This window comes from Harpia harpyja, chromosome 9 (assembly GCF_026419915.1).
Source record: "Harpia harpyja isolate bHarHar1 chromosome 9, bHarHar1 primary haplotype, whole genome shotgun sequence".
NCBI classification, from domain to species: Eukaryota; Metazoa; Chordata; class Aves; order Accipitriformes; family Accipitridae; genus Harpia; species Harpia harpyja.
Genome location: NC_068948.1, coordinates 7430704 through 7554586, shown reverse-complemented (window position 1 = coordinate 7554586; position 123883 = coordinate 7430704). Strand labels below are relative to the sequence as shown.

Here is a 123883-nt window from a genome sequence, read left to right as displayed (position 1 = left end):
TAAAGGCACAATTGACTTAGGCTGGATTTGAGATGTAGTTTGCAAGTAAACAAGTTACCAGTCCTTAAACAGCTCATCTTCTCTGGGTAAGAAGTGTGAGTTGAAAGCATTCAGTGTCTACCATAATCACGTGCCCTAGTGCTAGTCTTGAATAAGATGAAGAACACCACTCAGTTGTTCTGGGTGTTTGCACTGTGTGCTCCCCCCCTCCATTCACTAACAGATACAAGTGTGATAAAAAAGTTGCTGACAATTCCTATGAACTGTGCTGTAATTGAGCAGAAGTCAGATTTTTACATTAAGCAGCTTTTGTATACTTGAAGTTGGCTGTGACCAGCAAAATGCATCCTTTTTACAAATAAATATTTCCCAAGTATGGCTTGAATAGCTAATTATGATTTTCTAGGAAACCAAATTCTGGGAATTTTTTTTTTTTTTTTTAGCTTCTCCTAATTGCATCCATAACATTCTCCGGCTGCTGTGCTAGCATTTAGTAGCATTTAGGCACTGAAATACAAGCTTGTGATTGGTTGGTAACAGCAGCATGATCTTTTACTGAAGAAGAGAAAGATGCTGGAGTTGCACTCAGCTGACAGATGTATAAAACAAATCAAGGCTAAAATCAGTGCAAATCTTCTTGCAAGGACTGTTTCCCTTTGCCTCCTCTCCCTGCTGTAACTGCACAATACTTAGTATTTGTCTCTTCCCAGAGGTAATTCAGGGGTAGGTATTCTACTACAGTATTCTGCCTGAAACATTCTTTATGCTGTGGCATTAAAGAAGTACAAGATTGGCAATCAGAATACTGGGTTAGAAAAGGCCTCAAGAATTAGCCTCATCTCTTGCCACCTAAAGATGGAATCAGATACATGATATTCTGATAAATACCTAATTTTTTCTTAAGCTTCCGTGGACAATCCATTGTGGTCCATTAGCCATGCTTTACAAAGTTTTTAGTTGTACCAAGGAACACTTGATTCTTGTCCTGTACATAGCAGAATGGTGAACAGCTCACTTCCTTAGTTACTTTCTGCACTCCTGAAAACTATATTGCTGTGTCTTCCTAAGGCATCTTGAGACTTAATGATCAGATTGCCTCAGGGTTTTTTTTGTCAGTCACGTTTTCTATACGTCTTGTCATTTTTGTTGCTTTCCAGAATCTTGAGTGAACCTTCCTCCCCCCTTTCTCCCCACTATCAAATATGTGATAATCAAACCTGATCTTAGTATTCTAGTTAACCATTTATTTGGGTTGGACAGGACAGGATTACTTCACCGCTCCTTTTTATATATCCCACTGTGATTGCTATTTGTGAAGCAGCATGGTAATATTGACTCATATTCCACTTCTTCCACTAAACTTGCCTCATCCTTTTCTGAAAACACCGCCAATTGTTCCTGTATTTCTATTTATTGCATTCCATATTTGAACAGTTGATTATTCCTACCAAACGTACCATTTTGCACTTGTCCTTATTGAATTACATCCTGATTTTTTCAATGATCTACTAGTGTGTTTTTCAGACATTTCCATTTTGCTGTTATCCTCAAGTTTAATGAATATATTTTCTGTTTCATTTACAACTTAGAGTAAGCACACTCAGAATGGGTCTCTGCAGAATCCAAATTGGTAATTGCCACTTTGACAATGAACTACTAACTACTGTGTGTGGTTTTCTAACCAGCTGTGTAACATACTGCTATTGGTTTCATATAGACCAACCCTTCTTAGGTTGCACAGGGGAACATTAGGCAGGGCTATATCAAAAACTTGAGTATTTGTAGTTCTGCTTATACACCAAGCCTGTTACCTGCCCCACAGAGGAAGTAAACACATTTGTCAAAAAGTTCATAGGAAAAAGGCAACGGCTGCTACATATGTTCTTGTTAATTAAAGTACTTACGTAAAGGTTATTTGTTCTGATATCTTCCCAGGAACTGGAACAATTTGTATCAGTTCCCCAGTTCTTTCATAGGGCACTGTTTGCCTTTTCCCAGCCTCTGACAGGGAAGAAGATAAAGTTCCCTAAGCTTCAAAGATAATTGCTAATAATGTTGAGATTGGTTCTTAAGAGAATGGCTGTCACATCGGGACGTTTCAAAAGATTTGGCCAGCTTGAACATTTTAGCATATCTAAATACTATCAAACCTTTCATATTCCTACATTAGCTCTTTTGGCGCCTATGTGAATTATATTTGGTATCAGTTGACTTTTTAAGTTTAAAAAGTTCTTTTTTTTGCTAGGATGAAATCCTTGGAGAAGTAGTAGCCACATTTATGAAGAATGGCTTTATTTTTCATTATTAAGCCCTTGTGAAATTGTTAAAACATTTTTAAAAGCTTAACTTTAAACCCTTCATCATATTATTCATATCCTCAGTGTTTTCTCTCAATGCTAATGTATGCAGGAAAAGTAACTAATTAAAATAAGAACATTGTTAATTAAAATAGAGCAAAGCAATTAGCCCTTTGATTAGTAAACAAAGCAGGTACCAAGAGACATAATTACTAACTTACTATCCGCCTCTGTTCCCAGCAGACTTTTTTCTTTTTCATCTCTCCACCAGATCTGGCACAGAAATTGTACAAATTGTACAAATTCAAACCTTAGTTTGTTTTTATTTCTCTTTTTTTTAAACGTTATTGTGTAGAACTGTAAGGACAACAAGTTACAGCTGTTGCTCCTTTTAGCTGTTGCTCCTTTTAGCAAATGAAAATCTTGTTGATTTTTGAATCAAATCAACCATTTGAACTAGCTGAAAAACAAAACTTACAGAGGTCCAACCAAAAACCCTTGAGTGAATTGCAGTAAAACCACTGGGCCCTCATGCTTCACGTTATGCATCCTACATAATTTTACGGAGATAAGTTTTGAAATTAGGGAAGTACTTTCTTAACTCAAAATACTCGTTCTTTATTTAGATATCCATCTGGGATTTGCCCAAAAAACTTGAGCACAAAAAGAATAGAAGGAAATTTAAGTGCTTGTTACTAAAACTGCAATTCTGCAAGTCCCACATTTACTAATGGGAAATTGTTTCCTTGTGCAATCTTTGGATAAAATTCTTCCACAGTTCTTGAGGCAGGAACTAGAATATGACTCCCTCCAACCTAGGCAGCCCTCCTAACCAATCCAGGTCACGTTTGTAGTCTCTTTCTTACCTTTAAGAGATAAGGAGTGGAAAGTGCCCCAAGCAGAGTATCATGACGTCTGGCGATACAGGCATTTCTCAGGATACTACCTCTGAAGTATGAGAGAACTGAAAGCGTGTAACCCTCACCCCTCCTGGATAAGTGCCCTGTGTAGTTAAATGGTGTATTAAAGGGAAGTTGCAACTGCTCTGCACCTCATGTTTTTGAAGCAGGGTGTGACTGTGCGTTGTTTGTGTGAGATCAAACTCATGAAAAGGTGGATCCTCCAGGGAGACGAATCCTTCCCTGGGCCTTGGGCTTCAGGGAAGCTGTGTAAACTTTAAAGGGAAAAGATCTAGCAAGTGTGCTGTTCTCAGAATTTCCTATTGGAAAATGCTGTATTCTGCCCTTAAACTGGTTCACGACCTCAGACACTTAGCTCTCCCTTTTACTGTATACAAAAGTTTAAGAATCATAGAATCATAGAATCATTTAGGTTGGAAAAGACCTTCAAGATCATCGAGTCCAACCATCAACCATGCCCACTAAACCATGTTCTGGAGTACCTCGTCTACGCGCTTTTTGAATACCTCCAGGGATGGTGACTCAACCACTTCCCTGGGCAGCCTATTCCAATATGTGACAACCCTCTCAGTAAAGAAATTTTTCCTAATATCCAACCTAAATCTCCCTTGCTGCAACTTGAGGCCATTTCCTCTCGTCCTATCTCCAGCCACCTGACAGAAGAGACCAGCACCCACCTCACTACAACCCCCCTTCAGGTAGCTGTAGAGAGCCATAAGGTCTCCCCTCAGCCTCCTCTTCTCCAGACTGAACAGCCCCAGCTCCCTCAGCCGCTCCTCATAAGACTTGTGCTCCAGGCCCCTCACCAACTTGGTTGCCCTTCTCTGGACACGCTCAAGCAGCTCAATGTCTTTCCTGTAGTGAGGGGCCCAAAACTGAACACAGGACTCGAGGTGCGGCCTCACCAGTGCTGAGTACAGGGGAAAATACAGCATCTAAAAAAGGCCCTGTTTTTGTTCAATGGGCCAGGTGCTTTGCAGTTTGACACTGCAGTGTTATAGTTCCTCAGTTCCTTTTCAGATCTGTCTTTAAAGTCATGTAACAAAGCACTTATCAAGACTTGGGTGTCCCAGTGTTCTCTCTTACTGGTCCTGTGTTATACCTGAATATTATTAAAATAGATTTGTATCTGCTTTTATTTTGAATGGGGTGATTTAAAGGACTCCTTTACTTCAAATTATTGATTGCAAATGCATGTATGCCTTGTTTGTTGGTATGTGAATATAGCTCCCAATCTGAAAAGGTGTTTTATACATATATATTTACTCTTTGCACTTTTTCTTACCAACAAATCACCAAGGCAATTGCTCGGTTAAAAAAAGGTATTAAAAATATATTCGAAATTACATTTTCTAGCTATGGGATAAGTAATGCTAGCATGACAGTAAAATGAGTGCAAAGGCTTGTATCAGAACAAGAAAATTACTGATATGATATAAAGTTAACTAAAAATAAGTGGCATACAGTTTAATGTGAGTTGTTAGTCATTCGTTTAGTTAATGTGCAGTGATTCAGCATTTAACATGTCTATATTTTTGAGTGCTCGAATAATCAGGCTTTTGGTATTTAACATTTTTATATATTTGATATGTAAATTGGTATTTAACAATTAAAACCATATAAAAAAATAATGAAAATTACTTTAGAAAGGATATAGTGTATATACTAGTTTACAGCACTTCTGTGTGGGGAAAAAACGTAAAATGTTCATTTCATTTCAAGTTCAGTGTACGCTGCTCAGTTAAAATGCCTGTCACTTTTGCATAGCTAGAGTTCATGCAGGGTTAAGGCAGTTATAGTTAGATGAGAATGTAAATATTCAAGAAAGGAGATTATTTATATTCAGCCTATGCCTAAATCACATTTATAAAATAGAAAATCTGGAGATGTTTTTGTCTTTTAAGGAAAACCTCATATGAGTGCGTACATGTCAATATGTATGTGATGTACCTACAGTGATTCTTTTTTTTAGTAGGTTGCCATAGCAATGCAGTTTTCACAATAGTACATGTTAAACCATCTCCAGTTAAAAAAAAAAAAAGTTATAGTAAAAAAGGTCATTAGGTAATCCCTTTGTCCCTCTAATTTTATCTCTTCCCAAAATGTAATCGAAGAAATAAGGAAGACAGAAAAAGGAATCGCACTTGTTTCTGATTCCTTGCAGAAGCTATAATTCTGTAGTCAGAATGCTCACTTAGTGTATGGGATTCTGAGTTTCAACATAGATTTCTTTATGCTTTATGATGTTAATTAAATTTACTATACTATATGGTTGCCTGTTACTTAGTACTTCAGATTTAGGGTAGGTTTTGTTTGTTTTTCAAAATGGAAAGTACGTCTGCTAGGAAGGAAAACATCCAAGTAACAATGACACATTAATGAAGAATAATCATCCTGTTTGTCAGAATCTGCTGCAGGGGAAAGATTGTTCACTGGCTAGCAACAGACTCATTATTTTGGGCACATTTATCTCTTCTCATCCTGAATTCTGTAATCCTTTAGACTGTCCAGCCATTTATTGACCTATGTCTGTCTTGATCTCCACTCTTATAAAGTACATTTGGACATATATTGCATTCATCCTGCAGTTCATCCTGCAGCTGCTGCAGTGCTTGACTGCTAGCACAGCTGCTTTAAAATATTTCCATACCTGTTCGTAATGAAGTGCTGGCATGCCCTTTTATGCCTATAGTAAAATCCAGAACTACTGGCAACAAACAGGAACTGTTCTTCAGAGGAAAGTTAAATTTGTCTTTGAGCCCTGTGGTAGATCATAATGCTCCTCCAGAGCCCCAGTAAGAGTCAGATATCCAGTTGTTGAAATGAATATGAATAATTCCAGGCAAAGAGCTCTGTATATGTTTGAAGGATTAAGGCCATAGTGATGTAAATCTGTATTCAGATGGATTTGTATATAGAAGCAAACACCTGTAGAAACGGGATTGACAAACAGGACATTTAAATAGTGTTGATTTTATTCTCTGTTTTAGAGAAATTAATGAAACTATTTTATTTTTCTAGTAATTTAATTGCTGCAGATCTGTAGCTGACATAAATCACAGTAATTTCATTGACCTTAGCACAGTTGTGCCGAAGTACATGCTCTGAGGCTTTAGTTTATACTGCACACTTACTTTAACTGATAATGTATATTATCTCGATTATATTTTATCTTGTATCTTTCATTATTTTATTTCTTAACATTTGCATAACAGGTGCTATCAATAGTTCTACTTAATAAATCGGTACTTCTAAAGAAGCCTAAGCTTGTTTAGAATGTGGTGTTAGTTGTTCTTAAAATATTAGGGTGTAATTCTAAATCTAAGAGCAACATCTTTTTAGATCATCTACAGTAGTGATTTGCAGATATTTATGGGAAACAAACTGAATAAAATGGGAGTACTATAGTTCATTGCCAGGTTTCATTGCTAAAAATGGAAGTCATACAGAATGCATTATTTGTGGATTTCAGCTATTAACTGTTAAATTAGAAATGCAGTAACTGATGAATTAATAACTGATGTAAACAAAGGTCCACCAATGCTTGGAAAACAGAATACTGTTAACAGAAAGGAAGTTGGTGTTATACACCTGGCATCAAATTGTTCCTTACTTGAGGAAAAGAAAAAAGGTGTAGTAGCAGTAGATGGAGCACAGTCTCTACAATCAGGCTAAAAAGGGCTAAAAGGCAGCTGATCTGATTGAGACCTATGTATCTGCAAAAGCCTGTTAACCTGGACAGAGCTTTGGAAGGCTGCAAAAAAAGACTGAGAAAAAATGAGATGATTTAGATGTAAGAGCACAAGAGTTCTGTGATTAAGAAACAGAATCTATATGGTGAGGGGAAATAGCAAGTGGTTGCTCTAGCAGGGGCTATAGTTAGATCTCCCTTCCAGTAAGGGGAAAAGACCAAATTAGAAAGGTGCCGTGCCGAATGTCAAGTGATGTGTGCCTGGAGAAAAGAAGGGATGAGCAGCCAGCATCTCAGCGTAGCGCCACCAGAGGGTGCCACCTCCCAGGTGCTTCAGAGCAAGCCTGGTTCAGCCTCCAGGCCAGCACTGGTAACCCTGGGGTAGCAACTGGTTAGAACTGCCTTAGACTGGCTCTTGTGTTCCGTGGGGCAGCTAGATACAGGCTTATCCAAACAACAGGATTTACAGGTGTTTAGAATGGGACTATATTCGTGTATCTTCTCAGCACTGCACGACTGACCACATATAACTTTCTGTTTTGCTCACATGATGACATCTGGACCAATGGGTTCACTAAGTAATTCTCCTGGAATTTGTTCTAATGTGCTAGAAATAGTGCTATTCTTCTGATTCATTCAGACTGACTGTACATCAATGGCTGCGCAACATTAAGATACACTATAAACCTGGGATTCATGCTTTTCTTCAAGACTGAATGAATAGCAGATCTCAAATATCCCTAGCCCGCCTTGTTCACTCTGTCTTACTAGTCCATTATATGGCTGTTTAGTGAAGCCATGCAAATTGATAATTGGTTTTCTTAAGACCTAGAAATGAACAAGAAAGAGCGCTCTGCTAGGAAAAATATTTCTCTCAAGTAGAAGGAAAAAATCTCTTTGGTCTGAGAACTGTCTTCCAAATATATTCCTGTTATTTAAAACTATAACACTGATTTTAATTATTAGAATTTCCTGTGGTATTTACTGTAGCTTTGACTAAAGATAACTGATTACCGTACTAATTTACGTACTGTATAAAACATTGCTCTGAATTTAAGAGCATCAGTCCAAATAAATGCTCCAGTAAAACTTTATTGAGTAGTGTTGTTTGTTAGATTCTTCTCAGATAGGCCAGATGGGGGCTGGTATCTAATATTGCTAACATGCCACGTTTAGATACATCCTTTGGTCTTAACTGTCAGTACGGAAGCTGTTCTGACATCCCCCAAGTTGTGTCTTTTACATCTAAACTGGTTATTCACAGATGTCCAAGCTGAAAAGTTTTAGGTGAGCATTTTTACCAGTTTATGTTGTGAGTGTAACATGAAGAAAAAGAAGTGAATTTCAAATTCAAAGAGACAAGCAGGGAAGGATGGAGGATGGTGAATGGGAACAGAGAGAGGGGAAAAAAGTTTCTCAGTTGCTTGAACTATTGATCCTATTTATTAATACCTACATTTGTGTCCAGAGGCCCTGCTTAAAATACAAGTGTCCTTCTGCTGAACAAAAGCATAGGAAAACTTTCTGCTCTTGACGCTTGCTCATTAATAAATGTTAATTTCAGGAAGTGTCTGGCATCAGAGGAGTTCCTCAGCTACATCCACAGAGACAGAAATGCAGCTGTGTACGTTCTGTTGGCCATTTTGCACTTGGCAACTGCGCAGCCTGCAGCCTGATTACTGTAAATATTAAATATTTCATTTACTTATTAAACATTAAGGCTTATTAAGCAGGACAGACAGATGGTTCACAATTTTGTGTGGTGGGCAGTCATATGGTTCCTGAAGATGTATTGCAGAACTCAGGATATAAAGACATTTCAGTCACATTTAGGCACTGTGAGTCAGATCTGTATCTGGTGGAAATTACTGCAGTTCCAGAGATACTGATGATTTGTCTACTGTGTGGAGTTGTCCATTAGAAAAGCAGGCATGGTAAATTTAAGCTTTATTCAGTACAAAAAAAAAAGTGATTTGTTCAAAAGCTTGAAGAAACTTTCCTTGCTTTCAATGAGACTGATCAGATAAATAGGATCAGAGCTCTTACTGAATTGGTAATCCAAATTTTCTCCCAGGTGCTTGTCAGTATGAGTCCTTTTACACTTGCACAGAAGCCAGTGTCTTTCAGCCATCAGGGACTCAAGAGTCCTGGGCTACCTTGCAAAGGTAGACAAAGGAGAGGAACACCCATTTCCCTCACACCAGCCTGGGCAGCAAAACTAAAACTCTTCACAATTTCTCATAATATTTCTGAAATTCTTCAGAATAACCTTTGTCTTTTATTTCCACTCTATGTAATTAAACCTTCTCTGGACTGAATTCCTTCAATTTGGCACTTTCTACTGACTTTCAGGTATGTGTGCCTGAGAACAACAGACTCTGAATCCTTAGGCTTCAAGCTTTCACAGTAGTACAATGGGATGATGCACCTCAAAAAGAGTCATAACACATGTCTATTCTCCTAAAGTGACGTCTGTATCTTAAGTAAATGCTGACTTAGTTCATCCATCATTCTCTGCTTGAATCTGACAGCCGAGAAATGTGATACTGAAATGTTATCTTTTCAGAATACACTATTTAAGCTTGGGGGGGGGGATGATTGTTGCTGGGGTTTTGAGGAAGGAGTTGGCACTTACTCTCTATCTATGTGTTTTTAAAGCAGGAAAAATATTAAAGGTAGAATTCTTTCCTTTTTCTAATTTTTAAGAATTTACAGTTAAACAGAGCAGAATGTTTAAAACTTTACTAGTTGAATCACTAGGGACTTGAGAGAAAAAATCTCTATTAAAAAAATTTGTGTTTAATTTTAGGCATGAACTTATATCCCATTAGAAATACACCAAAGCCAAGAAGGACAAAAGTAAGTGGCTTAAATGCTTTCCTGAATGAGATCCTATATTATATTCTTTCAAATTTCCTATCAGACTCAATATTGGATAAAATTCACCCCAGTGGAAACTATCCTGCACAGAGTAATGCAAACCAGACAAGGGCCACTTAAGTCTCTTCTTAAAATGCCAATGTGGTTTCACTGAACACTTCCCTGGGCTAAATAGGACTTTGTCATAGATCTGATTCTTCTTTCAAGATCAAAAATCAGTCTGGGCACTACCAGGATGTAACAGGGATGAAAATAATGATGATGATGCTAACAGTTAAGGTCTATCAGGTGCTCTATTAGGACTATAGCATGTACCTTTGTGCTTTGTTTTGTTATTTCTCATCCATCTTCCTTATGGTTTATGCCTTACTTACCTGGGCTCTATTTATCGCTATTGTTAAGACCCTCACAATATTTTCTGACAGATAAATATACAGCAGGTAAAAGATGGAACATGAAAATAGATGTTCTAAAACATAAAAAAAGCCATTGGTGCTAGATGATTGCAGGTGGATGTTACCTGTTCTTTATATTGCATTTAGGACCCCAACCTGCAGTAATCTCAACAACTTTCTAATACGGGACCCTTCTGTTTTATCTATTCTTTCCCTTGGTGCTTTGTGTTTTGAGGGAGGTATTGGAACAGTTATTGCTTTATGAAACAACATTACATTCCTTTTGTAGTGATGGCAATTAAAACTTAGCTGTGACCTGAGCATTCACTTAGATATGTCAATTATTCCAGAGCCCATAGATCTTTGGTGAGTTGTGCTATCTGAGTAACTTAAGTTGCTATGCTACATATTTCTAAAAAAGCATGCGTTACCAAAACCTGCTGATTTAAAGACAACCTCAGGCTGGTTGTCATATTTGATTGTGCTAGTTCTTTGTGTGAAAACAGACTTTAGTGGCAAGCAGGTAGTTTACTGTGTATTTATCCACAAACTGTCCTTTTTTCCTTTAATTATAGTAGAACTAGAAGCCAATTCTGGAAAGGTGACCTAATCAGCTGACCTCAAGGGGAGAATGGAGAGCAGTCAGAGGAAAAGGAAGATGACAATGACTTGACCTGGATTTCTGCCCTGTCAGAAGCAGCTACACTCCTGTAACTATTGCAGTTGAGGTGCTCAGGAGTGGTGAGCAGTACTGCGTGGTACCTCATTTTCATCGTTGCCTGGTTGGGAGGGGAGGAGGAGAGGCAAACAGGTGGGGGGACAGATTCATTTGCACATATACTCAAAACGCTTTGTGCTGAGGTAAAGATGACGCAGAGGACATGAGCTGCTGCTGCATACAGATATGTTTATTAAGTTAATTGAGTTGTCATGACAACTACTTCATCTAAACTGCTACAGTGTTTAGGTTGTCATTGGCACCTGATGACTCTACACAAACCATTATACTTTCCAACAAAATCAGCAAACTGTGTTCAGTCTACTTAAAACTAGTGTTAAAGAATGTAGTTTTAAATGTTAAAAAAAAGGGAAAAAAAAAAAAAAAGAAAAAAGGACTTACTTATTAATAGTAGGTCACCACAGCTTAATTTTAGTGACTTCAGCTTTAGGCTGGAAGCACTCTTCTGGCTCATCCAAAAGAGCTGGCACTTCATCTTGTAACCCACAAAATATGAAACAACAGTTGTTCAGAACCTACAAAAGAAGCCAATAAAGAATTGTAAGAGACTGATGCTCAGAAGAGCCTCTGAGTATATAATGTAGATGACTGACTGCTCAATGTTAAATACACCGTAACCTGAAGAAAAGATAGAGCATTTTAAATTTGAGTAAAGAAATAAAATGCTATCATTTTTCACATGAAGTGAATATTGTGTCATTTACAAGGAGCTAGGATTCGTTGTGATAATGCTTACCACTGAACAAAGTGCAACTGGAATATCCCTGTCCTAGCAAATCTGGCAAGTGTTCACAGCTAGAAATCCACGTTCCTTGGCATGACTGGCACATCTGCAGTTAAGAGTCCAGAGCTAGACAGCATGCAAAAATAGGTGCTCATGGGGATGCTCCTCTTGTTAAGCTCAGAAGCAAAGGGCACAAGTTATGGCAGTGATTTTCACTTTAGAGTATCCTTGCCTTTGGGAGTGCACCTTACTGAGTCTCGTCCCCTTGAGTTTGAAATTTCAGTATTGACTGATGGGAAAGTATCTGGAAGGTAGAGGAAGAGCTGCAGCATCAGGCCCAGTCCTGGCTGAAGGGTACCTTTGTAACTGCAGAGAGGAGGAAAATATTTAACAGCAGGAATCCCATACTTTTGCTTGTCCTCAGCTTGGCACATAAGGTGACATATCTTATGGAAGAGGATCTGTGGTACGGCATGGGAAATGAAAAGGTCTGGGAAAGAGCTCATTGAGTGATAAAGTATGGAAACTGTTCCTCTAAGTTCTTGTTGCATGGACATTTATTTTCCTGTAGTTGACACTCTGGGGCGTTTTAAGTCCCAGCAGTTCCCTGGTGTGTCTCACAGTGTGGCCACATAAGCTGCTGGGCCAGCCCAGCTGAGGAGGCAACGCCTTGCAGCAGGTTGTGGGAATGAGCAGTGAGCAGCTGAACATGGAGTAAGTGAGAATACCCTAAACTGCTGGAAACTTTGTCTTCATGAGTTGCAGCTTTATTTATAGTTAGTTAGTTCCTGACAGCTAATCTTCCGTAACTCTTGGTGGACTAATAATGTGCCCTTTTCCTACCCAGCTGTGAGGCACAATGTGTTGGGCTGGTTGAAAAAGAGATTTACCTCACAGGCTGGGTGATCTGTGGATGAGAAAAATCCGTTACAGCAGCTCAGATGATAGGAAGTTAACTGAGCGAGGCATGATATCGATCACAGGCATAAATCAATAAGAAGAGGACTGGAAGTTGTGACTTAGGGGTTGTTTTAAGCTCTGTCACTCATTAGCAGCATCTGCATGTTGTGTGGGTTGATACAGGCGTCATGAATACACTGGATGGTGTATTACAAGATCTACTGCACAAGCACTTCCTTCCTAGATGGCACAATTCAAAGGAGAGTGCAATGATAAAGGGGAGTTACTATCAGAATGTATCATTAAGCATATCCTGTAATTCTATCAAGGACCATGTATGTTCAGGGTAAGGATATGCTGCTATTAGGCTGGACTAACCTTTCAGAATGGCTTTTTTCCTGATGAAGGAATCTCCTGTTCTCCATCCTGGCAAAGAAACCAGCTCCTGGCTGAGGTGCTCAAGCAGAAAAATCAGAGCCTGGCAGGCACCTATTCCTTCTGGGGCCATTCTGTCTCTTGTGCAGCAATACTGTATGATGGCGTTAATGTACTGTCACTGTTTTTGACATTGATGTGTCTATGTCACAGTTTCCCAATTAAAGGCCTCTTAATTTCCTCTTATTTTACTGATTAAAATGATCTCTTCCCTTTTAACTTCAGTCGTTCCATTTCTGATGTTGCTCACCAGCAGCATGGGCTGTGATCACCGTAACTGTCCATCAGAATCTTTGCTAAAATTCTTGGCAGTTCCCTCCAAAATTTGACAAGACTTGGCTCTGTATTTTTATTTGAGGAGGGCTTTGGTCACTAAATTCATGCCTGCCTAGTCATCCAGGAAGCTTGCTGATAGGTGTTCTGTTCAATTGCTTCTGTATAACATTTGAAGTCTCCTGCAGAGATCAGTCTTGGCAGCCATGAAGCTGGAGCATCACTAAAAGAAGTATTCTGTGTCCCTGATGGTTCTCACCCACAGTACCTCAGACCACTGAGCGCTCATCCTGCTATGTAAAAGATTTCTTGCCTGCCTTAAAGGAATGTTTTATTTGGATAGGGCATGCATTTTCAAAAGTAACTCATGAACCTTTTTTTAACAGCTTCACATGGATTTCTGTTCTGATGTGCTTGCTTCCCATGAAATGATACCAGATTTTTGCTTAGGTGTGTCTGTAGGGCACTGCCTTCTCTCTTCTTTTGTTCGTGTTCCTACCCACACTTCTCTCAAAATATAGCAAGTTCAACACCCCCTCTCTGCACCCCCCACCCCCCCCTTGTTAAAATTTATTGCAATAAGAGAAAAATCCTACACTGTTGACTTTCTGGAGCACTGTTCATCTTTTCTGAACCTAGCTAATAATTGTGGATAGGTTCTTGCTCCTCTTTTAGCTTGATTAACCCAACAGTAGCTTTATCTTTTCTAAACTGGAGAAATTAAACCCTCCAGTTAAAGACCTGAAAGTAGTTTAGGTCTCTTGCATCTTCCTACTAAGGAGGCGACTTCAAGGTGACTAGAGTCTGGCCTCTTATTTGAAAAATTCCTTTTTTCATAATCTTTTGGGACTACACATGCCTGACAATCCCACTGATTTCAAGGTCTCTGAGGAAACTTGGGTGACATTCAGTGGAAGTAATTCTGACGCCGCAGCTTAACCAAGATAGTATTGGTATTTGGATCTGATTCAGTAACACAATCCCCCTTCTCCTCTACGTCAGATTCCAGATACTATTCAGCATCTCTACATTTGAAGACAGATGCTGGCTGGTTACCTACCATGAAAGGACATTGCTTACCTCATGGTTAAAATATCAAGCACAAAAGTTTGTTTATTTTTTTGATGCAACAAAATAAAGGATGAGATTTTCTATTTGTATAGTGCAAAATACTCATTTCCCTAGAAATCTCAATTTCTTTTGTCCTGACTTCACTCTCCAAGTTAGCCCTTCCTGACTTTTATTTTTAACTGTAGATGTAGACTGCATTTTGAATTATTTCTTCAAAGAGTAAGGCAAATGCCAGCACTTGTGTAGTCCACCTTGTACTGTGATTTCACAAAGTGACTCTTGGCTGCATTCCAAACTCTTGCCTAAAATGGTTTCCAGTTTTAATTTAAATCATCTGATATATCAACCAGCTAGACTTTAGATATAAAATTATCTCAGAGCGAAGGGCAATCAAACTGCATGTTCGGGAAGTAGTTGTGGCCCGTCCATTTTACCCTGAAAGAAAAAGATTTATCCAGAGTGCCCAAATTTCCTTGCAGTTTGTCTTAGACTGGACAAAAGATCAAGCAAATGATTGTTTACACGGATATCTAATTGTGTTAGGTCATACAGGGAGATAGCTGGTATGATCTAAAGCTTCCACATAAAAGGCCATTTCGTCAGGACTTTGAAGCCTTTTAACAATGTCTCAAAAAGAAATTTCTGAAATGCACAGCGATCACAATCATGCAATGTGATTACAATATGCTAGTAAGCAGTCCCCACTTTGACCCCTTAGTTGGGACTTCATGGTCTAATGTCCACTGTGGCCAAGTTCTACAATTCATGTTTAAATACCTTCTCTGAATACTTATTCCTGATAGTTTGCAAGTTATCAAAATTAGAATTCATCTGCACAGTTTCTAGAGGGAGAAAAATATGAATGCTTCCCTTATGCAACAATATGTTGTCTACCTTGAGTCTACAACCATGTCCTACCCTGCTACTAAGATGTCTCTTACCGCACAGGCTTGGTATCAGTGAAAGAAGTTTGAGAAAGCTGTATGGGCTCTCAACTCCTGACTTTTTTTCCCCCAGAAGTTCCAAATGCGCTTATAACCGTCGAGTCCATTTGACCAGATCCGATTTCTCAAAAGACTGGAGCACTGAAGAATCATTTGTCTTGGTTGCAACTATGAAGGTTTGCTATGCAAGGTTTACATTAATTTTGTCTCCAGAAATCACCTTTATCTAACATTTAGCTGATTATTATTGAGAAGCACACTGGAAATTAAGCCAATGCTTCTTTAAAGCCCCTAAAAACCAGAATGGCATAGTCAGTCCTCTTCTGTAATAACAATGGTATCAGCAAATGCAGACTACAATACTTGTTTTTCAGTTATCCTCCAGTACCCTGAAATACAGCTACAGATGCAATAAATGTCATAAAACTAGAATGCTTACTTTAGTGCTATTATAAATATTGGCTACAGTGCCATTATCAATAGTATAAGCTTACCTAAAGTACTTCACTAGTATGCTTAACTGTAGTCTAAGGAACTACTTCTCTAGGTGGAAAAGGCAGGAAGATTTTTCAGGCCTGTTTCCTAATTTATCAGTTTGCCTGTTAAAATTACTATAAAAGAAGACAGCTGTCTTTTTGGTTGTGTTGTGGGTTAACTCCAACAGGCAGATAAGCCTCACACAGCTGCTCGCTCTCTCACCTGCAGTGGGATGGGGGAGAGAATTAGAAGGGCAAAATTGAGAAAACTCGTGGGTTGAGATAAAGACAGATTAATAAGTGAAGCAAAGCTTTGTGTGCAAGCAAAGCAAAATAAGGACTTTATTCACTACTTCCCAGGCAGGCAGATGTTTAGCCATTTCCAGGAAAGCAGGGCCTCAGCTGTAGCCCTGAATGTCCCCCCTCCCTCCTTCTTTCCCCCAGCTTTCACTGCTCAGCACACTGTCATATGGTATAGGATACCCCTTCCATCACTTGGGGGCAGCTGTCCCAGCTGTGTCCCCTCACAACTTCTTGTGCCTCCCCAGCCTACTTGCTGCTGGGCCAGTGTGAGAAACAGAGGAGGCCTTGACGCTCTGTAAGCACTACTCAGCAATACCTAAAACATTGGCGTGTTATCAGCACTGTTGTGGTCACAAATCCAAAACACAGCATCATATGATCTGCTGTGAAGAAAATTAACTCCATCCCAGCAAAAAAGAATACCGGTTCTAAACCTTGCCTACAAACTCAAATGCTTTTATTCAGTGAAAATCCCTGGTTTTGCCAGCCCAAGTGAGATCTAACCAAGCAGCTTTGTAATGAACAGTTCCATTAGCATCTTAAGCGTGCTCAGAGTAAACCAATCTCCTAATAAGCTGGCATTTATGTTTTTTGTTATGGGTATTTTTTTTTCTCAGGAGGGAGAGTAGAAGAGAACACAGCAGCACACTCAGTGGGTTTATTAAAATCAATGAGTTAGAAAGCAGTAACTAGCTATGGAGCTGAGGAAAAGAGACCATTAATAGATCATGATAAAACACTCCATAGAAAACACAATTATGCTAAAGAGCATCCTGTTCCTTTCTTCAAAAGGCCCATCACAGAGGGCACAACCAGACTGGTACTGAAAGCTGCACCAAGACTTTGCGAGGGAAAAGGACAGTTCTTCGTATTGTAAACCCTACAGAAATTCTGTGCTGTGACAGAGCTCTCACAAGAGCTGTAAATTAGTATAATGCCTTCAAGTTTAAATTCAAGCTAGAAGCATCACTGCTTCCAGAGCAGCAACCTTTGTCACATGCTCTTGGACTACAACTTCAGCAACATGCAAAAACAGAGCTCAGCTTAGTAAACCTAAAAGCTCACTTTTGTTTCCTTGAAAAGATTTAGGAGCTACCTGTATTACACATATAAATACTTAACAAGAAAAAAAACAAGAGCCACAGAAAGGTAAAATAGCTTGGTAATTTGTCAAGGTAACTTTGACCAAAAATACAATGCATTATTAGATGTAATCAGTCTGGAAGACGACATTCACAGACAGATGTTCCTGATGATATTGTGCACTGTATTGTAAGAGTGGATAACAACTGGATATATATCCAGTGTAACAACTGGATATGTTTTTCAAACTCATTCTCAGTATCCATTGACTTCTCATTCTTCTGTACACTTCAGCTCTGTTGTAAAGTTCAGAGACATTTTTTCACAAGCTTCTAACAAGTTACTCTGGATCCATAATTACTGAGACCAAATTGAGTCAAAATGCCAAGCGGGATTACTCTTTCTCAGTGCCTGGAGTCACACAGAATGAGTAAGTATATAAAGCAACGAGTGCATCCCCAGATATATAACAAACCAGTTACTGACCACAGTACTTTTAACAGGAGATTTAACATGTGCAATAATTTTTTACTTTTGCTATGAATTACCTTAAAAAACAAGGTATGAATAATGTCTTGAACCTGTTGGAATTCAGGGATGGCATTGTAATATCCTAAAAAAGTCTACGAGTACTTAGCGCTCGCGCTGTACTACAAGTGACCTGTAAGTGTGTATTACTAGTTATTATTCATATGAGGTAAAAATGATTCACCTTAAGTTTTACAAAAAGGGAAACAAGTCATAAAGAGTTGAAATGATGGAGTCGGGACAGTATAGCCAGTCTGCTTGTCTTGAGTGACGCTTTTAAGCAATGACAATACTAATGTACTCACCTCCTGTAACTTTGCTCTTTGTGTTTTACTATCTATCTCTGTAATTATTTTCTGACTTTTTTTCTTCATTTCTCAAAGTTGAGTCCAAAAAGTAAACATACAGCTTCAATTTTACTATCAAAAATAATATAATAGTATTTTTTTTCAGTGTAAAAAAATACTTGGAGCTTTCAGAAAACACAACGGAAGTGTTAGAATGTACAGACAGCAGACAAAGATACTGAACAGTATTTTTTTCATTATACCATGTATTCAGTTAGCCAAGCAAATGGATAGTATGGCTCTAAAAATAAATATATAAATGAAGCTTTGTTAAAAGGGCTTATTTTGGTCTGTCCGTGTTTATTGATGACTATCATCACCATCAAGTAAAGATTTCACAATCCATTTAAATTTTCTTAAATTGTATTATTTCTTGATCATCAATACTGTGATCCATTTACTTAATTTCTATTGTACCCATCACTGAATTGTCTGAGCACAATTTCTGCACAAGATGAATGGTAAAGTAATGAAGGAATACAATAACTGGTCAGCCAACAGGATAAGTCCTATTGGCATATATCGGCCTTGCCAAATACTGTGTGAATGCTTTGATTTCTTTTCCTCTTTAATTTAAAACACAACACATTTTCATTACTCCTGATGTTTCTAAGGAGTTTTAAACTGGTTCTATGTACTGAAGGGAAATGTACAGTTCTTCTCATTGCCTATAAACAGAGAATTGCTTCATTGCTTCTATGATTCTTACATTACTCCACCAATAAGAGAAAGCCCCTGGCTAAGATAAAATAAAATAATTATCTCAATGTGAATTAACCTTAGAAAATAGAGGTCTCCTTTGTTTTTAAAAAGCCCAAACAAATAAATCTAGCATACTATACTCTTAAGAGATTCCTTTGGAAATGTCCTTCTTTGTTAATACATTCTACGCACGGATACAGGGGGAAAAGTCACTAAAACCATTTTCCTATTGATAAGAGATGTTGTGGACTATAGGTTATAACAACCGCTGAAATAGGTATTCTGAACATGCTCTCAAAACATAATACATAAGGTGCATCTTCTGTCAAGCAATATGGATGTTTTATAGCACACAAAGCTGTAGGGGAAAAATGTTGAATAAGATTGAAAAGTTAAGAGAGTCCTGAGGATTTGTTTTCTGTCCCTGCACTAAACAGAATTTTGTAACAGCAGACTGTAAAGAAAACAATGTTTTGGAACTCAACGTATTAAAAGCTGCCCTGTTTATGCATTAAAGCAGCCAGAACATATATCAATATGATTTTACTAATGTAATTTATAACTATTAGAAAAATACATCACTTAGCTTAAAAATATTTTTAATACTTTAGTCTCTAAGACAAAATGTGATTTATGCCACAGAGAAAATTACTGAGATAAAAAATGCAGTATTATCCATTCTAACTGAGGGTTTGGTTTTGCCCCTTATGTGTTAGTTCCTTTGAGCAATGTGATTAGCCGTTACTCAGTTTTAAATGTTGGTCCTGCTAAGAAGGGAAACAGATACAATGACATCAAGTCCTTCTTGAACACAAACCTCATTGTTCTTCTTCCAAAAAACCCTTATACGAAGTACATAACAGGGATCTAATATAGTTCTTTTCCAGAAAGGTCCAAGGGTTATTTGGTTTGGTTTAGTTTGGTTTTTTTATTTCCACACAGAATCAAACCTTGCATTTAACTTGTCTACTTTAGTTTTTGATTGACATTCCATGTGGTCTCTTTTTCCAGTAACAACTTCGATTTCTTCAGCTATCTTACCCCAAAAGTATGGTAATACTACAATTAGATTTATCCGGAATGGCTGCTCCCTTCCATGAAATTCAGGCATTAACCCTCAAAACAGTATCTGTGAAGAAGGCTGTTTTGTCCCAGATATAGTCATACATGGCTTCTTCCACTGAACAAATGATTATGTTCTGAAAATAAGGGATCTGAATCAGGAAGAGATGTTGACTGTAACTGCCAGCATTTATCCACAAGTACACGGTTCCGTTTCCCTTCTTTTCTACATAGCATTTTTAAAAATCACTGTTGCAAAGCATAGATATCACCAACTTGACCAGCAGATAAAGATGGTGACAGAATAACTCTTAATTCCTTTTTGTTCAGGTTCTCACAGTATGTTCATTAATATTGTCACTACTTGACTACAACCATCGAATCGAGTCCTATGTTTTCACTTTTACAGGCCTAATCCACCAGCCACTGAAGACAATGGAAAGCCACCATTAGAATGTTTTTCTTGAAGTCTTAGGTGATGTAAATGGCCACCTCAAGCCTATGTCTAGAGTAGTTAAATTTACAGTCAACTGTAAGTATAAATCCTGCTTTTACATCTTGGTGTAAGCTTCTGTACTGCATCATCTAATATTCTTAAAGAAGTGGTTATGAATTAAATCAAACCAATGGAATCAGGATTATGCAAAAATACCTGATACATGTTACCTCCATTGCCATAACTGAAGTGTGCAATTACTGGTTCTACCATAAGCAAGACATTACATTTCTACAAAATGGCCATCCTTCAATCATTTTGACTTGCAAACAGTACATGGTTAAATCACTTAGGATACATTACTTTTGGTTCAGGACCAAGGAAGAATAGAGATGGCTTTAAATCATTATGAATAGGGTCAATCAGAAAACTCCCAAGTTATCATCATAAAACAGGACTGCAGTAGCAGACAAACCAATGCAAAACAAATGCAGTCTAAAGGTCCAGATTAACTTCTTTGGATGTTTCAGACTACTGGAGTGATGCGAGTGAGCTGCCCCAGATCCTCTTCATTATTCTGGATGTCACTTAGTTGACATATGCTATCTGCTTTACTTTCCCCAGTCATTCTGCACTTTACCGTGCATTTGAGTTACAACTGTAATAAGATGCCAGCTGAGTGAATCATTTGGAGTCAAATGCATGTTATTCTTTATTCAGCTGCTGCCCGCCTGGTCATGCATTCAAATGGCCAGATCTAAAGTGACAGAAATTTGTATTCCCTATTACAGCACTGAATTAGCCAAGTATAGGGAACAGGGAAGGGAATATTCATGGTATTACCAGGGCAGCAAGGGGCTAAAAAAGGTTCCTGACCTTTAAAACGGTTAGATTCCTCCACAAGCTGTTACTTAGAATGAAGCGGATGGCATCACTTTAATATGTCACAGAAAATTCTTGATGGTGTTAATGAGCTGGTTTTGAATCTTTGTCCAAAACATATCTTAAGGACAACGTAAGAGGTGTTTGAGGCATCAGGCTTCACTTTTGATAAAATCTGTTTGAACTTCTTGAGATAATGAAGCCAGTGAAGCTTCCCCGTGGCTAGTACTCCTCTTTTGCTCCTAACATGTATTTGTTTACTGCTTCATTCATGACAGGCTTAGATGACAAATTCTAAGAAACGGGCTTTAAAAAATATTTTGTTTGCAAACTTTTTACAGACTAGGCAGAAAAAACCCCAAAGCGTTACATATTAAGTACAAAGAAATACAAAACCTCTGTCTATATCTCACTTTATTCATTAATGTGAACAAAAATGTTTTACCCCCTTACTCATTATAGCTAAGACGTTTCCAAGTTTTTTTGCTTCCTCTAAATACAATACACTAAATACATAACCCAAGATAAAATCAATGCATATTGTGAAATTAAGGAATATCGATGAACTCAAGACTGCAACAAATCTACAGCCGAAAGAGATGATGGTGATAATCCCTACCATGGGTCAGAAAGGTCCTGAAACTTCTTAAGAACTCAGTTGCTGCAGGGCGTCAATGGAAGAACTGTGTCCACAAAGAGGTCTGCAGGAACACTCACTATACACGCAGCACGCTGCAATGAATTTTGACTCCATAAAATACATGCATAATTTTAGGCATGTAAGAAGTGGATTTATTCAGGCTGAGGGGCCATCAACAAACTGGTGCAGGCATCTAATCCTGAACTCAACAGACAAAATTTAGACACCCATAAACACCCAGTTAGCAATCCCCCAAAATCCACGTTCAGCTGTCATAGATGAGGCTGCAGGCACCCACCCTCATTAACACAGAGATAAGCGGCTGATGCCTGAGCCTGGTTAGGGCCCCCAAACCAGGCCAGTCCCAGGAAGCTCCAGCTGGTAGATGTCTTGGAGCACACCCTGCCCTCGCACTAAGGGATTAAGCTCCCTGCAGAAACCAGCAAACACCGGCATCAATCACTGGGAAGAGACCTGTTGTATAAAGGCTTAAATATGCACTACAGCAGGGTCTCAAGCTTGGGTCTCTTGCTTGCAAGTGCGTCTGTCAGTCGTGAGGTAACTGCCTGCCTGAGTGATCTTCCTGATGCTAAGAGTGTTCGCCTCGTTGGCCCCGAACAGCTTCAGGACGGGGAATGGGTACGGAATGACTTTGCACACCTGGTTTCCCAGCGATGATCGAGACCTGGGCACCTTAAGTGGAGATTTAAGCCATGACGCCATTAGGTGTGGAGGGAAGTCAGTCTGATTAGATGCCCTACCACGCGACCCCAGCTCGTGCACCAAGTTCCTCGGGGGCTTTGGGCTGTGCCCAGGCCTAAGATGAAAGTATGAGGGGGGGATTTTTTGGCTTTGCCTCGCAGGGGTGTGGAAGCACCTCCAGCACCGGACCCCTGCTCGGTGGGGACGAGAGCGAGAGGTGCGGCCGTGGCTGCAGGCTCCTACCTGCGGCTTCAGGCCCTTCGCTCCGGTTCGCGGGCCCAGCCCGTGAGGAGATGTGCAGGAGGGAGCGCGGGGCCCGCCCGAGAGCGCCTCAGGGGAGCGCCGGCCCCGCCCGGCCGCCAGGTGCGATTTTCGGCACGGCGGCGGCCGCGGGCGCTCCCCTCACGACGCCACCGGCGCCCTCGTCCCGCTCCGGCGGCCGCGCAAGGGCAGGGGACGGGCGAGGGGCGCCGCGGGGCCGCCTCCCGCCGCGCCGGGGCGGCGGATGGCGCTGCGCAGCTAGTCGGTGCATTGCGGCGGGCGGGCGGACCGACCGACCGACCGCCGTGCCGCTCCGCGCCGCGCCTCTCCCGCGGCCATTCCACACGGCGGCACCGCGCCTCGCACAGGAGCAGCCGGCGGGAGCCGCGCCGCCGCAGCCCCGCCATGGCCAAGGAGGGAGCGCAGCGAGCGGAGGAGACGGAGCAGATGATCGAGAAGGAGGGCGGCAAGGAAGCCGCCGAGGGCAGCGCCGCCGGCAGCCTGCGGGCTGGGGACACGAAGGAGATGAGAGCCGTGGTGCTGTCCGCCTTCGGGGGGCTCAACAAGCTCCGCGTGTCCAAGAAAGCCATGCCGGAGCCGCAGGAGGGGGAGCTGAAGATCCGCGTCAAAGCCTGGTCCAGTATCGCCTCTCACCCTCTCCTTCCCTCCGGCGGCGGTGGAGGGGGGGCGGGCGGGGTGCGGGTCCCCCTCGGGCGGGCGGGCGGGCGGGAGGCCGGGGGGCTGCCCCACGCACACCCGCGTCGGGCCCCCCGCCTCTCCTCGCCTTGGCGGCTCTGCCCTGGCCTCGGAGGGGGCCGGGGGTGGGGGGGCGGCGGGCGGAGGCTCCCGGCGGGCCGGGGTGCGGGTGCGAGCCCCGCAGCCTCCCCTCCCGCCGCCCGGGGCGGGCGGTTGTTGCACTAACTTCCCTCACTTGTGGCTTCCCCCCGCCCCGGTGAGGAGCCCCTCTCCGAGCTGCCTCGGCAGCTTCCTGCCCCGCCGCCGCCGGCCGTTCCCCGCGGCAGCACCCGGGAAACCCACCGCGGGGTCGGGGCTCAGCTCCGAGTCACTCGGTACCGGGCGGGCGTGGAGCGAAGCCGGGGGTTCGTGTGCTGTCAGCAGCAGCTATGAAGAGGGGGAAAAAAAAAAAAAAAAAATCGTCGTTGATTTTCACGGTACAGCAGGGAGAAATGGGGGGGGGGCGGGGGGCGGGAACTGGCCAACTGTGTTCAGGGTTTTGTTGTTTTCTCTCTGGGAAATGTGGATGCCAGCTTGCCTGTGTTGCTCAGAACCAGTCCCTCTCCCTTCTGATACTAGCTGTTATTTTTCTCCTGGTAATCACTTGCTTCAGTCATCATAATTTTTCCGCGGAGCTGGTGTGACAGTAGAGCTGGAGCTGAGGATAACTTACCAGTGTTTAATTCCTGTGCCCAGTTGACAAGTGGCTAGTGATCTGGTAGCATCCTGAAACGAGCTTTCCTAGAAGACTAATTTTTTTTCCTTCCAGACAATTGGAGCAGACTGTTCTTCCTAGATAGCTGGTTCTCAGTACACATGTTCCTTCATGAAAATAGGATTGTTTTTCTAAGTGGCAGAAGCAATGTTAGTATCTTTCTACACAACCTGATGTGTACCAAAGACCAAATTCATTTTGCCTAGGCAGGGATTTATCTTTTGTTGTCCTCTTCTGCTATGTGAAAACATGGTGCTTCTGGAAGATAAATTCCAAGGTGAAGGCCAAGTTGTTTATTTTAGAAGTAACTTGCATTAAAAATGATACTGATGTGGGTCAGCGAGTTTGTTTTGAACCATGTATGCGGTGGATGTGCCTCAGATCTTGGAATGTCCCGGTAGGTTAATGTAGCTGAATGTCTTGGCCTGTTTGGACACTGGGGCTTTCCATTCTGAACTTAAGGGGGATCATAAGGTTTGTTCCCCCCCCAGGTGTTGCCCATGAAAAAGGGTGATATCCATCAATCTGAATCATGACTAATAAATGAAGGGTTGAGATTTTTTGCATTCTCATTTTTTTTTTTTTTCTCTACTAGGCACAATGGGAAATGCAAGAAATTCCATGCTAGGTGAATATAAGAAATAATGGTAGCATAGTAGTTGCTGGGTAGCTCATTTTGCTGTGAAGCAGGGCTGTAATTACATTTGAGGATGGACTGTGTCGTTTTCCAAGTGACTTTTCTTCAGCTGTTAACAAAAGTTAACACGCAAAAAAATTGTTCTGAGCTCATTGACATATTCCTTTAAATGCCCAAGGGGTTTACAGCATTCTCCAGTACCTGTATGAATTCCACTTTCATCAAAGCAGTAGATATGAGTGTATCACAAATAGGAAGTTACCTGCAAAAGAACACTTGGCTGTAAAATAGAAATTGTCAGCTCTGCTACTATTACAGTTGCTTTCCAGGGTTGCATTATCACTAGTGAGCTGTGTGATTTGCATGCTTGCTGTTTGACATCCGGAGACCCACTCAACTGCTTCATAGTTACTGCCAGGTTGCACAATACCATGTGTGTTTTGGAAGCTTCCCTTCATGCCGGAGGAGCCTGTAGGCTGTATAGTGTCTGCTTGTCATTCCTGGCTGGAAATGGCCATAGGGCTGAAACGTGATCAGGTCACCAAAGTGTGCTTCCAAACAAGGCAAAATCAATTTGCTGATCTTCTTGACCTGAGTCTGTAAATACAGAAGATTGATCAGGATGATGATGGACTTGCGGTCTAGTCTGGGAGACTGAGTGAGAAAAATGTCTGTTGGCTTTGGCCAGTGTAGAATGCAGATGTTAATGCATGCGGTTCTGAAAATGCCAAAGAGGGGCTGCTCCAGTAAGACTTATTGATGACAGAAGAATATTTTTAGTTGAATCGGTTTTGCAGTTGACCATCATTATAGATGATTTCTCCATCAACTTGCGGAGAAAAATAATCTTTGTTTTAAGAAGAATGTGTGCATGCATGATAAATAGTATATATCAGTAAAAAGTGCAAGTTCTATGTGGTGTCTGCATTCACTAGGGGATGAAACCAGTTGAATCATATGTATACACCAGTTAAATCATATGTATACGTTTTGTAGTATGGTACTGTAAATGGAGGAGATGGAGGATATGTTGCTGTTAGCACTAAGCCAGATGAATAATTCTTTTGAAGGTCTGGAATATCAATGATCCAATTGAAAATGTGTCAGCTGAGATGAGTCATGTGTTAGCCTCATTCAGTGACTAAGAAATGGAACAGCCATCGATGTCCAAGCTGAGTCACAGCTTCTGCATATTTCCTGAAATTATTTTTGATTGATAATGACAGAGCAGTTGAAGTCGCTGTATTTGTTGGTACTGTAATTTACAGTCTGCAGAACACTAGTATACATATTGTTTAAAGATTAGACAAGTAGCTAGAACAAACTGAGGCAGTATTTGAGATAGGATGTGTGAATAAGGAATGGTGTCCTGTAATTGCCTCCCTTTATTTTTCTTTTCTCTGTTCTAATTATTTCCTCCTTGTGCTGCTATACATGTGTGTCATGAGGAACAAGGCAGAAGTGACCCTTCTGCCTCTGTGACTGTGAGATAACAGCACTTTAAAAAAGCTGGTAGCAAATAGAAGAAATCCTAAGTATAGCGGAGTAGCGGACAGTGTATCAATTTTGTTCTTAAAGGAAGTCTTGTTCATGTACTGTGGGTGTTTCTGGATAAAAAAGTGTAAGATCTGATAATTTTAAACCTTTCCACTTTTTTTTTAAAAAGATTGTCAGGCAATTTGCTGGCCAGGGGTAAGAGAAAGGACTTTAAGAATATAAAACTCCGTGGTCCTCTTATTTTCTCTCTTGTATTTCATTAACTTCAGTAAATAAATTCAGTGGAGTCTTACAGTGAAGTAAGAAGGACAGATCAAAAGCAGCACCTCTCTAAACCAAAGTGAAGGATGGTCTGCATGATTTGATGTTTTGCAGTGGAAGGTATCGGGCATCCTTGAGCGGATGGGGCAGAGCAAGGAGAACCAAGTTGCTGGTCTGATGGTGAAAGAAGTCTAGAATACAGCTTTCTATCGGCTGGACTTTCCACACATAAAAATGTAGCAAAGCTAAACCACAAGTATAGAAAATAATATTCGAGATCCTCAAAACTGGTGTTAAGGCAGAGAATTGCAGACTTGGAAAGTCAGATTCAAAGATACTTACATGTTTGATAAACTTAGTCTCCAGAGATGCACAGGTAATTCAGTTTATGCAGTTCACGCCAATATCCCTGCTATTTCCCGGAAAGGTTCTTGCAGAACCCCTATGTCATTGATCTTGGTAATTCATATCCTTCCCTATCTTCATTTGCATTCAGCTGTTGATTTAGGATTAAAAACACATGAGTGCAAGAAATCTGCACTTTTTATCACTGGATCACTTTGCATTTATACTTCTCCTTCTGCATTTGCCCTTAAAGTTCAGGAGTCACTTTCTCTGGCTACACAGCAGAACAGGCTGTGCTGGTTTGTACTGATACAAAAAATGAATTGTGCTTATTCTCTAAAACCACCACTCTTCATGAGACATATTTTCGTGTTATGTTCTATGCAGCCAAACTTCCCTTTTCCTGTGTCTGCTGTAGGTTGAATCTCAATGAAGGACTTGATAAGGTTGAGTGTCTTGGAGGTAGTTACTGAACTAGCCATTCATCTTTGGGCCCTCTAGGTTATTAAAAGGGGAAAAAAAAAAATTTGCTGGTTTTACCATACAACATAGTTGTTCAAATTTGGCAGGTAAAATAAAAGAACTTATTTCTGTCCTTATTTGAAAGTGGAGAAGAATGGGAACAAATGCATGTATGAGAGTAACAGGGATGTGCAACATGTAGGCATATAGGAGATCAAAGATGGAGCGAATGAAGAAGAAACTCTCTGGAAAGTGACTAGAAATGCTGATCAACACTATGTTCCAGCTAGTAATTAAAATCATAAAAACATGTGACTTAGGTATTATGTACCTTGTGTAGTGTTTTCTCTCCTTATCACACCTGTTCTAGTATTGTCTTGTAAGTTCATCATAATAGAGATGAACTCTCTGTTTTATTTAATATTGCTGCCTTTTATTGAGGATGAAGACAGACAGAAGAGAAATGGAACTAGAACAGAACTGAATTGCTAGTATTATGTAGTTAGATGCAAAACTGAATAAGTGCCCTTTCAAAAATTGTCTGTCAAGTTACTTCCTAAGAATTAATGTTTCTAGAAAGAGCTGCAATAATGTATTTGTAATCATATGTCATTATCAAATAGCTATGGTCTTTGCCATATCCATCTGTCTGCTTGTTGCCTACTTGTTATGATGTCATGGTGCATGTTCCTAGGCAGGTTCCTGCATTGCAGTTCTACCTCCAGCTGCCCTTTCTTGCAGGAATGTAGAAAAAGTTAACTTTCTGTAAAATGCTCACAGTGTGGAAAGATGTATTCAAAAGATCATCACTGAAGTTAATGTACACAGACAATGGTTGCCACCATGTGTGTTGTGGGGTTTTTGGGTTTGTGGTGTTTTGGTTTGGTGGGGTTTTTTTGTTGTGTTTTGGTTTTTTTTTTCTCTCCTGCCAAATGATGACTGCTTTGCAGGCATTATGTTATTTGGAATTTCTCTTTCATTATCAACATTACAGTGGTGATGTAGGAGGTGGTCTTAGCCACTGGATAAGAAGTGGCCTTTCCAAAATAATTTCAAAGCTCCCAACTTAATTATGCCAAACCCCTCCTAACCTTCCATATGCTTAATGTTATGAGCTTTGTGTATGAGCATGTTGAGGGTTTTTTTGGTTTGTTCTTTTTATTTTTAATTTTTTCTCCTGAGTTTGTCAAACTAGACTGTCAAAAGCCATGTTTTTCAAAAATAATCTGTAATCTTGCTTTTACAGAGCTAAAAGTTGTGGGTTTGGGTTGCTCTTAAACCCTCCACCACAATTACAAATATTTACATTTGGTGAAATCCCCCCCCCCCAGTGACCTACATCTCATGAATGCTGTCTTGTCTTCGTGCTTGTGCTCTGTGTCTAATCTGTCTTTTTGGTTTTTGGGTCTGTTCAGTCTGTTTGTGTCTTGACTAGTATCTGACTAAAGCTCTATCTTATAAATACTTGTGCACATCAGTAATTTGATGTATGCAAGCAGTTGCTGGTATCATATGTGTGAGTACGACTCACTGTGTGCGTAGCTTCGTAGAGTTGGGGGAGTTAGTATGCAGTAATTTTGGCTAACAATAAATACAGGGCTGTGTTTTGGAACAATGGATTAATGCTGAAGCATATTGTAGCTAGTTATGAGTTTTAGACATTTTGACTATGTATGGCATTTGTGCCAGTAATCAGTATATGCACATAGTAGATAAATGGTACCGTTTTTGCTTGGGTTTTTTGTGGCTGCCTAGAAACCCACAGAATTTTACTTAATAAAATTGGATAGCATATAAAAGACAAAGCAAAGATGCTTCAAGACTTTTGCAAAACTGAGACTACAGGGCAACACCTGTATTTTTTCTGAGCAGCAACCCTGCAGGCTCCAAAGACCCAAATAACCTTTGCAAAACTGTACCAAAGTGATCCAGGAGGAACAGTTTTAAAACAACAGCCTATCTGATACTTAATAAGTTCATGTCAAAGTTTGGACTCCTGCCTGGGACGAACACAAGATTCTTTCCTGGAGTCACATCAGAGGTTAGGACAGTTACATCAGGTTGCTCTTGGACCAGAATTTCTATAATGTGTGAGGTTTGGGGGTTTCTTCTTAAACTGAACTGGGTTTACTTGCCAGCTAGTAATGCATTCATAGAAATCTCAATGTTTCACTGTATTGAATTTTTAAATACCCTTAGTGAATAGTGTGTGACTCCCAAACAGTCTTGTAAGCTCTGGGGCTAATGACAGATGTGGTTGCCTTGCATGTGTACTCTTCTGCCTGAGGCCTGTACAGCACAGTGTGAAGTCAGTCTGTGCCACACATGAAGGATGAGAATGTCTGCTGGGTCCCTCTTACGCTGTGGAGCCCAGCTTTTTAGTGCTGCCCTGAAGTTTTCTGGCTTTCCCATCACTCAGGTCAAGTCTTCCTCTTCTGCTCTGATCTATGGTAACAGTCTTGATGTTATTTTTTACCTGTGTTTTACAGTGGTTTGAACTTTATTGATTTGATGGTGCGACAGGGGAATATCGACAACCCTCCTAAGACGCCACTTGTCCCTGGGTTTGAATGCTCTGGAATTGTAGAAGCTCTTGGAGATAGCGTGAAAGGATTTGAGGTAATACTTTCTTTATTTTCAGAACAAGACTAAATAATCAACCAGTTCACTGAGTATGTTGTCCCTAATCCCTTCTGGTCTGCCAGTGACAGCAGCCTTCACCACCCTATTGAGATTTGAAAGGGCAATTTTTCCTTGCTGCTTCCCAAGCATGAGAATGACCTCTTGAATTACTTTCTAAAGCCACCACTGTCATCTCCTTCTAATCCTTCCTGAAAAGTCACTTGTGCCGTGTGCATATCCTATTGGCTAAATAGGAACTGGAAAGCATGACTGATGTGCTTTAAGAAAGTGCAAGAAATTGAGTTAAGTTTCTTGTCTTGGCCGTGTTTGCTATCATTGTTGCTCTGTTTGTCAAAGTCCATGCACTGCTGATTCTAATTCCAGCTTTTGACCTTGAGTTAGTGAGACCCTCATCTACAACAGGCATTGCTTCTTATAACCATGTGCATTCATGAGATGCAGATAGAAGTGGGACCCTGATTCTGGGTATGTGACTTATTCTGATCACTCAGGAAAAGAATCTATTTCACTTAACAGAATAGTGATAAATGACAAATAGTTAATGTATATAATAAAGCTTTCATAACTGGTTGGCTTTATGTAGTCTTTGGTATCTCTTATCACATATAAGCAGCATTCTGTCCTACCTCCTATTCCGTTATTGATGTGAAACATATGTGTTCCCTCCAATCTTGCACTTTATTTCCTAAATATAGAAAAACTTTGAATTAAAATCTGACTTAATGCACGTCGATCCTATCTTAGTTATTTGCTGAGTCAGTCATGTCATCAAGTAATTGCATTTTCTGAATTCTTACTGTATCTCGACCTTAAGGCAACTACCTAAAATGTTTTTATTTCAAGGTAACATATTTGCTCTTCTAGAAGAGCTGTAAAATTTCTCAGTTGAGTGAAGATAACGGCCAATTTAGTTTCTAGTAGGGTCTCAGTGGTGAGCTCTTCTTAGGACATTTTTCTACCTTCCCTTTCCTGCCCCATCTCTGCCTTGAAACAAGTCATAATCTTCCAGTGTTTTTTGTGACAAACTGAACAATAACTTTGCTGTTTGAAAAACTCTACTGCTTCAGTTGTTCTGCTCTAGTATCTGTGTTTTATAGTTACGCTCCATATTGAAGAATAATCTATGAAAGGAGTGTAGACAGTATCTGCTCTAGATCAGCATTCTCAGTTTAAAAGTTCTTGCTATTTTTAAAGGGCATTATGAGGCCTCAGCATATGGTTCTTGTTTGAATAACTGTGCACCTGACTGAATATACTGGATCTCTTTTAAAGTTATATCTTTGTTCTGACTATAGAACATTTTTGTGCTCTGGTGTACTCCCTGAAATTGAAACAAGCTGTGGTGTTTTATTTTTTGCATATAATCTGCATAGCCATGGTAGTATTTGAGTGATCTAGAAGAGGGGTCGACACTCAGAATAACCGCTATGCGCAGGTATGAACCCATCAACCGGAGAACATACCATGAAGAAGATGCAAGAATGTTCTGTCAGTTTCTTTATGGATTTCTTGCACAGAATAGGAGCATGCCAGATGCTTCTCGTCTCCTTGATACATGCTGCTACCACTGTCCATAGCAATGGCAGGAATGGCAAAGATTGCACCCTATGTCTTCTGACCTTCTTTCCCTTTGTTGCTGTCTTCCAGTTCAAGTCACGTTAAAGTCGTGGACATTTCATGCTCTGGAAGAAGTGTCTTACTCAGGCCCTTAGTCTGTACTACCTGAGATACTACACCCAAGATATTGCCAGCATTTATTGTCTTCATTTGCTGTGATTGCATTATCGTATAACAAATGACAGCATTGAATGGCAGTCCATTTTGACAGCAATGTGTAAGAACGTATTTTACATCAAAAAAAGCCTTTTTTATGTAATAATGGTGTAATGCCTATTCCTTCTCCCATTAAAAGAAAAAGCTGATTTCTACGGAGCTCAAATGCACCAGGCCTGATCTCTCTGTAGTTGTGGGGATGATTCTCAGGAGCTAAGGCCTAATCTGACACGATGACTAAGCTCTGTGTAGTGTTTGTGTTAAAATATGGTATTTATTGTTACTAAGAAATCCCTTGAGAATCACCAAGAGGGACTTCTCTGCATTCTTTTTGGTAATTGCTTATGTTTGTTTGCAAGGATATAGGATGTGTTAACATCTTCACTAATCCTATCAGACTTTAGGTTTTAGAAGCTTCTCTGACAGCAAAAGGGAACCACAGTCTGGTTACCAGGCAGGCATTGTTAATTTGAATGTGTTTTTCAAAAGGAGGAGGCATTTTGGTGAGATTGGAATGACAGTTCTGTTTCAGCATCCTCATTCTAAAAGACAAACCTTTCAGAACTGTCAGCAGCACCTTAGCTCTTAGCAAACGCACAATATCCCAAAGCCAAAGTGATGACAAGTACTTGGGAGACCAAAATGTGCTTGTGCTATAAATGTTTGCCTGAAGGTAAAAGTGTTGTGCTTTATTCCATTGCTGTGGAATATAGTTGAAATTATCCAAGAACAACCTGTAGTATTTCTAAAGCATTAGTGGGTATTAGTAGAATGTAAGATAGGGAATATCAGTCAGATAAGCAAAGGTATTTTAGAGGGACAGCTGCTGTTAGTTTTAGTTAAAACATGAAGTCCTAAAGTTTGATGCTATTAATGCCTTATACTGTGGCTTCATTGAAGAGCTCCTTTCATGGTTAAGGATGCTATTTTTGTTGGTGTATTATAGAAAGGCAAAGAGGTCTAGGGCAAGGTAAAAGATGCATGGGGGCTGCTGGTGACAAGCCGTTATCGAGAGTTTGTAAGAGTTGTGCCTTTGAAGGTTTTAATATACACTGGCCAAACGTTTGCTTACTGTGGCTCTCCCTAGTAGCCCCTGCAGACCAATTTCTACTTTTACATGAGTGTTGCTTTCCAAGTCTGGTTGTACCCCTGCAGGAGCCTCAGAGCTCCAGTTGCCTTGTTATTTCTCTTGTCCATCTGTGGGGAGTCACTATCTCCATTTTAAAAACCTGAAGCTGCAATGAAGGCCATTATACTAACACATGAATTTGATGGGCCTCAACCTCTGAAAGGTTCCTAGGAGCAACCAACTGTATCTAATACTACTAATAAAATAGTTAATAATAAAATATTTTTCTCCATAGTGAAATACCCTTTCACTACTATATATCTTCCAAACAAATTGAGTAGAGAAACATTGCGTTCAAAGAGAATATTTAATCGCTCCTTTAAATCCTGTCAAATTCACTTTGTAGGCTTAGTAGTGCCTCAGAATCCAGAGGTATGTTTTTGATGTTTAAGGTGCCTTATTTGAAGTTGCAGGGTCAAATTCTGCTCTGACACATGGCTGTAGAAATTACAATCATGGAAATTTATTGCTAGGATCAGTTATTAAGACATTAAAAATGGAGAGTGGATACAGATGGTGTTATCTTCTAAATGAGTCGTATCCAAACCCTTTCATGTGCTCTATCTATCAGAGTACAAGGCCTCCCCTTCTCAGTCCACAGAGAGGAAAAGTAGCTCTGAATTAGTGAAGACTGAGAAAGCAAAGTCAAAATGATCTTGGATGTAATTTTGTTTATTCCAATATCATTATAATGTTTTTTCCTTTTTTTCTTTTTTCTGTAAGCAAATTTCCTGGTTATTAGTAAGAATGCTGTTTTCATTGTTTACAGCCCCATTTGTTATTTAGGAGCTCTGCTAGCAAAGGATGATCTGTATTAGTGATGATGGAAGACTGTTCTGTCAGAGAAGCGGTGTAGCAAAAAAGAAGAGGTGGCTTTAACTTTGTTTGGATATTTTTGTTAAATTCAACTTTTTAAATGAATACAATTTAAAAAATGGTAAAAGGCCAAAGCTGAGAAGTGTAACTGCTATCTTGCCAAAGATGTGAGCACCGTTATCTTCACAGTCAGTGACCCACAGCTTGAACAGGAGAGGTGCGGGTCTTGCCACTTGCTCTCTACAGTCTCAGCTGCAGCCATATCCTCAACATTGTTTTCTTCCTTGTTTGTAGATTGGAGACAGAGTCATGGCTTTTGTAAACTACAGTGCATGGGCTGAAGTAGTATGTACCCCAGTAGAATTTGTCTACAAGATTCCAGATGACATGAGTTTTTCTGAAGCTGCTGCGTTTCCCATGAACTTTGTAACTGCATACATGATGCTCTTTGAAGTTGCTAACCTAAGAGAAGGCATGTCTGTGCTGGTTCACTCGGCAGGAGGTGGGGTGGTAAGTTTGAACTTTTCTTACTTTCCTGTCACCGGGTAACTGAAGCAGTCTGATGCATCTCGATCTCTGAAATGAGCCAGACCCTGCAGTTTGATTGGATATCAGACTTCCCTACGTGAGGGATTGCAGTGGGAGGAACTGCATCTTGTTTTCCCATCAAAGGGCTGATGTGAGTGGTTGGCAGGAGCTTTTGGTGAAATAAAAATGTTCTGACAATAAACTCTACCCAAAAAATCCCTAATTGGTTGTCAGAGATCAAGGATCAAGTGTTGTCCTGAACACTGCATTCCTGAACTTAGGCATCTTGTACTTTTTCTATGTAAAAGAAGGCTGTAGCAAAAGGAATAAATAAGTTGACTCCCTGCACAAGGTATTTGTAGGTAAACATAATCCTCCTTGCAGTAAATGGCCCTCTTGGAATACTCCTGCAAATACAGTGTGCGAGTGTGTGTGATGCTTTCTCTGTGAAAGACTTCTTTTTCTCCTTCCCCCTTTGTCTTAGAGGGATTGAAAGCAATGAAAAGCATTATCATGCCAGCTCTGAGGAAAATACACAAATGCTGAATTTGAGTCAGTGGTGGCTGTTGCATGTCATAGTTTGGATCATTAATAAGGAGGTGGTGTGTTGCATAGGCAAAGCCACGGTAGGATGAATTCAGTGGAATACCAGGCCACACAATGAAATGAAAAACCAGCATTTTGTGTTACCAGTTCCTTGAGCTATCTTATAGGAAAATCTCTCTCCTTTGGAAAATATTTACGCTTGTGCAAAAATATTAAGATACTGACAGGGGAGTTTGTTTACTTTTGAAATTATGCAGTCCTTTTCCATAAGACAGGCTTCACAACCTAAGAACATTAGCAGAGCTCAGCCTTTCAAATTGGAGTACCTCTTCTGTTTTCCTGTTATGCCTTATTTATGCTAAATTAATATTCTCTTGTCTACTGAGGTCTGGTGGGCAGCCCCAAACACCTTATCCCTAATTCTATGCCCTTAGACCTTCTTTCAGGTTCTCATATAAAAGAAGGCTGTAATCAAAGGAATAAATTCATGAGTTCCCTTTACAAAGTATTTTTAGGTAACGATAATCCTACTTGCAGTAAATGGTCCTCTTGGAATACTTCTGTAAACGAACGGAATTTATAATCGTATTATGCTTTGGCACAGTACAACCTAGAGCGTTATGGCTGATTTTATTGTTCTTTTAATATTAAATCTTTTCATGTGGAATTTAGGACTGTTAAAGCAACATGAGGCCACACATTCAGGGGGACAGCATATTCTACAGGAATTGAAGGCTCAGCTTTAGCTCTAAGGCCATTTGCCCAGCTGACACTATACAGACCCAAGCTAAGTATACAGAATTAGCAAGACGCCCAAAAGCAATCCCTGCGCATATGCATGTATCTAGAGAAAATGAACTCCTTCTCCTTATTAAGATAAAGTATACTTGCTAAATTTCTTTCTTTCTTTCTCTCTTCCTCTTTCTAACCTCACTCGCCTCTGTTATTCCCTTCTAAAGTACTGTTAATGCTCTACCAACTCTCACGTAGTCTTCTTCACTAGTGCCCAGCCTCTGTGCTGGGCTGTTCCTGCAAGGAGCTGCTGGCTTCCTCTTAGCGCAGACGCTCAATTTGCTGCTTTTGACTGGTCCTCTGCTGTGGCTGCTTGTGGACCTTCTCTGAGAGAAGCTAAAGGAAGGATGGGTTCTTGTTCGCTGCCAGGAGAGCAAGGAGAAAACAGATCCGCCACCTGCTAAGTCGTTAAATAGAACAGAGTTTCCAAGGGAAAGACCAGAGATGCGGGAAGAACAGCCAAGTTGGCCCACGACTGACAAAGGTCTGTGTGCGATCCAGGAGGGACTGTACGTAAGAGGGAGACAGGGCTGGGTGGCCTGCAAGACAGGATGCTGATCGCTGTGTCACAGGGGAGAGTGCCTCATGCAGCCTGTTGTTCCTTGTAAGGGAAGAGCATGTATAGCTAGAATTGGAAAGGAAAGACTTCCCATTGCTTGGTAGGTCTTACAGGTAAAATATCACTCCGAACATCCATGGAATTTTTTCTTTTCTGCTGACTAGACATCAAAATTTCAGAGGGGTCTGCGTTACTCTTTAAACTGCTCTAATAATCTGTCTGTTAGTCGTTTGAACACTTTTAACAGCCTCAATCGAACAAGTCATTCTCACAAAGTTCTTTGTTAATAAACCAGAAAACTGGCACTGAAATTGCTATGGGAAGAGGTATTTTTTTGTGCTGTTGCTTTAATAGATAGAAGGCCCATTCCCACTTTCAGCAAGTGGGAAACCTGTTCAGTTTGTTTCTAAATGTCATAGAAATTCCAGAACACTTTAATGAGACAATAGGCTCCCTGTGGGACTAGAACTTTGTAATTGTTCCTTTCTCATTATGCAAGATCATTATTTTAGCTGCTTCAGGCAGTTTATGAAAAAGAACTTGTTGCTTCAGAAACCTTTGTGAGGTTCTTTGTTCTGGTTCCCCAGTCCCTCTTAGGAGGATCCCACAGCTTTTTCAATAAACTGAGTCAGGGAAAATTCTCTGGTACCTTTACTTACCTATTGCCTCAGTTTATTTATGTGGCCTTATTTTTGTTTATAGATGTTTTTGGTAGTGAGGTAGCTATAGCAATTGTGTTCCCACCTGTGCCTGGGCTATGATTAGTATGTGACAGTATCCTTTAATGTCTGACAGGATGCTTTAGATAAGTCAGTTTACTTATTTCCAGAAGTTCCAGGGGACATCAGAAGATGATGTAGAGAAAAAGGAAATGTAACAAGATAACATCTTGAAAAAAGTCTCACATACCTGTCTCCCTGTTACAGAGACTTGAATCCTGTTCCATGTACCAAAGGAGTACCTTCCCTGCCACCCATTCAGCCAAAAGGTCAGGGCATCATGCCATCTTCCCTGTTGACGGTAGGAAACACAGCTCATTGTAGGGAAGCACCTTGTCTCTCTGAACCAGGAGGAGAGAGGTGGACACGCACAAACTCTGCTTCTGACACTGTTGGTATATTACGGCCCTCTACCTGAAGAGGAGGACCTGCTGCAGTGCTTAGAAAGGGGGGGTTGAAAGGAGAGATTGTATTTGCCTTTTTTTTTTTCTTTTCCCATATGGCTGGCTTGTTGATTTCGATTGTTTGGTAAGGAGGCTGCTTTGGGGGTTGTTTTGGTTTTCCTGTCTCATTTTCCCTCTTGAGATAGGGGCAGTTAAGAGAGACTGAGACTCTCAGCCTGGACAGTGAAGTAGGCTGGAGAAATTTTAGGGGCCTTCTAGGAAGGCATGGTACAGGCTCATAGTTGCATTGCATGATTCAATCAGACTTTGATGAGAAATTCATACCTTGAAAAGCATTCTGTTGTCATTGCTCAAGCTGCTACTGACCAAGGTCTATCAAGGACAACAATTGTCATATGCTCCCTTTCAGGCCTCTGCTTGGCAGGATGCTTAACACTTCTGCTAAACCATTATATTGAGTAGCAGGGCAGTTCAATAATTAACAGAAGATATAATTGTGTAATACAAATAGAGTTTAAATGCTTAAAGCTATGGAAACGTTTAAGTGTCCTTCTGAACTGATCCTAAAATAAGGAGAAAGTCAGCTAACACTGAAGTTCAAAAACTTCCTGTTATCCATACACAGAAATTAATGCTCAGAAATATGAGTTTGCAAGAACATATGACTTACTGTAGGACATATATTGGCCTATCTTAACTGTAAAACGCAGTAATTAATGTTTGAAATTGTAAGACAATGGTAGAGTAGCTCCCTTCACAAATACACTCCCACATCTTTTTTTCAAGTGAAGCAATGTGGCGACTGAAGAAAATACACTGAGAAAACTGAGCAGAGCGTGCACCCTGCTGGGACTGCTCTGCTGTATGAAGCAATTAGTTCTTTAAAATGAAAACTGCGTAAGTCAGTGCATTTGGTGCAAGTCACAGCGCCAGCTTGTATGAGATTATGAAGTTGCTCTTAAAATTACTAACGTAAACTTGTAAACTGTATCCTGGATTAGTTGAATTAGTATAAATACAGGACTGTTGTATTAAAAAAACCCATCCAAATAAAAAAAAAAAGGAGGGGGCAAAAAAACTTCAGCTCTTCTAGCTTTAATAAATCCAGTTTCTATAATATCCACCTGGAAAATGAATTCTTTCAGGGATTTAGATTTGTGAGAGATAGCCATTGTGCCCATTTGCTTATTCGTTTACTCTTTATGTACTTCCTATTCTGAATATTTAAAGCACAAAAGTTTGGTCATTTACCAAGATTGTGTAAACACTTCAATTTCATTACTTAGCCCCTCAGACGCAAGGCAGAATTATTAGCCAATTCTTTAGCATTTCAATCTTACAGATGCTAAAATTAAGCTGCCTTTCATGCAGAAGCATCGATTGCTATCCTGAAGCTGTGATCTGACCTTCCCTTTCAGGCTCAGCAGCAGAGGAAGTGCAGAGTAAGTTACAGATGCAGCTCTCGTGTTTGAATTTGAAGGGTAAATCTGACTTGGCAACAGATTTAGGTCATCTTGGCAGGATTGGTTACTGCTTGGCAGGAACACACTTTTTTTATTGTGTCTCCCCTGCATAAATTGCAAATATTTGAGGATGTGTTCCAAACTGAATCACTGAAGTGGTGATATTTTATCTGACAAAGAACTGGCACTCCTTAGTAAATCTAGTCACCTGCTATCACAGGCAGTATATAGGAACCCTTTCAAGAGAATTATCAAATTTCTTCTTAAAAAAATACCTATGTGTTTATCCCTTCAAATTCTCTCTGCTCTGTCTTGCTCAGTGAGAAATCTTTCTCAATTTCCAGACTTTATTTGTGGCCAGTTAATGCATCTTTGTTCTTCTGCTGGTGTTGTCCATTAATTAAAATTGGCTATTCTTTCCTCTTGGGGCACTTCTTTCACATCTTTTTGGTGGGATGTATATGTGTTTACGGCTAGAACAAGCTCAGAATCAGATCTCTCCTTGGGCTGTATTTTTCAGGCTGAAAGCAGGTTTGTTCATACCCCGTATTTTGTAAGGTCAGATGTCTGTTTCCTTGGTCGTCCTACAGACACTAATCCAGGCAGATACATACATGTTTCCTGGGCTCTGAGCTGTTGGCAGCAAAGCAGCAGTAAGCTGGTATGAAAGTGGGAGCCTTTTAAAATAAGTCTCACAGCATCCCTGATCCTTTTAAACATTGTATGGGTAGACTGAATTTAGCTCTGTCTGCACCTAGCAGGTTGGTATCACAGTAAATAGCACTCTTGTGTTTGAGTCAGTCCTCCTTGAATGTGAATAATTAGAATTTACTCCGCTCGTCTGATGGTCCTGGCCAGCGTACTGTACAATGGCATTAATACTTCCCACTTTGCTGAAATCTTTACCTGATACCTCCCTGGACTGCACTTGCTATTTTTATATTAGCAGTTCATAGCTGTTCTGCATTTGATTAAGTGCTTTCCTCTTATTTCATCTCCAGCAGCCAAGGAAGGGAATAAATCAGCTCACGCAGAGCTCTGTGTAACCAAGTCTAGGCTGCTTTAAGTACCGAAGCTATCTCACTTAAAGCCAGACAGGGTATCTGGATGCCGAGCTGCCCTGTGCCACTGAGTGCCTCTAAAGCAACGGATGTCTGGAGATAGGACAAGAGGAAATGGCCTCAAGTTGAGGCAAGGGAGATTTAGGTTAGATATTAGGAAAAATTTTTTTACTGAGAGGGTTGTCAAACATTGGAATGGGCTGCCCAGGGAAGTGGTTGATTCACCATCCCTGGAGGTATTCAAAAAGCGAGTGGACAGGGTACTCCAGGGCATGGTTTAGGGGGCATGGTTAATGGTTGGACTTGATGATCCTGAAGGTCTTTTCCAACCGAAATGATTCTATGATTCTATGTGCTCCCTCAGCAGCTCCGGAGAGTCCCAGTGCCATGCCTGAGTCCATTTCCAGACACTGCCTCAGAGCATAATCTGTTAATCAAACACAAAAGCCTGGCGAGTCCTACACAAAAAGCAGTTTCCCTGACCAAAGCAGGCTGCAGTCTCTGAAGACCTGCCTTTTTGCCTCTCGCAGAGGACATGTCCTTTCCCTGAATCCCCTGCAGAGTCATGTCACAGATGGGCAGTGCTTAACTCTTCCTTGGCTGTTCAACCTTTTCAGGTAGAGCTTGTATCCTCTGGGCAAGGATCGCAGCTGGGGTATGTTGTCGCAGCTCCGTTAAACTGAAGAGGGTATATACCAGATGGAGAGCCAGCTCTGAGTTTTGGATGCGCCTCAGCCACACAATTTTGTGAGGGGGTAGGAAAAAAACGCACCCTGCTAATTGTTGCAGAAACGAAGAGATTTTGAGGGTAAAATAGATCATTATTTCATGGTGACTGTTCCCCTCCCTCTACTCTAAAACTTACTTGTGGTGCACTGAGTGTAACAGATGCTGCCTTACCCTTGTTCAAGAATCACGTTTCAGTTTGTCCACTCTGCAATGTTCACCTAAGTGTTTGGTTTCCAATTTCCTCTGCCGTAACTGGAAAAATGACACCTTCGGGAGGTGGAGTGTTGTGTATCTGACTTCTCCTAACACCAGAGAAATGCCAGGACATTAGTGGATGTCTTCTCTTGCAGTTTTCTTACTATGTTTGTGTGTCTCATACCACCTTCAGAGCTGGTTATGTGGCATCAAAGCATTCTGGAAATGTGGATTCTTTTCACGTTTGCTTCCAGACAGGTTTCTTGTGCAAGATTGTCTGAATAATTTTTTTAAAATGCCATAGCACCTTCGGGCTGCAAAAATGTATCATAGAAATGATAATTTCAACGATGCTATTGGTTCTAATAGATGTAGTTTTGCAGGGTGGTATCTTTTAGATGGTTTGTTCTTTCCTGCTATAAAGCTGGCCTCAGTTTACATAATAGCAAAAAAGATGCTTTCTTGAAAGTATAGTGACCTATAACTGCTGTAATTCAGTGCACAGCTTGCACATCAGACCTCAGTCTGGCCTGTGCCATTTGGTCAGACTCTTTAGGAAATCCACTAACTTACACCCCTTATTTCATCCGGTGTTAGTATTAATAAGCTAATTAGATTAGTAAGTTTTCTTCTATTCATGCTTTCTGTATTGAGTTTTAAATGTTAATGACTTTTTTCACTTTGAAATTGCTTAAATTCACAGAACAGTCTATTTCATTTTGCTTCTTAAAAAATACACTTTTCTGGTTTTATGTGATTATCTCAGTATGAGAAGTTTCCAGTCCTGCAGGTTCAAAGTTGGGTTTTAAAGCAAAGGAATGTAAAGAAATCTCAATCTTTTTACTGGATCTAAAACTACTATAAGAATATCCATTTATAATAAACTGTAATAATCATATGTGTAGATTAGATTCAACATACTGGTTTTATAAATTGACAGGATACATTGAAAAGGAATCCATCAAACAGACTTTGAAGCTAAAGAGACGTAAGACTTCTATGCCAAATCCATTATTAGGAGACATGCTTCATTTCCACAGAATGCTTTAACCCAAGTTATTCATTCCTTTGAGGACTCACCATGTGGAGTTCTGCATGATAAGTAGTATATAAAATATATATTTTTAGAGGAGATTAATTTCATTTTAAGGGAATATTTTGTAACCATGTCTATCCCTGCAGTGAAGGAATTGTTTTGGTTTTTTTTTTTTTTTAAAGAGTGCTAAGTCCTGTTAAAGGTAAAATTAATTGTCCAAGTGAGAATTATTTTTTGCCACTTACTAATTTTCCCGGCTTCAGGAAGCAAGAATCTAGTCAGTGCTTATATGTAGAAATTTGCATCGTGTATGAAAAATTAGGTGTGTGGAGAGTTTTATTTTCATTTTTCAAATCATGCCTGCCTAATTAGACACCTTCTTGGAAGGTTTCAGAGTTCATACACTATTTCTGATAACATGGTGCCTGCTTTCATATCCACGTGGTCTCCACAGTGAAAGCTGGTAGCAGAGATGATGTGGTTTTGTCTGGGCAGGGAAGAGACAGAAAGCCCTCGTCTCTGTCTACCACAAAGCAGTTTTTAGGAGGGGAATGGCTTTGGTATCCAAAAGACAAGAGGGGGCTAGTGTGCCCCTGTGATGAAGGGGTGCTTCCTGGTGAGAGGTGGGCATGGGTACCTCGCCTCCCCCTCCACAGCCCTGGGAAGAGGATGTTCTTCCTTCCAGCTGCAAAACCCTTTGAGCATACTTCATTTGTCAACTGTGGACATTCTGAACATCGGGGCCTCACATACTTGCAATTAACATGTATAGCCCTTTAAACACTAGCTACTAATCCATAGGTAGCTAGATGACTTGAGGGATTAGAAAAGAGACTTAAGAGTGACTTGCGTAGCCACAGTGCTGTTTTGGAGCTTAGTCGAATTCCACAGAAATTAGTGAAATGTTTGAGTTCATAGGTTGAGTTCAATTCTCCTGTTTTGGTGGGGAAAGCCAGAAAAATCCAATATCAGCCTTTATTCCTAGATTTCTGAGATACAAATACTAAGAATACTTAGCACAAAAATAACTACAAGTCAACATCAAATTAAGATCTTCAGAAAGCTGTAGAAGAATGTTTCGTGGGATTGCCTCAAAATACTTCAGTGATGTTGTTTGTCCAATTATAAAAAGTACTGGTCATATGAGTCAGTTTTAGGCTTTAAATATCTACAGAAAGCTGGAAAATATTCTGATCTGGGATTTTAGATAAGCTTATCTCTATGGGGGGAGGGAGAGGTGTACTAACAAGTTTGAGTCAGGAGGAAAATAGGTTATGCACATCCTGGGGTTTTTGTGCATTTCTCCTATTCATATGACTGTCAGTTTGTTAAATGTTAATCATCTTCTGCAGGATAAAAATCCATGTATTTTCTACTCTAATATTTGACCTTTTAAACATTCAGTGGTTTTGGTTCAGGAGATACTCATTATCCCGCATCTTCCCAAGTTAGATTGAAAATGCAGAAAACTAATTAGAGAATAGATCAATAATGTCAGAATTTCACTCAACTAGCATACATTATAAAATACTGACTTACCTAAATCACTGTGGGTGATGGTTTTCTGGGAGACACAGAAAGTGAGAAAAGAGGATTGTTAGTGAAAATGACTGAGAAAAGGAGATACAAAATCCACATTAATTTTTGTCTTGTAATTTTATGTTACAATATTTGTGGAGGCTAAAACCTGGGCTTCAGAATGAGATGGTAAGTAATAAAGAAGTAAAGTATGAGAAGAGTGAAATGTTTTCTGCCCCCGAAGACATTACATCTTGAGATGAGACCCTTCAGGAATGGATTTTCCTATGATTTCTAAGAGATTAGGGATTCCAATCCAGGAAAATGGTGGATGATTCTAAAAAGAAAAGGTCATTTATGTTTGGTATTGGATTACCATGCCATGAATCAGCATTCCTACCTGGGTCCTGCTGTAAGTTTCTCTGAGCTGTTGTTGGACAGGTTGTTCAATTTGCTGTGCTATTCTATTTTTCATCTGTAAAGTAAGAAAGAGAATGCATCCCTTCTGCTCTCTTCTCTGTGTCTGTTGGTACCTGTCCAAAGGTACATGTAAACTGTGCCTTGCTGTGTAGTTGTTTACTTTACTAATCCAGTAAGAAACCAATCTGAAACTCCTGGATGCCACCATATATAAATAATAATACTGTCCTCTCTTGTGATGTTCAGCTCAGAGGATTGTCACTAGCGATTACATTCAGCATTATATGTGAGGATGCCGAGACCCCCCAGGGTATGCAGGGTTATCTAATTGTTCCACTGTAAATAAAACCCAAGCGCTGATTACTGGTATTTACATACTAATGATCAGGGTTTCTGGTTGGAATGAACAAAAATTTGTTTATCCATGGATGATTTTACTGGTCATGCATACAGTTTACAAATGACAATCTTTTGGCTGTAAATGTAAGAAAGAATCTGCTGAATTCCATCAGACACTATTTTTAGAATGCCAGTGCTGTTTCTTGCTTCTGGGCATATCCCTATAACCGTGCTAGCTCCAGTGGAGTAATGTGGTTACAAGAGGCAGGATGTGGCTACCAAAAGTCTGTCTTCCATTTGTTAGTGTGTTAAGAGTAAAACAAAACCCAGGGTTGTAAAAAGATGACCCGTTAGGATCTTTTTTGAAATCTAGATGGCTCAGCATTTACGCAGTACTTCCCTTCTCTCAGCCTCATGAAATTAGAGGTTAAAATTTAGAGAAGTTAAAGCCTTCTGGGGCTCAAAGCTGGAAAGTCGAAGTACAGACATTTGAATGCACAAATTCTCTAACCCCTCAAGTCCTACCTAAACACTGACATAGCATTTCATTGACTCCACTGGGTTCCTGCCCAGACGCAGGAGGGATATACTACGAGAATGACTTTCTTATACATGCTCTAGGCCATTTTATCCCCTTTGCTGTTGATAAGTTTTGAGGTTGGGGCACTGGCCTAAGCAGACCTGTTAGTGTGACTCAAGGCTATTCCTGCATTTTGAATAATCAGTAATAATTATTCTTATTTATAAGAGGTAAACCAGATTTGCTTTACTATGCAGTATTTGTTATACCAACTTGCTGTCTCCCACTGAAACCACAAGAAAATGTGATCACTTAGGAATGGTCAACTACAGTCCTGGGGCTGACTACACGAGACCTTCTGTGCTAGGACAGCAAAAACCTGAAGCATAAAAGCTGTATCTGAGTACCAGAGGAGCTATGTACTTTCACATTTTCTGCCAGAAATTCTGTTCTGGCATCAGGTGCTGCAAGAACCTTCCCCGTGAGCAGAGAGGATTTGAATCGCGTGCAGAAGCAGTCAACACTGTTTGGAGGTAGGAAGTGCAGAGAGGACTGCTGACATTACTCAAGGGACTCTGGAGGAAATGCACGTAGGATGCAAGTAGCAAATGAGAAATATTTTTCTAGCACTCTTTGAGTAATCATTTTTGGTGGTCCTTGTAAATTAATGTTGTTTCCCTTAAATTACACTGCCGTTGTTAAAAGATCAAGAAGAACTCTTTTCCAATACAATTTTAGATACATTAAATTACTTTTATGCCTGCAGTTGCTTTGTCTTCAGAATATCCTTTTGATTAAGTGTATTTTTTTCCTGTGGCTGAACTGCATTGCACTGGCAAGAAATTAGTTTGGGAAGTCCTTGCACATGTTTGGTCTTGGATTTTGCTGTGTCATGAGTGAATTGGCAGCTGCAAAGTCTGTCAACCAATTTCCATGTCGGTGAACTAACATAATAATGTGTTTGCAGGGTCAAGCTGTTGCTCAGCTCTGTTCAACTATTCCCAATGTTACTGTTTTTGGAACAGCTTCATCTTTCAAACATGAAGCAATCAAAGACTCAGTAACTCACCTGTTTGACAGAAATGCAGACTATGTTCAAGAAGTAAAAAGGTAATCTTTTATTTTCCTGAGTAAGGGTATCTGTCTTCCTCCTATATTCCTGAGTAAGGGTATACTATAAGTATAGTATCTGGCAAAATACTATGAAAGACACTGGACTGATCATATTTATGGGAAGAGGTTATATTTGTGAGTTTGGGAACTGTCGTTTATTCCAGATATTCCATCTGTCCACTACAAGGGACAAGATGGCAAGCATCTCCTTATTTCTTTAAGCAACATAAGCTTTGTTAGTCCATGTTCATACTTGGACATCTGTTGCAAGCCAAGTAAACTACGTGAAAAAGAATAAAGGTCTTAACAGAAGGATGTACTTGGCTATTATCTGCATATGTAGTAGCTCACTGTAATGCACCAAATAAGATATTTTCAGTGGCTCTAAGTTATGCAGGTTTTGGAGTTCTCTGGTGTGTTTCTGTCTGCCTGGGTTTTTATCCTCTGCCAGGGATTGATATCGGAGCACGTAATGTCTGTTTTAATTTCAGATCCTTAGATTTTGTTTGTTTGCATTCAGATTAGAATCATCCTCTTGCCTTTTGAAGTCATCATGTGTGTTTCTATTTACATGCTTTCAAATACTTTGTTTTCCAGTTTGCTGGTTTTAGATATTGATGTTGATACAGGTGGCAAAATGTTAGAATTGATAAGAAAATCTTAGTAAAAAATGTTTTTTTGATTTTTACTAGTCAGATAAGAATAATGTTTTCCCTTCATCTTGTATTTGTCAAAATACTAGATTATGTAGCTGGGCATAAAACAAGAAATTTCTCAAAGGGGTACCCCAAGGTAGTACAGTTGACAGGCTTCCTGTCAAAGTTGTGCATTCCTCAGTGACATGCAAAGTCTCAGAAGGTCTCTTGGTACGAGGGTTACTAGCCCTCAAAGAAGGCCTTCAGTATATAGCAGACTTTGGTCTGAGCTGTTAGCAATCCAGACTGGTGTTGGAGCAGAAAGCAGGGTGTCTTGCTACTGTTTCTGGAGCGCTCCCAAGGGTTTAAGAGAACATTTGAAATGATCCATCACAAAGGACATTTTCTATCAAAGGAAAATTTTTCTGAATGGGAAGTTTCACTAAAAAAGATAGGGCTTGTCCAGCAGATGACACCCCTACCATTTTCTTACAGCTCAGAATTGCAGCACATTTCTTCAGCCCTTTGATAGTCTTTCTCTTGGGGAAGTATACATACCTAAGTGTTTTGCTGCCCCTGGAAAATTGCTGTAGTGAGGTGAAGACTGAATTCTAGCAATCTCCACTCTACAAACATTGATTCAGCAAGAAAGAACACTTGAAAACACTAATCCGAGTTCCGCACCAGCCTTAATCCTAACTCTTGGCAGGGGCAGCAGAAGATCTGGTCTAAGTGGGTATGTGATATGGGAGCAGATACAACAGAAATCAGTGCTTAAAAAAAGGAATAAAGCCCCTTTAACTTCTGATAACTTTATGATTGCAGATAATGGCTGCTTCTGCCCTTCATCAGAACAGTTCTTTTTTGAGACAGTTCACTGACACCACCCCTGATTCTGTGTAACACACTGTAACTACTGAAATCAAAAGGACACCTGGTTATGAAGGGGTGGAGTTCTGCTCTGTTAAGTCTGTTAAAAAACATTTTGGTGATCCTGCATTTTCACATACTTTTTCACCTTGCAACAGACCAATGAGGCAGAGAACCAGTGGGTACAAAAGATAAAATGTAGATGCAACAAGCTAGTTTGTGCTTCTTTCCTGGTATAGAGGTGTGTAGTATTAGCACAATTGATAGTCCTGATAAAAAGTCAGAATTGGCACCCTGTAGAACATGCCAATACTCTGATTTGTTGCTCAGATCTGTGTATTTTCACTTTGCATTGAAAAAAAAAAAAAAAAAGAAAAAAAAGTACTGTGGGAATTCTGAGAATGCTGTAAAGACAAATTGTCTTTTGAAAGAGGCAGTGGGGGGAACAGTGTAATTGTTTGGTTTGCTGTACATTAGCTGTATACTATGTTCTGCTTAAAATGTTTGGCTGGCCAGCAGGGAAGACATCTAGTCTGCATTTGTCTGCTGCACATGGGGTCGGGGGAGCCCCAAGGGAAGGGGAAGGCTCTTCATTTCTTGAGAGTTTGTGAGCAGGAAAGGGTGGGCACAGGGTTGAGAAAGGATAGTGGTAGGAACCTGCTTTATTGCAGGTGACTGGGGTATTCCAGGGAAGAGCTTTCATCAGGGAGCAGTCAAAAAAAACCCAAACAAATGAACAACAACCACACAAAAAAAAAACCCCAAAACAACCCCAAACCAAAAACCCAGAGGTGATATGAATGTGGAAATGTTCCTAGGGGATAAGCAATCAGTTCAACCGTGGAAGCCACCAAAAGCTGTTTGATTGCAAAGTCATTATTCATTTACAGTGAAAGCTCATGCAGTGGCCTGAATATTAACAATTTATTACCCCACATACGGCAGCAGTACCAAAGAGTAAAGTTGTCCGATTTTGTTGCTGTTTGTAACCAGTGGATGTCTGAGTATCACCTTTGTTTTGTGAGGAAACAGAAAGATGCATCACAAGCCATAAAGCTTTACCTCTTTCCTGACTGCTCATTGCAGTTATACCACTGCAGAAGGCATGGTCATCAGGAGCTAATTGATGCTCCTGGGGATTAGATGCTATTGACTGCCCCTTAAACCTTTGATAGTCTTCAGGTTGCAAGTTTCTTGTAGTGTCTGTACCAGTTATTTGCATAATTGTTTAAGAGTATTAATCAAGAATTTACTACTGCTTGGGCTGTTTACTTGGTTAGGAGGTAGGATATTAGACTTAGATCAAACCAGTGATATGATTTTGCAGGCTGGTGTTTTGCCAGAAAAAAAAGAACTATATCAGGGTATTTGGGTGTATTTTTTTTTCTTCTTCAGATCATATTTACATTGCATTCATAAAGCTATTTATTGGAAAATTATAAATATGCAAACTATTTATTGAAACAGTATAAATACTTTCTGCTTTCTATAATATGGCCTGATTGTATCCTTAGAGCTGGATTTCTAGCTCTTGGTGACTTCTCTTTATGCTTGATTTCACTCTGCTGACGTCTAGTTGATACAAAGTCTGAAACAGAAGACTAAATAACTTTACAAGGACATAATTTTATCTGAGAAGAGCTAGGATAGGAAGATCTGTTTCCTTACGAATTTAGAAAAAGAATATAAGCTGTGAGTAACAAAAATGTTCTTGTTCCCTATGACATTCACTGACCCAGAAAAATGTTCTCTGACACTTGCATTCACTCAAAAAGAACTTTATCAACTGTTTTTGGTAATATAATTTTACTGAAAGCCCTCAAGAAGGGGGAACAAGATGGTTTCCTACTCTTCTAAGCCTGAAAGGTGTGGGTTGGCTAGCCCAACAAACTCACATTCCAGCACTGAATGAGTTTGAATTGTCTTTTGATGAGGAGAAAGTTTTCACGTAGTCAAAGCCTCAGGCTTAGAGTCCTTTCTAAAGTACCTGGAACATGTTAGTATTATGTTAACAATCAGCCTGTATCATGCTGGCTGACCAGTCCTATGGATCTTATTTCAAAGTGAGATTTCTTTCTTGCTTTTCAGAATCTCGACAGATGGAGTAGATATTGTTTTGGACTGTCTTTGTGGAGAAAATACTGGGAAAGGCCTCAGTCTTCTCAAACCACTTGGGACTTACATTTTATATGGTGAGTGGAAAAAAGCCAGGTACATATTTCAAAACTAAAGCTTTGCAAAGCTTAAAATCTCTTAAAATCACCCATGCCGCTCCTTCCAGACTGGAGGCCACCATGTTATACTTTCTCAATTTGACTGTTTCCAATCAAGGATTTTAGCGAAGCTGAGCATGGACTAAATTATTGTGAAACAATAGGTAATACAAAGAAACTCTTAAAAAGAAAAAATTAAAAAAAAAATCCAAAAGTGAAATGAACATATGTTTCAGATTGTTAAACATTATTGGGTGGTGCAGGAGAAGTGTAGGAGAAGGCTTGGATCTCATTCTACACACCATAGGAATCACAGTGTGGCCAAGGAAACTGTAATATAGTTCTTGGGGGAGGGAAGCTTGGAGGAAGATTTCAGGAAGAATGCTATTGTTTTTATTTGACATGACTTTGAGGAATTCAAGCCCAGGCTTCTGTTCAAAAATTTCCATTCATGTACATGGACTGCTCCACGTGCTGAGTAAACATGTCTGTCTTGAAGTTCTGCCATGTTGCCATGTTGTATGTTGATAAAGCAGGCCAAGCTTTTGTAGGAGGACAGCTGAAGGGATTGCTAAATTTCTGAAATGAAGAATATATCTGTATCGCAGTGGAAGGTGCAGTGGCATCATGGATAAGCATACCAGCTTCCTTGGACTTTTGCCTAGCTAGCAGGGTGGCGATAACAAATGGGTTGTCACTTGGATATCTGCTTGGACTGTAGAAGCCAAGCTGGCTGCCTGTTTGTAATGAAGTCCCTGCCAGTGAATTGTCATTACGTTTGTTAACAGGTCGTAGTGTATAATGTATGTATGTTCACACATGTAGTGGTCAGATAAATGTGTCTTTACAGATACAGAGAAAGGACACCTGTGTGGTGATTGCTGCTAAATAAGTGTGTCGGAGATAAATGGCATTTTACTGCAGAGAAGAAGAGCTATAGAAGAGTTTTGGTGTCAAGATGCCTAGTAGCACTTAATGTGTTCCTGGAGGATTTGATAGATTGTTTTTGTCATCTCAGAATACCTATAAACTTGTAGGGCTCAGTCACCTTGGCCCTTTGTTATTTATTCCCAAAGTATAAGGATGTCTGCTAGTCCATTTTAAACATAGGGGAATTTTTTTTCTTAAATATGAATCATGGAAATTATTTTATATATAATAAATGGTCTGCTTGTCAGCATGTAATAAGTTGTGTGTGAATGTACTCATCTTTTACAGGTTCATCTAACATGGTTACTGGAGAGACAAAAAGCTTCTTCAGTTTTGCAAAATCAGTAAGTGTCCCAGTACTGTGATTCTGCTCTTTCCTCTAACTTCAGTCTTTTCTGTAGCATTTTCATCTTTATCATTCTTATCTCCACTAAGTTGTTAACTTCCGATATTGCTAAAGAGAGCATTTTTTCTGACTGCAGTGTGGTCTGATGTGTTTTCTTCTGATACAACAGCTAGACAAGAATTGGATCTGTGTGCAGTGCATATTTAAATTGTTGGCTATCAGACATACATCTCTGATGCAGCTAAGTTTAAAGTTAGACTGCATTATTTATTTACTCATGGCAGAATATCATATCCATGGGTATGGATAACTGTACCCTGTAGGTTTCTCATATCTGAAAACAGTCAGGACAGTGCAGTGAATTAAAGGAGATCTGTCTCTTAAGATGAGGCTTGTGTCCAGTCATTTCCAGCTTTTCAGAAGTAAGTTCCACACAGAAACGCATTTTTCGGTTCTCCGTGTTCGTTCAAAGTGATATCAAAGAGATGATGTTGCATTTGTTTCCTAATTGATGATGTCAACAAATCCAAAAGTCAAATGTTAAAATTTTTTTCTTCAGCTTACTACAACAAAAATCTGCTCAGAAATCCAAGTGACTGAAAAGGGGACAAATAGATCAAACAAACTGCTAGTGATAAATAAGTTAACCAGGAGTGAAAGTGATGCCTTCAGACAAGAAAAACAGAGGGAGAAGCCTTGACTGAAGATCTGTCATATGATCTTTCTGCCCAGAGCTCATTTACAGCTTCCAGCAACAACCCTTTCCCAGGAGAAATTAGCTTCAAAAGTCTCTATGTAGTTGAAAACAAGATAAATCAAAGACTGTAGCAAGAAGCTGTTCTTTGCCTCCTACGTTTTCGTAATGGTTGCAGTGGCACAATCTTTGTTACTGTCATGTGTTTGTGAACTAAAACAAGATAATCTTTACTATGCAGCCTTTTTACTGTTAATATAAACATATCCAGATGTGTATAATTTGTAGGGTAGGTTGGCCCAACAAAATCAATTTTAACTGAAATGTTTCTCAGATAGTACTGGTATTTGACTGAATAAATATGAATAAATAGAATTAATAAAAAAATAGTATGTCAAATTTTGTATAAAAGTATAACTGGTTTCTTTATGTAATTATACTGCAAAATTAATCAAAATTGTATGAAAATTTTAATTAAAAATTGACCCATTCAAATAAAACTTGCTAGGAAGTGGGATCTCGGTCTCAAGGATGCTCTTGGGCTAAATGAAATAAAATAATTTCATTAGATATTACGAGGCTTGCTCAAATATCACAAACATAATGGGTGGATAGTAGATGAAAACTGATAAGCAGTGCATGGTTTTCTTCTTTCTCAAAGAAGAGTAATAGTCAAGAGTTGCTTGCGAACGTTTGGGAAGCTTGCATGGCGCTCTTGAGATAACAAAGGATAGCAGAAGTAAGGAGGGAGGTCCAAATTCCTTACTTCTAGACCCATGTCCTAAAGCCAGATCTGTTCACCATGCTTCTAACCCCCTAATCTCATGCAACAGAAGTCTGTGTTTTATTTCCACATGTCAGTCGGTTGCATACTTTTTTGCCTCTTCCTTAAATAAAATCCTTACTGCTGCTCTTGGCTGTTGCTTCAGATCTGACAGATGAGTCATGTATCACACCTGCCCAGACATTTTTCTTGTGAACTTTCCTGTACGTTTCTTGAAAAATGTTTTTCTAATCCTGCTGTTGTTTATTGCTTTCCAGTGGTGGCAGGTTGAGAAAGTAAATCCTATCAAGCTGTATGAGGAAAACAAAGTCATTGCTGGATTTTCCCTGTTGAATCTACTTTTCAAACAGAATCGAGGTGGCCTGATCAAGGGTGTGATGGACAAACTCCTAAATCTATACAGCAGTAAGAAGATCAAGCCTGTGGTTGATTCATTATGGGCTTTGGAAGAGGTAGGAGCAAAATTTCTTTCCCCATTTTGAACTTTGTGGAATATATGCACTTCTAGATGCAAAATTAGATTTAAATATGTTTTCTAGTTATTAACGTATTCTGCTTTTTAGTTTGTGCACAAGTTGTCTCCAGAGCCCCTGCTGTTCAGAAACTCCATGATCCAGAATTATTCACGCATTTCTCTCATAAATATTTCTGGAGTTTCAAATGCTCTGTGCAAAGTTCTTGAAAATACTAATAATGAATGTGGTTTTTCAATCTTAGAAAATAGTTTCTGTTTTGTAAGTGCATGCAATGTGACTAACAAGTGCAGCGTGAAATGCAGACATTATAATTGAAAACAACTTAAAATCTATTCTGAGGAAAAGATCTAACAAATATAACACTGAAACTAAAGCTTAATTGTGCTAGCACACCTTGGAAGCTTGGAGATTTTCAGGAAGTTACTGAAAATGTATCACAGGTAGTCAAATCAGAAATCACTTTTAATCTAAGTTATATTTGTGGAGCGTGGGGGTTTTGGTTCTTTTTTTCCTTCTACTTGCTCAGCTATCCTTAAAGACTTGTGAAGAAACTAATCTGATCATAGCCTGGGCAATTATAAGCCCCTTGACCAGAGCACTGTTTCTGAGACCTTTATACTTAGGATGCTGATAAATGAACATATGTATTTTTGGAGGTGTGAACAGACATTAACATATAAAGAAACAGCATGATTATAGTAGCACCGCCAGATTAATATTTGTGTTCTGTGTGTTTGTGAAGTGCACTGAGCCTGACAAATCACATAAGATGCATGATCTGTAAGAGCTCTGCTGAACATGGATTGTGGTTGTATCATTGTACGGTTGCTATTCAGAAGGTGCTGCGACAAAATTCTGTCTGTCTGAACACATTAGCTGGTATGACCATGCATCCACGAGGAAATGGTAACCATCAGACTTAATACATTAATAATATTGTATTTTATTAAGATTTTGGACGCCCTGTGGGCAGGGTTTTGAGCCCAGCACATTGTTCATTATTCAGGTGGCCTTATAGCACCACCATAGTCATGGACACAGGTAAGATATCTTGGGTTGCATGGTGGGACTCCACAGCCTATGGCAGTTCTTGGAGCATGTTCACTGCGACTTGTACGTGCCTGGGCCAGGTTATATGACAAGGCAGGTACTGCCTTAGGCTGTGCTAATGTGGGACCTATCTGTCTTTTCATGCTATCACTACATCTACCCCAGTGTACCCCAACATGCCACTTTATGGGGTACAGCAGATGCAAACGGTCCAGCACGATATGGGCTCCATTTGTTCCTCTCCAGCAAAAAAAAGAGGAATGACAATTTCCCCAGGAATCTTCTCCTGTTTCTCTAAAATGTCTACCTGAGGCCACACTGTCACTGATAGCAACTCAGTAATACCTCAGGGTTTTACCAGTCAGTGGCTTGGGAGTGGCTAATTCTCACCATCGAACTGCTTAAGGGGAAATCAGATGTTGCGATAAAGAGCAGCTGGTTAGGGCAAGACAAAATCCTCTGCTGTTGTCTGAAAGGGAGAGCCCTTTGAAGAACAGTGTAAAGTAGAAATGTGATCAGATTTAGGTTTTTGATGTGGGGCTTTTTACTTAATTATTAAATAAGCTTACGAAGTATTTTAAAAATTTAAGTGGCACAAGTCTCTAGACAGGCATTCTGCAGTTTGTTTGTGTAAATACATACTTCTCATGTATTGGTGAGTAAGAAAAGGATAATTTAAAATAGTAACAATAGCTTAAAAAAAAAAATCTTGATTGAGGACATAACACGAAAAATTACACATGGTAGGCTGATCTTAGTAGTCAACATGATGGGAATTTGTTGGGCGACTTCTGTTTGATAACATTACATCTAACATTTGGCAGTAACATGCACCATCCCTACCGGTAGATTGTGAAATGTGTAAATACATCTGTTGAAAAGCACAGTCTAGAAAACTACAGCTCATTTATCACGCCTGCTCACTTTCCATGAGCTATCTGGTAATTTACAAAGGAAATGTCTGGCTAGTATCTTCAGGCATATAACAGTGCTGGAGGAGTCCTTAATCGATTGCAAAGTATTACTGAAATATTACTCATTCAGGGCATTATCATTTGGGGGATATGTTTTTGTGGGTATAAAAATAACTTAGGGCTGACTCTCAAGTTAATATGATACACAGAAAAATGTGTCATAATTGAGCACTAAATGGAACCAGACTGAAGAAGGGTTGGTACGTATTTTGGTTCTGTTTTGGAAACTTTCTTTTTTTAACTCCCTAGCTCTAACATCTTCCCCTCTTCAGAGTTTGACATTTGATTGCTTTTCATTTCCTGTTGAGTAAGCCTCATTTTCTCCAGATGTCCACTTCCATTTGACCATTCTCAGTAGTCTTCATTAGAGACTAAACCGATATGACTAATTTTTACCATTGATGTTTCCTGAGGAAATTTCCTGACCCATAAGAGCATTGAGAATAAATATGTTTAACTAGAGAGTGGCAGAAAGGTGGACTCCCTGCATCCATTTGAAAATGAATATTGAATAGTTTTCTATGGAAGAATATCACCCTCTCCAGAGGCTCACGGGAGAATCCATTTTTCCTCTGACTAGTAATTCTGCCATAGAGATGAGTTTGAATCCAGTAAGTGACATTCAAAATGAAAATATTTTAAGGAAGAAATCTCAGAGGAGTCTAACCATGGGACACCTTTCCAAATGTTTAAGTACTTGACTGCATCATCACATTCATAAAAGCTTTGATCTATATATGAAAGGCATATCCCCAACATACCCCTTCATCTTGCTTTATTCACTCTGCATCTGTTTCCACGTATTGCTTCTTTGTGCAAATATCAATTCACAAATTAATGCAGATTCTCTAAAGACAACATGGAAGACACGTGGTTTTCTTCCAAAACTGTATTAGTACAAATACTTATCTTTTCAGTCCTGTATCTGTTGCAATAGCCATCTATGTATCAGAGCTGAAAAGCATCTTTGCAATCTTGGGAGACAATGAGTTATATTTACAGTGGTATTTCCCCTTTGCTGCTTAAGTCTGGCTGCTACAGGACCACTTCCTTGCATGATAACCCCAAAATTGAGGGCTTTATGTTCTAGTGCTTGTGAGAACAGCCAGAGAAAGGTTTTGTGTCTGTTTTAATAGGTCTCTGAACTGTCTAAAAAAGATTTCATTGTTCTAAAAGCCTGGTATGGTTCCTTGAACAGCATTTGTTTCTCAATACTTTCTGCAGGAGTACAGCTTGAATTTAGAAGAATGTACTGATTAGAGAATATTGTAATTGCAGTGAGATTTTGCATTTTACAGTGTTTCAAGTGGCAGTAATACAGGGTTTAGAGAAAGTTATTAGATTCCCGTTTGTCTATCACATAGTGTATGTTAAGTGATGTCTAGTTGATTGTTGAATAATATTCAAGATAGGAGTGTTCAGAAATTATAGACAGACTTAGCTTGATACTATTCCTGGTGAACAATGAAGGTTTGTCTGAGTGTCAATGAGATCATTCTAATTAGGATAGAATCCCTTCTGGTGTTCTGATTTCTGTGGTTTAGGGCCTCATCCATAGGCCATGGAAGTCAGTGGAAGGACTCCTGGTTTCACTGGTCTTTGCTTTGGGATGATTGCCCTGCCTCTTCAGTACAAGCTGCTTAAACACATTTACCAACTGACTGAAGAGAGAGTGGGACAGAATTTATTCAGGATGGTAACTTAAAAGTGACTTCATTTTCTTCAGTGCCTCAGATTATTGCTGACACAAGGGAGATCAGGATTGAGACTATTGGCTACTGCTGTGGAGCAAAACTACTTGTATTGCTGTGTTATCTGTTGGTGTTGGCTTGGGAAGGGTAATTTTTATCTCAAATTTACATCCATAAATCCTAGTAAAGTCAAGTCTGTTCTCAAGTAGGCCATTAAAGGTGTTTTATAACTTTAATGTAAGAAAGATTTAACTAAGAGAGACAGTAAGAAAATCCATAGATACTTTAAAATGGAAATCTAACTGGGGAATTATTCATCATGAGATGAGTGAAGTCATACAATAAATTAGCTGCTGTTGAGATGTCTCACTATTTTGCAGCTATTTGTTTATGCGTTCAAGTGTTTAAAAGACAAGATAATTTGTAGATGGTGCATGCTTAAAATACTGTTCTGTAGTAAAAAGCTGATTGTCTAGTAAGATTGCATTTCATTACAAATAGAGTTTAAAACAGAATTAGTATTCAGTGAATATTTGTTGAGCTTTGTGGTTGTTTCTTTGCTAGTAACTACTTATCTAATCCTTAATTTGCAGTTAGTCACTCTTCTTCATTCTGATTAATTTGTAGTGCGCATTTATGCATTGGCATTCTCCTGAGGGTCTGTGAATCTTTGGCTTGATACAGTAGACTATTCTAGATTATTACGCAGGGTGAAAACTGAAGGTTCTCAAAAGCTAGTGTGTTGAATAAAAATGTACACATTGCACTTCTCTATTAAAATTCTGTTTTCTTCAGCTTTTTATAATTGCAAAAGAAAGTATATACTCAAGGTAGAACAGGTTATTGACATAGAAGTTATATAGACCTTCTTTGGTGATTTACGGCGGTTAAAGGTAGCACTGACAGCATGTAAAACAAAACTCACAAATTCTTGCAGGTGAACTGCCAGCCAGGAAAGTGACAGTGCAGAATATGGTCCATGTCATCAAAGCATCTGTAGGTCCCTTTCCCCCACACTAGCCTACCTGTTTCAGAAAGGACTCGGCATGTCAAAGTTTTCAGACTTGGACTATTTTGGTCCATATGGGTGACCAGTGAGACTACAGAAAAACTCCTGACTACAGATCTGTGTTGTGTGCCAAAGGATTCATTGTGTTCGTGTCTCTCAGATGATTTAAAGGAGTGCACTGTTAGGTAGTAATAATGGTATCAAAGACCAGTACTGCCTTAGGGCCAGTAAGAATGAAGAAGATACTGAAACCTGTGGAACAGAGTTGCTACTTATTCTTAAAAAGTAAGAGGATAATCTGATAATATTACAAGATCAGGCAGGTACTTACAGTAGGCAATAAACATCACCCTGTGTCATTGTTTTGTTGTGATAACGTAGTAATGTCTTCGGCAGCTCCTTCCTTAGCAAATAGTAATGTAACAACCGTAGCCCAGATCCAGGAATATGCTGTGGCACTCAGCTGTGGTTGAAATCAGTGGAATCAAGGCACTAAATACACATATGGATCGAGCTCCGTGGTTCTTCATGTGAGTATCAGAGGACTCTAACGACTGTGCCTCATGGTCAGTGCATAGAATATTTTTGACTGGAAAGAGCCCTGCACCTTCATTTAGTTTGAAAGGATCACTGCACTATCAGGCGCTTTTTTTTTTTTTTTCCTGAATAGTTGAGTGATGTTGCAGGTCTAGCTGTAAATACAATTTTTATATAAGTGAGATTTCCTTGTCTTGAAGCCAGAGCTTTTCCCTGTAGTAAATTGCTAAGGAAAAACCAAGCTGTGTTTAAGAACCTAAACCTAAAGGAGTACAGTGCAACCAATTACATTATAGTAACATTATAGAATACCTGCTGATGCAGTAATTTCCTTTAAAAGAAACATTTGCTCATATGTTGCTGTTCTCACATACTTTCTGTTCTCTGTGTTAGCTTTCTATGTTATTAGCATTCAAAGGAAAACAGTGGAGACCTTACATATAAGACCACAGCCTTATCAAGTTGCAATCCAGTGATGAGAACTGGACGAAGGAACACTTCCCATTCAGAATTTATAGCATGTTTTGGGGAGGGCAAAGCCATCACAGTATGTCTGGTTTTAGCACTGTTCTGTGTGGCTTCAAAGGATTGGGTACTGTAAAACTGTTTTCTTCCACTGAACTCATTCTCTTGTACAGATTACCATCTCAGTGCATGCCTTCAGGTATCAATGATGCCAACATTATTTGGGGTGGGGGCAAGGGAAATCTCAAACCCCATGATAGCAGAATAATAGCAGTGAACCCCCTAAAGCAGAGACTTCAGTTTCATCAAAAACTATTCATGCCTTTCACTGTTCTTAGCTTTGGGGCAGAAAGCCTTTCATGTATCATTATAGTAAGGCATAGAGAAAATTGACCCATTAGTTACTTTTAACATAGTAAGGGGGCAATCTAATAATATCAGATCAGGCTGGTACCTTGTTATGAATACTAAACACCATCTTGTGTCTATTCTTTTTTAGTGATAATATAATAACGGCATGTGCAGGTTTTTATCTTTTCTGCTTGATGAAAACTAATTTTTCAGATGAACAAACTATACCTTTTTTGAAGTCAAGTGACTTCCATAGCATTTAGAACCTGTATTTGTTCTTCAAGGTATGCAAAATAATCTAGAGTAATGTGATAAAAGTGGAAGTTCATTTATAACCAAAGTAATGACCCACCCTGAAATACAGAAGAAAATAATTTTTCATAAGCATAAAACAATTTACTTTGCAGTATTATATTGTAGAAAGAGGGAAACGTAACTCATTCTGTGAAACCTCCCACGAGCATATTGGTGTTTCCTTTGCTATGATTGCTCCTCTAGCATTACAATGCAGAGTCCGCTTGTTCTGATGCTGTGAATATTTCTCTGACAGTGCTTCATTTGCAGTTGTTCATGACTGCTTTCCTGATTTACAGGTATTAGCTCTGCATATATACTGTCCTGTGATACTGCCTTAGAACTCTTTGTTCTTCTGATGTATGAGATTCTGTTCCCTTTGAATGTATAAAACAAACATCTGTAGTTCAAAGTAAATTTAAATGTTTTATCTGTACATCACTGTTGTTTCTTTGTATACAAACAAGTCTAACACAAATTTAATGCAAGCTTCATGCAGATATCAAAGCGTACAAAAATGCAAGGAGCTATGTCTTACTGATGTAACAGGTATCAAAATAGAGATGTGGGGAAAGCAGACAGAGAAGCAAAACCTGAATAATTCAGGGTAGCTTGCTTCTCTGTTCACAATCAAATTATACACAGTTATAGGCCAAAATATCTTTCAAATTTTAGGAAGAGTAAGGGGAAAGCTGTTCCACTTGAATTTTACCTCACTAACATTAAATGCAATGAACACAAGTTCTAAATGAATGAAAATTGAGCCATGAGTAAGGTGATTTTAAATGAAGACTTTGCAAAGAATTTTTCCCAAGATGCTTATCTGAAGTAAATTTTAATTAAAACTCAAAATAATTTCAGTGCTATATGCTTAGAGGAATAAAACATACCTTGAAAGTACTGGAGATTAATTAGGTATTGCAGTTTTTTTCCTTCTAAAACATTGTGTATACCTGATTATGGGATCTTTGCTGCTCTTACATGAGTTCCTTCTAAATGCATATATAATTTCATTTATGTTTCTTCCCCATTTAATGCTGTTTAACAGGACTTTATATTACTTCATCATTCGTTCTACCCTTCCTACCTGCATCAGCAAGTGATGGCATAACCCGGTAGTCTTTTTGGCTTTGCACACTGTTGATGGCAATGTAATGTGATTATGATTTTGTTAAAAGTAAGCTAGAAAGAAGCAAGACAAGACTTGGATACAGGCACTGTGGCTCCATAACAAGGCCTCAGGTACATGACACTAGCTATGATTACCACAAAATCAGGTTGGGTAAATGAGCTGGTTTAGGAAACTCAGACTTCACTTGTTAAGTCTGTTAAGTATGTAAGCAGAAGTCAATTATTTTCAATTGCTATATATTATTCATAAACACTGCATGAAATTTAAGCTACATGAATGGAATTTAATTAAACAAGTAATTCATTTCAGCTCTGTTCTTTGTTTTATTTTGTTTACAGCTTCTGAAATTTAGCTTGTTTTGTCTAGCCTGCCAGTTGAATACCTGTGTTTAAACAATTTTGCCATCTAGAGTCTTCAGAACGCTCCTTTGTGCGTGCTGAGAATATTCATGCTATAATACTCATTTAATAGATAAATAACAAAAGAGACTGTGGATAACTTCACTTGCCTGGTGCCACGCAGCATGTTAGTGGAAAGATCATGGATCAGCCTGAAAATCTTTTAATTTCCAGTTCTGGCCTCTAACAGCCAAGCCCCTGGGCTGTGTCTCAGCATCTCTGTGAGCCTTTGTGATTCAGTGCATTTATTGGGGGCTCTAATCTCAGAATCGTATGTGTTCTACCAAATTCAGTAAGCTGTTTCATTTCAGGGGAATGGTATCTTAATGTTTTGGAATGAAGTAGCAGACATGGAAAAGCGTTTTGGCAATATTTCTGATGAACATTGATTCTGTGTTCAAATGTTGCTGTTACAAAAGTTAGAAGCTGGCTAGTGTGAGACTAAACCTCTCTCAGTTAACATAAATACAGCCTGCAGCTACAGCACTTTTCTAATCTACTTAGTAAGCACTCTGCTAAGAATTAATTAGTTATGGAGATACACAGGCAGAAAATACTTTTCTAGAAGGCATGAGACACTGGAAGTTGAAAGTGCAGTGGTGAGTCATGGTACGTGTTTCTGGGTCAGGACGGATTGTCATTTCTATTTGCCCTTGTGTGCCACAGAGATAATAGCTTTCTGTAACTGCAGGCCAAAGGAAAACAACATGTAGACTTGGTTCCTGATGGATAACGTGAGGGCCAGGGGAAATAGGCAGAAAAATAATACAGGAAGCATTGACAGATTCCACTCAAGAAAGTGTGCACTATTAAAGATAAACTAGTCACGTGCTTCCAGTTAATTAAATTAGCAACAGGAGATTATATATGGGAAAAACTGGTTTGTCATTTATTAGAAAAAATTAGAACAAACCTGTTACATGGAACAAGCTGCTGATTAATTACTGTGAAGAAGCAGTATTTTACAGGAGTAGTCTGCTTACTGAAATGTATTAGCTGGCTTTTAAGTAATAAATTGGCACATGTTCCTTATGTATTGAACTGATATGGTGATACTGTACCTGTGGAAGAAAATAACCAGAGACATAGTTAGGGAAAGCTTTACCAAGGCAGAGGGTATATACTTTAGATATCTAGGACACCTTTGAAAACACCAATGTGTGCATAACTCCAGGAGGTAGAGTATACTCTGTTTCTTCTATGTCTATCTTGAATGTTTGACTCTAACAGGTGTGTTTTACACTTCATTATTACTGTTTGTGTCACAGAATTTAAGCTGTTCTCAAGAGTCAGGAAAACAGGATTTCATGGAGTCATTTCCCTAGTCAAAAATAATTTCTAGATGCTTCATGAAGTATTAGACAACAAAAGCTACTTGCTTTTATACCCTTGATCCAGACGTGCTTCAATCCATTCCTTTATTTCTACCTGATAATGCAATGAAACATCTGCCTGTCTTCTCCCAGTCTTGCATGCAGGTTGATGAAATATATGCCAATACATTACATCCACCAGCAGAAATAATTTCAAATGGATTCTAACAGTTTATTTCCTGTTCCCCAGAGTTGGTAGTACCACTAACTGGCAAGGAATTCCTAAGATTTAGAAGAGTGAGTGTTTTCTGTCACTCGGAGAAATAACTATTGGATGCCATAAATGAAAAACACTAGCTAAATAGCAGGTACTAAAGGGAAAATATTAGAAACTAAGTTTTCGAAGACACATTTAGATGTTATTTCATTCTTGTGTTGTGCACTATTAATGTGCGTAGTTTAAGCCAAAGAGCCTCTGAATGGAACCCAGGATTTTCCCGTGTGTCAAAAAATTCCACTCATGCTTCTTTGTTAATTAGTCGACTGGTTGGAAAGAAAGCTTTCAGTTGTTCAAGTTGAACTGGCAGGGAGATTTCTCACTGCTAATGTGAGAAATTCAGCTTTTCTCCCAGTGTGTCATGAAGGTTTGTGTTAACAATTCTTAGTGATTGTTTTCATTCTCTCGGAAACTTTTGTTTGGTACCAGTACAAATTTAAAATGACCTATTTTCCTAGGTGCTAAGGATTTAAAAAAAAAAACCCAAACAGATAGAAATAATAAAGTCTACTTCGTGCTGCTGAGAGATGTCATCCTTATATGTCTGGCACAATACAGAATACAAATATTTCAGATTCCTCCTGCCTTTGAAACCTTCCCATTTTCAGGCTGGGAAGAGATTCCTGATGATATGGGGTGAGGTTTTGGCCTCTGATTTGCAAAAAACCAGACTAGTTATTTGGGGGTTTCTTCTGGCTGTAATCTAGGAGTCTAATACTTCATTAATCAATGAATGCCTAGAAAGCTGTCTAAGAAGTCACTGAAAAGAATCAAAAGGGGAGTGGGAGATAAGAATAAGGGAAATATCTCTATATATTTAAATGTGCTAGGTCCATTTTGTCTAAATGATGCTACGTTGGCAGCATTGGTCCCTGTGGCTATCTTCCATGACTGACAGTGAGCAGAAAGGTTAACAGAGCAGAAGGGAATGAGATGCTTTCAGAGACTGCAAAACTACTGTGGTGAGAAACATCAGTAGATACTATGCCTTCAGCATTTCTGCTTTTGGGGATTTTGGGTGCTTGGTCTATAAAGAGATAACATTGACATAAGCTTTTAGCTACAGTAGAAGGATGTTTAGTTGTTAGTAGACACAGAACTCTGGTAAATGAAATGAATTGGACCTTTTTGGTTTTAGAAATGCCTTTCTGAAGTGAACATTCTAGCTCTTCTCCTGGGATCTGCTTATCAGTGTAACAATAGCCAAAGAAAAAGTAAATTATTAGTTCTGTCAGCAAAACCAAGTTTGTCTCTTGGCAGCTAATCATGTTGATGACTAGTTTTGGCAGACTGGTAGAATTTGTGGAAATCTCATCAGCAGTAGCAAAAAATTCATCTCCTGGGTGGTTGCTTTCATTTTTTTTCTTTTTTTTTTTTTTTTTTTAATTTTCTGTACTAGTAGTGTAATTAGGTTACTAGATTCTCTTTATTGCAAAGATGACACAAGTTTTGTGTGCTATTTCATACAACTTTGCCAATATCCCCCAAAAAGCACTTATTAATGTCTTACCTAGGAGACTTGTAGATAAGATAATTTTGTACTTTTATGTAGATAATCTTCTACACATTAACCAGATGGTCCATTGCTGGTATTGATTGTAATTAGGAAGGACAGTTCAATATTAAACTTCGTGAGTCAACATATTCCAGTGTTTGAGTCCTGCCTTACACACCTTGAGATTCATTACTGGATCATCACAACATGGAACAATTCATTACTCTCTAGAGAGCAAGAGAATTAATATCCCAGTCAGTGGAAACTAGCATCTTCCAGGCTGTGCTTTAAGCCCACTCTTGGGGTTCACCAAGAGACTCATGCGCTTTCCCCAAGGGCTGTGAAAGTTGGTGATGGGCACTTAGTAGTAGTAGCAGCACACACTATGTACAGCTCTGTTCTGATGCCACCTGATTATGAGGCTGTTCTGATTTGGAATTATTTTTTTTATATTATCGAAAATTCCCTGTTGTGATTTTAAAGTCTTAAAGCTTTAAGACTTTATAACATTCTACAACATTAATGCATAGTATGATTAAATTCTCCTTTTCTAAGAATAGTGGGGAACTTTAGTTGGAAGCAAGTTTACTTTTCTGGTTTACATAATTTTACCCTGAACAAAATGCAATGATTGTATCCAAAATAACACTTTATTTTAGTGCATAACAATCATTAATCAAGATAAATGTTCTTACCTAATGAAAATGGCTCATAGATTCTTTTCAATTGTTTTAAAACACAGATGAGTTTTAAAAGCAAAATTACTCTTGGGCATAAAGACATCTCTTAGCATAATATAATCCACATTTAATGTGATAATTGAGAGTCTTATGTGGTATTGAAGTTTAGTAATGATATTATTGCTCATTACAGATAATGATATAAATTAACACCAAGGCAGCAAAGCAGATATATTGTCAATACTAAAAGCCTCCTCTATATACTAGCCTGCTGTGAATGATTGAATACAAAGATATTTTGGAGGGCAAATCTGTATGTTACAGTCACTGACTTACAGAAAACAATACTAAAAGGAAGCAATGCAATTCAAGATTTTCAAATGAGCAACTCATTTTACTGAATATGCTAGTTTGAATATCAAAGTTCAGGCTTTGAATGTGGCATTAAAGTGCACGTTTGAAAATGTAGGCAGGCCATATCGGTAAGAAATAAACCTTCGCGCATCACAGACAGCTCCAAATCTTTGTTTAAATGCATAAATGCATTGAGTTTAGTAGAATAAAGGTTGTGTAAAAGTGAATTCCCTACCATCACCAAATACGAACAACCTTGAGGATAACCTGAGGTTTTTTTCTGTTGTGTGCTATGGTTATGTCCTGGGTAAAATATCTTAAAGATCTTCAACATAACTGACGAAAAAGGGCATAACCTTTGAATTCTTTAGCAGAAGTAACACAATGCTGTATCTTTTCCCTCAATTTAAAGTAAACATCCAGCGTAATTCTAAGAGTTCCTACAGTTAAGCCTACAGTAGCCTAGAGCTAGCAAAATGTGTGTTATTAAAGTTCTTGCCTATTTTCCTGAATTACTGTAGCTAGTATACATGCCGTTTCCTTTTTTGGTGCATCTGCACGTGCATGTTTAATTGAATTAGATCAGAAACTGTCTCAGCTGAATCAGTGACTTTGTCACATGAACACTTCTGCATTGGCTCCCTGCTACCAATTACATAGCAATTTGATTTCAGTCGATACAACATAATGCTAAGCTGAATGACTATTCCACGTGAGCATTAAACTTGTTGTAAACTAAATCAACTTTTATAGCAATCACATTGGTACAATACTTATGTGGAGTTAAGATCTTAATATGGGCTTAGAATTTTAACAGCGCCAGGAGAAATTTTAAGTAATAAAGCAAATAGGACTGCAGAATCTATTGTAAAACTGTCAACTAGTGAACAAGATAAATTCAAATACCTTTCATCTTACCTAGACGAATGATTTCAATCTTACTGTAAACTGATTTAGCTCAAACTGAGGATAAGCATGCATCATACTCTCTAACATTACAACTGTATTCCAATTTAATGTATCAGTAGTTTTTGTTTAAGTACAATTTTAATGAAGTTACAGAGTGGCACCCAATGGTAGGCTCTGACTTAGAGAGCCTTTTGAATAATCAAAAAATATGATGATGACTTACGAATAATTAGATTTGCAATCCTCATGGTACTACGTTCTGAAACAAAAAAAAATTATACAAGAAATCAAAGGAGAAATATTTTCTCATTTGGATCTTTAGAGACCTTTGGGATTTACCTTGATGAGTTTCAAGAATTTATGTAACTAGTTTACTGATTAGGGATGGATTTTATTGGAGAAAATCGATTGTTACAAAAGAACATGGAGATTTTTTTCAAAGACACAGTATTAATGTGCTCTTGTAATTGAATCCTAGTAGGTGGATTTGTATGTGAAGCTTCTCAGACTTTGGAAATTGTAGTGCCAAGGCTTTTTAATGATTATGTCTTTACTATCTGGAAGACTGAATGTTTACTGTATTTTGTAACCAGTCAAGTTTGGTTCCCATGGTTTGGAATAGTGGTTCTAGAATAGAGCACAATTTCTTCTCCATAGTAGTAATAAAGGAAGACTTAAAGTTCCTTGAAATAAGCAGACAGGTAGTACAGGAATTTCTAATTTTTTATTGCTGATTTTAAGATCCCTTATTGTGAAATAGCTCAAAATGGAGGTCAAGGAAGAGTCTGAGGACTATGTGATAGAAGGTCTTTGGGACTAAAAATATTTGACTCACTTGAATTGTTTAGAAAATATGATGAAAAATTATATTGGCAGAAGTCATGTTGGTCACAGGTTTTGTGCCTGACTTCCAAAAAAATCACCTGCCATTTGGGAAAGGTAGCGGAAGAAGCACGTGTTTTCATGAGGCAGGATCTTACTACAAGGTTCCAAGTAGAAGAAAGCAAGGCACAGTCAGCAACCCTTACTAGTGCAAGACAAAGAAGAGAGGCCACGACAGGGAAGGTTAGGGGATAAAAAAAGGGAACTACTGTCATGCAGGTTGTAGTGCTTTAAGTCTGGGTTTAAAAGTGTTGGTGAGAAATACTGAAAAAATCAGTGCTGCTGGTAAGCTATGGAGAAGTCTCCAATAGTGAGACTGTAGAAATGAGGTTTTTGTTACTGAATGATGGTTCTGGTGGATTAGAGAACTGGAACAAGCCTGAAAGACAAAAGAGGTGGGAGTAATATAGGCCATCAGCATGGAGTGCTGGTCAAATAATACGAGATACAAAAAATACGAGGTAAAAAAGAACCTTCCTTTTGGAAAGTTTTCTGCAGTTTTGCAGCTTCCTAAAACAAAGCAAATCCTCTCTAGTGAGGGACACACAAAGAAATATCTCCTTTATGTAAAATAAACTGTTTTGTTGCCAGTAAACAGGTACTGATGAAATTTTGGGAAAGAACAAGAAGGTAACCTATGTGTGGGTTTTTTGGTTTTGTCATATCCAGAAGGTACTTGGAAGGGCTTTTGGTCTAAACATACAACTGTAAAAAAGAACAGCTATTTTTTCATTATAGTAGTAAAAAAGTGATAGTACAGATGATCTTCTACCCATGCACTCAAACCTAAATGGTGTGTGTAGGTCTGCATCCTGGAAGGGGGCAGAGTAACCACTACTAATAACACATAGGAGTTGAATGTCCATCTTTAATTATGCCTCAAATGTCAATATACCTGGGTGAGCTCAGGTTGCATCATCCCTAATTTGATGTCATTTGGAGCATATGAACAGTCATATGAGGTCAGAACAGGGTTTCATCTACACCAATATTCATCTTCTAACATGACAAGGATTTTTGGTTAGAGAGACTGTAAAAGAAACAGCATATAGAACAGGCACTTTGAGCTTTCTGGAATAATTTTCTTACATTTGACTCTGAATGCTAAAGCCGTGGTATGGTTTAAAGGGCCACCTGAGTGATGTACTAGCACACAGCAGTATTCCTATGGACTACGTAAATACTGTGTGTTATCGTAAAGACAAAGAAAGCAAGGCATGTAATTAAAAGGTTTTGTACATAGCCATACAGGGAAGCAGTGTTAAATCCACAAATAATATCCACAGGTACTGTCACTGTGAAGGTTTAACACTGCCATTATTGTAAAGCCTGCTGTGCCTGGAAACCTCGGGAATCAGGGCCCCATCGTCCCAAGTATTGCTCAAATGAAGCAGAGTCCCTGCAGAAAACAGCCTAATCTTTGCTATTTCATTTATATTCTGGTGTAACTGCATACACATACAAAAACCGTGGTAGAATTGGCACTGATTCTTGATAAATGCATGTTCAAGAAGCACCTAATATTTTGCAAGCTGGTTTGTTGCATTCCTCCCTACCCCCCTCCAAGTGGCAATGTTTGTGCCCATTTGCCCAGAGGCAGAATTAAGACATGGATTGACTTGGAACACCTTGAAGCTAGTTAGCTCGGAGGCAATTCAGAATATGGTGTCAAAGATTCTTCTGTCTTTAGATAGTGGCCTGCAAGTGTCTAGATGGTCTGTGTGAAAGGCTCTGGTTCTGGAAGTATTTGAGACTTGGAGTTCTCATGTGGCTGTGAAACAATATAGTTGCGGAAAGGCTGTCTGATCTTTCACTTGTGTGTCAAGAGGGATCTCTGTTTGCCAGATTCCCACAGAGAAGTAACCAGACAGGATTGCTGCTGCAAGGCTGTACAGAGGAGATCAACAACATTCACCTTCTACAGTCTAGGCATCATAATTAGAAAGACAACAATACAACACTACACAAAGCACTATGCTTGTAATTAAGTTTGCATGTTCTGGGGGTGGAGGAGGGGGAGAGTTTAATGACACTCCAACTATTAGAGTATGCGTATGTGAAAGAGAACAAGTAAGACATACTTGTGGGTTGGTGCAGTTTTTTCTCTAAACATTTTTTCAAAGAGATCACAAGGCAACATTGCTGAGGCAAGAGTATAAAAACTGATGTCATGGAGCTTGATAGTCAATAACATAAAATGTCTTTTTTTTAATTGCACAGTGATGAATGTAATAAAGTTTATTTCCTGCCATAAATTGTTATAACAGATTGTGATGGAATACACCAAACTGAACATTATATATGAATTCAATTTAGGCAGGAGACTGCTGCATCTTAACCAAATACAGAGTGCCTGTTTCTTTTGCCTGTAACTGCCAAAACTCCTTTGCAGCCAAAGGAGTTTTCCCCAGTGTAAGAGCTGCTGCTGCAGACCAAACCAGACTCACTAGAGTGGAATCTGAGCCACTACGCTTTTGAATACCCCAAGGTTCAGGAGTGTCTGGGGCACCCCTGTGTGCACAGTTGGCTGCAACTTACTCTAAGATGCATTATTGCTCAGAATGGAAAAAGGTAACCATAAAGGTGACCAGTTCTGAGCTCCTCTACTTGTGGTTTTGATGTGCTTGAAGCCATCTTCCTAGTATAAATTGGGCCCATGCTGTTTCTACCAGCATTCCCAAAGACTCGGACAGCAGCTGAGAGTCAGTGGCATGTAGTGGCAACCAGAAGTGTGATGTAGGAGGGATTGCCCTTTGGTCAGTGGATTTGAGGAATGCTTTATCACAATAGTTCTGTATCCCTTCCACACAACGCTGTGCTTGTCTTCAGACTGGTTAATCTCAGTATAGAGTCAATATGATTGTAACGTGCTGTCGACTAGCCAGACTGCTTGTAGAAGATTTGGGTCCAGGAGTTCTGGCTTTATTGCTGCTCTAAAAGAAATTCCAGCACAGGATCCTTAAAGCTTCATCCTGATTCACAAGATGAGGCTTTTCTGCTTGAGTGTGTTCCAGGGATTTCTTCACCAAATCTCTACCCTTCAGAAACAACCCTTGACTTTGAAAGTAATAAGGTAATTATTTCCCATATTAGTAGAGAAAAAAATTCCCTTTTTCTTCAAGCTTATGTTAATAACAAGTCATAATGAGAAAAGCTGTGCTGTGCCAGTTTAAATCAAAAATAGCTTTCCTTCTCACTCTGTGCAGGTTTTTCTAAGATAATACACATAGACTTATAAAGATGTTCTTTCCGTAGCACTTCGCTTGCAACCAAAACGCTAGTCTTTAACTGTGAAAGCGCTGAATACCCCTGAGCTGTCCTAACTTGCTGGAATTGTCTTGTGTTGATGGATCAAATTGCAAGGTCTTTTCTCCTCTTTTACCATGTAGGAAAACTCCCACCAAATTGATAATCTAGGCACTGCTGTTTAGTACTTCTAAATAGTTAATTTGATATTGGTTCTGCCTCTTTTCTGCTTTATCCCTGTTAACTCCATGAGTAAAAGCTGGCAAGATTTGGCTCAGTTATTCTGTAATTACAAGGCTTTAAATCTCTTTTTCTTTGAATTTTACTGAGGCAAAACAGATACTCATTGACGTCAGCAGGAGCTTATAGGAATAAGGGAAGAGTGAAAACGGCACAGTTCTGCAGCTGTAGCTCTCCATCTAAAAGATGTATAACTTAATAGGTATCTTCAGTAGCCGAGGGAGGACTCAGAGTCAGAATTTGCCTGTAGCGTCAGTTTTTATTCCTTTGACATTTTTCTCATCTTGGGTCTGGTTTTAGTCTTGCTGCCATGGCAACATACAGTGAGGCTAAAAGCTATTCTGGAGAAAAGGTCTTTCCTCACTGACAGGCAGCAGAAGGGAATAGAGGCCAGAGCTACTGTTTGCAGCTGCGAATAGCAATGGAGGAATGAAAGAGATTTTAAAAGTACCTTCTGTTTGAATGTGTGCAGGCAAAACTATTGGTACAAAAGTTCAGCGTAACAGAGCATAAACAGGTGAGTTGGATAAAATAATTTTTTATTTCAGATTGATACTAGCAGGGTGACATGACATGTTAGCTTCACAGTAAGGGAATAGACTCCATGACCCAAGTTATTTTCCTACTCCTGTGTCTAAAATACTCTAATCAGCTCAAAATCATTGCTAACGATACTGACTTTTTAACACTTTAGCAGTTGATTTTGATTGTATCTATCTTTTCCCCATGCACTTTTTTTTTCAGTGGGTGTTTACGAAAATTGGGCCCCAGACACCCTGAGTTTGATGCGTCTTCTTCCATATGCTCAGTGCTTGATTTCTGCATGTTAAGAGCTGGCCGTATTCCCCATGGGCAGGAACAGAGCCTATTCAAAATCCTGTAAATATTATGCTGGTTTTCCATCTGTCTTGCAAGATGCTGCATACCCTCAGCCTCTAGGAGAATGAAGAGAGTTTGAGAGGTCTCTTCAGAATTAGTGGTGTAGGTAAGAGAAGAGAATCCAGGCCAATTGCAGATGCAGGTTTACCAGCCTCCCATATACCGAGCTCCCATGCAAACAGATAATTGGGGGATTTTGTCACAGCAGTTAAGCGAATTAAATACTAGAAGGACTTTTCTGCTGGCTATTCTGCTACATGGTGCAAGGAAAATATTCCTATCATGAAAGCACATCATTCCCATGGAAGTGTATTGTGGTCAATACAGGTTATTCCATTGCTCTCAAGGGAAATAATCCCTACCAGTAAAAGGATGGTTTTGTCCAAATAACTGTGTCTGTGGTAGGGTAATTATCAGTAATTACGCCCAGGTAAACAGCTTTTCTACAAAAGCTTGTAAAGAAGACTTAGCCTGAGAAAGGAAGGTATTGCAAACTCATTTAAAAAAAAAAAAAAAAAAGCTTTATAAAAAATTCAGCGTGTTTCCCAATGAAATATTACTCCACTGAATCATATTGCATAAACATGAGAGAGACATTTCAAGATCAGGGAGGAGGAAATACACCAGCAAAACAATAGGACTGAATTTTGACAGATGTGACTTTTGAGAGTAGAAGGACGCAGTCATTAGTGCGAAGGAGCCCAGTGACTGCTCACTGTGTGTGTGTCACAGGCTATCAAGGGAGCCTGTGTCCTGTCCCTTCTCTTAGCCCAAGCCACATTAGCAGGGCTGTGGCAAATGTAGCCTAAAAGGGAGATTTACTTTTGCTCTATACTTCCCATGCCCTAGCACCCTGGCAAAATCTGCAGGGAGTATACCGGTTCACTTCCCTCAGAGCTGCCAGCAAGTTAAGAAACTGTTATCCTTGGTTTCTTGAGCTTCCTCCCTTCCACAGACCAAAGCTAAACAGACATAACCCAGAAGACAGACTACATGGGTTTTTTTGTTTGTTTTAGATGGAGTGCTGTGTTCAGTTTTAAAAGCCATAAATGCCAATGACATGAAAGAAAACTCTTCTGGTCTGAGAAGAGCATCTGCAATTATAATGCAGCTCACAATTCATATTAAAGACATCATCGCTTTGTGATAGACCACAGCAGTGAGTCTGATAATAAAAATGATGTTGCCTTATAGCACTAATGAAAGCTATAGTATTAAAGCTTTGCTTATGTGGCATCTCAGCTAGAACAGACTGCAGTATGCATCTTTTTCTTCATTACTGCATACAAATGATGCTTAAATATTATTGATATTAGTGTTTGTAATTCTAATGGAGATAGCTCTGGGCTCATTGAAATAGTGTCTGTTATGAACAGCAACAGAACAGAACCAGCCCTAGAATGAAAAATGGGCAAGTTTTTAATTCAGATTATTCTTTCATAAATCTGAACAAGATTTGGATCATTACCTGTGACACTTGGGTTGCCAAAGTAACCTTGACTAGTCAGCTGATGTTTGCATACCGCATGATACGATCACCATGGAGATTCTGTCCATGTGATTTTGCAGACATGATGCAGATGCAGGCTTCTCAGACACACGACAGTGAGCAAGAGAGGAATTAATTAGTGGTAAGGAGTTCTCTTGCAGACAGCTCGTGTCTCTGTCAGAGAGAGCCTGCACGGGAGTAATGCCGAAGCTAAACTTCTCCTTATTTTAGCTGCATATAGAGGAGTAGGGCAAGGGTAATAGGAGGAAGCTCGCTTAGCTTTGATAAGGAAAATACTGAGTTCTCCTTATGGAAAGCTCATGCTCTGCCAAGATTGGAGGAGTGGTCAGAAAGTGCTGACCTGTGTGAAAACCATGTTTGAAGGATAATATTCATTTACAGAACATACGTTCGAATAATTGAAGCCTATTGAACACTACTAGTATTTCTTTATCAAGTGAGACTTTTATTCTCCCCCAATACCTGCTCTTTTCCTTCACATGCAACCTAATGATGTCAGGGAAGTTAGACTAGTGGAACAGGGAGTGAAATTTGTTTGTATACACAGAATATTCTAAATTCTCCTCAAAAAGTAGCGGTCATGCTGTGCGCTTTCCTTTCCAATGTCTACTGAACCTCACAGTAGCACCATGAAGTAGATTTTGGACCTGTTCTGTACAACAGTACCAAACCAAAGACCATGCTGAGTGTTAGAAAGATCCCATGAGATAAATATTTGTCTTTTCCAACCTATTTCTGAACCAAGGCTTCTAACTTTAAGTTCTAGCACATGCCTGTATGCTTAGAAAATTATCTAAATCCCTTTGCTAGTTTCTGCTTTTCTTGTATTTGGCTTCTACATTCCTGCTATTTGCTTCTCTCCTGAACTTGAAAGTTCTTTTATTGATGATACAGTTAAACAAACAAAACTTTTGAGAAGAGACATGATTCTGTTTCTGATGGTTAAGCACGCTAAATGGGTGCTCCCTCCTTTCTCCCCATATTCTTTGGAGAACAGAAGTAAGAGAGCCTCAGGATAAAGCTATTTTGCTGTTGCAAAATGCTTTGTTGAACCTATTTTACTTACATATGAAATTGGCTGTACAATAACGGATGGTTAAAAGGTGCTGTTACTATTTCTGTGTGCTACAGCTGTGATTAGGAGGCTTGGCTATGTTCAGGTGGGGGTTCTGTTGACATGATACACACACCCCTAAGAAGACACAGTCCCTGCTTCAAAAACTGTCCAAGAGCATCACGCGGTATGAGCCAGTAAGTGAGGGAGCATGGGGCAACTGTTCCATGACTATGGCAGCTACTTCTCAAATAATCAGCTGTTTTCAGCCTCCCATATAGACAGCAAAAGAGACTTAGGAAGAATTTGAGGGGTGTAGTGACATTGCCATTTGGGGGATTAGTGTAAAGAATCATTAAAGCACCAGCTTTGGAGAGGTCTTTGTTGGACTTTCTCTTACGTGTAAATGCAGCACAGGAAAAGTCATGTGGGTGCTTAAAATAAGACAGAGTAGAAGTGCTCAAAGGAGGTGATGTGGGCAGAAGAGACTTGGGTTGATGGCCACATGCAGAGAGTAAGTGTTGCTACTTATGTCTTTGCTTTTAGTCTGAAGAATCAGCTGAAGGATTAGAGGGAAGGGATATAGCTGGAAAAGTAAGACTTCGGGGTGATCTTTGCAGCACAGGTTACAATGGACAAGGGGATTATTTCATGGCTAGATGGGAACAGTCTTGACATGCTGGAAGGCTTGGACCTTTTCAGTGTGTAAACAGAGGACAAAAGGTGATTCTTTGAAATGATGTGTGAAAATAAACAGCAATATTGAACCTAAAGGTGTAGAACTAATTAGATGGAAAAAGTACGGTTGTAGACCATAAATGAAATTGATGCTCTCTTCCACTGTGCCCATCTGGAGGTGAGGAACTTTCCCTTTATTTGGGTGCTGATCACCTTTTTGACAACATGTGATGATACACCATTAGAACGATTGCGGGGTTTGACAGATTACACTGAGATAATTGAACTAATTTCACTTCTGACTTGGATTAAATTTGTAACCTTGGCAGAAGATTATTCAGCCTTTCATACTATGGCCTAATTTACCAAAAAGGGGAATGAAGGATTCCACTATCAGCAGAGGGGCCCAAGAAAAGAGAGTACACAGTCCTCTGCCACCATCCAATAAACCTGCCTTAGCTGAGAGTGAGGGGGTAAAGAAGTCGTCTGCAAAAATGAAACTGTAATCTGTAGATGGCAGTAACCGTATGGATTTAAAAGAATATCCACTGTTCTATTGCACCAGTATCTTTCAATTCCTTTTTTTTTGTTTTCTGTAGTAAACGTATAACTTTACTAAAAAAAAAGTTTATAAAATTCATTATATTACTGAGCTGAACAGCTTCACGTAGGATGATGAAAGCATTATGTTTTGACATTTACACTAGGAAGTTTTTCCATGGCATGTTGCCTTCATTGTTTCTCTCTACTAAACATCCATATTACTAACATGGGCCTAAAGCCCCCAATGTGTTATATTGGCATAGCGAGCATTTTAGTGTTCCAACTTCACAGTCTCTCTTATTTTACTCCTGAGGTTGGCTCCTTATAAGAGCCAAATACAGAAATGGATCATTATGTTTAAAATAATATCCAAAGGCTTGAAAGTAGCATCCATTTCTTAGGCAGGCTGCATTTATCTTTCACCCTGTGAAATGGTGCAACAGATAATTAGTAATACATTTTCCGTTTAACTTTTCCCATATTTATAAAGCAGTAGACTGCTTTTGCTATATTCTAACAACAAAATTAAGTTCCAGAGACAACTGAATGTCAGCAAACATTTATGAATACCTCAGCAGAGATTACTGTTGGCTCTTGGTTTCAAATGCAGAACAGCTAACAAATTAGTTAGAAGTAAAATGGGTAAATAAGCGGAGGCTTGACTATAGCAATACAAAGTTGGAGCATAATTGTTTGTTTCAGGCATATATTATTTATAAAGGGTCAGACTTACATCCAGGAAAACATGTCTATTCAGGAACTTTCCAAAGTAATCATGGTCTCAGTACAGATTTCAAGCTTGTTCTGTAATGGGATTCCAAGACTAAATCATAAGATATCTTCTGTAAGGCACTGCACTCCTCACTTTGTCTCACTTCAGTTGCAGGCTTCAGCAAATTGAAGGATTGGTGCCATAACTACCAGGACAGTAGAGGTGGAGACCTGAAATGAATGACTTAAGATGAAAAGCCAGACAAGAAATCTGTCCCAGTTACTAATTTCACCTGTGGAAAAAATAGTGCTAAAAACAAACAAGAAAAAATCCAAGGACAACACAGGAAAAAAAACTAGTACTAAGGCAGGTGTACAAGATGCATTTCAGGAAAAAAAGTCTTTTAGTCAATTTAAAAGGGACTGGTTTTACACACCCCCATCAAAAGCTATGGAAAACCAGTGTAATCAGAAGCTAGCTGCAAATACCCAAATGTAACGTCATAATCTGATAGCATGTTACTTGCTCTGTTTGGAATACACCTTGTTCTTCATGATTTTAGGTTTGTAGAAACTATTTGAGTAAAAAAATGTGTGTGGCTGCTATTTTTAATTTCAGTATGAAGATCTTTTTTCTGGTCTGGGTGGTTAAAGGTAACAACATGCTTAATTTTGTGCTCTTTGTGCTCTTTTTATGTACATTTCTCACATAGAAACGTATTACAAATTAGTCAGGAGTGCTGACAGAGTACTTCATTAAACTTACATAAGTCATTTGTGGATACAATGTGATTCCTAAAAGCTGGTTTCTTAGTTTAGTACTCTGCTATTATTACTACTTTACTGTTTTAGAAATGCTAGTAAGAAACCAAAATAATTTTTTTCTCTTTTTTTTAATGCAAGCTTGTACTTTATTTTAAATTAGTCTTGCTGTCAGCTCACTGATGACAGAATGACTACAATAAAATCATACCATGTTCCCAGTGCATACTCTGGTGGTGTATTCAGTAGAGGAAAATAATTTATGGCTTTTATCATAGAGTATTCTCTTTTGCTTTTAGTGAAATAAAAACTTTGCAAATCATATGGTCTACCATGAAGTACTAGCTAAAGAAATATGGAAATCTGTCTTTTCTATTAGAGATACCATATCAATTTAGCATATCATTGCTACAAGGAACAGGAAATCTTTTGTATTTATAATACCATGCTATTTTTCTTTAACAATATCTAGAGCTAATGTGATACTACTAAATTAGCTGTTTTGTTAAATTGAGACTAAATAGGCATCTCTGTGAACTACCGCCTAGTTGAAAACATTCTCTTTGCTGCAGTGACAACTTAATTTTTTTACAAAAAGATACCATTTTAAAATTTCACAGACAAACTTCAAAAATTATTTAATTTTTGTGTCTTCTTTTTTGGCTTATTCGGTAATAGGTAGCATCAAGACCTAAGTATCAGTAATTTCAAGGTACGTAATCAGTCTTTCTAAAATTATGTCAAATTTCCCAAATCCAATAGAATTAGCAACACTGAACGAATAATTTTAGCAGCCTACTCCATTGGAAAGATATCTTTAAAAAAAACCACAAAGTAAAGACCAGACTAATCTTTTCCCCATCAGAAAGCACAAAAGTAAACACTCACCCAAACCACACAAACAGAATACCCCAAAATACATCCACCTGTTTAGTCCAAGCATTGTCCTAAGATGTGCTGAGATTTTCTTCTTGATTTCTTTGTGTTGCTCTTGTATGAACTGGACAAGATTATAATATTCAATAGTTCTAGTTTTTTAATCAGTGAAGGAAGGTTAAGCAGAATGTTGCATGCCATTACCCCAAGTGTGGCATCATTTCTGAATTTGCAAACAACTATTGGCACAGCCAGTTATTGTCAAAGTTCTCATTGGAAGGAAGAAGTATGGAGCTTTCTTAATCCAGGTTTTAAAAATCTGTTAGACCCACATGGCATTCCAGATTTATCCATTGTTAGAATTTCCAGAATCCTGTTCTTCACTGTATATCATTACCTGCATTGTATTTGAAAGCCTGTAGAGCTCAGATGTTTGAAAGTAGGAAGACAAGGCAGATATCTGTCCCTAGAATCTAGAACCCAGTGTGTCTGGTCAACTTGCTTTTTCTTTGCTTTTCTGTTTTAGTTTGTATGCAGACTTTTAAAAATATTAACTTTTTGCAATACTTACCTGTATAAAAATTGTTAGAGGGAGGCCTTGTTACAGCTTGTTTTTGAAGACAGAGAAGATATAGTCTGGTAGGAGATGAAAGTATTAAACAATATTCTGGAAGTTACCATTGTTGGTCAAGGTAAGTGCCTCGGCTTGATTTTGAGAAGATTTGAGGCTGTAGAAGATGAGCCTGTTTGAAGCAGTTTAAAGAGGACACAATATCCAAAGTTCTTGATACTTTTGAGGAGTACCCCAAGAGAGATACTACAGTGGTATTGGAGAGGATTCAGTACAGCTGTCAAACTTTATACTTCCAGAGAACACAGCTGTCTAGAGAAACCTCTTCTAGAACATTCTCCAACTGGTAACATGAAGGCGTTTCTGCCCTTACTCTCCTACCAAGGTCTATTGACAGTAATTGTTGCTCTTCACAGTATGATACATGATACAGATGGACAGAAATGGCTCTGATCCAAGAGAAGCTCTGAGATCCCAACCATAACATGCCCTCAGGAAAATACACTTGAATAGGCTTTTTCAGAAAAAAAAGCTGCCGCCTTTGCCAGCTTTGTGATTTTTTTATCCTGTGCTTATATGAAGACTTCTTTGAAGAATTCTGTTGGTAGCATAACACCTCTTTAAATGTGCAAGTATGTGTTAATAGATTAAAATTTTCTAAAAACTGTTAAAGCTGCTAAATTTTGCCTATAATGCTAACACAGTGCAATGCTTCTGTACATTCCCAATTAAGCTCTATGCATTTTATATTCCTTGCCTCTCTGCTTGGGTCCAGCAGAGTGGTATGAGGAAGGAGCTCATAGAAGGCTCAGAAAATCTGCAGCACTTGGGGAGTTATGACGGAAAATGAGAATTTGAATGTTTCTCACAGGGCATGGTAAGCATGACTTGTAAAGGACCTTGAGGTACATTGGTTTTGTCTTTCTAGACCATGGTTTTTGTTTTACAGATTACCTCATTATTGCGCAGGTCATCTTAATTTCCAGATATACTGTCATTACTGAAAAACCCTTGAACGAGGATATGTGATAACATATCCATGACTGTACCATTTGTAGAGCTGAAAGGAATGGGAGAAATATACTGGTTCAAAATTGTTTCTCCAATTATAAAAGCACATTCCCTAAAGCAAATGCAAATAGTTTCAAACTGAGTTAGAAAGGTCCTTTTCCTGCGTTTGTTATCATTTTCCACTAGACTGAACAAATAGGGGAAGATGGTTCTACTCTACAGTATGCTTAAAAACAGTATGTCAAACTAAAATACAAATTAATGCAAGTGAGCTTGAGGGAAAAGGCAGACTTGGGATTCCTTTTATTTCTCCTTTGCTATTAATCATTTTCCTCTACTGCTGCCTAGGAGTGCCTATGTTGGATTCATCAGACAGCGCATGGCTGTGCAGCATTCTGGGCCTTTCTTGTTTTTCAGTAACTGGTTTGCCAACTTTCTTTACATAAAAAACATGGAAAGTGGAAGCATTTTCCAATTGTTCACTAATGTGTAAAAATAGTTCCGATTCCAGTGCAGAGCTCTGTGATACATACTGTGTCAATTTGGGGGCTCTCGAGGCTAAAATTAGCATTAGTTTAGACACAAACCCTCTAAGGGCTGAGCTATACTGAAAGCAAACAAAGGCCAACAGAATTTTTGTCCTTTATTCCAATGGAAACTATATTAGTAAACACTTCTTTGCATTATTTCCAATCCAAGAGCCCTCTGCTGACGATACTGCACAACAAGAAATTCAGTTAACTCATTATAACCAAAGTACTTCAGATCCGTTTACTTGGATTTTAGCTGACAAATGTAAGTAGCAGCCAATATAGAATAATTGGGGAAAAGTAATTTAGGGACACAATTCTGTAAGAAGAGGGAAGCCTTTTTGATCCTTGCTACTTGAAGGGATATTTATTTTGAATCAAACTTCAACCACTTCAGAGAACCTCCAATAAATTCCAGGATTTCCACATGCCTCACTGTACTACCAGTTAAGCCTGGGTCTGATGATAACCAAGTGAAGAGTGATTCACTGTCTTCATTGGTAACATGCAAACACTCAGGCACAGACTTAGCAGAAGGTCTGTACCACACTCTGCGAAAGGCAGACTATGCAGCACTTAAACGTTCACATGAAAAAGTAAATGTTTTTATATAGTCTGCATAGAACAACTTAAGCCTTAACCGTACTTGCATAGCAAAAAAAGGTTTTTAATGCTTTCTGCCCTCTATAGTATAGGAGGGAATGGTTTTAATATTCAGGCACCTTGGGAAACGAGTAGTTGCAGTCTTGGTTGAATAAGTGGACTGTTAGCAGCCATGAACATAAAAATTACTCATTTATAAAATAGCTTATGGTCTCAACTCAGACATCGTGTACTGAGTGGCATTGCACTAGTACAGAGTTTGACTAACTGGGTAGGTAAGTTGCAAATAACACTAAAATACACAGATGTTGTATCAGCTCTTCAAACTTTTTTCCAAATTTTTTATGTATTTTAATAGCTCCATCTGGATTCCATAGCCACTATTACTGTTATAAGTTTTATTGTTCCCTTTGCCTCTGCCTGCTGTTTGCATTTGCAAGCTACTTACAAGTGTCCTGGAAACAACTCCTGAACCTTTCTCCAGAGTCTTAAATTTGATACTGTGCATGTGAAAAATGCAGGGAAAGCACATTTTCTCAAACTTGTCTTGCTAAATATGATATGGTACAAATTAAAATAGATGTTGCATACCCTGCTTTCCACATGATGTTCTGGTAATAAATTTCAGTGGATGGGCAAGTGTGTTTGCTTATTTCTCCAATATTGCCACATCTATGTTGGTTATTTATGCCATGCTACAGAGACTCCTAAAAGCTTGATTTGGGTAATAAGAGTCATAAAAAATAATACCGCTGCTGCTGCTTCAGAGTCTTTGTTGGATATTCTTAAAGGAATATTGTCCATAGTGCAGGACAAGTCTTATAGGATAGTAAGGTATTGTTTATGCTGTAAGGTAACTTCATAAAAGTTACTGTGATTTTGTGGACTACATTTAGAGGTTAACTTTCTATCCAGTGGGATTCATAAGATTGTGTTTTCCAAGGTTAAGTTACAATTATGCTCTAAGTTAGAAAGTCATTGTGTTTTGCAGTGCAATTTTTCTTTTGTTCTAACAGATTTTTATTTTTTTTAAGTCTGGTATTTACTAATTGAGGGAACCACTTTGCAAAATTAGGGTTGTAATATTGAGTTCACTGCAGTCAGCTTTCAAAATAAGGCCGACAGATGGTAAAGACATTTTGTGCCCAACATCCATTAAATTTAATTGGAAGTTGAAAGCTGTATTTGCTCAGTATCTTTAAAAATCTCATACCTCCTTCTGTATTAGACATTCAGTCATTATCTTAGGTGCCTGGACCCCAATTCAGGCTTTTAAATGTACTGTGGGACCCACCTGTTCCCAAGTCAGCATATTGTTTCAACCTTCTATGCCATTATTCTTAAAATATTCAATAAAACTATGTCACAGATGGTAGATCCTATTAACGTAAAACTCCTTGTCTCAACATATCCCGTTATGCCGGCAAAAAATAGTGTGATGAGGATATGAAGCAGCCTTTATGTGTACATAGAATCATAGAATCATTTCGGTTGGAAAAGACCTTCAAGATCATCAAGTCCAACCATTAACCATGCCCCCTAAACCATGCCCTGGAGTACCCTGTCCACTCGCTTTTTGAATACCTCCAGGGATGGTGAATCAACCACTTCCCTGGGCAGCCCATTCCAATGTTTGACAACCCTCTCAGTAAAAAAATTTTTCCTAATATCTAACCTAAATCTCCCTTGCCTCAACTTGAGGCCATTTCCTCTTGTCCTATCTCCAGACACCTGACAGAAGAGACCAACACCCTCCTCACTACAACCCCCTTTCAGGTAGCTGTAGAGAGCGATAAGGTCTCCCCTCAGCCTCCTCTTCTCCAGACTAAACAGCCCCAGCTCCCTCAGCCGCTCCTCATAAGACTTGTGCTCAAGGCCCCTCACCAACTTACATTTTCAGTTCCTGAAGTTTCCCACCATGAAAGTGAGGAAACTGTTGACATCTTCCAATTTTCGGTGTTTTAATAGTGGTCTGCATGCTGCGCATCGAACATTCAGTGCAACACACACACAATTTCAGTTCATCAACACTGAGCTCTCATAGGCTGAAACTTCATACATCAAAATAAGCTCCTCTCCAGTGCACTAGTAAGAAGAGGTTTTTGTTCCTTTCTCTCACGTGCTAATTGCAGCCAGCTGTTAAATATCAAGTCTTAGTGGTATCTGTAGGACACTACTTAGAATTAGAAAAAAGAAGGAAAAAAATACTTGCTTATACAGCGAGATCCACAGTATTGCATTAATTGCAGCCACTGCCTGGATACAGCATTCCCTCTATAGGAATGCAAAAGAAATTAATTGAAAAATATCATAGGTCAATTAGAAAAACATTTCATACTTTCAGTGAAAGTAGGGTTTCTTGACAAATATTCTGCAAAGAGAAAATCTAATGAACAACCTGTCAGGATTAATCCCTGAGCCTATATTTCTCTCTGCACCTCAGCTAACCATTACGTTTGTACTGCATTAACATTATGTGCGTATTATGCTTTTCAGAAACTGTCATCAAGACTCGCATCTCATTTTGGCAAACAATGCAAAAATCAAGCCCTACAAATTCACTAAAAAATGTTTAGCTACTAATTTTGTTTCAAGCAGCTATTTGAATGACCTTGCACACAGCATGCCTTAAATATATTGCTGGGTTTGGAAGGAAGGAATTCAGGCTTCGCTTAGTGTGTGTATCTTTCTTTCAGGTGAAGGAGGCCATGCAGAGAATCCATGACCGAGGAAATATAGGAAAACTAATTCTGGATGTGGAGAAAGCACCCACTCCCCTGGTGAGTGCAAAGCACTACATATATGGTGTACAGTCACACAAGTTAAAGCATGGTAGTGACTTTTGGAGACATGTCGCTTACGATTTATTTTTTACCCTGTTTTCTTCTAAGTCCATAACACCTAAACACAACTAATAATCATAATTTATATATTTAACCCAAAGTGAAATATAATTGTAATTGCTAGAGTCCCAGCAGTTACTTTTCTATACTCAATGGCTATCTGCCTCTCCAAAAATGTGTCTGCAAGTCTTAGATCAGGGTAAAACTGCCACATCTATTTCTGTCCCTGTGATGGCAAACAATAGGCATTTCACATAATACAAAATTCCTGTTTTAGTAAGAGTAAGTTGACTGAACACAAAAAGACACAGTCAATATTACTTCAGTGTACAAACTTAGAAGTGCTTTCTGATTCCCATATAAAAGTCGGAGTATACCCTTGGCAGGAATTTCTTTTACTTTTTTTATAATATATGAAGTATAACATCTAAATACTTCCTTCTATAAATGTTCTGAAGGAAGATAGTTGTGATGGCGCTCTGGTCCACTGGATTTGGAGCACTTAACATGGTACTGAAACATTAGAGCAGTAGTAAATGAAAGTCAGGCTCATGCCTAAATGTTCACTGATGATGTAGGAAAGAGCAGTAAAGAAGATAATGAAAAACTGACTTCAGATCAATACTGATGTATAAAGTTTGTTTTCAGACCTGAGATATCTCCTGTTTCAAAAGAAAAGAACCTGAAATTACAGTTAAGCTCTTATTCGCGCTTAGTCTAGAATTGGCCCCAAATCTCGTACAAAATTGCTGCAAGGAAAAGGAAGGTTTTTGGGACCTCACAGATGGAAACTGGGCATTAGCTGAACTGCATCTTAAAACTGTAAACAATAAACCATAACACAACATCAATACATTTATTCCATCTGTTCTCTTGATATTGTATAGTCACAATAGCCATTGGTTAGATGGTGAGAACAAATTTGATACACTTTCAAGGAAGGGTGTTAATTAAAAAATATGGGTAACTTCAGAGCATTGCTTTTCTCCATTAAAATCAGGTTGTATTTGAGATTTTTATTTCCAGCAGAGGCTAGTAATCAAACAGGGGAGGCACAATGTCACTGCATTTCTCTTTAAAAGTAAATGGGTCCCTTGCTTAGTCAGTTTTGAAATAGTTATAAGATAATACAAGAATCTTCTTGTGTCCTAAGAGAGGTTATGCTGGTGTATAAGAGAATTGAGTTATACTAGTATATGCTGTTAAACGCTACCACCTGTCCAGTTAACCAGACTCTTGTTCTGCCCCCAGAGACAAGTCAAACTGACAAGGTGAAGTACAGGAGAGTCTTGCACCTTTACACAGCTTGTAATAACTATTCCCATATGAAAAAACATGATGTGCTCCTTAAATGCTATTCTGAACTACAAATTTCTGCAATTGCCTACTACCTGTACAGACATCTTCAATAAAATACGGAAATGCAGTTTCTGCCCACTCCTTTATGATCCAAGATTTGCACTCTGTCATGGGTATATTCTGCCAGCATCTACATATCCACTGCTCTATAAAGTTTCGTTGTTTTTTACGTAGAACAGTTGCGCTCTGAGTTTTCCTGACACTATGCCTATACAGGACCAGATACCATCCGTGAGCTGGTGTTAAAGAATAGTGTTTCTGGAAGAGCAGATACAGGAGGGGTTGTAAACCAGAGGTCTCGCACATTCTGTAAACTTCGACACAGCTGTATTTCCTGAGAGCCTTAATACCCGTTTGCTGCAAGTGCACAGATCAGAGTCTGCTTGTGCAACTGTCCTACAGAGCAGCTTTCTGTTACGTAATTCAGCTGTAAGCCGTGAGGGAACAGTTCGCAATTTTAGCTGGAAGTGGTGTGGTGCCAAAAAAAGTTTTGCAGACAGAATGTTTATTTTCATGTTGCACCCATGTCTTCTTTCATTTTTAAAGTCACTTTCTCACATGAATCAAACTGAAATAGGAATGAATGAAACAACGTGAAAGGTGCTCTGATGTCCTTCATCTTCCGTCCTACAGATGGCCAACGACAGCACAGAGACAAGTGAAGCTGGAGAAGAGGAAGAAGACCATGAAGGGGACAATGAGAATAAAGAGCGCATGCCATTCATCCAGTAACAGCCAGAGGCGGTGGATGCAGAAAGATTGATGAAGTAGAAGGGAACAAGACTGGGAAATCTATTCTGTGCATCAGTGAACAAATGCTGTAGTACAGTGTGTGTTGTATTTGTCTGCAGTCAGCTGAGCTATGAGCTGTTGATCATTGTTGTTTTGAACTCAAGTGCCATTCTCATCCAGTGCAGTATTATGACATTCCTGTGTAATACCCGGTTTCCCTGTAGGAGTCCCATGGATTTTTCTGTTCCAGTTTAAAAGCCTTATTAACTTACTGTGTAATTTTAGATGGGCATCTTTCTCATGCAAATTCCAACATTTTGCATAAAGTTATTTGGGGGTTTGGGCCTTTTTTGCAAGTTGGAAACAGTAACAAAAAAAAATTCCCCACTTGCTGTCTGGAAGATTCTAGTAACTGGAGGGAGGATTTTAAGTTTGTGGATTTTCAGTGTTAAAATAGTTTCCCTTTTATGAACCACAGATAAAAGTTGCAAAAAAGATAAGTTTTCCTTTTCCTTAGTCATGCTTTATCATTTTATAAGCAATCCTATCTTCATGTTCAAAAATACCTCATTTAGAATTGTGGAATCTGAAATTGTGCAAGAAATCATTAATTGAGAGACTTTGATTGGTATTGTATAATCACATTAGTCATCAGCACCAGTAATTAAACACTTCATTCAGAGTGCCAACTATCATGCTTTCCTGTTGATCTGAGCTATTACCCTGTACGTTACAGGCAAAGAAAAAGGTCGGTGAGCCACTCTTTTTAGACCCAGAACTTTAATTGCCTGTAGCAATTAGCATTGTTATTGACAGATCAACATCTTCTGCTAAGGACATACTGACTCATCTGTGTCCAAAATCCAAACCAATTTTAAATTTCATTTTTAAATTGTATTGGTAAGGATCACTCATCAGTATGTGGAAAGAAATTTGTTGACGGAGTTTACTGCTCTGAAATCGCTAATGTGTTGGTCAACTATCAAGCTGGAGCTGAACTCCTACAGAAGTTAACCCTGCTAAAAATGAGTTTTAGGCCTTAATTCCATCAGAAATTATGCACAGGGATAACTTTATCTAGGTGAGTAGTTCTGTCAAAAGCTCTGCTCCATATGTACAGTTATGTTTGTAATTATTTGCAGGATCAAGTGTTCAAAGACCAGCTAGTCTTATCTACCTCCCACTCGTGGAAACTATAAGTAAACATGACAAAAGTAAATATTTTTTTTCCATGTCTTTCACCTATCCAAGCAGCAGCTACTCAGGTCCTCAATTGTCTTGTTAAAACAATTATTTTAAAATTACTGCAATCACCTACAGTAGAGATGCTAAAGGGATGTCAGAGACCTTGCGTAATGCCATATATCTTTGAATTAATATATTTTTTTCAAAAGAAAGTATTTCTCCAGGCATGGCTAGTTGTTTACCTAAATCTGCAAGTATCCTGTAGTGATAGAAGTTAAAAATTAATACAGAAAAGTGGAGAGGGAGGGCTTCTCAGGTTCTTCTCAATGTGAAAGGACTTGTGGGTCTGGATGACTTTTATGTGTGGTTTTAGAAGATTCTCTCTTGTTTTTTCTGTTTGTTTCATCTTGCTGCCTGAGTATTAATGTCCATCTCTTTACACTGTACTCATGAAGTTGCTGTTCTAACACCAGATAATTGTGCAGAATGTTCATTCTGAAGGAGTTTCCCTTGGGTTAAACAAATTCAAAAATAATGAGAAGAAATAACTGTGGAGAAAAATGCCAAAAAAGCTTTTGAAATATTAATTGAACCAGAACTTTAGTTTTCTCTAGATGTTGATACAGAACTTCACTATAGCTGATTTTCTTTTCAGGCTGGACTTGCCTACACTTCCAGTGCCATATCAGGCCCAAACAGGGACTTTATCCACAGAAAAAATACATGTTCAGTGAAAGTTTTCCATGTATTGGGCTTGCCAATTGGGCTTTTAATAAAGGCCATTAAGTTTTCACGACTCATAAGCTGACAATGGTAGGAAACATGCCCAATTTTGTTTTGCAGTTAGTGTAATGATGTTGTCCTGCAACAAACCTTAACATAACTAGGAATTTTGATTTGACGCCAAAGTGAGCAATATTGCTGGTGACCTTCGAGCTGGCAGTAAAGTGGCATTCTCAAGGCCTTAAATTAGTAGGGCAAGCAGAATAGCAAATCCGTTCTTCTGTTATAAACCGCAGTATGGTTGGCTCTACAGTTAAATTACCCTTCAAGACAAATAAAGATGGGTGATCTTGGTCATGGCCACAGACGCCATAGGGACAACAATCAAATGAGACAATTTTGGCTAGTTCTTTCTGGTTTTGTTAGCAAGGCAAAAATACTCTTCATGCTAATTCATGCCAATTTTAGGGCCATTTTCTGATCAGCAGAATATCAGGTAATTGCAGTGAGTACAAAGGAATACTTCTGGATCTACCCAAGTACAACACAGATGAGCATTACTATCAGCAAGCTAAACTCTGCTCTGTGTTTTACTGGTATTAATATGGCATATATGAAGGTTACTACTGAAATTAATGGAAATTTTTCAGGTATCTGTTCTGGAAGCAGGATTTGTGCTAGCAGAATTTGGCCCACAAGCCCAAAGTACCTTTTAGAATACCACAAACAGTAGTATCGCGTCTGAAATGGTAGAGGTCAAGCTATACAAAATGATGATGCAGAGACTTGTTACTGACCAAGTCTTACTGTAGTAGCAATGAAGGTTTGTGCTTACTACTGACAGTGTTGTTTAAACAGCTCTAAGATAATTGGACAGTTTCTTCAAGTGAAACAAATTATTTCTCAATTTGCCTTAAAGGAACTGTGAAAGCTTCTCTTTAACTTAAGCCTGATTGAAGTGAACTGAAACACTGTTTAATTGTATTTGTTGCTTTAGAGCTTTTGTTATATTGTGCCTACAAAGCAAATTATGTTTACATAAAAATATAAATAAAATATTGAGCATAGCATTATCCTTGGCTTAAATGTTTTATTCTAATATTATGGTCACGTTAGGGAACTGACTTGGAATTGGTTAAGAGGAAAACTTGAGGTCTTATTTTCCATTTTGGTCACTGAGGGATATACAAAGGATTTTTTTTTTATTATTATTATTACAGAGTACCACAAGGTTATTAAAATGGCTAAGTGTGCTTCTTTATAGAACATTAACAATTTAGATATAAAATGTTGAATATTACAGTCTAAGAAATTCAAAACATTATATAAGCACCATTCATGAAGTGTTCAGGGAGATGTATTTTGATATGGATAGAAACTCATTTTCAGAATTTTAGCACTCAGATTGCACTTGGAGATGGATTGACACACAAGTTATCCTCAGAGAGACAGTTCCTTTCAGAAATGAGCATACTGCAAGGGAATAATCTTACAATAGGATCCAAAACAGCCACCACCAAATTAGCTAATAGAAAGCAGAAGGACATGATTGAATCTAAAATCCCACTCTCCCTGGGTCTTGGTCTTAACTCAGGGCTGCAGGGAGGCTTACACCTTTTCTTTCAAAGAACTGATTATGGTTACCAAACCTTACAGGTCATCTCAAGCCTTGTACTTGAGTACATGGCTTTAAAGGTCTCCCTGCATGAAAGGAAGAAATGGTTCAATGAACTTCAGTTTAATGTCTAAACAAAGAGGAAATGTTAGCTTTGGTTCATTCCAGTCATGCAGGACATGTTCTAAAGCCTGTAATGTCCCTCGAAAATCTCACTTCAATAGTTACTGCATCTGCTCTATAATCTAAAAGCTCATATGAATACTTGCTGATTGCGAAGAGGAGCAGAGTAAATTTCTGCCTCTGTTTTTAAGTCTTAATAAGCAAATAATGATCAGTGCATCCCTAATCATAGGGTGTCCTGGTTTCAGCTGGGATAGAGTTAACTGTCTTCCTAGTAGCTGGTACAGTGCTGTGTTTTGAGTTCAGTATGTGAAGAATGTTGATAACACTGATGTTTTCAGTTGTTGCTCAGTAGTGTTTAGACTAATGTCAAGGATTTTTCAGCTTCTCATGCCCAGCCAGTGAGAAAGCTGGAGGGGCACAAGAAGTTGGCACAGGACACAGCCAGGGCACCTGACCCAAACTGGCCAACGGTGTATTCCATACCATGGGACGTCCCATCCAGTATAGGAACGGGGAAGTGGGGGCGGGGATTCGCCGCTCGGGGACTGGCTGGGTGTCGGTCGGCGGGTGGTGAGCAATTGCATTGCGCATCATTTGTACATTCCAATCCTTTCATTATTTCTGTTGTCATTTTATTAGTGTTATCATTATCATTATTAGTTTCTTCTTTTCTGTTCTATTAAACTGTTCTTATCTCAACCCACAGGTTTTGCTTCTTTTCCTGATTTTCTCCCCCATCCCACTGGGTGGGGGGGAGTGAGTGAGCAGCTGCGTGGTGTTTAGTTGCTGGCTGGGGTTAAACCACAACATAGGGTCAGGATAAGGCTGAAGGCAAACAGCCACAGCCTTTTCAAACTCTCTGTGATTATGAATAAAGCTCTGCCTTCTACCAGCTTTCCCACTGGGCCATCTACTTGACTGTCTTAACGTCTAACACACACAGGCTGCTACCAGGCAAGCAGGCTGCCTTTGTGTGGCATTTGGCCAGATAAAATGCAAAAATCATCCTAGGATACTGAGTATCCTTAGGTCTCACCTCATCCTCCATTTTCCTGTTATTTTCTGTGAGCTTAGTGATTAATCCTGGCTGGTTTTTTTCAGAAAAGATTCTTCTACTATGGCCATGATTGCCTGCACACAACATGCTTAAAACCTCCAGTTCCTGAAGAGCCATGCAGGAGTTTTTCCCCTGGCAGCACCTAAGTCCCTTGGTGTGAGCTAGTGTTTTGTTTCACTGCAGAAAGAGCCAAAACAATCAACACATTATAATTGCTATCTGCATCAAGGCACCTTTTTTTCCAGGTAATTTGTAACATCTAGGCAAACATCCTAATGTTCTCCTTTGAGAGAACAGCTTTGAGTATAAATGCAAATGTAGCTTTATCTCCTCAGTCTGAGCTGTCATGCTGATTGATTGTGCTCAGTTGATCCTAACTAAGCCATTCCTTTCATGTTTACCTGGCCTATCTCTGTCAACTACCTCTGCAGCAAATGGCATGGTTTTCTGAACATTGCCTTGATCTTTGCTATTTGTAACAATGCTGTGTTGGGCACCTCACCACCAGTATGCTGTGTAGAAACTGGAAAGTGTGAGAACAGTGGAGATGATGAAGAGTTAGAAGATGAATGTATGAATAGAAATGAATCATGTATGTCTCTGCCCAAGAGTAACGAGTAGAATTTGCAGCATGTTATCTGTTGATTTATTTGTATGCTTGAAAGGGAGGCAGTGGGGTGGTTTGTTACAGGTGTGGGGTTTAGTTACTGCCCAGACTGTTACACTCCAGTGTGGCAGCCTCTAAGGCTTTCTGGTCTTGCTCTGTTATTTACCACGTTGCTAGAAACCTGACTCACTCACTTCAGATAAAGTGTTCAGTACTCAGAGTTCAGTTTAGCTCCTGTCCCTCTGTATGAAGCCGTGCATGTTTACCAGGTTGCAGAACAGCGCATCAGCACGGACCTGGGAGGTAAACGGGGCAGCTGCACTATTGCTTCCTACCCCAGCCAGCCAGACCTATGCAAAGCTGAAAAAGGGAAGGTTCAAAAGATGCTGCTTTTTACTGTATAAAGGGGTGCCTGACACTGACACTGCTGTTGCTGAAGTCAGTATCCTCCCTGGAGCTACTTTAACAGCTCCCCCACCTCTCACCAGGCTTGATATGGGGGTCACAGACTTTCTCTGCAGGGTTTCTAGAGTCCCTGCAATGCTCAATAATCATCGTTGTTCTCTGGTAGCGCTTCAGGAAAATTAATTTCTTACCTCCTGAAGAATACTGGGTCATGACCACTTTCATCCCCCACAGAAAGTGACAGACAAACTCCTAGTGGACTTAACACAGGTAGATTAACCCTTCACATATGGGAACCGTTCTTCTCTTCTGCAGGCATTATGGGCAAGATGAAAAAAAAAAAATGCCAGGAACAAATATTGACAGTCTTCATAGTGATTGGCCTGTCTCTCAAAAATTCAAACACCTGGCATCATATAAGATGAGCTTTCATTTAGAAAGGAAGAGTCTTCACAGTTGTTGGTAAAAGCTTTAAAACTGACTCAATTGAAACATAATCTAAAAAGACAAAGACTCTTTAATCTTGCAGCTTCTGAACCCTCATGATGTTTAATGCTTGGTACAGACATCAGTAGACAAAGTTGCAAACTGCACAGCCAGGGATTAAATGAACGGACTAAGAGATGCCACTGGCACTTGTTAGTTTAGGAACAGCAGCTGCCAGCTATAAAAAAGGGAAGAGTTGTGGTTTGGGTGGATGGGGTCTGTGACTGAGGGAGGGCTGCAGGGGTGGGGGCCTGCTTGTTTTCCTTCTGAAATTAGAAGGGCTTTGATCTGTCTGGAAGAGCTTTTTTCTTTTTTTCCTTGCATAGCGCCCATGCTGAGATGCTACAGTTAGCCCCAAAGAACTGAGAAAAATAGTAGGGAACTGTTCCACCATGAGGGCCGAGGGAACAGGAGGTGAGCACTTCTCTGGGGGCAGGTTTGCTCTTAGAGCTACAGCTGTGAGGTGCTTGTGCCACCCATGCCCACAGCTCCTGCAAGCTGCTGTGCCCACCAGGCACAGGGGCTCTCTGCCTGTCCCAGGTCCAAGGCACAGCTGCCATCAATCAGCCTCCTGCTACCTGCAGCCCTGCTGGAAGCAGCTTTGCCTCTGCAACCGCCAGAACTGGAAATGTGCTGTGTTCTGCTAGACGTTAGCTGTGTCCCTGCCAGACATCATTTTCCTGATAAGCTGCAGGTTGCAGTACAAACCATTCTGTGCTCTTCTGCTGGGTAATCTTTGAAAATACATTTCCCACATGGAGAGATGTGTTTCACTACATAGTGCAGCAGTAAGCGATGCAGCATCTTAGCTGCCCCAGAACAACAGAGTGAGATGGTAGGTATGTGAGATGCATTATTTATGATGAGGATTTCTGTACTGTCCCTGAAATGGCTGGCCAGGTGATAAGCTAAAAACCAAACAGTATTTGTAGAGGCTGGTGGGTGAAGTTAGCTGAACTGTAACTGAGGTGTCTTCTGGTGATACAGGTATCACGTGGCCTGGAGGACGAGTCATATCAATGGTATTCTCCAGAGGCTGCTAAGAGAAAACATTTCTTTTGTTGCTAACACAGAAGAGAGATGATAAGTAAAGTGTTTTTCTTTTCTAAGTCAGTTTGCTTTGGCAGACTGTTGTTCTGTTTCTCTGCTACCGTTTTTTCCTTCTAGTGTCTGCATTTTATATTAGGAATATTTTCCCACTGTTTAAAAAAAAAAAAAAAAAATCAAACCAAGTCTCCTGTGACTTGCCAAGTATCTCATAGGTCATATAAAAGCATACCTTTGAGTTCCTGGACCATTTCTATTGTAGACGGGAAAAATGAAATTAAGTGACTTGTCCAATGCCATAATACTGCCATTTAGTTTAAGGACTTACAGTTCTCTGGCATTTAATTCTCCACTTACTGAAGGAATCCTGATTAAACTTAGCAGCTGAGCTGGAAGTTTTGCCTCCATGGCTGAAAGCTGTGTCTCAAATCGTACTTGCTCCAGAGCAAAGGATATGCATAGAACCTTACGCTGCATGCCCTCAGCTGAGACCATGTCAGCAAAGCCCCATAGAAATACATGCAGTTGAGAGACAATAGTCTAAATTTTCCTTGCTTTCTCATCAAACAGGATGGCTCAGAGCCTGAACCAACACTGAATGTGGCCATTATAAGCATTTTCTACTATTTTCTTGATCATCCTCTCCACGCATCTCTGAGTAATTGCCTCTGGTAGGGCATCACAGGGAAAGGAGCAACCTGGATCCCCAAACCCAGCCTTCTTGAACAAGCAGTGCCTGGATTCGGATGAGACTGCAGATCCAGCCATTCTGGCTCATCCTCAACTCATGAGTGAAACTGGGATTGCTCCATCTGAGGATCAGATGGGAAATGGTGTTGCATACTGGGCTGTAAAAACAAATGCCATAATAAGGTCTGTTTGCCAAGTGATGTTGGACCCGTACATCAGTGGTGCGTTTATGCAGTGCGTCACTAGAGAGAGGCAGTACTCGGAGACTCAGCGTAGGCATGCGACAGGAGATTTACAGAAGGAATTGTCTTTAAGGTCTCACTTGAATGACCAATCTGCAACCGGTCACCTAAACGTAGTAGATGCCATTGGCTGTGCTGCGTGACACCTGCTCTAACCAGTTCTCACAGTTCACATACTAAATGTTAGTCTCATTTCAATATTGTCTTTCTTGCAGCACATTCCCTGGCATTGTAGGTTAATTTAATAAAGCATACATAATATGATTCATATGAGATTTTTGATCTGCGTTGTGTTCAACTTGTCAGCGATTTATAAAGTTATTACACAGTGTTCTGTTTGCTAATCATCAAGCAAAACAGGATAATAAGAGGATAATTATTGCAAGCTTCCTTCCTATTCCCATTAAGATGGTAAACTCACCTCAAACTGGAATCTCACAGGAGTTTTACCACTGGCTTTGACAGGGACAGCATCAAGCTGATTGGTCCCCTAAAGGAACCTAATCATAGCTGCAGTATTAAAAATTCAGGGAGTAATATTTATTTCCATGTTGTAACTTATTTGATGGGGAAAAAACGACAGGATTCTTTTTTTTTAATCCTTACTCAATTCTCCATATCAAAATACACTATATACATTGCCAAACCCAATTATCTTTCTTGAGGTTGCAATATTGGTTTATACTGGTTTTATGGAGCCACTGGAGCAAGTAAATTAAGTACAAAATGGAAAATCCTTGCACAGAGAATACAGCTGCTCCTCTGCATTTGCAGCTGTGCTGCTTCTGACACCCCAGGGGACATGTGGCCCTCCGCTCTACCCCAGGCAGCATGCAAAGGCCAGCCAAACTCCTGCATCAAGTGCCAGGTTGTATAAGAAGCTTGGATATGCAAAGCAAGCACTTGTCTTACAGGTCCTGCATTGAGACATGAATTTGCTAGCCTTTCTTTAGAACAGCTGTTTTGTTTCCTGGTCACATTCGATCCCTTGCAAAGGGACTGCCTTGATAGAGACCATTCATTGCTTGAAACCTGGGGAGCATCTACATCAAGTAGCAGTGTGCAGCACCAAGTTCCTCAAACTAATGGAGACCCAAGCTGTTAAGTCTATGTAGCAGCATGAGGCACTGCGCAAACCTGCCAGCTATCTGGAAGCAGTCAGTCTTGCCACCTCAGCAGGCTGGACTAGTTCAGATCTACTGCTGCGCAAATATTACTGGCTCACTTGTACGTATCCAGCTTTGGCAACCTGGCACCACTTTTCTTCTGCATAGGGAGGTGGTCCCAGACTGTTTTGCCATTAATTATCAGAGGAGGAGCAAAGGCTGTTGGCCTACTGCAGGCAAAACTGCTGCCTGTACTGAGAATTTAACTCACAGGAACTTCCCCTTTCCTATTTCTGTGGGCTGAGAGCCTTCCAGTAACATGCAAGTTAGTTGAGCAAGGGAGAGCACAGGGCTTGATAAAGCCATAAAAAAGCAGCTCTCTCCACTGTTTGATTGCCGAGCACATGTGAGAGGAGAGGAACCACAGCACATGGCTGCAACCTGAGCCTGTGCTTGCCAGCACTGCGCTGCAGCTGTGTACAGCTGCCAGTTGCTGCAAGAGGAGCACAGGGCAAGGAGCAAGGTAAAGCGTAAGATTTGGCAGGTACACGTTAGCTGCACACCTCCCTGTCAGCGCGGAACCCGGCCCTGCAGGGAGAGGTGTAAGAACTGCAAAGAAGATTTGTCCTGTGGCTGGGGAGGCACCAACCATGAATATGGGCAGTGAATGTTAAATCCAGGCAAACCTAACCTTTTGATCTCCCACTGCAATGAAGTGGTATCAAACACGTGTGATTCTGAGATTCAAAGATCTTTAGAACATTAATCAGCCAATTTAATCAGTCAGATGCCCATGTAACTTGTGGAATCATGTCACCTTGTTATATGAAGCAAATTTAATCCAGGCAGAGCCCATAGCATTATTTTAGGAAACAATATTGGCAAAGCCAGGACAACTGATCTCCCATTCCTTTTGAAACCCCTATTGTACAAACATGTTTGACCTGCTGCGTGTCTGTCTGCAACTGCTCTTCCTACAGTAATGAAGCATCTAGAAAATATATGATCAGAGTGAGCATGATCCTCTACTGGGTAACACTGGTGTAAGGCTATACAACAAAGTGGATTTATCCTGAGAATTAAGCAGACAGAGAAGAGCCTGGTCTTTTCTCTTTTACTTTGATGGATAAGCAACATAAAATCGGTGCGCTCCTAATCATTCCTAGGGCACTTAAGACATCTGCTGGAAATGAGAATAAACTGCAGTAAAAATGTACATGACAGAATGAATAATGAAATAATGAAAAATTCTGTGAAGTTTATGTTTACACAGTGGCTAAATTACTTGGCAAATGCCAGAGTATTTTCCATTTGAAAGTATTATTTGAAAATATTTGAATAAATAGCCTGTTTATTCCTGCTGTTCTAGTTGCCACTGAAGAATCAAATTTCAGTTTCAAAAAAACTTCAAGTCTGAATGCAATCTTTGAACTCTGTTCTTCCCTGACGTGTAAGGTCACACAACAGACATGCATGCACAATATGTAGCATCATGTGCTGGGACTAAAGTGCAGGCCAGGTTTCAGGCTGTGGATGGATATAAGCATCACCTGCCTTTGCAGTTGCATACAGGGGATCACACAAATCTCTCTTTTCCTCTTTACTTAAAAATCTTGTTTACAGATGTCTTGCTTACAAATCACGTTGTGACTCCAAGTCCTCTTTAAAAAGCTTCCCAGAACATTGTATGTTTTGTCAGGGTGTGTGGCCCTGCCACTTGCACATCCCCAGCTGCTTAATCCCACACTATAAAGCCACAGCTCAGGTTCTCTGGCTGCACCTGGCTTGTGGGGTCGTGGCGCAGGGACAGGATGCTGCACTGGGCTGGAAACACATGGGAGATGGGCAATGATCCAGGAGCGTGACATGAGGTTCACACATAGCCCAAGCAGCACACAGGGAGGCACATGTCTTACGGCGTCCCCCAACTCTACCAGAGGAATCTCATTTTTCACGAAGAAAATAAGACGAGAAGTGGGGATTTGTATCCCCCTTCTCATGACCAACAGCCACTTTTAGCTAGTTATAATGTTACAACACGAATTTCTTCAGTTCTGAAGGATGCTATGTCAAGACCCATAATCCCTGCTTCTGAAATCTCCCTAAAATACAGATGAGTCCACCCTTTCAGGTATAACTGCAGCCACCTTCTTGCTGGTTCCTTCAGCTTTTAATTTAAAAACTCTGGGGTTCTCCCAAACACGTAGCGTAGGAGTTGGAATGTCCTGCAATTTCTGAAGGAGACTAGTCCTACTCATTAAATATTGTAGACAGTGCAGTGAGTACATTTTATATAGACATTAACAAGCTGGCTTGATACTAGATAGCTTGAGTTCTATCAGCAAACAAGCTACACAACATATCAGAAAAGATAGGTGAATGTACGTTTTGCTGGTCAGCATTGAAAGCCATGCTAGTCTGGCTACAATACCCACCCATGACATGTACTAAGATTTCAAATCCTTAAAGACAGCAGCTAACAGGAAAGGCGGATGCTGTGCTACCTCGTCATGGTTCTTTCTGCCCAAGCTAAATTCAACAGGGAAAAGGAACCAAGACTTCAAAAAAGCCCTCACAAATTTCTGTGTTGTAATCGGGAGAATTTTAGGGACAGCATTTGAAGCGACATCTAATACAGTAACAGCATGTAACTCCTCTGTATATCATCAAAACAGCCTTAAGGGTAGGAGAGCTGAAGGTGGGATGGGAGGGGATGTTATAATATTCACCTTTCACAAGAGGGCAGCATTCCCAGAAACAAATGTTACTTCTCAATAGACATACTGGGCTGTTAGTGAAAATTGCGCTGATACAGGTTATTTTTTCTTTTCCACTCTCAGCATCCTTGTGTGAGCATCTCCCAGTATGTTGTGTGTGGTTTGCACTTTCATCCCATCATGGGGGCAGAGACATGCATAGTCTATGGTAGTAGGGCTTGTTGCAGTATTTGTCTCTGCCCCCAACTGCCCCTTCCCCAGCCTCCAGCAAGGCAGGGCCACTTCCCACTGCCTGCAGAGACAAGCAGACATCTCCCAAGCATTAGGTACTATTTTTCCTTCCTGGCCAGGCAGCTAAAACCTTCCTTTACATTTTAAAGAACGGTGTTTTATTTGGACTACGTCACATGTTTTCCAACGCTGGGGCCTGGTGCATGAGCTGATCGTGCCTGTGCACGGGGGTAGGGCTGCTTCTAAGCCATGGTAAAGCAGGGTCAGCTGTTTGCAGATCCCGTGACAGCCTTGAACTGCAGAGCCGTGGCTTGGCTTCTTGCCCCAAGCCAGGCTGGCAGCCCCCAAGTGAAGCATCTCCCTGTCAGTGGGCAGCCACACCAGCCGGGTGGGAGCAGCAGCGCTGGGAGCGCCTCTGAGAGCACCTCTGCAGAAGGGCCACGGCGCAGGAGTTGGGGACCTCAGAGGTCGTATGGCCATACACGAGGTGGGAACTTGAGTTTCTGGGTTGGCAAAGCGGAAGGCCTCGGCCCCTGAGCAGAACCTTCGAGTCCAGGGTGAAGTGCAGCCAGCAAAGGGAGACATGACCACGCTCCCGAGAAGGTCCGATTTTCCATCTGGTATAGGAAAATCCTACAAATATCTACACAAGCCAAAACGTAATCCTCACTCTGGCCGACCCTACTGGCAGTATGCAAAGCTGCGCTGTTTGTAACCTGCTATGAACCTGTGAATGTGCAATTCAGACTGTCTGGAGAGCTTCACAGTGCCTAAATCAAGGCTTTGTCCAAATAATTTTGTCTGGCACATGTAAGGATGAGCAGAACCTATTAAGATCATGTTAATGTGAAACTGGAAAACCTCATATTAGGGAGACTGTGATGATAAAAAATAAAATATTTAAAGAGAGAAATTAAATGCTCAGGATGTTTTCAGACCATTTCCAGGAAGAAAAAAAGGCAGTAAACATTACAGGAGAAAAATTAGCACAACAGGTAATTTGTGTTTACAAAAGAAAGAGAGAGACATTCTCACACACATCCCGAGGGCTAAACAAGCTGAGCTGCTGCCAGTAATTCCCAACATGGAAACTTTGCCAAGTCCGCAGGAGTAGCATTTTAAAAGACCCCATTCAACTCTTCTATTTGCACCTGGACTGCAAAGAAACTGCTTTAAATTTTCTCCTAAAGTCCCTTATCTTTAGACATGACACAGAGTCAGCTGATCTATAAAGTCTCTGTTTTGAGGGGGATTATGGTTTGCTCTCTTTGCACATTTCACATAGCCATCAAAACATTCATCTCTAAATAAATAGCTGTTTCTTTGGAGTCCTTCCTGCCTAAAGAAATAGGCAACGACAGTCAGTAAAACACTCAGTAGCTACTTATTTTTTACAGCTAAAGGCCTGAAGTAAAAAGGATTTGGCAACTGTGCCATTCCTTTGAGATATCTGAACACAGTAAGCAGGCAACTTTATTAGTGTAGAGCGGCATTGGATAGGTAACAAAAAAAAGAGTGCAATGGCTTTGCTAACATTGCTTCATGTAGATTTGGTGAATCTCTTCTAAATTCTGAATTTCTTCTGACTTTGATAAGCAGTATTTTCTCAGCTTTACAACCTATAATCTATATTCCCTGCCATTACAAGAGAACGAAAGGAGTACAGGTGAGATAGTTTGGTCACATAGGAAAGATAACGATATTTGCCTTAAATATGTGTGATAGATGCAAGACAAGCCTTTCTGCTGCCTCTTGCAAATTGTTTACTCTCCTCTCTGCTTGCTAAGACCTAGCTGTGAGATGCTTTGTGACAAAGACCCCAAATCAGAGATACAAAAAGCACTTATTCCAGAACCTCAAAATACTGCCCTGATTCATCTTTTCAGTACACATACATTATTTATATCTCCAATTTCTTCATTTCTTGGAAGCTTGTATTTACAGCATGGGAATTGAAAAGCACCAGACCTGTAGGTAGTAACAGCTAGGTTTGGAACTGAAAAATACCACCTCGAGAAGCCTTTTTATTGATCAATGCCATTATCAGTGCCATAGTGCCAAGGTGAGGCACACATTTGGGGTAGCAGCATCACTTAATCTAAAGAAGACATGAATGCCCTCATTTCAACACTCAGTGACATTCAGTGCAGGTCACTGGTGGGCAGTCTGGTTTTGCAATAAACCTGGAACCTCCTTTGATTCTAATGGACAGAGCAGATCGCTTGTAGCCAGAAAATTTCCTTTCAAAAGAGAAAATTAGCATGACAGGAAAAAACCTGAACTGCTTGCAACCCCCCAAAATATTATTAATACATTTCACAAAACCTCACATACCATAAGGTTAGCCCTGCCCTTTTCTAAACATAGAGTTTGTACAAATTTCCCCAAAATAACTTTGGTATTGGGATGTCAGCCATAATCCTACCTCATACCTGGTTGGACTGCAATCAAATCCTTAAGAAAGACTGCAAGACTTTTCAAGGCCAAAGAAACCAAGCATACAGTAATTTTCCAAGCACGACATAATCTGTGACTAGCAGAACTTGCAAAATTTGTTACATTTAATTGAAACAAATAAAAATCAACCAGTGGATCCCATTCACCATTCGAGACAGTCATAAAGACTGATGCATCCTTTGTGTTATCTACTTTTGTTGGTTATACTGGCTCTTCAGATTGCCCCACTTGAAATTCCTTAGCCTGGCAACAGCTCTGATCAGTTTTCATTTTCCCTTTATACTCTAAGTAGAAGGGGCAAATAATTACCCACATACAAGCTTTTTTTTCAAATCCTATGCTGAACTGAATTTTCCACAACTGAAATGCGGGGGGGGGGGGGGGAGTTTTCTGTGATTTCAGTAGGAAATACAGCCCATCAGTTTCCCATTTGGACAAAGATGCCACAACACAATTAGCTCTGAAGCATGGAGGGGACTGTAGGTCTCAGTAAAACATAGCCAGTCTACTAGGAACACGTGAGCAGTTTGCTTTTCAACAGACTGAAGCACTAATTTTCTTTAAAGATGTTTTTTTACAAGTAGTGTTTTTAACTCTACTACCTCAGGAGGTAAGTAACGGACATGATCCCCCAACGTAGCATCTTAACCCTGTGTAACCCTTCTGCAGCCAGACCTACTTCAGGATCTCAGCCCAGCATCCAGTTCTCATCTCACACCAACTTCTCATACTCTGTGCCCAATTGCAAGTTCTTTCCACAAACCCAGTGATGGCTGAGAATGGAGAGGAAAAAACAGCTGTATGAAGAGTTTTTCTGAGCTAGTTTACGGGAGCATATAAAGGTAGAACTGTCTCTGAGGGGAATAGACTTTTTACCTTGAAGAGCCTCTGTGGAGAGGCTGAAATAAACCTTTTGCCAAAGGATGCTTATGCTCTGAACGCTTCGGTTGTCTGAAAGCAAACGGAATGAGGTGGAGAGACAGGAGCCAAAACCCCAGGTGCCTGCGCGTAACAGCAGCTATGGCTTTTGCAAGATGTTTCTTATCAAACAAAGCACTTCAAGAGTGCTTTGAAGTGAACTAAGCACTTCAAGAGAAACCACGATTTTGTCTGTAAACAGAAGTTCTACTACTCTGGTGTAAATAAAAAAAGCACAATCCCATCCTAGTCTGGGTGCAGCTATAAAGGTATTTGTATAATACATTCTGATATGGAATGAGGAATAATTTATCCCAGGAAAAATTACTTCTATACATATATAACTGTGTTCACTCTCTGGGCTGTATTACGTTACTATAACTATGCTAGTAAAAGAAAAATTACAACTCTAAATGACATTGTAATGCTGGTTTCAAGACGATACAGACCAGGTACTCACTTCAGTGAGACTCTAGGCCTCCTATGTGGTTCCCTTTCCTTCTTCCTCACACTAACACTGGGAGTTTACGTCTTCTCAGCAGTATTTTGACTCTTCTCTGACTCTCCTGCCCACACACTGTATACAAGAAGTTAAACTTGCTTCCTCAGTTGCTATAGATTAGTCATAAGTGTGAAACCTATTTCTCAGGTACTCTAGACAAATTCTAGACAAACAAGCCCCTATACCCTTTTGGTCAGCTGCAAGGACACGACAGACAGCTTTGTGATTCAGGTTTTAGGAGTGAAGTCCAGCTGAGCTACTCACAGACTGGTAAAATGGTCAGAGAGACTACTGAATGAGGTGGATGAAGCTTTCAAAATAGAGTTTCAGTCTGTTCTTAAAAGGACATAACATGGCATACTCCAAAAAGCACAAGTTTTTACTCAGGCTCTTGGCCAAGAACTCTCAGAATACCAAATCTGTGTTTTCTTTATACCTCCATTTCTAGTGATTTGTGTGCTTGCCTCAGTAGAGTACAAATCTTTTTCTGTCAGACTCATTTCACAGGAAGAAAAGAAAGCCTGTGTTAGAAAACTCAAGTTCCTAGGAGCAGGAACAAATACATTCTGGTACTGAGCCCTTAAACACACACACACAAATTCTTTCTGACCCCAGCTACTGGTCCTGCCTCTCTCAAAGCCTGTGGGACAGCTAGGCTCCACATGAAAAAGCTCCAGGGGTTTACAGCTCCCTTACCAAGGTAGCCCAAAATTAGCACTAGTTTAACATGTCAGGCTACAAGCTGCAGTAGTTCAGGATCAGCTCCATGTGCAATTCCACAACCTCTGAGAAGGCACCAAGTGAAAAACTAACTGGAGGCAGTTATTGATTCAGCTGTCTGCCCTTAATTAACTTATATTGATGCCCCAATATCACTAGGATAAAATATGGATCAACCCTGAACTTAGGGTTAGTTCTAAATGACAGATTAAATTTTGAACTAGACCCTTGCAAAGCTCCTTGTTTTCCTCTCTGACAGCTCACATTTCAGTTTCTGGTGTGCCAGTTGGAATGACAGTCCTTTCCACATTTAACTGTGTACTGAAATGTGCAGCTGTGCGAGTGATTTGTTAGACAGTTCTGGGTGGGTGGGACCCTGTAATAACCATCTCTGGTGTGCTATGCTCTGTAGTAGCATTGAGGACTTAACATTGTTGATCCAGAGGTTTCCCTACACAATGTAACATACTCCAATATTTTGAAGCAGGACCACTGAAACTAAGTTTTATTGTATCAGGATGCATTTATGAAAAGTTTATTAAGTAATGATTAATAGATGCTTACCAGTTATAGATTATTAGAATACAGTTAGTTGTTTAAAGGTGTCCAAAACAGATGGTGTACGTGTGTTTTACATTATAAGTACTGCAGTGCTTTTAGACTGTATGTGGGGGATGGAAAAAGCCAGTATGCAGTCATGTAGTGTGACAGCATGTCCCTAAATTTCAGCTTTCATTTAATAAAGTAATAAGTCTCTTGCTGTTACAGTTCTGAAAAAATCTGGCACTGTGAGCAGAATGTAACCAAGGCAGAGATGGCAAAGAGATGTCTGGAACAATAGCTCTGAATGGCATGAACTGCGCCTGTCAGCACCCCATCACCCAATAACAACTTCGGTGTCAACATTTTAAACAAACCCGCTCTTACTCGGGGTGGGGGGAAGGAAAAAGAAAAAAGAAAAAAAAAAAAAAAAGAGTGTGATGGATGGGCACATTATTGTGACAATTTCATTTCTCCACCAAAATCAGTGAGAGGTTCTAGCACTCACAGCAATCCCAGTTAAAAGGCAGCCCCACAAAACTGAACAGAGCCCAAGGGCAAATGGAAGGGATCCAAATGCAGAGAGCTCTCCAGAGTCGAGACAGACTCTGTCCTACTTTAAGCATCATGTGCTTTACTCTTCCTCTGACCATATAGTCAGGACTTGGGAACCTTTAGAAGAGTATCACTACCTTTCGTTCCCTTGACTAGACCCTGCTGATAGCACATACTGTTCTTATTCAGAAACGCAGTCGTATCTATTAGGCATTTATTAACTATTCATAAAATAATAAATGTACATCTTGCATAATGTGATCTTAATGTATATAGACTCTGTGTGTGTGTAGCTGCAGTGTTTGCATTTACTGAGGGGGTGACATTCTTTTTTTGTTTCAGTGTAAATAAGATGATGACCATTGTGATGACTTAACCAGCTTGGGACAGAGCCTGTTACATTTGTAGAAATCGTTTGGCTACCTCTCCTTGAGGCTGGCGTTGCACAATGTGTTTTTGAGCATCCATCTTCTTTTCCATACATTTTGGCTTCAAAGTTAAAACAGGAGATACGGCACTTATTAGTGGCAATCAGTGCACTGTTCAGTGCTGGTCCAGCCTCTGTAAAAGCAACCTGTCCCAGCTAAACTCAAAATGAAAATAGGAATTTCAGATGAGATGTGAGAACAAGGGAGTGCCTTATGCTACAGCCAGCTTAAGTTTTAAACACATTTCGTAAGCAAGGAGTACAGCCAACCCTATCACTACACTTTTATAAAACTGACCTCAGTCAGTCCCTACTGAGATGTGTCTATGTCACTTGCTCTCGTAGCTGCTAAACAAGAAACTTCCAGAGATTCTCTTAAGTTTTTTTTAAGAGAGACATGGCACAAACTGGACTTATGATTTTTCTACTCATAAGCATACTACTGCTGGATCAGACCATCAGCCAGGCTTCCAAATTCAAAACCAGGAAGCACAGCAAACGTAGAGTAAAAGGTACTGGGGTTTAACTGGGAGGAGGGATAGAAGCTTATAGACTACACAAGTTTACTACGTACTTAAATAACATCGCATGAACCAGAAACTAACATTAAACAAATGCTTATTGACAAAGGACATTTGAGTCTCTATTATATCCGTCTTTAAAATATTTTTATGTGAGTTAGCAAAGCCAAGGTGCCAGAATGAGTTATGGAAATAGAGCTGTATAACAGTTGTAAATATTTTGCTCTGTTATGCCCATTCATCTCTGTCAACATTATTTAGGACTCACAGGTACAGCTGAGCAAGGACTCTGGCCGATCATTCTTAGTTACATAGTTAGATTGACTAAGATTAGAAGAATGGAAATTTATGTACATGTGGTGGAAAAGAGCAGAATAAAACATGCCGTCTCCCAAGAGTTATTGTTCAGAGTTTTGTACCATTTCCTAATTTTAACAGAATGTCTGTCTAATATTTGTGGAATATTGCTTTGCCTGTGTGAAAAGTACTGTGAAATGGCAAGTCAAACTAATGAAAAAGAATTAGCAGAAAAAGATGAAGCGTAAATTCCCAGAGCAAAGCTTGCAGAGCAAATACAAAACCGCTGAATGTTGTTTGGAAATGTCTGTGTATTTAGTTTAAAGACTTATTTCTAATAAAAGAGGGTATGATGGAGGTTACACTAATGGCAAATATTTAAATTCCTAGTCAATGAAAAAACGCAGCTTTGATAATGCCATTGTACAACATGATTACACTGCTCTGGAGCTATACAGTTATATATACTTCCTTCTCCTTTTGAATCTCTGTGGTTTTAAGCTTGGTGTCTTAACAACAGGCTGCTTATACATTTGTTTTGCCAGCACATTTGTCTGTCAACCTTCCACTAATAACTTTTGAACTTGAAAACAATTTGGCAGAAGAATGGACTTCCTGAGGATAAGTTTCCCAATATTTTATGGAGGGGGGAAAAAAAAAAAAATCTGCATTAGTGTCCCACTATGAAAAGGTTGCGCCAGGAGCTCGGCTTGTTCTCTTTTTTGCCTCCAGGAAGCAGAGGAACACGGAGGGGCTCTTGTGAACTGGGACTGGCAGGGAGTAACATGGACTGAGGAACTGGGAGTCCTGCCTTGGGGAACGAGGGAGTCATGAAGGACAGCTGGGGTTATCCCCACAGGCAGTAGGGAATATGGAGAAGAGATGAGCTTTCTGGGGTGCTGCTGCAGGATTAGGTGATGTAACACAGATCTATAGGAACTGTGGTTTTGTTAGTTCTGCTACATGTGAAAACTTATTTATTCCTCATGTTCATTGCTGTGGCTTCTGAAGGTCTGGTTACTGCTGCAGTCAAATTGTCATCTTGTGCAATGGAAACATGCCTGCTAGCTGTTTGATGGTGATGGAATATGATAATGATTAAGTAAAAAGAATAGAAAAGAGGACACGAAAATGGAGTTATGTGCAAATCAGCTTCTTTTCTTGTCCCACCATCTTCTTGGTGCTTTCGCAAATGCTACAAAAGGTGATTCAGCCTGAATTTGTGTGACTGAAGTCACCAGGCCCTCTCTGTACTGACAGAGAGGGGAAGGCTCCTCTTGGGGAGGGAAATTGCAGCTCAGCAAGCTTGTCCGCATTCAGACTGTGAAGTTGGATTATATTAGTTGTTCCTCACTGTGTTAAAACAAGAGTTGTGTGCAACTTTCATACTCACAGAAATAACATTTCTTTGAATAAACACAACTCGTGTCCTGCTGTTATTTGTATGTCATATATATACACCACGGTGTACAGGTTCAAAAGTAAATTAGCAAGTTTTGCTGTAAATTAGATACTGGCATGCTAAATAAAAATTAGCTACAACAATCCATGGTTTTCAAAGAGTTACTAGGATACAGTCCAACTGAAAATGAGGTTCAAACTATGAGGGTGAAAGGTAAAGGTGCATTCCTCCTGTTTTTTTATAGGAACCCTACAGGAGTCCTTTCATTAAGGAAAAATCTTTAAAAGAAATCAAAACATTTCTCAACAATGCAGAAACCCATGATATTTTGAACCAGCTTTTAACATATAATTTTTAAAATATATTTTTGTGTGTGTATCTGTTCATTTCTCTATATTTCTTTTATTCAAGAAAAAGATGACCTAAAGACCCAGATTGACAAATTGTGGCGAGAAGTAAATGCTCTGAAAGAAATGCAAGCACTTCAGACAGGTAAAGCAGCTTACACTGGTCAATGGCTTCCAAAAGTTATCCCTGCCTTTCCTCTCTCCTTCACACCCATCCTTTTCTTTAATGGGGATTCGTGACTGAGAAATAAAACACCTTAAGGGCATGGTATGCAATAGCTGTAATGGTGAGACCAGTGTTGAAGGAAGCAGTGCTACTTGAAAAAGGAGCTGCTTTTTTAGCTTATGGACATTTCCAAGACACACATTACAATCTGATTTCTTCTTTTGCTTGAATTTCCTAGGTCTCCTTTCTACATACCACAAAATGTTGCTACATGCCTTTTAGCAGCACATACTTTCTCCCTAAAGAAGGCCAGTCTCTATCATTACTGCATTATTTTTTTCAAGTAAAATCAAGTCTGAACTAATGGCGTACAAGTGACAATTCTTCACTAAGAGCAAGAACTAATCTGGAGCAAAAACTACTTTTGTCTTTGTTATGCACAACCCCAAGCTGTGATTTTTGGGTATAATCAAAGGCAACGCAGAGAGGGTTGCTGGGTTTGAGAGTTTAGGTGGTCAATGAGTTAGGTCCCCAGCTTTGATATGAACAGGGACTCACAAGGCAAAAATATTCATGGAAAAGGTTGAGAATACCCCAAAAGGAAGCTAAAAGGACTGAGCCTTTTTAAAGGGTGCAGTTTGTGACATTCAAATGTGAATGTTGCCATGAAACTTCAAAGTAATACCCAGTGTGAGTTCAGAAATATCCTGTATCAAATGTGCAGAGTCCTTTAAGTATTTAAATAGCCAGATGGAAATTTCCAAACAAAACAAGAAGGGTAAATACACATGCACCAACTAGACAGTTGTGCTTTTTCACAGTTGTTGGCACAAAACTTGGCATTTAAACATGTACAAGAGGACACTACAGAGGAAATTACATCATTCACATGAAACAGAACATATTTTCCTTAGGCATAGTAATATCTGGGTTGCCCTGTTTTACATCTCAGGTTACATAGAGCCTTTTGAGCTTTACAAAATATTTTTATTTTAAATTTCTTATAAGAAGACTTTAGAGGTTTCTTAAAAGAGGGACCCTGTGCTAGACAAGTGACTCTTGTTTAAAAGTAATTCTTGTATTGCTTCCAGAAGGAGCTTGAGAGTAATCATGCACTGGCTTAGAAAAGAAACCAGAGCTGGGAGATTTTCTATCCTCAAAACTTATTCTGAGCTATATTCTAAATTCAGAACCCACACTGTTCAACTGGATTCTAAATTTGGCAAAAAGAGATCTATCACCCCTCTAGCTCTGACTGCATTTATTAATGACCTTGTGCTACTTGAAAAAGGAGCTGCTTTTTTAGCTTATGGACATTTCCAAGACACACATTACAATCTGATTTCTTCTTTTGCTTGAATTTCCTAGGTCTCCTTTCTACATACCACAAAATGTTGCTACATGCCTTTTAGCAGCACATACTTTCTCCCTAAAGAAGGCCAGTCTCTATCATTACTGCAGCATTGTTGAAGTAGATAAGGTCTCTCTGACCTTTCCTATGAATATGAATTTATTAAAGAATTCAACATTTACCAAATATGTTCATTACTTTTCTTTGGCCATTAGGAGTTGGAAAGGTTAAAATTTGAAGGATAAGCCCTGATATAAAATGATGACCCTGAAAATGCAGCTAAGGAATGCAATGAATACTACAACTGGAAATACTTAAAAACTGAAACATACAGGATATGGTCCAAAGTGGATTTCCATATCCTGTTGATCAGATACATAATTACTTTTTTACAAGAACAGATGACAGGAATTAGAAACAGATTATAGAAAACATCAGGACAGAAGATGTTCATATTGTTTCACGATAATATTTCTAATATAAGTACAAGATGAGTTTAAGCAATAAATGAAATAATCTGGAAGTAGTCCCATGCAGGATTCTAAAAATAATTGTTACAGGAGTTTATTAAAGGCCTTTGCTACCTTCTGCAGCCAAGAAGGAACACTCCTTCATGGAGAGTTCTCTTCTTGCAAGTATTTTCCTTAGGAGAATCAGTTTTTCACATATCTGCATTAGGAGAGCTGGAAAGCAAATTTTAAGGAGTCACTCCTGCAAGCCTGCCCACACAGACCTTGGACTGGAAGAACTCTGACAGCAGTTCTGCAAGGCAATTCCAGTTACAGACCATATGCCAAATTAATGTTCTAGTACATTTGGACTTTACATCAAGACTTCCCTGGTATGTTCCAGTAGAACTAAAAGCAAACAGATTTATAAATGCAGATGTTTAGATTATTTAACTCAGATTGTCATGCAAGCTCAGTAATAAGTGTACACTTTTTGAAAGTGTTTATAGATTGAAGGCACTTTATCTCATTTGAATTTAGAGTTTGAAGGGATAGACTTTTCTGGAAAGACCAGAAATTAAGAACTGAAGAGGTGAATGTGTACTCTTCTGCAGGTGAAAATATACTTTTATCAATCATCCAGGCAGAGATTTGTGTTATAAATTTCAAAACAATATTTTTCATGTGAGCAGGACACATTTAAAATAGCACTTTTCTGTCCTACCTTTGTTTGCTAGGAACTAGGCTTAGTTAATTCATAAAACTTTACTTTTCTTTGGCACTTAAACATCATAAATATGAAAAGACCTTTAGATCTCTCTCTCTCTACTATGAAGCCAAGTATAGATTTCCTGATGACCAACTCGCATCTGCCAACAATACAAATATCCATACCTCATCCATTCCACCAGTTTTAAGACTGATGAAATAAGGTAAAAATGTGTGAAGGCAGGACTATTTGCTAAAAGGCGATGTAAGATACACTGACAACAGGCCTGGGTTACATTTTAGCGTTCTGAAACAGCAAAATAAAAAAAATCCTTGAGAGAATTACATTGCTGGAGGGAATCTGGGGCTCAAGATCATGCCTGAGGTTTATCAGCATAAACACAGGAAAGAATCTCCAAAGCACTTCATGGTGTTAAGATCACAGCTATGACTGGCCTTCCTTTTCTCTGGAGCAGCTGTAAGAGCATGCTCTGCTTTTGGCCATCCCTTGTAGTCCTAGGTGCTTTGCAAAGTGCCTGTGAGCAGTCTGTTCAGATTCCCCAAAGGCACGCCAACATGCTGGCTGCACACAAGGTCCTACGGGAACAGGATGAATAGCAGGAAAGTGTGATCTTACTGCTACTTTCAGGCCCACTCTGTGGAGGCAAGACCCTTTCACTTGCTGAGGGACTTGTCTGCTTAATTCCCAACATACCTTTAGAAGATTACCATTTTAGGAAACATTATTCAAAGCTATAGCCCAAGCTTTTACTGAACATGCAAACCAATATCTATTCACAGTTTGTCTTCGTGGGACAAAGGCCCATAAGAAGTGCTACCTCGTATCAGAAGGCACCAAGCATTTTCATGAAGCCAACGAAGACTGCATAGCCAAGGGAGGGACACTGGCTATCCCAAGGAATAACGATGAAACAAACGCTCTTCGAGATTATGGCAAGAAAAGTATGCCTAGAGTGTCTGAGTTTTGGTTGGGTGTCAATGACATGATAAATGAAGGGAAATTTGTCGATGTCAATGGCATGGCTCTACAGTACTTCAATTGGGATCGCGCCCAACCAAATGGGGGGAAGCGTGAAAACTGTGTCTTTTTTTCTCAGTCATCACAAGGCAAGTGGGTGGATGAAGTCTGTCGTACTGCCAAAAGATATATTTGTGAATTTCTGATCCCATAATTACATATACAAATGACCATGACTATGTTTTGGGTTATTAACATGCAGTTTTGCTTGTTAGTAACACCTCCCACTTAGACAGTGGCGAGTTAAAAATATCCATCTCCTACATTGTACTCACTCTTTCCTGAAACAGAAGTTTTCTCTATTAATTTATTTTCTATTCCGATGCTAAAAGTGTTATGTTTAGTGAGTGCTCTCATTATGTAAAGGAATATATTGTAAGTTTTGACCTACGTTGTTTCATATTTTGGCATGTTATTTCAGCCTGATGTTCGTTGCTGGAATTCACCTCCTATTTCTGTACTTTGTATCTCTATGGTAGGATAGTATTGAACTCAGAATTCTAGTGAATTTATTGAAAGTTTACAAAAGATTGCTGTATCATGACATGTGCCAATATGAGGTGTAGGGATCCTTTCAGTTCCAGTGCTTAAGAGGGACTTTGGGATTATGTGAGCTCCTGTGAAAAATGGCCGTCATCCTTACAGAATTTAACAGGATGATCTGTGACCAAGAGTTTTACCTATGGGTTAAGAAAGCCAAATAAAACAGAAAAATCTGATGTTAATTTTTGAACTACATGGAGTTAAAAGTGATAAACTGCTAGAAAATGGGGGAAGTAGCTGTTCTAAAACATCAGTTAGTCTAAACATGTTTGCTTCTAAATGTCTCAATTATGGTTAAATATTAGATGTCATTTGGAACATTCCCACAGAAGAAACCAGCCTGAGACTAGATCGTACCTCTACTATGTAACGCCTTAAGATGTGCAAAAGCCTTCTTTCCTGCAGGATCAGAGAGAGGCTTTGTAATTCAGGCAGTAACACTGCCTGAAAGCACAAGCAGAGAGGAAGGATCCCCTTTCTGGGCACAACATCACAGCTCATTCACCTCTTTCCACACGGCTTGCAGCACACCTGATTGGCACAAAAGAGCGGACCCAAACCACAGCTCATTTAGCCACATGCAAATTTTCCCAATTTAACTCCTGACATTTGAAAATGAAGTAAAATGCGCTGGTTATTTTTTGCTCTTCTTAACCTCACGATAGAGATTTGCCTTCATGTTATAAATAGCAGTTTCTCTCTTGTGTAAAGGAATTTCATTTAGATATTTAAATATATTGCTGCTTGGAGGCTAATTCCTACTTTTTGTCTTTTAGTTGTGCAAGATTTTCTTAAATTATGCAATAAATTTATGATTACTGGTATTTAATTGTAGTATTGTTTTTGACAGCTTATGCTTCCATGTGAAGGCCATTCTTTGCTAGGACTTTTCTTGAGGATTCAAAAGGGGTACCATCTTTGGGCACATTATACTATACTTTTAATTTTTACTAGTGTACCTACATGCCACAGGACAAAATTTGGATCCCTGCTTGCCTAAGTCCTGTATGAGATGCAACTGTTCAATGCACCACTGTAATGTGTAGTACTTAATTTCATTTTCCAACACTTAATGTTTTTGTAAAATTGGCCTGATTCTGAATTCTCTTACTTACCTCCTGAGTTAAAATAAAGGGGCAAAAAGTTCCCAAATATCTCCAATTTTCTTTCAAAATCTACCAACCTTTGCTAAGGTTGGGTTCAATACTCCTTTTACCTACATTTTAATATGATTAAAAGTCTGCAGTAATTTTGTATGGCTTCTTTACCTCTGGCTTGTTTGAAATGGGTCAGTATCTCAGCATATCTCTACAGCTACAGTCAAATTGAAAATTCACCACAAATTCCAGAACTTGTTTACCTTTGAGGAGTTTATAAATTTATGTCCTATTCAATCTATTTCAGCCAAGCTTCTAAAGTTGTACACAGGATTTGAAACCATTTATAGATAGTATTGATGGATGTTTATCAACCAGTGGATACAGACACCAGAGACAGAAATAACTATTTGTTTAGTAGTGATTTACTGCACAGAGACAAAACCCACCAAACGGAAATAAGTAATCAATTTGAAGATTCCCAGCAGAATGCTTAGTTAAGAAATAACAAAGGGACATAAAGTAAACAGGAAAAAATGATGGAGGAAAACATAGGTGGATAGAGTTGGAGAGGTGATGGCAGGAAGATAAACTCCTCCAGAAATGCCTGCAATGGGAGCAAGACAGACAGAAAACAAAGCGGAAACACAGCAGGGAGACAAACCATCCTGTCAAATTAATCGCCGCTATCTTTCCTCTCAATGACCAAATGTGCCTGAGCAAAGTGAGCTCAGAGTGAGGATGAGTATTTGCTGCCTGGTGGGCCTGCTCCGACCTGCTGCTGCACCAGTTCTTGTCTCCCGACCTTTGCTCCCTACTTTTCCTCTCTCCTGTTAAACATGCTATTGCCCATCTTTTCCATTCAACAGATTAGTCTCCCTTCTCTACACCTGCCTCTCACAATTCGTTTCTGAAATCCTCTGAGGTCTCCCAGTGACGTTTTCCCTTCAAATTCCAACTCTGGGTTCCTCATCTCTGCAAAAGTCACACAAAACTGTGCACCAGGGACCCCGCTCCCCAGTACATGCATGTACAGCTGGCAAAATGGTTGTAAGAGCCAGAGTTTCACATGCAGCTGGGGTATTTTGCTCTGCAAACGGGTGCTGTATCATGGAGCCGGCAGTCACTTAGTGATTTTCCATTTGCACACTGGATAGTCATCACGGTTCAGCTGGGAATTGCTTGAGCGACTGGGAATTCAGCAGGACACACGATAGCAACTTTTATAGTCATTACTGCAAAACCAACAACAGAAAAAGCTCCAACACTCACACCTAGTGGTATAACAGGAAAACGCAGAGTTTACAAAGTTTGAAGTGCCACTTAAATGAGATTGCCATAACAAATACTGCTTCTAGCTGCTTGCTAAAGGAAAAAGGTCCAATGTAACGTGTCCAAACATGTACTAGCATCTTTGCAAGAAAATAGAAAATAAAATTTTTTGAAAGACTTTATACTAATTTTCAAAAGTGTTTAACATTGAGCTGCTAAACCTACATTCTTTTTAATTTTTGTGACAAATACTAGCAAATTTTCATTTTAGGCAGAAAAAAAGTTGGTTTTTTTTTTTTTTTTTTTTAATTCAAACTGTTTCATGGACTCTATCTTGACAGACCGAGCAGTCATTGCGATAAAAACCTCAGGAATGGTGCCCTGAATATATGATATGATAACATAAAAAACCCTAGAACCACTCCTTGCATTGCAGCCTCACAACAGGTTAAGTAACATGTGATTTTTCTCCCCACTTATTTCATACTTATATTTGTCCTCCCACCTTGCATCTGATGTGTCCATGGATTTCCCTTCTCCTTTGTCTCGCCCCAAGGGAGGTCTCATTCTTCCACCTTCCTACCCTAAAGGAACGCAAAGCTGGCCATGGGCACCTAAGTGAGCGAGTTCCCTCCCGAGCCTTTTTGACTCGATAACAGAAGATGTTCACAGTCAAGTTACCATATAGGGTGGCATATGGTTAGGTCACCATTCTCTGTTCCATCCCTAGGCAACTCATCTCTTATTAGAGCAAGAGGTTGTCCCTTGCAGTGTTGACATCTCTTTGCTTCTGCCTTGCTATGTGTTGTAGCAGTAATTTGTTTCTAGCATAAGAGCTGGTAGTTAAAAGAGGTTGTCAGAAAAAGAAACTCTTTCATCCTGTTCGTTACATGTGATACACGTCCAGTATCATTTGGTCTGGGTTTAGCTGTACTACATCTCACAGGATTTTCAACAAATCAGCTTCCTTCCTTCCTCTCTCTTTTTGACCACCTCAGCCCTGCCTGTGTGTATTGAACCAGGCTGATCTTCATCTTAGTGAGCCTGCTGACACTGCCTGCCAGCAAGGGAAGAGTCTGAGGCAGAAGAAAGACTGCCAGCACCAAAGTCCAGCTCAGAGCTTAGCTGTGCTACCCTCCCTGGTCTGCTCCTGAAGGCAAAGGTCTGATATTAGCCAAGAGATCCTCAGGAGCATCTCCCAAGCTTTTCAAACTGCACAGCAGAGCCTAAGGCTTGCTGATTTGCCCTGACCTTCATTAGAAGGCTTAGTGGTGAGTATAAAGCTCAAAATAGAGGATTTTGGAATGGAAGGAAGTTACAATTCAAAGCCAGGCCCAGACCTGGCCCTACACACAAGAATATAAGCACAGTACTTTTATTTACTGGTATTTTCACCTTTTTCACCTTTCTCTCTTGACTTCTACTCCTTCCATTTATTTTTCTCCATATGTTATTTTCCATAGTCTTCATGCATACTCATTAACCCCCTGGGAAGGAAAATTTTCTAGGAGCATAGAAGTTTGCTTCTATAGCCAGGTCTATAATTGAAAATACTTTAAAGATCTATTCTTGATTACTCACCCTAGTACCAGTACAAAATTCAACCTTGTTAAACTCCTTCCATCCATCAGCAACATCCTAGTATCTTGTAGGGCACTCTATTTCTGAGGCACTGATGTTATCACAGTAAGCTCAGACCAGTTATGAAGTCACCTGTGCTACGTCACAGGGGCACATGGTTTGTCTGAATCACACACTACAACTGCCTAAATCCAAGTAACTACTGAAAGACAACAATTGTATCCATGAACAACATAAAACAACCTCAGAAAGCCTTACCTTTGAATAGCAGCAAGCAAGACAAATTCTCCCACAGGAACTAAAGGACCTCAGCTGGAACCTCTGCTCATATTTAAGCTCAGCCTAAGCTTGTTAGCATACATCAAGTACCCATCCCCACTTGAATGCCTAGGTTGCAGGGAAAAGTTCTCAGCTGTGCTTGAGGCACAGGTTGTCTGATGGATTAATGTGTGCTGTGGATTTCAGCAGCAGCTTTAAAAATGGAAAACAGTCAAATGTTTCCTAACTAAAACTAACTGGAAAACCATTAAAATGTTGGGAAATTGTTTCAAATTTCAGCTTTCTTTGTCTTAATCTTCAATTTAAGTCTTCTTCTGGGATTCAGCCAGCTCTACAGACAACAGAGATGGCTGTGCTACCGGGAAAGCTGTGTTCCTTCTACTGTAGGGGTGTTTATAAAAGGAGAAAGTCCTCTCGTACCAGACTCCAAGATAGGGGTTTGGAGGATGTAATCCCAGATAAAATTTCTGCATCCCAGCTGGAAGCATCTCTCTCTGCTCAGGAGACAAGGCATATGTGTACCTAGGTGAGCTCAAAGCCTTCAGTAGGAGCTGGATTAGCCCACTGGGAGCAGAAGGCTCGTGAGCACAGGACACAGATGGGGGTTACATGCACAGGCACCACCTGTATACAAAAAGCCTGTTTACTTGCATCACAGGCAGGTATCTTCCTGCCTTGCAATCTCTCTGAGGAGAAATGTGCTATGCAGAACAAAAGTACTATAGGGGGTTTGCTGTGCCTCAGTTGACCTGCATAAGAATTTTCTCATTAGTACAAGCGTTGTCCCTCCACCTTTGGAAAGAGGCAAACAATCTGCTTCAAGGAGCCACAGATCCTCTTACTGGTCACTATCAACACATGAAAAAGAAGTATCTGCCATGAATCAGACTAGCCTTACTGCTGACCAAGTAACTTGCAGATAGGCTGTTGAAGATCACATTTTAAAATAAAAATGTGATGCATCATCTTAGATTGTTCATATTTGTCCTAACAGCTGGGTGACTGCTAACAAATTGAGGCAGAATTTGGCCCATGTAGGCTTAGCTAAACCTCTAACAGTTCTGGCACTATTTTCTGGGGAAAAAAAAAAGGGGGGGGGCTTAACTATGCATACTTTCTTCTTTAAAGGAACTCTTCTTCTTTTTCTGTTTACTTCTTCCCCTCTATGGCCTGCAATTACTCCTCAAAGTTTGGAAATATTTCCTTCCTTATTGATTTTCTATTTATTATATAGGAGGTTTTTTATAGACTTTCTCTTACAAACCCTCCATAGCTTCTCTTTTCTTGTTAAATTCCATCTTCTGGATCACTTTCGAGAAGGATAAAAGCAGTACTAGATCTTGGAAAGTAAATGATGGGTACTTTAGAAACGGTTTATTGCACTGGTAAATGTAACACCAATCTCACTTAGCGTTGTCTAAACAAAAGATAACTTTCCTGCAGTGATGGTCTTGATACAGCATTCCTCCCCTCAGCCAAGTTTTAGGCAGGAGGGGATGGCTTGAGAGTATTTTAAAGATATCTTTGCTCTCTCAGGTTGCAGCTATCTATAGGCTCGGAGAAATAGAGGGACACAGTATTGCACTGTGCCAGATAGCCTCTTCTCCTTCAGCAGCACCTGAGATGAGGCTACAGATGGCCAAACTCTCACTTGCTAGTGAGGAATAGCCCAGCCGCCGGGGTGCATGCAGAGTGTTGCTTCTTTGCACTGACTGTGTGGAAAAGAAGGAGAATTTACAGGACAGGGGTTGGAATGTAAATAATCTAGTTTGAGCAAACTTGTAACACTTGTGTTTTTTCTTGAGAAAATCACCCTGTGACAGTCAGAATATTACTTTGGCTCATACTTGCAGTAAACTAAGTAGAAAAGAAGTTTAACAACTTTTTTTGGTAGTGAATAGAGCCTGTTACTGATACAGTATGGCCAGGTGCTCGCAGATGGCACATGTAATTAGACAGGCTGCCTATGAGATAGAAATATTCAGACCTAAAACATGGGAACATGATACACGTACTAAAGCACCGTGGTTTATTCTTATATGCTTACGCAGAAGCAATGTGGAAAATTCCACAAACACAGATCCCTTCTGTCAGGATAGCCAAAGACTAATATAGGTGTAGTTAAAAAGAAAAGCAGCAGCATGGCAGGGACAAGACTGTAAAGATGGTTTACTTGATAAATGATGTACTTTTAAATGAGCTGTCTTTTCCCTGTACTGTATCAGAGCTACAAAAGCTGCTAGTAATTAATAAACCCTTTGAAATTAAAGCCATCTCTCTGTCTTTAATTTAAACAAATATAATGAAAACTAGCTTTTCCAGGGATACTCAATCTCCTCACTAGCACAGTGGCATTTCTCTTTGTTCTGCTAAAGTACTACTTTATTTGCCTATGTAATGGCAATAATTTCATAAAAATAAAATGTACATCCTTAGGGAAAATGGAGCACAAATCTCCTAATGTTGCATTATTAGGACATGACCCAAAGTTCTTTAAAGTGAACAGAAAGACTCCTGTTGAAATCAAACTCTTAGTACATAAATGTTACAGTACGATCCACTTTAAGGCAAGCATTTTCAAGTGCTCCTGCAGAAGATGGCTGTTCAAACCATGGTGTTGCCAGGTCCTTTTGCTTTTTCAGGAAATTCAACTATAAATGAAAAGACTAATTTCTTCTTCGATTAACAGTGAATTTTTCCTTCCCAGTGAAGGAAACACAGAAGCAGAACTAGCAAACACTAGGTGGTGTTTGCTTTGGAGATGTATTCTCTAGTGAAATCCTTCAGTCCATTCCGGGTGCAAAGGCCTGCCTGATCTGCAAACTGAAGGGGAAGGACTGTTTTTCAGTTTGCTTCAACAGACTTTGGGTCAAACCCCAAAGTTCCTACTTGTCATTCCTCTTCTATTTTAACTGGCTATCACCATGGTTTCATTTCTGGAAGTGTTTAAACTAGTAAATGCAGACATCAGCTCAAGAAGGAAGGGAGCAGAGAAAACCCTGTTTTTTTTTCCTCTGATCTCCCAGCCTCAAAGTGGCGTGAATCCTCAGTGGGCTACGGGGGTATCTCAGCAGCAAGAGATTTCGTCTTCCAGCACAGCAGCGCCCGTGAGCGCTGGCTGCCCTAAATACCGATGCCATCTGCTACATCACCGCTGTCCCTCGACGGTCCCTGCTGAGACATCTCCACAGTGAAAGCGGCTCTCCTGCCCGCTCTGCTAGGACCCAGAGGGAGCTGTTGCTGTGCCAGAGCAAAGGGATTTTCGGGGGAGGCTGCTGCTTGCTGGAGGAGCTGTTCCCACGCTGCTTTCGCGCTCCCCCCGTGCACGCAAACAGCACTCACCGCCCACCCGACGGCGGCTCCCGGGGCGCAGAGCCGCATCCAGGGGCACCGGGACCTGCCGCTCCGGGAAATGCAAAGCCAGCCCGCTACGAGCTGGGCTGCTTTTTTTGGAGGTGGGGTGGGGTGTTTTGGGGGTTTGATTTTTTTTTTTTTAGATGATTTTTTTGTCCCCCGGGGTCAGCAATAATCGAGAAGTGGCCATGCCGGGCCGGGCACCGGGCCGGCTCCCCGGCCTCCCGCGGCGAGGCGGCGGTCGGGGCGGCGGGGCGCTGTCCGCCGCCCCCGGTGCTGAAGCTGCCCGCGGAGGAGGCGCGCAGCGTCCGGTCCCGGAGGCGAGGAGCGCCCGCCTCTCCGCCGAGCCACCCGCGGAACACCGCGGAGGAGAGGAGACCGCGGGCGAGCGCTCCCGCCCCCGCGACCGTCCCGCAGGGGGATCCGCAAAGCGGGGAAGGGTCCCTCTGGCCGGACGGCAGAGGCTCGGTGGAGTTTCGGCCCCGGCCCCGGCTGGGAGCAGGGCGGCTGCGCTTAGCCCCCAGGCTCCCTCGGGAGTCTTTACCCTCCGGCCTCTGCTCCTGAGTGAGGGCTGCAGCTCCTGCGCGGCACCCGTTGGCAAAACCAGTTTCTGCTCTTTGAAACACGTAGGATTTTAGGAAATTTTCTTTAAGTTTTGGGGGTAACTTCTGCCGATTTTTTGTTGAGCTGGGGTTAGTGTGCGGTGTCAGGGGTATTTCTTGCTCTTCTGCGAGATGTTGTTCAAGACATCTAGAAAATCAGTTGAAATGTGCTTTTGATCACCGTTTCTCTCTAGACAAAAAGATATTTACCATGTATTAAACATGTTGGTAGGGAAATGTAACCCTGCTGCTAGTCCTGCTGTCTGCTTTTGGAGGAATGGGGTGCAAAAAGAGTATGAGAAGGAGGAGAAAGAGGAGTTGTGGGACTCTTGAGAAAGGAAAGAGGTAAGGATTAAAAAAGCAAGCTGTTTTCTTTTGGCAGAATCAGCTTTAACCAGAAGTGCCTAGCAGCTGCAGAACTAGCCCTTTTTGAAACATGACTGATTTGTTTAATTTTTCCCTATATGTAATCAGTTACTTATTCTAACTTAAAATATTAGCATGTCCTGTGTTCAGGAACTTCTTGTGTATGTGGTAAAGCAAAGTGTCTGTTCCAAAAGTTTACAGTCTACATGGACAAAAGGAAGGTTATTATCCCCATTTAACAAAGGGGAAGCTGAAGCATTAAGAAATTAAGGATTGAAATAAAGCATCGGTGAGCAAGGGAAAGAAAATGAAATCTTCTGGTCCCAGTATCTCAGCCACTAGGTTATCTTGCTTTCCCAAGAGTCAGATCTGGGGTGTGTGATGAATTCTAACAAATGTATACCTCCATCCCGAGCTCAGGAGTTGAGCGTGCATGTGTGGGAGTAGCACAGGGACTGGCCAGGCTGAAGGAGCCCAGCACCAGATAACAAAGATGGCAGCTGGGAGAGTGAGGAGGGCAAGGACTGTTCCTGCCAGAAGTACCCTGTCCTCTGACAGAGACCCTGAATTTACCTCCTATGAAAAAGCCCATATAAAATTAACTTTATTTTTGATTCTTGGGTCAGGTAATTCTATGCCAAGCATTCAATTGATAAATATTGTATTTCATATTTACTCCAGTACATCTAGAGTAATTATGTTAGTGTGCACTACGTGATTAGTGTAGCCAACAATGAGTTTCTATTGAACTGCTCTATAGATCTAACATGCTGTTAAACTAATTATCATCTTATATATTTAGCTGAGCAATCAGTCTAAGCTAGCTAAAGCAATGTGAAACATATCAGATTAAAAGCATGAAACAAACTGTGGCTAGTGTTTAATTAAGCAGGGAACAATGTGGTGAAGTGCAAACATGGATACTGCAGGCAAATTTATTTTAGGAAACCTGTCCAAGTTTGAGAAGACACTATTTCAGTTAATCCCACTGTAGTCTGCTGAAGAGTGAGATATTTGTCTTGGTTCAAATATGTATTGTATATTTATAATGTTAACAATTTTAATTGGTTAGAGAAATGGAAGGAAGAGCAAACTACTTCTGTTCCTATCACAAATATATTTCATACATGCTACGCAAAGTTAAACCATTTCCTGTAAAAATATGGCTAAAGCAAAGATTTAAGACTGTGTAGTCTCTAGGCATAATTATGTTGGTACACTAGATGAGAAACAGCTTCCTCTGTTCCAAGCACCAAGGTCAGAGGTTCAAACATTATCTTCAAAGATGTTTACTCATGCCTAACTTTATCTTGGCTCTGGAGTTATTGACATTATGGATGAATCCTTATTGTTAATCATCATACATATTACCTGCAACCATCTAGTATGTCCTTTTGCTGATTAAAACACATTTGCTGAGAATATTGCTTACTAAGAATCACCGTAACCATTTTGGAACATTATAAAAGGTAGTTGAAAGGCATTGCTAAGAAGCCCTTTGGTCACCATAAATCCTACATTTCATAAAATCTGTTGAGTAAAGACAATTACGAGAACATGGCTTAGTTTCCAGTTCATGAAAACTTTGGTACTAATTCAATGCAAGACCTTAGTGGAATTTCTCCACTGCTTTAAATGAAATTAAATTCTAACTGCTTAATCTCCTAGGCTGCATCCCATGTCTATACAATGGAAGATACGTAACTAGTTCAAAGTGTTATCAGGTGCAAAATATTACTAATACTGCTGCAATCCTTTGAGATCTTTCTAAAGAATTGGCAGGTGTGTTTAGTCTGGATCAGGGATCTTTCAAATGAGGTATAATGTTTTTGTTTATTTTTTCTTGTAACTTATTCCTAATGAGTTTAACTGACATAGGACTACCTTTTCATAGGTCATTTTGCTGGTATACCCATCATAAAGAACATGAACTACTTCATGCATTTACTCTAGCAAATGTAAAATAATCACATATGAAGAGCCTTTTAAAAAAATTATTATTCAAGTGATTCTGTAAGGAAGCATTTATCTTGAGAGTGGCCAAAAAACCTGTGGTAGTGGATGGATCTTGTGGAGAACCCAGTTCAGTTCTTGAGATCAGCCCAGATTACATTATGGAATCTTGGAATGCATATGGAGCAAATGCAGCTTTTGAGATCAGAGACAGGTAACAAAGAAAACAGCTTCAGCTTTCTTTTGTATACTCTGCTATGGAGACACTGTGACAAATGGAAGACAATGGAATTCATAGGAATTTTATAAGCATGTGAATCTTCCCAAACGTTTATCTGCACAGCTCTATAATTTTTCCTACAATATTTTTGCCAATATATAGCAAGTAAGTAACATCTGCTGGATCTTGCTGACATAGCAGGGACACTAGGAGACTTAATGTAGTCCTTACTCACCAGAAGACAAGCTTTGATGCCTTTTTTTCAAATTTTTTAAATCCATTTTTTTCATTCTTCATTAGATGCCTTACTGAAACTCGATATTCTACTAGTGTTAAATTAAAACCAGATGGTTTCTTAGGAAATATAAACTGTATCTGCACACGTGTGTGTGTATGCAGCTGTTCAATAATGTTAATGACTGGAATGTAAGTCCATGACTACACTTCTAGTAAGAGTTAATAAAGAAACTGCTAATAGCACCTTACATGAGCAGTGTGTACCATACATCACTATGCCTCAACCTGGATCACTGATGGTTTGCCAGACATCACAAGGTAGCCTGCAAAATGGTCTCTCTCCCTTCCAAAAAAATGGTCTCACAAACAATTCTGTGCACATGACCAAACCATCAAGGCAAAATAAAAAGATATGTTAACATGAATAACAAAATACAATTAATTAATATGAAACATATGAAACATGAGACATTATGGCAGTGATGCACAAAATAGTCCATTTCTACAGAACTAGACAGCATTTTTTTCAGGATAGTAGGTGGCCCTTTGTTTTTAGAAAGGTTGAGAAGTACTCTAAGCAAATCAGAAGAGCTTTTATAGTTATAAGCAATTTATTGGTTGGCTGGTCCATGTAATAGCTGTTTTTTAAGGCATAGATTAAGCACTCTGTAACCTTTAACAAATTATTTATAAGTGTTAATTAATGAAAAACATATTTTTGTTAGCATGCTGCCAGCATTATTAATCAGCTCTCAATATCATGAAAGACAGATACCCCCAACAGTCTCATTCAACTTTCTTGGCAAGTAGGAATAAGTAGGAGTGAATAAGCAAGGTTACATATGAAACATTGATTAAAGGGAAATGATTACCATATGAATTGGGTAATTCTACTGAAATATTAAGGGAAGGTGATAAGAATAGAATGTTCTGGAGACTCTGCCAGTTTCCTTTCCCATGCATTGCATCAGTAGTATTGTAGTGTTAATCCATTCAGTCACTGAAAGAAAAGAGAAAAAGGCCATTGGTGAATAGGCAGGGAAATGTCAAGCTTTACACAAGATGCAGATGTTCTTCATTATGCAGGGTACAAAAACTCTGAGAAAGGAGCTCATTAGTAAAGTTGGGTGAATAATGGGTTGTCTGGTTTTGTGGTCAAACCAAAAAACCAGGAGGGGAAAAACGATCAAACTAAGCAGAAAATTTTGAGGGTTTTTTTAAATTTTATTTTCTTGGAGGGAAGAAGAAAGAGAGATTGGATGCAGGGAAGGGGGGGTAGGGAGAAAGGAACTAAAAAAATGAAAAGCTGATCTCTGATCAGCTTTGCTTGGTAGCAATTGTACAACCTAACCTCTCCAAAACTGATGAGAACAGATACTTTTCAGGATAGAATGAATAGGGTATGTCTATAGTGTCAAATCCTCTAAGTTACATCCTGAGACAGCTAGACATGAGTTTCCTTTTTGGAAGTTTTGTAGTCACTAAGCATGGAGCTGAGAAGCTCTGCTGACAACAACTGTCTGCCTCAGATGCTTAAAGACCTTTTGTCTTTAAAGTCAATCCTGAGAAAGCGAGGGCACACCAACTGCCATAATCTGTGACTGTTTCACAAGTCTTCCTTAGCTGCCATGTCAACCAGGCAGTATTAAAAGGTGATTTTAATACTATCTTTTTGTCATGATACAGTAAACTTTGCTGGAAATATCTTGGTAAGGTAAGAACCTCTGCTTCTCTTACTTGTGTTTCTTCCCACCTTGTTGCCTGACAGTGGTATGTATACTACGTAGGCATCTCTGCTCCCCCTCTTGTGTCAGGAACTAGGATGGGTCCTCACATTCTTCTGTAAGATCAAGATACAACTGACTTTTATTGAAGAAAAAATTAAATAGTATGTTATCAAGCTCTGCTCCCAAAGGAATCACACTTGTTATTAGAAGCTAATGAATAATGTGAAAAACATTCAGGAATATGATCTTTAGCTGAAAGGACTGAGATCTGCTTTTTAACACTGTCATATGCTACATTTGAGTATTCCAAACACTTGTTGAATATTTGTAGCAGAAGATCCCCATTAGAGTCTTGTGTCTGGCTTAGGGATAGTGTGTTTGAAGATTTTTATTAATGTATTTTGAGGGTTTCATTTTACCACTGAAGATAGAGTAATTGTGAAGAGTTTTGTGAGTTTGATCAGATTTAAAATGCTGGATTGTCTCCAACTACAGAATAGAGGCTCCAGCATAGAAATGTTTTGTGCCAAGAAAAGCAATTTAAACATGAGTAATGAGGGCACGTTGTTAACCATTACTCTTTAAAGATCTATTTTTCATTTTTAAAGGCTGCACAAGCACATACTATTTTTGGAAGTAACTTTCCCTTTGGTCCCTCTTCAAAACCACAGAACATACATTCTCATTCAGTAAGGAAAGGTGAATACCTTAATTTAAACATTTTGTACAATAAAAGCTAGACTTTCAAGGGAACTCATGACCAGGTTTTTAAGAGTACATTCAGACTCAAGACCCAAGGTTCAAAAGCATTCAACACTCAATAACTTAAGCCCTTTTGAAAATCCAGCTACTTGGTGCCAACATGAGATTTTAGCCATTTGAAATTTTTCCTCTGATAGGGACATACCATTCAGTGAGATGCACTGTGTTTTCCAGGTCATTATGTAACGTTTGAAATGAAATCCAATGTATCCATTAATTTGCACTTCCATAAATGCTTTTGTTCTCATTAGATCATCTTAACACTAAGTTAGTAGATTAAGCAACTGTGACTGCTTTTTTGTTACTGAATTACAGAATCAGTAGATGTCAGGAATGTAAATGAATGTACTGCTAGCCTTTTACTGAATTCAAATTGATTTTCAGGCAGAACAAAAATCGGCTGAAGGACCATAAACAGAAGATAATAGACCACTGAGGAGAAGTACCCAGTGAAATGCCTCAGGGACATGCATTAGGCCTCATGCTATTTGATTTATTTTATTGAGATGACAAGGCTTACTCCACAGGACACATTTTCAGCTCTGTGAGACTGTAGACCATTTAACTTGAAAAAAAAAAAAGAAACAGGACTAATGATTGACACAGAAATTTTACAGAAACAAGGTGTTTTTCACTAGTCTATGCTGCCAGGCTTCTCTCTCTCCCTTTTCACACTCAGTAAGCCTTATATGAGGAGCCCT

The 123883-nt window shown here is 39.6% G+C and overlaps 2 protein-coding genes across 2 annotated transcripts; both read left to right on the top strand.

The window, feature by feature from the left end:
- The first annotated feature begins 22946 nt into the window (after positions 1–22946).
- Positions 22947–87534, top strand: VAT1L (vesicle amine transport 1 like). The gene is made up of 9 exons (XM_052796339.1): positions 22947–23326; positions 29833–29962; positions 33999–34214; positions 45501–45643; positions 49240–49343; positions 50583–50638; positions 52376–52570; positions 82316–82399; positions 84455–87534. The coding sequence occupies exons 1-9, from the start codon at positions 23097–23099 to the stop codon at positions 84551–84553; spliced, it is 1257 nt and encodes a 418-aa protein (XP_052652299.1). The 5' UTR covers positions 22947–23096; the 3' UTR covers positions 84554–87534.
- Positions 87535–103204: 15670 nt separating this feature from the next.
- Positions 103205–109629, top strand: CLEC3A (C-type lectin domain family 3 member A). The gene is made up of 3 exons (XM_052797337.1): positions 103205–103421; positions 105541–105621; positions 108952–109629. Exons 1-3 carry the CDS (start codon positions 103307–103309, stop codon positions 109341–109343), a joined length of 588 nt encoding a protein of 195 aa, XP_052653297.1. The 5' UTR covers positions 103205–103306; the 3' UTR covers positions 109344–109629.
- The last annotated feature ends 14254 nt before the right edge of the window (positions 109630–123883 follow it).

Coding starts and splice junctions, on each gene's coding strand:
- CLEC3A (XM_052797337.1), top strand. CDS start 103,307: ATGGCACAAACTGGACTTATGATTTTTCTACTCATAAGCATACTACTG. Junction 103,422..105,540: donor CAGCAAACGTAGAGTAAAAG/GTACTGGGGTTT, acceptor CTTTTATTCAAG/AAAAAGATGACCTAAAGACC. Junction 105,622..108,951: donor AATGCAAGCACTTCAGACAG/GTAAAGCAGCTT, acceptor ATCTATTCACAG/TTTGTCTTCGTGGGACAAAG.
- VAT1L (XM_052796339.1), top strand. CDS start 23,097: ATGGCCAAGGAGGGAGCGCAGCGAGCGGAGGAGACGGAGCAGATGATC. Junction 23,327..29,832: donor AAGATCCGCGTCAAAGCCTG/GTCCAGTATCGC, acceptor TGTGTTTTACAG/TGGTTTGAACTTTATTGATT. Junction 50,639..52,375: donor TCTTCAGTTTTGCAAAATCA/GTAAGTGTCCCA, acceptor ATTGCTTTCCAG/TGGTGGCAGGTTGAGAAAGT.